This window comes from Paralichthys olivaceus, chromosome 10 (assembly GCF_024713975.1).
Source record: "Paralichthys olivaceus isolate ysfri-2021 chromosome 10, ASM2471397v2, whole genome shotgun sequence".
In the NCBI taxonomy this organism is placed as follows: domain Eukaryota; kingdom Metazoa; phylum Chordata; class Actinopteri; order Pleuronectiformes; family Paralichthyidae; genus Paralichthys; species Paralichthys olivaceus.
The window spans coordinates 23871262-24015440 of record NC_091102.1 but is presented as its reverse complement, the minus strand read 5'-3'; the positions used below and the strand labels follow the sequence as shown (position 1 = coordinate 24015440).

The 144179-nt window shown below is 42.0% G+C and overlaps 2 protein-coding genes across 26 annotated transcripts; one reads left to right on the top strand and one right to left on the bottom strand.

Annotated features, from left to right (window-relative positions):
- Positions 1–10940: 10940 nt before the first annotated feature.
- Positions 10941–44597, bottom strand: LOC109637389 (ribosomal RNA processing protein 1 homolog B-like). Of its 3 annotated transcripts, none has more exons than XM_069532320.1 (17): positions 42722–44597; positions 42363–42636; positions 41936–42018; positions 41186–41243; positions 40983–41068; positions 40384–40445; positions 40170–40299; positions 38882–38946; positions 32590–32795; positions 32309–32412; positions 31860–31957; positions 30972–30991; positions 27199–27336; positions 16954–18224; positions 16738–16875; positions 13120–13180; positions 10941–12148 (listed from the first exon to the last, which is right to left on the bottom strand). In XM_069532320.1, the coding sequence occupies exons 2-17, from the start codon at positions 42487–42489 to the stop codon at positions 11931–11933; spliced, it is 2865 nt and encodes a 954-aa protein (XP_069388421.1). In that variant the 5' UTR covers positions 42490–42636; positions 42722–44597; the 3' UTR covers positions 10941–11930. The 3 variants fall into 3 exon arrangements, with proteins under 3 accessions (XP_069388421.1, XP_069388422.1, XP_069388423.1); XM_069532321.1 differs by having other exon boundaries at positions 32605–32795; XM_069532322.1 differs by lacking the exon at positions 16738–16875.
- Positions 44598–71160: 26563 nt separating this feature from the next.
- Positions 71161–131585, top strand: slc37a1 (solute carrier family 37 member 1). Of its 23 annotated transcripts, none has more exons than XR_011244233.1 (21): positions 71161–71302; positions 72610–72779; positions 75969–76050; positions 86855–86981; positions 87323–87401; positions 89217–89352; positions 97215–97291; positions 102511–102677; positions 103024–103076; positions 103618–103674; positions 104354–104476; positions 113811–113901; positions 114343–114405; positions 114568–114653; positions 122174–122222; positions 123431–123504; positions 123610–123688; positions 124061–124118; positions 127228–127325; positions 128712–128776; positions 129025–131585. XR_011244233.1 is itself a non-coding variant. In XM_069532304.1 (20 exons), the coding sequence occupies exons 2-20, from the start codon at positions 72724–72726 to the stop codon at positions 129038–129040; spliced, it is 1578 nt and encodes a 525-aa protein (XP_069388405.1). In that variant the 5' UTR covers positions 71161–71302; positions 72610–72723; the 3' UTR covers positions 129041–131585. The 23 variants fall into 23 exon arrangements, 19 of the variants coding, with proteins under 19 accessions (XP_069388405.1, XP_069388401.1, XP_069388407.1 ...); XR_011244235.1 differs by having other exon boundaries at positions 71162–71302; positions 103615–103674; positions 113850–113901; XR_011244232.1 differs by having other exon boundaries at positions 71162–71302; positions 103615–103674.
- Positions 131586–144179: the final 12594 nt, after the last annotated feature.

Here is a 144179-nt window from a genome sequence, read left to right as displayed (position 1 = left end):
CCACAACCATCACTACTGTACCCTCTGTCAGATTACTCTTGTCTTTCACCCACTTCTGTCTGGCCTGAAGAGAGGGCAAGTAGTACAGAAGGAAGTGGGACCAGAATTGATCCGCCAGAACCTGGCTGTGTCTCCACATCCTTCTCCCTCTCATCTCATCTTGGTTGTACACGGCTTGGGGGAGGGCAGGGTCCAGCCGCCCCATGAGGAGATAGTTCGGAGTCACGGGGTCGACATCCGCAATGTCGGTGGACACGTATCCAAGCGGCTTAGAGTTCAGTACTCCCTCTATTTTTGTAAGCACAGTAGCCAGGACTTCATCACCGACGGTCTGGGCCCCCAGGACGGTGTACAGGGCTGTTTTGATGGACCTCACCTCCCTTTCCCAAGTCCCCCCGAAGTGAGGGGCATTCGGGGGATTGAACTGAAAGTGAACTTGAGCAGGAGCTAGGCAAGTCTTCACTTCCTCTGTCATTGCTTCAAAGCTCTGCCGCAGCTCGAACTCTCCTCCCTTGAAATTAGTCCCATGATCCGATAGTAGAGTTGCAGGTGTCCCTCTCCGGGCCTGGAACCTCCGGAAGGACATCAAGAAGGAGTCAGCACTCATAGATTGCAGCAGTTCAATATGTACCGCCCTAGTCGTCATACACTTGTAGACGATTCCCCACCGCTTCTCTGTCCCTCTTCCTCTCTTGACCAAGAACGGGCCGAAACAGTCCACTCCGGTGGCATGGAACGCCTTCTCTCCTATCTTCAGACGACAGGGTGGCAGGTCTGCCATCTTTGGTATGGCAGGCTGAGCTCTCCACCTCTGACAATCAGTGCAGGTTCGCTGAAACCTACGCACAGCTTCTCTTCCTTGGAGGATCCAGAACTGTCTGCGGATCTCCGCGAAGACCCTCTCTGCTCCTGCATGGCACCCTGATTGGTCGTACCGTTTGATGATCAACTCTGTGACTCTATGCTTGGTTCCTAGGACGATAGGGTGTTTCACATCTTCTGCTAAATTCAGGGCACGCCGCAGTCTGCCCCCAACTTGGATCAGGCCTTGAGCGTCAAGCTCTGGGGCCAGGGTCAGGAGTCTACTGTCAGATGGGACAGGCTTCCCCTCCTGTAAACACTCCAGATCCTCGAGAAAGGAGTCTCTCTGGCCCCTCTTCAGGACCAGCAACTCAGCTTCATCATAATCTGCCGCACTGAGGTCCGATGTGGCAGGAAGCTCTCGGTGATGCCAGAAGAACGTCTTTTTCTGTAGGTCCTTAAGTGTCAGACAGCCGTCCATCTCAGGACCTTCACTGGGTTTAACTTGATTCAGCCCACAAAAGAGCGATTTCTTCAGCTCTGAATCCTCTTGACTCTCAGTCATGGGTGGCTGCCTCGGCCACTCCTCCTCAGGCTGTCGAAGGAAGTCTGGCCCATGACTGTAGGGATTTGTTTGGGACAAGGTGGCGAGGGACTCCCCTCTTGTAACGATGTCCGCAGGGTTACGCCCGGTGTCGACGTACCTCCAGCTCTCTACTCCTACCAAGTCCTGAATCTCCGAGACCCTGATCCCAACGAAGACTTTATAACGGCAGGATTGGGACTGGAGCCAGGTGATCACAGTCATGGAGTCTGACCACAGGAACATCTCACTCAGCGGCAGGGTAAGTTCCTCCTTCACCATCCTAGCTAGTTGCGAACCGACAAGTGCCGCGCAGAGCTCCAGACGGGGGATCGATTGTTGCTTCCGAGGGGCTACTCTGGAACGTGCTAAGACGAAAGCCAAGTGGACATCGCCAGAGATGTCCGTTGTACGCAAGTAGACCACAGCTCCATAGGCAGTCTCGGAGGCATCACTGAAGACGTGCAAGTCTATCTTGCTGGTCTCCAAGGCAACAGATGGGGGGAAGTAACTCCGGGGGAGGGTGATCTCCCTCAGCAGGGGGAGCTCTTCTTCCCACTCTCTCCACCTCTTCGCAAGGTGATCAGGGAGGGGGTCATCCCAGCCCTATTCCTTAGCCCACAGCTCCCTCACCAACACCTTAGCTCTGGTGGTGTATGGGAGGATGTAACCCAGTGGGTCGTACTGACTGGCGAGGATGCTGTAGATGCTTCTTCGAGTGATCGGCTTCACTTCAGGCGGGGTATGTCGATAATGCAGAGTGTCTGTCTTAAAGCACCACACAAGACCAAGGGTCATTTCTTGAGCCTCTCCAAGGCTATGCGCCATCCAGGTCTCACTGCTCCTGGCTTTGGCTTCCGGGGGTAGCTGGCTAAGGACATTGGGGTTGCTGCTAGCCCACTGTCGAAGGTCGAATCCACCTCGTGCCAATAAGGTCCTCAGCTTGATGATGAGGGTCCTGGCCTCCTCCTCTGTGGCGACACTTTGTAGACAGTTATCCACATAGAAACATCGTTCTACGCTGTACCGGGCATCCTCATCCGCATCCGGGTCTTCGGAGACATGCTGCTGTAGGGCGAAGATTGCGCAGCATGGGCTGCATGTGGTCCCGAAAGGCAGTACTTGCCACTGGTAAATGGAGGGATGTTCGTCATTCGGGTTGTCTCTCCACAGGAACCTCAGCAGGGGCTTGTCCTCTTCCAGTAAGCGTACCTGGTGGAACATCCCCTTTATATCTCCACTGATGGCTACCTTGTCCTGACGAAAGCGCATCAGGACTCCTAGGAGAGATGGGCCGAGCGTAGGACCGGGGAGGAGGTACCTGTTCAGACACTGCCTTCCAACTTGAAAGCTGCAGTTAAACACAACTCTTTCCTTACCATTGTGACTGACCTTGTGGTGCGGCAGGTACCAGGATTCTTGTGACTGATCGGCCGTGAGGTTGTCTATTCTCTTGACATGACCGGCCACCACCAACTTATTTATCTCCTCCCTGTAGACTGCAGCCTGCTGCGGGTTCTTAGCCAGCCGCCTCTCTGTGTTCCTAAAGTAGTTACTCACAACTTCCTTCGGGACGTGCAGCTTCGGCATGTTCTCTCGTCTTAGGAGCGGAGTGGTGTATCTCTGTACTCCCTGGACCTCAACCCTGGTGGTTTCCTGTTCGAGTAGCATGACAGCATACTTGTCCTCCTTAGACCGGACCATCTGTTTCTCATTCTTGAAGGGGAGAGTATCTAGTTGCCATAATCGTTCGATGTGGTTCATGAGGGTGCCGTCAATGGAGATTGCCTTGCTGTATAGACAGCTGATCGAGGCTGGCCCACTGGTCGGGGACGGAATGGGACCTTGGAGGGTCCATCCCAATCGTGTCTTGATGGCGGCTGGACATCCCCTGGGCCCAAGATATACTGTGCTAACTGGGGTGATGAGGTCAGTGTGGTCGGAGCCAATTAGGAGGGTTGGGGTGGCTTCGCAGATCGGCGGTATTGGTAGATGTCGGAGGTGCTGGAACCTCTCCTGTAGCTGGTGGATGGGATAGTCATACTGAGACAGACCTATGTGTTTGCTGGTGAAGACGTCTCCCACTTGATACCGCCGGTGGGGTTGGTCAGCGGGCGATATGGCAAAGGCAACCCTCTCGCCCTCAATAGTCTTCAGATCTCTTCTGATAGTGCGGAGAGTCAGAGTGTTTGCGGCTGAGGCGAGGAGCAAGGTTCTCTCCGAACCATCGTCCAACACCGCGTAGGTATCCAAGACTCTGTCTCCGTGATGTAGATGGACCCTGACGATCTTTAGCATCACTTTAGCACTTCCACTTTTCGCCGGGTCTATGTAGTGGCAATCAACCGCTGACTGCGTGGGCTGGTCTTTGTCCCTGCGGTTAACGTCGTGCAGGATGTTCAGGTGAGTAGCTTGGCACTGGGTGCACCTCTTCTTCAGGTTACACTCAGATGCTTTGTGCTGGCGCGCACATCTCCAACACCGCCGGTTGGTCTTGATCCACTCTACTACCTCCTGTTGGTTCATTCTCTTGAAGTCTGCACAAGCGTGTAACCAGTGTTCTCCATCGCAGTAGGGGCAGTGAGGCTTTGCGTTGCTCTTGTTCGGTTTGTTGCTCACTCCACGCTGTTTGTCTTTGAGGTCTTCGTTTTGGATCATCACCGTCGTCTGCCTCCCTTGGCTCTTGGCCCTTTTTCCTCCATCTCGAGGATCCGAGCCGCCCCGTAAGGATGGGTCTATACCCAGATTCCGAACCTCCGTTCTAAGGAAGTTTGAAAGGTCAATCAGGGATAGATCGGGTTGAGACGCCGGGAGGTGATTTCGCTGCCGCCTGAACCTCTCCTGTCTGAACTTCGGGAGTTTGTTCAAGATTCGCTCCACATTGGAGCTGGCATAGAGCTCACAAAACCCTTTCTGCTGCTGAGACTGGAGCATCCCTACTAGGGACTGCACTCTGACGGACAGGTCGTCAAGGGCTCTGTCATCTTTGACTGGTGGGAGCTTTTCTATTTCTCTGAGTTCCTGAAGGACAAAGTCCCAAGGCCGCCCATAGCGGTCGTCGAGGGCAGCTAGTGCATCTGAGTAGGGCGTGGTAGAGTGAGCGTATGCTAAGGCTATGTTGTGAGCACGTGGGACCTTGACGTGCCTCAACAGGAGGGCATATTTGTACCTCTCATCCTGGGAGGCAGTAAGAAGAGTCTCCAGGCACATACGCAGTTCTGTGTACTGAGATCTATCCTCTTTAGTGAAGTTCGGAAAGGTGGTCTCCTCTACGTACGGGGCTACCGGCCAGGGCATGAGACTAGGACGAGGCTCTAGGAACTGACTGTCCGATGGGGGAGTAAACTGACCTGTGTCGGCGGGTGTGGGGCCAGCCTGATCGGGCCTGGGCAGTGCACAGGTTGCTAGAGGGGGTTGTGCCATGTTCCGACTACTCGGTTGTGGAGGTGCTTGGCTAGCATCAGGGGCTACGATACACTGGGGGGTTGGCCTGTCTTGCATTTCGTCCTCCAGTTTCTGCAGTCTGCTGGCCAGCTCAGCGGCTACCTCTCCGGTTTCCTCCTTGATGCCAAGTAATGGATCCTGTTCGTTGCGTCTCCCGGAGCCTCTTTGTTCTGGGGAATGTTGTCTTGACCCTCGGCGTGAGGTCCTCCTGGAGGATTGGGCGGAGGGCCTGGCGGACCGGTTCTGGAGGGCTTTGGTCAGTAGCTGGATAGACTGTAAAGAGGTCTCGGCCTGCATGCGCTCTCGCTCGGCTTGTTGTTTAGCTAGCTCTGCTATGGTCTGAGCTTGCATCTGCTCTCTCTGTAAATGCAGCTCAACTTGGAGCCGTTCTCGTTCGGCTTGTAGGCGCTCACGTTGGGCCTCTCTCTCAGACTGTTGCTGCTCCCTTTCTGACCATGCTGTTGCTTGGCGTTGTGCAGCCCTTTCCATAGCTACCATCTGCTGTTTAAGTAGCTCCAGTAGCTCGTTGTTGTCAAATCCCTCTTCACGGCGCCGACACTCCTTTTCCTCTCCGTGGCCCCGCTGTGTTCCGCTTTCCTCGCCTGGAGCACGGACTCACGGCAGATCTGAAGCCAGCTCTGTGCTCCTCGTCACGGTCATAAACTTTTTCACCGAGTCTCTGAAGTTATCGATTCTTCTTCTCTGGTTTCTCCACCCGTCTCCCGGTGGATCGCTCCGCCGGTCCCCTTCACAGCTCTAGTGCCGCGAGTCCATCCGCCACATCCGCTGTAAAGGCTCGTCCGCACAGCGAGCTCACACGCAGCAGCACCAACAGAATAACACACGTACAAAATGTCTTGCATGAACCAAACTATACAGAACATCATTAATAATGAATAGAAAATAATAAACTGAGGCAGGTTGAATAGGAAACTTAACTGGGCAGCGGGAAGGGGAAAGAATATTTTACTCAAACTGAGCCCAATAAACTAAATATATATATTCAACTCTGAGGCTTCAATACAACAAGAGTGAAAAAAAACGCTGTAGAGCGCATTTTCAATGATTACATACTCCGATTTGGATATCCATCCAAACTCCATCATGACCAGGGGTGTGAATTTGAGAACAAACTGTTTCAAACAATGCAACAACTGTGTGGAGTTGGTCACATTGAGAACATCGCCTTACCACCCCCAAGGCAACCCAGCTGAATGGTTGAACAGCACCATACTCCAGATGCTGAGAACATTGACAGAATGCGAGAAGCTGCGGTGGAAGGATTACCTCCCCATGTGATGCAAGCATATATATATATATATATATATATATATATATATATATATATATATACATAAAAATATACAATTGTACCGGACATGAATCTACTGGCTATTCACCTTTTTTTCTCCTCTGGGGAAAAGAGTGGTAGGGTTTAAAACATTGCATCTTTTTACAGTGATGTTAGGCATTTCTAAGAGTACAGTGTTGTATCTTAACCATCGTGCTGTGGAGAGATGAGAAGTTTTTTGTTCAAGTAAAATCATGGACACAGCATGTGGGACCAGGAGAGTTACATCAGAGTAGCCCACAATGTCTCTGGAGGCCATGATTGCCTTTTCAGCAGCGGCTACAGCCCTAAGACATCTTGGAAGGCCTGCAGCTACGGGATCGAGTTTTGAAGAAAAATAAGCTACAGGGCGTAGTGTATTACCATGATCCTGCAGCAACACAGAAACCATGTATCCATTTTTATCATCCACGGTTTGAGTGAAAGGTCTGATAGGGTCAGGTAGACCCACAGTTGGGGTGGTCTGTAAGGCAAGCTTTATGTTGGTGAAAGACTGTTCTGCTTCAAGAGTCCATGTGATCTTATCTTGTGCCTTTAGACCTTTTCCATGAATAAGGGAGGAGAGTGGATCTTCGAGAATGGCATAGTTAAAAATGAATTGTCTACAATAAGAGCACATGCCTAGAAATGACATCATCTGTTTTTTTGTAATGGGTTTTGGAAGATTCTGAATAGCATCTATTCTTTTTGGTGAAAGAGTCTTTCCTTCAGAAGTAATGACATGACCTAAGAAAACAACTTTTTCTTGGACAAATTTAAGTTTTGACAAGCTGACTTTGTGACCACCGTTAGCCAGATGTTTCAAGAGTTTTACTGTGTCGGCTTCACACTGCTCTCTGGTTGGACTGCAGATCATAAGGTCATCAACGTACTGTAACAAAGCAGAGCCAGGGGAGAGAACAAGGGGTTCAAGACTTTGTCTGAGAGCTTCATTGTAAATGGTGGGACTTTCACAGTAACCTTGGCATAGGCGACTGAAAGTGTAGCCTCGCTTATTGAAGTTGAAAGCAAACCAGAATTGGCTTTCTGGGTGAACTGGAACGCTAAGCATTAGAAAGATCCACCACTGAAAAGAATTTTGCATTAGGTGGAACTTGAGACAGGATAGTATAAGGATTTGGAGCATTTGGTGCTCTGGGCTGGACTGCTGCATTTACTGCTTGTAGATCCTGCACGAAACACCACTCTGTTGGCTGATCCTTATCTCTGATTTTCTTGACAGGGAACAAAGGTGTGCGCACTGGAGAGTTATCACATGGACAAATTACTCCTGCAGCTTTAAGAGACTCAAAGACCAGTGTTATGCCATTGATGGCTTCTTGTTTAAGCGGATATTGAGCCTTGCAAGGTCTAAAGTCTGATTTTGGAGTTCACAGTCTTTGATGAGGCCAAGGTCTTAGGGAGCACCTGTAGGACTGGAATAGCTCTGGATTGATTTTCGGACAAAAAAGAAAAAGATTTTGAAGTGCTTTTTAGGTACCAGCTGGATTGTTTTTTTAGTGTGCACAACAGATGAAAAACTCTTAGAATAACACTGCAGTGTTGGTGAGAAAAAATAGAACGATCCGATGTTACTATTTTTTTTTTTTTTCTTTTTTACAAAAGGGCCCAAATCTTCCCAATTATTTGATGTGTGTTTAGAAAGTGTGATGTGTGGGACCTAATGGTCTATGGTGTACACATCACATTAAGCTGGTGTGAGAGAGACTGATACAGCACATTTATCTGGTGTCCAATAAATGTGTGTCAGTGTGTGGTTATCGAATCTCTCTCTCAACCAACCTTCCTCATATGGCTCATCAGGTCCTGGTGACACGAGAGGTGCAATGCAGATCTTCTGGTGTCATGAAATCTATTGTAGCTGTTGAAACAGTTTTTCTAGCCAAAGTAACAAGCTCAGAGGAGGTTGATGGTTGTAATTTCCATTGATATGCATACTGTAGGTCTGAGGTGTGGTGAACAAGACAGTGTGAGAAATTGGCTCCAGATCGGAGAGTCTGTGAACTTTTACACCTTCTGGAGTTGAGATCAGACAAAGGCTTAATTTGCACATCAAGTCTCTGCCCATCAGATTAAAGGGACAGACTTGAGAGTGTGGTGGCAATTTCGGTGAAAGAAGCACAAAGTCAGACACTTCTTTCTGAAAGTTTAACTCAGCATCTGCAGATGGACTCATCAGTACACATCACCTGAATGACATGCACAAACGAGCAAAGAACATGGGAGAATCTGTGTTCTTATAACTCGCAGCCCTCTCCTACTAAGCATGCAAAGTTATTAATTACCCTCCTGTAGTTTCACTCAGTGGAGGAGACATCCTGTCCATTTGTTTACATGTTCTGTGGATGACCCCCCTGTGAGATCCCAGTTGTTTGATCCCAATCAGAGATACCAAGAGATACCATAAAGATGTGGTTTCTCGAGGCCATAAAACTCAAGTCTCTTAAGCCACCATCATAAACCTTAAGGTTACCCTTTTAGATTAACAAATTGGTCAACTCTTTGGTCAGTCATTCACATACACGTCTGCTCATGCAATTAAACATGCACAAATGTAAAAAATTCCATTACAAGAGCAAGAATGCATGCTTGAAGGTTACATTTGTCCCATCCTCACATTTGAGTGGGATGGTAATGTTTTCTCTAATTGTTTGACCTGATGAACCAATAAGAGATCGATGAAAGGCGAGACACCAACGAAAACCTACCTGCTGTCACCACACCTGAAGAGCATGCTCACTCAGAGGTGAGGTGATCTACAAGAGATAGAAGGCCACAAAACTTCCTCACATATGAGACCTTGGTTGAACCCTCAGTGCACTCACATGCCACGGTTAACTCAGTAGTGGGGGGCACAGCACCATACTCAACTGCAGCTCATCACACGTCACCTTCACACCAACTATTTCCATTCATTTCACCCTTTTACATGCCATATACATCCTCCGTATTTCCCACCCATAAACCATACATGTTATATACTTACCACACACTGACTACTTACATTCCATCCACATTGTCTGTCTGCTAAATAGAAATATAAGTAAGACAGGGAAGAAGAGTTGAAGCTATAAGTTTGAGACAAAGGTTTGAAGAAAATGCCAGAAGCCATTTTTATTTTGTCAGGGAGTGTGTAATGTACACTAAAAGTATTAGCACATTTGTTATATTTTGTCTAAGTTTACTGTTAATAATCGTTTTAAGTGTGTGTTGTCTTTCGCCCCTTTTGGAAACTATCCTCTTTTGTATTACTTTTTGAAAGCAAAAACTAAATTATGTGACCAATATGATTGAGCCAATGCGGAAGGGCCAAGGGACTCCTACTTTGAAGGACGAGCTCCACTGCTTCTCATAGCTGTGAGGAAGAGGCAAGCCACATCTCCATGTCTAACTCTTGTCTCCTGTATTTCAGACAATATATAAATACAGCCGTTTATGGGTGCTACAGTCCGGTACCTGTAACAAAAGCATAAAACATGCCATGTCTTGTCAACATGAGAGGGCGCTATGTTTATGACTGTATATACTGTATACTCATGTAGATGTGTTCAGAATTGGAAGCTTATCAAATCAATGAGAAGTCTTGTGCAGATTGGATAATGTACACTGAAGTTACAACTTCCTGTTTCACAGCAAAATATTAATATTCAATGCCACGCCACAGGGACAATTCTCTTAACAAAATCTTGTATAGAGCACAACTTTCATCAAGTTGTTTAGAATGCACTCACCTAGGATAAAAAATAGTAAATTCAATAGAGAGAATAAAGAATTTGGTAGATTATCAGGATATATTGACAATCAGTAGAGACAAATTTACCTGAGTGAGTTAAAATGACAATCATGCTTAGCATTCTATTTCAAACCATTCCAATATTTGTTGGCAAGTTGTTATTTAGAAAACCTGATAAAATTACCTCTTCGTCCAGTTGAGACAAGAACACGTTCTTGCATAGATAGAGGGAGAGTGGAGGGCTGACCATGTCAAATTAAATGCATTATTGACTGGTATACTCAACATACAGCTTGGAGAACCAGAGACGAGGAGAGTAGTGGCCAGGGACCACATGCTCAAATTCATCACAAATGCATTAAATATGTAAACGAACAAGCATGCAACTGTTCCACATTATCTGCTTAATGTGCATATTACTGAGATTCATTTAAACCAGACAACTCAGTCATAGTATGATGTAGAGGTTAATAATAGCTGACCATTCTGAAAGAACACACTGTGTGATTCCTGTAATCTCACTAAGGCGCAAACACTTTACTTGCTGAAATTGACACGATTGAGAACATCACTAATATCAGGTGTTGGAGAGTATACACACAAGAAGACCAGGTGTTGCTTGGAATAATCAATGAAACGCATTTAACATAACACCGTATTTTAAATATCCATAGTCAGAATCATTGTTTTATATAACCACTAAATGGCAGGATATATGTGATCTGCAGGTTTCAAAGGCAGGGTAAATTTAACCTCAATTAACAAGTCTTCACAATCCAATGGCATTACTTTTATTTTAGCTTGTTGAATTTGATAAATACTGGATACCCTGTGTACGTTCCTCATTTAAAATCCTCTGTGAGAGGGAGAGAGAGAATGAGCTGCCTCTACTGTATGAATATATCCATGTCAATCAGTCATAATGGTATCAGGCAAACCCTGTTTAACCAGCAGGGTTTTCTGGAGGCACCTGTAACGTTTTATAGTCAAGGGAACAAATCATGACAGATAACAAGTGAGTCTTCTGATAATCAGAAATGAGCCATAAGACAATGAGTCAAGATTTATGAGAGTCAGATGAAGATGGAAAATAGTGACAACAGAAAATTATTCAATGAATGGATGTGAGTAATCACCGAGTCAGCAGGTTAGTTCCACCGTACAGAATGTATTTAAATCGCCAAAAGCTGTTACATTGTCAATAATCTTTGGTAGATATGAGCTGCAATAATAACGTAATGGTTATGATCCACAATAATGCGACAATGCAGTTCCTAGTCATATCACGCCACAAGCCCTTGACCCTCACTGTAAGTGTATCATTAGCTGAGCCATCACAGAGTAACCAATACAGAGAAGTCCAGCGATGGAATGGATATTCTCCAAAACAAATGATGTCCATATTGTGCTTCAATTACAGTTACTGTAACATACTGTATTTGACTTCCCCAAAAAAGTTATAAAATCCATCAATTAAAAACTAAAAAAGAACAAAAAATAAGAATATAGTATTGATTTCTATCATTTGTTATAATGTGAAAATTAGTAGACAATATTCTAGCAGTTAAAAATTAACTTTAATCTTTTTTCATTTAACATAGAAACGTGTATTTCAGTCCCTGAATACTGTATACAGAATTTGGTGTTGATTAAAAGTCAGAATAAATAAAACCCTTCATTAACCTTTACACCAGCATAACATCAAACAGGGTAGTTTTAGCTGTGTGCACATAGTAGTACTCTCATTCACGGATTTTCTTCAGGTCAAACATTTTTGATGAACTACAACATTGTAAATTCAAAAGACTGAAATATTGTACTACCACCACACAAACTGAACATTTGATCAAATTGAGCTGGAAGCTGGAATGAGCAACTTTATTCAAACATTAGTCACCCAAAGCAGCAAAAAGAAACACTAAACAAAAAAAAACACATCTCTATTTTCAACATTGGTTGAGTCAGTCTAATGAGTAAGTCTAAAAAGTTGAGTATTACATCTTTATAGCGTGGCAGACTTAGAAGAAGTCTACCGCCGAAGGCCGTCGTTCAGGTGTGGTTTTTAGACTATTCAAACTTTTCTTCTTGTTGAACTTGGGGGTTGTCTTCAGGTTGGTTGAGCCTGGTGTTGGCGGAGACTTTAAGACCCCAGACTTGGGTTTTTGTTTTGGGTCAAAGGGCACTCGTGATGACCCGTCTGGACTCACCAGCAGGCTGCGATCTGTTTTCCTAAACTCTGCATTATGGACGGTAACAAGGAAAGGTGACAAGGTGTTACTCAATTTACCTAGAACATCTTTTACTCTCATTCCAAAGTTATTAATCTTAAAAGAATCACACACAGATTAAAAAACGAAGTCTTAACCTTGGAAACAACCAATGAGAATATTGACTCTGCACATTGTGTATTTAGTTACAAGCAAGCTTCAACATCCACAGGACAACCAGTCTACAGAGTCGTGTTCAACAAGTAGAAAAACAGATCTCACATATGGTAAGTTATAAATATTTTGTTATTTTTGCTTTTATGTTTTTTTTACCATTACTTTTAGTGTTTTTTTCCCCATTACATACATCATGAAAACAAATTCAAAAAATAATTTGTAAGACAAGGGTGAAAAAGTGCTGCCCATAAAGCACTGCATGAATGTGCATGTGGATGGGTGCATGGCAATAACGTGTACTGTATAGCGCTTTGATTGGTCATCAAGACTAGAAAAGTGCTATATAAATACAGACCATTTACCATTAGTAGGGGAATTGAGAAAAAAAAACCCATCTACCTGAGACACAGAGGAGCGCAATGGTAGTTCAAGACAAAACTCCTGTGACAGTAACCCAGAGCACAGACTATTTTCCACTACACTACCTCACTGTGCACAGGGACACTTCCACATCATTTCTGAACTGAAACCATCCGACAGCATCCGAGCTGGCAGCCAAACAGGCTGTGTCGTGGTTCAGAGTCTCAGGTTGAAAACATCGGGAAGTTTGGTTGAAAAGCCAAAGTGATCCATAACCTCCGTAGTCAGTTAGGGACAGTGAGACACATAATTCAAGTGAACTGCATATACTGAAGGGACTGAATGTTACCAGGTGAATGTGAAGGAGCTAACAATAAAAAATAGGTCTAGGATTTAATATTTTATGAGCCAGTTCATCTCGTCACACGATGTAAATTTCAAATATTTACTATAAATATCTTACCAGCCGTTTTATTATTCTTGAGACCAAACGTCACCTTCTTGAATTCAGGAGTTTGACTCTTCTGGGAAATAAAAACACAGGAAAAAAAAACAACATAAAAATCAAGCACAGTTGCATATTGTACAACATAATTCAAATAACATTACAATCAGAGAATGGCTGAGCTGATCAATGAAGTAGTTTCCATTTATCTAAGGAGATACCAAAATTAATTGAATCTGTTCAGTAGGTAAGCCAGTTTTTTTTCATTACACTCCCCAGAACCTATTTATTCAGATGACCCCCACACAATTAATTTTTGTTTTCCAGCTAATTGCAGAGAACATGAAGTCTCTCCTGTAGCGGGATAAACAATATTTATGCCACCTCGTGTCTTGATGGCCAATAAAATGTCTCATTTTAAAGATATACAGATTAATTGAGGAACATGAGACCACTTTATCTTATGTTACATGGAAAACATGTCATGTTATTTATTTTTATGTAACATTTTCAAACAAAACTCTAGAATTCATTCTACTTTAACAGACTACGATGTTTCAAAAACCAGGGCCTCTTTGACAAGTTGCTAATTAAAATCAGTAAACATAAACACTGTCCAAAGTCATCACGTTAAAGTCCATTGTACAACTGCACAGCAATTAAAGCCAACTGAAAGAACATCAATTGACAGTGTACTCTATTTCACACCATTGAATAAATTAGCAGGCTACATATGCTTTACAGACTGGCTTAAACTCAATAATATATTAACTGAATTAGTGCAAAAATAGGGGCTCATTATGAGGTTACACAACCTTAAACCTGTAAACTTCAAACAAGGCTCAATCTGTGCTGCACAAATAGCTACAACAAACTTTGTAACTGCCAGGTGAAATGCAAAAAAAACAATCAAAGTGCACACAATTTAAACATCTTCAGTCCTTAGTGAAGAGAAGACTGGACCTTTAATGTGTGTCTGTCCTGATCCTGAAGCAGCCGTAGTTTTAATTATTTAGCGATGGACAACCGCTAAAACAATGAACGTAGTGGAAAACATGAATCGATTATGTCACAGCATCGATGCAGTAGCCCAAACTTTAGCACATGTGCTGCTGCCGGCTACTGCTCCTATGCTCTGTGTCAACCTTACCCTCTGTTTCTGACACTTAAAAAAAAACTTCTACACTGCAATGTTTATCCCACAACGTGATGACGTAAGGTGACATGATGCCCCCATGTAAGGCATATAGCCTTAAAATTGACTCATCTTGTCTCATTCCAAGCGTCATCTTATCGGCCTGTTGTATCCACAGAAATGTTAATTTCGGGCCAATGCCGATACGTCATATTACAGCCTTTATCGGCCGATATGACAGTATGCAGATATCATTGTGCATCCTCAAATTTTATATTATTCATAGTAGTATTACATTAATATTAAAATGTATTTCCTACACATGTGTTAGGTGTAGCTGCCCTGCCGAGGGAGAAATATTACAGTTTCTATTTCGAGGTGAGAGAGGAGAACGAAACAGCGATGTGAGTCATGCCACAGACCAATATTGTTTTCTAATTGATTTGAGATCATTTGATAAAGTTCCTACAATGTTAGAAAAACCGAAGGAAAGCTAGATAGTTTGTTTACACTGTGGTGGAATTAACTAGTATATCATTCCATCAATGATTCCCTATATAACCTTCTGCCTATTTTTCCTTATTGTTTGATTTTCCATACAGCAAATGTTTATTGGATCATGGTGGAGTAACTTTCTTGATTGACTATATTTCCTTTAAGCCAAATCCACAGCCAGCTGATAAGAATATTTCATCAAATGCTTTTTTTGTTACTGTTTATAAATAACAAAATTGTGACTGTTTAAATATTTTTGGAGATTTCACATCATATGACAGGCAACAATTTTGACTCGAATGTTTTATAACAAAGTCAAGCAGACAACATAAATAATCAGCGCCGGTTCTAGTGGAGAAGTTCAACAGCCAAGCAGCACTCATTGAAGTAGACAAAGTCCAATCATTTTATTCTTCTTCTATTAATGACTAGCTTTATGTCGTAACCAGAATTACAATTTAAACCTACCTTCATAGATTAATTCACTGATAACATTAGTTGCAGTTAACATTATCCCACTTTAACATTGTTTTATACCATCACCCATATTATCACCTTTCAATTGCATAGCTATAAATCCATATGATTTAATATTGCATATTTCATGTCTTATCCTATAATTCCCTTCCTAGTACATATTAAAGAGTTGAGAACATGGAGAGAATAATTCACATCTATGTGAAAAAGTGGTTAGGAGTCTAAGCAACATTGGTCTGTATGGACATGGCATCCTCAAGCTGCATATCTCAAGTCTTGTAAAGGAGTTTGAATGCACCAAGACAATACCAGAGATGATCCTCTTAAAGTCCCAAGACACATCTATATTGACGGTTGGAGCCATCACTGACAACAGGATGGAAATGGACACCAAAAGAAGAAACCCAACAGACAAAAGCAGCACTCCAGCATGCTGACATTGTGGGCCACGTTCAACAGGACACTCTCAAAAAGTCTCTCCCAAGGTAGGTATAGGTGGTGATGCAACCAGGTACTCAAAATGCCTTTCAGCAACAACTGAAACAAAGAACTGCTATTAATGTCTTGCTATCCAAAACATAGAGCGCAGTTCAAAGGACAACATCTGTCTGCGAGGAGGAACAGGGACAGAGAGGGCCTCCTCCAGTGACCAGGCGTGGTCAGTTGGAGCAAGCTCGAGACCGGGAGATGTTGGTGGATGTGGGCCAGCAACTCACACTCCCATCCAATATTGTCACTACCACCCTGAGACATGACCTGATACTCTGGTGCAACAACCTGCTTCGTAGAATTGGCCCTGGGAGGATACTGTTGATGAAGCGAATGAGAGGAAAAAGCTGTGGTATGTAGACATGGCATTTAAGGCAGAGCAACATGGTTGGAAAGCAATAGTTTGCTCTATGGTGGTTGGCTGCAGTGGTTTCATTTCAACATCCACCATGAGGTAACTAAAATATCTGGGGATCAAGCACACCATAAAAGAAACATTGCACTGCAGAATGCTACAGGCAATGGCTCTGGATGAAGAGGAAAGATCCCAATACAGACCCAAGATGCTAGGGAAATTAAACTAGGTCTGATCAATATGTGATGGGCCTGCCTTAGAAGAGGGTGACGCTAAGGTAAACAACTGAAAACATGACCCTAACATCCGCTGTCAATAACATCTGATAACATCAACTGGTAATAGGCATTAATTATAATGGTAGAGCATACAAGGAATATTTAGTGTTAAGTTTAACTTATGATGCTAAGGCACACAACTGAGGTTTTGTCCCTAACATCTGCTGGCGGACGCCATCACCTGCTAACATCTATTGTTGGTTGGTAACTTAAATTGTGCAGAAGACCTTCAAAAGTACAAGGGATATTCACCATCTACTCCTATATTCTAAAATAGAGATCCATTCAATTGAGAATTCATGATTTAAGACTGATTATAAATGAAATTGTAGACATTTGTTCTGATAGGAGTGGGTGCCTTATTCATGCAAATTAATCTTAAAGCTGCAAATGGTGTTGGGACTTGCCCTTGACTTGCAGAAGAGTGGTGTAGGGGCTACAGTGTTGCTCTGAAAGGTAATGAAGTCAGACGCCAACCAAGAGGCAGTCATCAATTTCTTTTGTGAGGTTTTCACGCCCAGAGGTCTGGATAGCTCTTCAACATCCTAAGGAGGGAACCAATTATTTCAGGTACTTCAATCACTTCACCCCATCTGAACCATTTAACCTCATCACATACTCACATTTCCAGGTTTTGTCCACTTGGCACAAGTTTCCTCTTCTGCATTGATCATTGCATCCTCCTGTGCAGCAGGCATCAGCTGATTAACCTCAAACTCAAACACCACAGGGATCTTCCTCTTCTTATTTTTGGTCAGTTTCCTTTTGGAGAAAATTGCCTCGGTTTCAGCCAGGGGAAGCTCTAAATCTAGACTACCAACCATCTGCAGTCGGGTTTCATCTTTGAGCTGCCTTGTCTGAATTGGTGTCATTTTAGGAGTGTGTTTCTTCTTTGTTAATCTGGTGAGCAGTTTCTGTTCAATTTTCAGCTTGCCCTTTTTCTTCCTTTTAATTGGCACTGAAGTGGTATGTTGACTAGCTTCCGATGTGATCTCAGTATCTGAGTGTTTGTCCTCCACCTCAAACTGTGCATTCACCTTGAGACTCGTTATCTTACTCTTCCTCTTTCCATCACTTGGCTCTTTGAATTTGGTTTTGGCTTTGGAGCTCTCATTGTGAATCTGTGATTCACCCTCAGGTTTGCGCTCAGCCTTCATGCCCAACTTCCTCTTCTTGGCAGGGAATCTAGCATTAGTCTGCAGTGTTGTCACAGTTTCTTCTGCTGATGTCTTATAACCTACAGATGTGATCTCTGTCTCTGCACTAACCTGTAACAGAGTCTTCATCTCATTTGTTTGCTCCTCAGTTTTTAGGCTCTTCTTTTTATTCTTCTTTCCTGAGACTCGAGCAACTGTTTCAGGGGACATTTCTGGCTCTGTTGAAGTAAAGGTCTGTTGATCCTCGACTGCCACTATCTCAGGTTTGGACTCAGAAGTGTCCCCCTTTTTTTCCCTTGAAAGAGTTTCAGTTTGGTTCTTGTTGTCTTTAGTGCGGGACCTTGGTTGTGCAGCCTCTTCTGTAACTGAGGGCTGCTTCTTTACCTCAGAGAGGAGCAGAGTTTCTGATTGATCCTGTGCAGTAGTTGTGACTTTTTCAATCGAGATGTGGATTTTTACCTCTGCTTCCTTTTCTAAATCTTCTGCTTGTGCACACTGTGGAATACCTTCAGCTTCTTCAATCTCTTTAATTGGAGTTTGAGATTGAGCCATGGCCTGTACCTGTTTGGACCTCTCTGTATTTTCCTCACTTTGAACACTACCTCCCTGTTCCGCTTTCTTCTTCTTCCTTTTTGTCTTTTTCCCACCATCATTAGTGGTTTGGTCTACTCTTTCACTGTCATGTTTTTCCAAGTCCTTGTTTTGCTTGTCTAGTGTGGATGCCTGCTTTTTCTTCCCTGAAATTGAAAGAGATGGATCAGTTACTTTCCACACATCTGCATCTGTCATCCACAAAATATTTATTAAATGGAGAAACTTACACAGACAATATGTAGTTCAAAACGTAGCCTAGTGTTTCATTTCTGATAAGCAAACCCAAGACTCAGTCTGAGTGTAATTGTATTTTCCATTCATTATAATCTTAGTACATTGGTGTAATAAGTTAAATGAGCACTGTCTAAATGGTTTAACATTTTAAAAAAACAATCCAATACATTTTAGACATGTTAGATACTGTGTCTGTGGATGCTGCAAAGATATTTAAGCATGCTACAATCCTATCACCTTTGTCTTACCATATTACATGTATGGGACAGGCTGGTGAACAACCATAAGACCTCTGGAGTCTTAAAAACACTGCATTAAGCAAGAAAAAAGAATTACAATTTACTGAGCTTTGAGAGTTTCAAATTATTTGCCTGTTTGAATGGTTTGGCCCCTCCTTCATTAAACACAAGACAAATCAGTGGAACACCCTGCCTGCCAATTTGTGGAGATGTAACTCTATACTGTAGTTTGAAAATCAATAAGAGTCTGTTGAAAGTTATGTCCCCACTGACCCTGATCTCTGCTCTTTACAATTTTTATTCATTTAACAAGCATAATCTTGTGATGTGCTATTGTGTTTTTATTAAATTGTTTGTCATGTGTGATTGTTTGTGCATGTATGGTCTGCCTCTGTGTTTTAACTGAGACATGTATGAACACATGAATTTCCCCTTGTGGAATAATAAAGTTTACCTTGAACTTTGTATAGTCTTATTCTTACATGCCAAGGGACTGCAGATATAAACTAGTTTTAAGCTATCATCTGCTGCAGTGCATCAAATGGCAACGTTTGTTTTTAACTGTACATGGTTCTTTTCAAATAATAAATAAAGACAAGTTAATTTCAAATTATTATTGAGGAGAAAGAATGACATTCATATTAACATTTTATCACTGATACACTGCTAAGTATTTCTCACACTGCCATGGGTCTCATAGTGAAGACTCCTAAGAATAACCCTACAGAATGTGAAGTTGCCATATCTAAATAAAAAAGATCATTCCACAAACACTAATATAAAACCGGAATTACATGGACTGAGCTCAGTTTTACGCAAATGGATACTGGAATAGTAAAAAAATAGGCCCCAGTCTTAAAATCCCAAAAATTGATTTCAGCAGTAAATGGCAAAGCTTACTCTCCCTTTCCTACTGCTTCCATATGGAAACTGAAGCCCTCTTCTCCACAATCAGAGGTCATTTTTTTTGCCAACATTTACACAAGAAAAATATAACACTTTTGTTTTCACCCCAATTTTTCATGGATGGAAGTACACTATATTACCAAAAGTATTGGCTCACTTGCCTTGAGTAGCATATGAACTTAAGTGACATCCCATTCTTAATCCATAGGGTTTAATATGACATCAGTCCACGCTTTGCAGCTATAACAGCTTCAACTCTTCTGTGACAACTTTTCACAAGGTTTAGGAGCGTGTTTATGGGAATTTTTGACCATTCTTCCAGAAACACATTTGTGAGGTCACACACTGATGTTGGACGAGAAGGCCTGGCTCTCAGTCTCCGCTCTAATTCATCCCAAAGGTGTTCTATCGGGTTGAGGTCAGGACTCTGTGCAGGCCAGTCAAGTTCATCCACACAAACTCTCTCATCCATGTCTTTATGGACCTTGCTTTGTGCACTGGTGCACAGTCATGGTGGAACAGGAAGAGGCCATCCCCAAACTGTTCCTCTAAAGTTAGGTGCATGGAATTGTCCAAAATCTCTTGGTATGCTGAAGCATTCAGAGTTCCTTTCACTGGAACTAAGGGGCCACGCCCAGCTCCTGAAAAACAACCCCACACTAAAGCGACGTGCTTTACACCACTGCATCCGATGCTTTGCATTGCACTTGGTGATGTATGGCTTGGATACAGCTGCTCGGCCATGGAAACCCATTCCATGAAGCTCTTTACGCACTATTCTTAAACTAATCTGAACATGAAGTTTGGAGGTCTGTAGTGATTGACTCTGCAGAAAGTTGGCGACCTCTGCACACTTTCTGCCTCAGCATCCGCTGTCCTCGCTCCGTCATTTAAGGTGGCCTACCACTTCGTGGCTGAGTTGCTGTCGTTCCCAATCACCTCCACTTTGTTATAATACCACTGACAGTTGACTGTGGGATATTTAGGAGTGAGGAAATTTCACGACTGGACTTGTTGCACAGGTGGCATCCCATCACAGTACCACACTGTAATTCACAGAGCTCCTAAGAGCAGCCCATTCTTTCACAAATGTTTGTAGAAACAGTGTGCATGGCTTGGTGTTTGATTTTATACACCTGTGGCCATGGAAGTGTTTGGAACACCTGATTTCAATTATTTGGACAGGTGAGTGAATACTTCTGGCAATATAGTGTATGTTAGATTGACTATATGGTAGGCCTGGGCCGATAATCAATAAATTGCACGATAAATTAAAATGGACTCAATAATTTTGCCATCCTCGATATATTGCCGTTTGCATGCGCGTTTGTTTTCTCATCACTCGCCTCCAAGCAGGCTGGATGTTAAGAGGGTTCACTCTGTGCTCGGTCTCAGCACCTGGGGGCATTGGTTCCATAGCGGAATGAACGGAGTGAACCCTCTTGTCAGTCACCCAGTCTCTTCGTCTCTGTGGGGGGAGGCTGGGCCGCTAGCATTGGCTACACACACAGAGTGCAGCAAGTGAGTGTCATGCCAAATGCCACAGCCCCGGTGTGGGAATATTTCGGCTTCAAACCGAATGAGCAAGGTGAGCCCATCAACACGGACGAGCCACTTCAAAAGTGGTGGCAACGAAAAAAGGCAACACAACAAATTTGCATGCCCACCTAAAGCATAACCACCTGACCCAGTTTTCCCAGCTGAGGAAAAAAAAGTGCACCTCGAGATGCAGAGCCTTCGTCCCGACAGTCAACACTCACTGAGGCGTTTGGTCGACAAAGTAAATATAAACGGAACAGCGCAAAATGGTGTGCGCTCACAGAAAGTGTAGTTCGCTATATTGCAAAAGAAATGCTCCCCTTTAATACAGTTGAAAAGCCAGCATTGAAAGAAATGCTGCAAACGTTTGACAGACAGTACGAATTGCCTGCGAGAAAATACATGTCACAAACGGCCTAAATGTTCAATATTTATTGAAGAGCAGTTTTGTTTATCAAGACTTGATAAGCAATTTTATTTATTGTTTTGGTTGTGTGTGGTTTTATATTTGAGTGCTGTTTTTGCTAACAGAGACTGAGAGTCTCTTTGTTTGTTTTATTTATTTAGGATATTTAAACGTTCCTGAAATTACAATTACAATGGTAAAAAACACTGAGAAATAAAAGTTTATTGTATTTGAAAGGGTGTGCATTATTATGATATATTATCATGTTGACAATAATAAGTTTATCGGCAATAATTTGTTATCGTCCCAGGCCTACTCTATGGAAACAAAAGGCATATTACGCTCAAATGTGTTCAAATCTTTGTTAGTAAGGACATCAACTTTGTAAAGATACGCAGGGTTTTGGACCAGAGAATCAGGTCTGGTCTTAAGGTAGTGGTAATATGTGATGGGACTGTAAGCCACTGGCCCACGTCAACCAACATCTCTCTGTCTTCCTACGAGGTGTATTCACGGACCATCGGACGTGCTAACATCTGCTTGCTTAGCCACTTCCGGTGGACATTTGGGCTTAAAACACAGTGTAAATGACGTTGTTTCGAGTCGAATATGAATGTTGGGGTTTGCAGACACCTGGTTGATACCACAGGCGCAGTATGGGGGCATGTTATGTTTTTTTCTGAAACTTCAGAAGTGTTGTGGACTCAAACACTTCACCCACCCCGCCATTGGCATAGTGGTGAGTGGATAATGAGTAAAGTTTTATTTTTGAATGAACTATCCCTTTAAGTCACCTCTTCTCTTGTACAGTGTGTTCTATTTCCAGCTGCCTTCTGGACTTCGTTTCCACTGTTAGCTAGGCACTTTGTTGCTGAAGAAACAGGTGCTACACCAATTGATAGATATACCAGACTACAACGCTCAGCAGCTTCTGTCTGATCCCTGACAGCTTCTGACAAAACATGCAGAGAAAACATCATTCCAGAGCTGAGGATGCAACAGACTAAAGGCAACAGGGCTGTCACTTTGGATATGCGGACAGAAGATTTCCATTAATTTGTTATCTTTGTGTCACTCTGCATTACATTAACAAATGAAAACTGACTGAGCGAGTGCTTTGCACTTAAGAGTGGGACACTGCATTACGCAAAAAGGCAGATAACCTCAGAACAGCTATAATACAAGCAATGCATAAATACAATCCTTATGAGTTCCTATCCAAATTGGTCTATGTGACTGACACAGGTGCAAAAATAGTTAGAACCCTACGCACTGTTACTATGCTTAGTTGCGCCGCACACCTAGCTCGCAGAAGATGATGTCTTTGACTAACTTTAAGTAGACCAACTTACAGAATCGTCAAAAAATAAAAAATAAACAAACACTGAAAGCATCCATGGAGACACGCTGGAACTTGCTACATAAATTGCTTGACTTTTTCCAGCAGCCAGTGAGGACATCCGTATCGTCACCTGCAACCATCATCCACTGACAGCTTGACACCATCATTGCTGAAAGAAAAAAAAGCCTGAAAATTCTGACTGAAAAGTTTGAGCTGCATCTCCTTGAAAAGCCTCAAGGTGCTTCCAGACCAGGGTGAGGTGATGAGCAATTAGAAAATCCCCTAAACTGGTCAAACTATTAAGTTGTGCAATTTTTTTCCTGCAGTGTACAAACTTGCATCCTACATCAAATTCAAAACAAACCAAGTAGGGCTGGGCGATATCCCAATATTTTAATATATATCGATATATATTTCTAAACGAGATATAACACGGGACAATATCGCTTGTATCGATATAGTTCATTTTGAGTTAAAATGACAATACATGGGCTGCAAGTTCGCACCTATTTCTTCTCTCCCTGTGTCCCTACACACACACACAACCTTTCTGCTCCGCCTCCCTCACTCTTTGACCACAAGCCCTCCCCCTCCACTCTCCCCTAAATTCAGCAACAACGTGGGGACGGAGTCCGCTGCAGAAGAGGAGTTGGTCAGTAAGCGAAAGAACAATGGCTCGATAATTTGGAGATGGTTTGGTTTTAAAGTGGCAGACGACCAGCAGCAAAATGTTTTCTGTAAAGAATGTCGAAAACCTGTTGCAACTAAAGGCTTGAGCATGACAAATCTCTTCCACCACTTACAACAGCACCATAAAGTGCAGTATAAGGAGTGTGTCAAAATACGTGCTGCGACTCAGGCCAGAAAGCCTCCCCAGTGTTCTGCCCCGAAACAAACCCTGCTGCAAGTTTCATTGACCCATGCTGTACCTTACGAAGGAACAAGTGACAAGTGGCGTAATATAACCAAAGCCGTGGCTTTCCATATCGTTAAAGACATGGCCCCCATATCAACAGTGGAGCAAACCGGCTTTGTACAGCTGCTAAAAACACTGAATCCAAGATACCAATTGCCCAGTCGCAATTACTCCGCAAGAGAGGCACTACCCAAAATGTACACAGATGTTAGAGCCAGTCTTGCTGCCCGGCTTGCAAAAGTGTCTCACTACGCGCTGACCACCAACATGTGGTCCAGCAGGACCTGCGAACCTTACATGAGTGTGACGGTGCACTTCATGGAAGACTGGGAGATGAAGAGTGTCTGTCTTCAGACCAGCTACTTTCCACTAGATCATACAGGGGAGCATATTGCCGAAGCCCTGTCAGTGTTGTTGCTGTTACCTGGCAGTTCAATGATGATTCCGACCTTCGTGAAAGCTCGGACCACAGTTGAGACTGATACCTTAGCCCAGGCATCCACGATCCATTGGCAGATAGTGGCGTAAGTCGCCAGGCGCTGTCTCCCTGTTTTGGTGAATGTGTGTTCGCCTTCTGTCATCCACTGCTCCCACACAGCTAGCAGTTTAACTTTGAACGCCCCTGTTGACACCAATATCTAGCGGCTGGAGTTCTTTAGTTAATCCACCCGGAATGATGGCAAGCTCTGAATTAGTTTGCTTCGCTTGGTTTTTGAAAGCATCAGCGAGATGGGCGCGCACGGAGTCGCAGATCAATAGGGACAGAGATTTGTGGAAAAAGCCACCCGGTCTCTTGACGTAAATTTCTTTCAGCCACTCACTCATCTTTTCCTCGTCCATCCAGCCCTTTGGGTTAGCTTTGATGATGACACTGGCTGGAAACTTCTCTTTCGGCAAAGTCTTCCTCTTGAAAATGACCATGGGTGGAAGTTTCTGGCCATTAGCCTGGCAACCGAGAACTACAGTGAAGGATGACTTCACGTTCCCTGTGGTGCATATAGACACCGTTCTGATCCCTGTTTTCTTCACAGTGCGGTTCACAGGGATATCAAAGGTGAGGGGAACCTCATCCATGTTGGTGATGCGCTCTGGCCGGATCTTCTTTTCAGTGGTCTTGTTTTTGCAGTATGCGAGGAAAGTGGCCAGCTTTTCTTCGTAATCTTTTGGCAGTTGCTGCGAGACGGTAGTTTGTGTGCGGATGGAGAGATTACGTCTTTTCATAAAACGAAAGCACTAAGAAGGACCGCCTTGAAAGTAATTGATATTCATGTCTCGTGCTAAAGCTGTTGCCTTCATCCAAATATAGACTTCTTACCTGCTGCTCTCTGTTCAATAACCCACTGTTCAATTTTGTCCTCCAACTGTGGCCATCTCGTTGTTCCCTTGAAAACTCTGTGTGGTCTTCTTTACTTGGTGCAGGTCATCTTCTTGCTTCCTCCACTTCCATACCATTGATTCATTAATGTTGAATTCTCTCGCAGCTGCTCTATTCCCATGTTCTACTGCGTAACTGATAGCCTTGAGTTTGAAGTCTGCGTTGTAAGCGTGTCTCTTGACAGGTGCCATTTTGGGGTCCTGATACACACAAACTGTAATACTATGGTGAAACACAGTATGTTTTACTCCGCGACGCTCCTGACTACTCCTGACTGTCACACTAAAATATTTTGACAGAGCGCCGCGTGTGCCGTGTACCACAGAATCGCTTTGAGGTCAGTAAGCACAACCAGAATTAATCCATATATAAGGTGCTCCGGATTATAAGTCACGCTTTCGTTCTTTGAGAAAATTTAAGCTTTTTAAGTGCGCCCTATAGTCCGGAAAATACGGTAGTTGCTGTGACGACGCAAGTAATGTTGTCAAAGCGCTGCAACTAACAAGGTGGCCAAGGATGCAATGTCTTGGTCACAGACTTCATCTGGCCATTGGTGCAATATTGAATTATTTGATTAAAATCAGAAAATATATGACAGGCAAAATGCTCAGTAAAACACTGTGTGTGTGTGTGTGTGTCAGTTATAGTCCTGGTAACAGTGTTGTTTATGTATTCTGTTTAACACTTTGGATAATAGTATCTAATAAATTTAATTTTATTTAAATGTAATCATACACAAATAATTAATGATAATAATTAATAACTGTACAGCACTTGGGATGGTTTGATGCACTTAAGGTTCTGTTTACATTAATAAAGGTGCCTGTGTGACATTTGGGGTGGCTGTGGCTGAGGGGGTAGAGCGGTCATCCTCCAACCAGAAGGTCGGAAGTTTGATCCCCAGTCTTCCCATCTGCATGCCAAAGTGTCCTTGGGCAAGATACTGAACCCCAAAACTGCCCAATAGAACACCAAAAAGTGCTAGCTATAGAAGCACTGTATGAATGTGTGTGTGAATGGGTGAATGGAAAACTGTAGTGTAAAGCACTTTAAGTTGTCTTCAAGACTAGAAAAGCGCTATATAAATACAACCATTTACCATTTGGCACGTGGCTTAAAGTTATAACTGACTGTATGTTTTTTAAAGGGTTTGCCTCTGGAAAAAAATGAATCTTATATGCTATAATGCTTTGGGGGAAACCCCCATTACCGATATGTATCGAGTATCGCAATTCATCTCGAGATATGACTTTTAGTCCATATCGCCCAGCCCTACACCCAAGGAGGATCATTTCGATCTTTACTGTTGTGGAAGGAGCACTCTACAATGTTTCCTAACCTGGCAGGGATTGCATGGAATATGCTCGCCTCCCTGGCTTTGAGTGCAGCCAGCAAAAGAGAATTTTCCTCAGCTGAATTTGTGATTTAAGAACGCAGAACCCAGCTTAAACCAGGGACTGTTGAAAATATTCTGTTTTTGCACAGCAACATCAGGCTCAAGGATAATTAAATGTCAGCATGAGCAAAGTAAGTAACATAGCTGGTGTTTTATTCTGCCAAAGAGGAAATGTTCTAATGGCACAGATAGACATATAGGGACTATTGACGATATTGTATTTCTGCGCAGCAACCTCAGTCTCAAGAGCAATGACACGTCAGTATGAGAATAGTGAATGAAAACATAGTTGTTTACTGATTCTGCCACATTGGCTTCTGTTAATTATAATTAGAAATTCTTGTGTTTCTACATTTTTTTATCTCACAAGTAAAAATAAAGCGCTTTGAAGAGACTGTTTAGCCTATGTGTTTAATCACAGATGAGTCGCAGGGCTCATTAATGAGTCAGAGTGGAACCAAATTTGAGTTGGAGGTAACTGTGGGTTACAGGTTGGTTCTGGTACTGAACTTTGTGGATGCTGATGGGTGCAAAACTGGACCCATGCAGGACTCTGATATTGAGAATAAAAGCAAGTGGATGTAGTTCAGTTCATGGCTGCATCCATGATATATCATTCTCAAGACTATGATCAGATGCTAAATTCCATTGCTTATTTAATATTTTCTTGCTTAATGTCAATTAATGACAATACGGTATAGAGAACATATGGATTTTTACACTTTTGTAAATTGGACATATCTGCCAACCCAAGTTGCCTTTACTTTTCTTAGCTGCTGGGGTCCCCTTCTCATCTTCATCCATAGGACGACATTCTCTCTTCATCCTCCTCCTGCTGCCAAACATTTCATCATCCTCATCAGTAGAGACCTCTTCTGGATACACATCCTGAGGAAAAATGCCTGAGGAAAGATTCCAGAGTGAAACAAGTTAATTATTACATTTTCACATAAATTCTTAATAAATATTGCAAATACATACTCAACTTTTTGGTATTGGAATAATAAAATCTATTAAGTCCTCTAGATGGAGCTTACTGTCTGTTGAGGTCAGCACAACAAAGATCCATGACTCACATAAACATGGAGAAAGAATGCATCAACCAAATTTAGGGATCTTTCAGTCAGACAAATATAACCTAAGACAGTCTATAATACTTTACAATGTACTATAGACTGTTACTGTCATAACAATTGTGCTATAATTTTTCAAAATCAGACAACAGTAAGACATTGACAGCGGTGAGTGCCCTCCACACTCCCGATTTGACATTCAAATATCACAAAATTCTACACACTGTACCTTTAAAAGGACAAACTCTGATTATAGCCTAACAAAGTAAACATCAAGTACTGTACATGTCCTAATAATGTCTAATAAGTGTGTGTGGGTGTTCACTGTGAACGCAGAGGGGGTAGACTCTGATACAGTACAAGATGAAGGGACCTTTAATGTGCTGATCCTGAAGCAGCGCTGGCTATAATTATTAAAGGTTCAGTGTTTATATTTAGGTGAAAAGGAAATATTGGCAGATATCTTATGTAGAATAATCCTCATGACGTTTTCACTAGTTCGTTTCATCTAAATTGTATGAATTGTAGTTTACTTTACCCCAGAAAAGGCCCTTTATATTCAAATAGTTTTATATTTACATCGAGGGGACCCTCTCTACGGAGGACGCAATGTTTTTTACTATAGTCCAGACTGGATAAACTAAACACCTTTCAAGTTTTAATGACACTAGATATCACAAAATTCTACACACTGTACCTTTAAGTGGTAGAACCCTGCTAAAACATTAAATGTAGTGGAAAATGTGAAACGATTATGTTCTGTCATTGCATCAATGCAAGTTGTCCATTATCACATCCAGAAATTTCAACACCTCTAATGTGCAAGGATGGTTTTTGACATTGAGCTCTGGCATATGCCGTGGTCAAAGTTCAACATAGTTGGCATGTCAGGTGTGTTTAAAAAGTCAAGTAGCTTGACAAAGCTTAAGTGTGTCTACAACATCTATATGTTATGGAAATGACAGTATACAGTCCCCTCCAAAAGTATTGGAATGGTAAGGAAAATTCCTTTATTTTTGTTGTTCACTGAAGACATTTGGGTTTAAGATCAAAAGATATGTATGAGACAAGAGTTCAGAATATCAGCTTTTATTTCCTGGTATTCACATCTAGATGTGTTAAACAACTCACGACATACCACTCTTTGTTTGAACCCACCCATTTTTCAAGTGAGCAAAAGTATTGGAACAAATAATCTTAAATTATATAACATTTAATATTTGGTGGCATAACCCTTGCTTGCAATAACTGCCCCAAGCCTGCGACCCATCGACATCACCAAACTGTTGCATTCTTCATTTGTGACGCTATTCCAGGCTTTTACCGCAGCTTCTTTTAGTTCTTGTTTGTTTCGGGGTGTTTCTCCCTTCAGTCTCCTCCTAAGGAGGTGAAATGCATGCTCTATTGGGTTAAGGTCAGGTGATTGACTTGGCCAGTCTAAAACCGTCCACATTTTCTCCCTGATGAAGTCCTTTGTTTTGTTGGCAGTGTGCTTTGGGTCATTGTCCTGCTGCATGATAAACTTCCTCCCGATTAGTTTCAATGCATTTCCCCGTAAATTGGCAGACAAAATGTTTCTGTACACTTCTGAATTTATTCTGCTGCTACCATCATCAGTTACATCATCAATAAATATCAATGAGCCTGTTCCAGAAACAGCCATGCACGCCCAAGCCATGACATTACCTCCACCATGCTTCACAGATGAGCTTGTATGCTTCGGATCATAAGCAGTTCCTTTCTTTCTCCACACTTTGGCCTTTCCATCACTTTGGTAGAGATTAATCTTGGTCTCACCAGTCCATAAGATGGTGTTCCAGAACTTTTGCGGCTCATCTCTGCACTTACTGATGTTTTGGGGTTTTTCTTCACAGCTCTCACGATACTTCTGTCATCAACTACTGTTGTTTTCCTTGGCCGACCTGTTCGACATCTGTTACTCAGTACACCAGTAATTACTTTCTTTTTCAGGACATTCCAAATAGTTGTGCTTGCTATGCCCAATGTTTGTCCAATGACTCGTATTGACTTTCCTTCTTTTCTCAGCTCGACAATGGCTGGCTTTTCTCCCATAGAAAGCGCTCTGGTCTTCATGTTGGTTTATCCTCTTTAACAGGAAATGCAGTCTTGATAGGTTTGAACCAAGGGTGAAAACTTAGACTAGTCATGCAGAGCTATTTAATGTTTGGACAATCAACCTAAAAGGCAACACCTGGGCAACAAGAAACACCTGTCAGTCACATGTTCCAATACTTTTGCTCACTTGAAAAATGGGTGGGTTCAAACAAAGGGTGGTATGTCGTGAGTTGTTTAACACATCTAGATCTGAATACCAGGAAATAAAAGCTGAAATTCTGAACTCTTGTCTCATACTCATCTTTTGATCTTAAACCCAAATGTCTTCAGTGAACAACAAAATAAAGGAATTTGCCTTACCGTTCCAATACTTTTGGAGGGGACTGTATCTTACAAATGCAGTGTCGTGTTCAACAGAATTCACTCCTCTACTCACCACTATGCCAATGGAGGGGTGGGTGAAGTGTTTGAGTCCACAAAACACTTAAGAAGTCTCAGGGGTATACAGTGTTAGAGCACAATCCAATACAACTTAAGTAACTATCGACCAAAGCTTCCGATGTAATAAAACTGAATAAACATAACATGCCTCCATGCTGCTCATGTGGTGTCATCCAAGTGTCTGCAAGCCCCGAAATTCATATTGGACTTGAAACAAGGTCATTTACACTGTGTTTTAAGCCTACATGTCCGCTGATATCTTCCGACGAGGTGCGTTCAGGGATCGTCGGACATGCAAACGTCCACGAGCTTAGCCACTTTTAGGCTTAAAACTCAGTGTAAATGACCTAGTTTCTAGCCAAATTTGAATGTCAGGGCTTGCGGACACTTGGATGACACCACACAAGCAGTATGGAGGCATGTTATGCTTTTTCTGTTGTTTTATTACATCTAAAGATGGACTCACCATTGCCTTCAATTGTATTGGATTCTGCTCTTACACTGTTTACCCGAGACTCCTTTTGTGGACTCAAACTTTCCAATGCTAAATTGTAATAACACAATACATATTGGATCGCCACCAAAGTATCCCAATAGTATTGAATAGAATTGGGAAATGTATCGTCCCAGCCTTTATTTTACAATCCGTTTCTTTACCAACAGGATTAACTTTTCTATCAAAACTCTTTGTCTCACAACAAGAAAACCTGTCACTCAGAATCACAGTGGACCTGAAGAAACACCAGCAGCAGGAAGCATTACAAAATCATCACAATCACCAATTATTTAGCAGAAAACAATATTCAATTCAATTATTACCAAGTTATTAGGGGTTAGTTATTTATATGACTGTTTGAAGAGTATCTAAAAATTGTGTTAATTGTATTGAAAACTGCATGTCACCACTTGTAAAAAGCTAAACCAAGAATTAGGGTGTGAGCTCCTACCTTTACCGAGGTCCTGCAGTCTGAGATGAATACATGGTGAGAGAGAAACAAAATGCATTTATTGAAATTGAGGTCATTCAGTCATAAAATCAGTAAACGATTTAACCCATGTAGAAAAAAAAAATCTATAACTTTCTTAGCCTGCATTAGTTGGAGCAAAGGTTCATCAATGGAGGGGAGAAGTAGCACTTGCAAACGCTTCATTCTGGTGATGTGATAATTCACCTTTGATAACTCAAGACTTCCTTCAAGCTCCACTTTGATCTATAAATACTATTCTTCATATAAGAAACTCATGACAGAAAGAACTGCTGCTACATCGGGCTCTGCGATATTTATTGTCTACAATAATATCTTAATTGTTGATTTAAAGATGTGCAAGCTCACATTATTGAGTATTGAGTAGAGCTACATGGATTGCTTCCCCCCTCCACCAGCCCAATAAATAATTTTTTCAGCGTTCTAGAGATCACAGAGCCTGCCTTCTTATTCACAGTTTGTATGTGTGGGTCTCTCAGCCTTATCCCTCTCTCTTTTTCCACAAATAGATCAGGGTCAAACATATATTAAAAAATAAAATCTTTGCATTCATGTCACAGACAAACTGTATCCAGTAATAGCTGAAGGTGTGAATTTCTGAATTCAAAGAACATGTGCATATATGCTAGATCAGTATTCACACTAATAAACCAAAACCCATATATATAAATATAAATCTATAAATATAAATCCCAGGAGAAATTTGGTTGTTTAAGTTCCTGAAAAAATTTACAGTAGAAAAAACATCAGTAGTGTTGTTTTAATAGCTTTACAGCGTTCATGATACGCCCTCATTATAGCAGTCGAACACATACAATCACACTGTGTAATGTAAGGGGCTCTACTTACACTTTTATTATTTTGTAGAGTCTCTGTCTGTTCTGGCTCAGTGTGCTGTTCCGGCTGGCTAACTCGAACAGCTTGTCTGCCAGTGCTGTATAGTCAAACTACATAACACAGTTAATCAACATCCCATCACATATATACACCATCTAAGTCAAAAAAACTGATGAATAAAAATGTAATATTTATTATACAATAGAAAGAAACCATTCTGATCAAAAAGACAGAAAATCGAAGCCGGGGAATAAACAAAATGCTCATCAACTCTCATTCAGTTGAAAGGCTTTAAAGGTATTTAGTGTGTTCAAGGACAAAATGATACCTCAGAGTTTCCCAAAAGAAGTCTTACAATGCTCCAAAAAACTTAACTCACATTAGCTTTTAACACCATTTGATTTTATAATAGAAAAAAAGAAAGAAGAAAGCTTAATCGTGAAAAGAGGAGGAAGCTTCACCTGTAGGACTGGTCCGATGTCACCATCACAAGGCAGCTCTGTGTCTGAGTCCTCTGAGTAAAGAAGCTCATCATCAACATCCTCCTCTGGATATGATTTACTACCTGTGGAAAACGATACAAGATTTCAGATAAGAATTATCCATTTGTTTATATATTATTCATTTCTGCACACAATTTAGTTTTTCCGTGACAGCTGTCAACCTTAAGTTTTCCATATATTATGTACTATACCTATATTAACAGAAGTGCTACAATTTTGTAAACATTTTTTATGTGTACCGTTGATCTTCTTACTCTTCCATTTCTTGCAGAGTGGTTTGCTCATTTTCTCTTTTATTTGCTCTTTGTTATCCCCTTCAGAAGCCGGTCCCGATTCACAATCCTCAGCTGCTTTCACCTCCTGCATCAATTCTTCAATGGCGAAGGGAGCCTGGTCAATAATAGAGCTGAAGATGCTATTGCAGATTGCTCTGAACAGAGTCCGACTGGTGAGAAAGCGATCAAAAGAAGAAAAGATGACAGACTGAGTGGATGAGGTATTCAGGCAAGCTGTAGTGTCAGCAGCATCAAAACCAGAGTCTCCACCACATGCATATTGCAGTGGTAGCATCATTACCACCACTGCTTCAGGATTTGGGCATAAGCACATTCGGCCCAGTGGCCTTGTACCTTGCCGAAGTATCCTGCCAGAGAGTCCTTCCTCTCCAAGCCCCAACTGGCCTGTTTTGACATTGCACTTTAACAATACGACCAACACAAACCACACGTTTTAGGAACCGTCCAGTAGTGAAGGAATTACTTTGTGTTTGTTTCGTGCTAGAATTTATGAAGCATTTTTACATTAAAGGATCAGTGTATAAGATTTAGGTGAAAGTGATCTATTGGCAGAAGATGAATATAAAATAATCCTAGTGATGTTCTCACTAGTTCTTTATATTTACATGTATGGAGCATATTTTTTCCAGTAGCCCAGATTGGACAAACTAAACATCTTAGTTTGTCCAGCTGGACATCCGTGAGTATGCTTTATTTGCTGTGGGTTTCTTAGGCTTAAGCAGCAAGCCAACTGGCAGATGCAGAGCGGAGTGGACGGGCTGGGGTGATTCGTTCACAGCACAGTACGCAAATACTAGTGTTTTGGAACGGATGCAGGCAGCCACTGGTAACCAGTGAAGGGAGCAGAGTATTGTGAGTGAATTTTGGTAAGTTAAAGACCAGTCAAGCTGCTGCATTCTGGATGAGCTGTAGCGGTCGGATAGCACTAGCCGGTATACCAGCCAGGAGGAGTTGCAGTAGTCTAGGCATGAGATGACCAGAGCCTGGACCATAACCTGTGCCACCTTCTGAGTGAGAAGGGGATGTATTCTCCTGATGTTGTGCAGCATGTATCTACACGGGCAACTTGTTGCAGTAATGGTGCCAGTAAGGGAGTGTGCCAGACAGGCAGAGATTTGTGCTGCTACCTGTGTTTCAGACTGAGGAAAAGAGAGGATTAGATGGGTATCATCTGCGTAGCTGTGGTAAGAAAAGCCATGTGAGTGAATGACAGAGCCGAGTTGGTGTACAGAGAGGAGTGGACCCAGGACAGAACCTCCTCTCCAAATTATTACCATAATACAATGAAGCACTAGTAAATACCACAATAAATCAGCTACAGATTATTCAGAACTCTGCAGCACAAGTGATGACAAGGACCAAAAGGAGAGCACATATTATGCCTAATGGTCTAATAGCCTAATGGTTGCCTGTTCATTTTTGTATTCATTTTAAAATCCTTGAATAAGTTCATAAAACACTACATGGCCTTGCATCAGACCAACTGTCAGAGACGCTTTTGGATTATGAACTAGAGAGGCCCCTCAGATCCTCTGGTTCTTCTCCTTTAGTAGTTCTCCAAATCAGAAAAAAAACATTTGGTGATGCTGACTTCAGTCATTACCCTTCCAAGATGATGGTAAAGCCTTCAAGAGGAGCTGAAAATGTAGATGTTTTTAAGCAAAGATTTAAAACCCATCTTCAACCTGGAGATGTAGTGTTTAATAATTTCTAGTAGTGTTTAATAATTTCTATAATGTTTGAGAATTTACACTATTATTTATTATAATATATTTCTTCTTAATACTTTCTTTCTTGTTTTATTAACATGTTATTATTCTATTATTTACGCTGTAATCTTTCACAATGTATGAGTGCATTGTTTCTGAACTTATGAATCCTTTTTTAAACATTTTGTCAGCTTCTTGTAAAGCACTTTGAAGTGCAATTGATTCTTTTGAAAGGTTCTATAAAAACATTGTTTTGATTGATTTGTTCTAATGGAATCCTTTATAATCGTATTCCTAGGTTTAGAGGCAATTTGCAGAGTGGAGAACACCCTGATAGTTAAGAGTCCTAAATGGTGTAGAGAAGCTGAGCCATCATCAACAATCATCGCTGGAGGGGTTCCGCAGCCCGATTCTATGCTTCACACCAAAGAATGTTATCCAGTGTGTCTTGTGTGTTTCCCTATTCCATTATACGTTGCGGACATGCATTACAATGAAAATGCAGACCGCAAGCAAGCTATAACACCAACAGGACAACCAGTTTACAGAGTTGTGTTCCACAAGAAGACAGACTCTGCAGACAAGAAGTTGTACACGCGTTTTCTTGCTGCTTAAATGTTATAAACTGTTACATACAACATGAAAACTAATTCAAATTTTGGACCTTAGTTCAAGTAAAAAGTAAACAATGGATTCAAAAAAACACATGATATTTTTGAATGAAAAATTTTACAGATTAAGTTAATTGATGAGGCTGGAATTTGACACGGTGTTTGTTCCCATCCCCATTAATCAGGTATCCCAATGTGAAAGACCGTCAAAAGGGGTTGCTTGCCACAAATCATACTTCAGTCAAGAGGCAGTTGGAAGCTACCATACTGATTATTTGAGTTGCAAAAAACTTGCCTTCTATTGTTTTTGTATGTTCCTACATTTGCAAAAATATATAAAATATTTTGAGGATAAGTATTATTTCTCATTTCTTAATTTGCTCTTCTTATCCGCTGTTGAAATTATATCATAGCTGTTTTTATTTTATGTAGATTTGTATCTCAATACGTGTGTAAATATTCAGGACCTAGGTAAAGATAGGAGCTGGTGATCTCACCCTAATTCTTGGTTTAGCTTTTTACAAGTGGTGACAAGATTTTCTTGATGGCAGGTTGGGGAAAATCACTTGTTACAGCAGCAGATAGTTAGACCGAGGTAAACAAGAGGAAAAAAAAAATACTGAGAATATGTACACGGCTCAAAGAAAATTAGGGAACACTTAAAGACTTGTAGTTATACTGTGATTATTAACTTTCAGGGATATCAATCTGTCAATTTAGGAAGAACAAGTGAGAATGAATCAGTTTTACCTGCTTTGGTGCCAATAAAAGTGAAACTGGTGCAATGGAGAAGTAAAATCAAGACAAACACCAAAAAGGGAATGGTTTTGCATGTGCTGGCCACAGAAAGTTGCTCTCTTTATTCTTCCTAACTAATACTTCTTTAGTTCTGTGTTCTGCTAGTATCCTCGTCACAAATGCTTGCATGAGGCAGTATTCGAAGCCCGATCAGGTTGCACAGGTAGTCCAACTCCTTCAGGAAGGCACATCCATGCGTGCTGTCGCAAGAAGGTTTGCTGTGTCTCCAAGACGCTTTTCGACACTGTAGTGGCCTCCGCAGTGTTCTATGCGGTGCTGCGGGAGCAGCTGCACTGAGAGGGACAGAAAAAGACTCAACAAGCTGGTAAAAAGAGCCAGCTCTGTCCTGCAGTGCCCCCTGGACCTGAATGAGGAGGTGGGGGGGAGGAGGGTGTTAGCAATGCTGACATCCATCATGGACAACATCACCCACCCCCTCCACAGCACTGTCAAAGCTCTGAGCAGTTCTTTCAGCGGCAGGCTGCGGCATCCTCAGTGCAAGTCAGAGAGGTTCCGAAGGTCTTTCATCCCAACAGCCATAAGACTTTGTACCTCCTACACACACATATATATATATATATATATATATATATACATACACACACACTCTCATGTGCAATGATCCACAATTTCCCCAGTTTGGGATGAATAAAGTCTATCTAATCTTAAATACAAAAAGCATGGAAGAGATATCAGAAGACCAGCAGTTACACAAGGAGAGCTGGACAAGGCCGTAGAAGGGCATCAACCCAGTAGCAGGACCAGTATCTGCTGCTTAGTGCGAGGAGGAACAGCAGGAGCACTGCCAGAGCTCTCCAAATTGACCTCCAGCAGGCTACAGGTGTGCATGTTTCTGACCAAACTGTCAGAAATAGACTCCATGAGGGTTGCATGAGGGCCTGACGACCTCTAGTGGGAACTGTGTACATAGCCCAGCACCATGCAGCACGATTAGCATTTGCCAGAGAACACCAGTATTGGCAGGCCTGCCGCTGGCACCCCTTTATCTTCACAGATGAGAGCCACTTCACATTGAGCACATGTGATACCATTACCAATATACTGTGCACACTGTATATTTATATTTATTATTTCATCCATGCACTATGCACCATTGCACCAAAACAGAAACACTTCCTTGTCTATACACCAGATATTTATGTATATATATTTTGTACTTATTTTTACCTATTTAGCTTTTTTACATGTACATAGCTTTTGTTTTTGTTCTTGTTTATGTCTGTTTGTTTTTTTAACTTTCTGTACTACGAGAGCTAAGAAAAACAGGAGTCAAATTCCTTGTGTGTGTTCACATACCTGGGAATAAAAGTGATTATGATTCTGATGTGATGTTAACCAGTAACATCATCCAGCATGACCAGTTTGCTGGAGGGTCAGTGACAGTCTGGGGAGGCAGATCCTTGGAGTGCTGCACAAACCATCACTGACCTTTTGCCTCTCCATTGCACCTGTTGGCACCACATCAGGTGAAATTGATTCACAAACACTCTTGACAGATTGATATCCCTGAGGTTTAACTGACTAGGTGTTTAACTGTGACCCTACTATGAGTGTCAACTATTTTTTTGAGCTGTGTATTTAATAGCACATAGCCTTTTATATTCACTTTGTTTATTGTACCTGACTATATACTTAACAGTCTTATATGCATGTATGATGTGTAAGTTTATTTAAATTTTTCTCTTGATACTGATGCACAAATATGGTATACATTCTTGTAGTAGTTGGTTACCTACCACTCAGAAACATCCTGCTCCAGTCTTGGCTGTATGTCAAGACTACTGGCTTCTCTTGTCGCTGTCGGACACAGTGTTAAACTGGATGATTTGAAATTCGCTCAACAGCTCAGCTGGCACCAACCGGTAACCAACCTCCACTTATGCTTAATGGGAACATTAAGCATAATAAACACTTCCGAAATGCACAGTTGAACAATCAAGAGAGACTGGATATGTTGGCCAATCAGGGCAGGCTCGGCAGGAGCTGAAGCTGGCATTTGGGAGTTTGGTGTAGCAGTAATATGTCTCCTTTAAAATGATCTGATGGCGATTTAACCACAGCCACAATAGTTTGTCCGAGGATGTAGAAGAGAGCTTCAACTTGGTCCACAAAGTGACCATTAAGGCATGCCCCCCACCTCCACACGCACAGACTCCAACAGAGCACTGGTTGTCTGTTTATTCACATTTTTGTTAATATTGAACACATCTCATGTCCAAATTGCACCAAACAAGGCACTGCAAGATAATGGGTTTGCAAGACATGCTTTCTACATACAAACAAAAAGACATACGTGGAATTACTAGGTAGACACAGAAACCTCAGACCTTTAGGTCCTGCTATCAAGATCTGTGTTGAGATCAAATCGGTTAAGTACTGACACACAGAATCACACATTGATTTGTTTGAAATGACCACCACAATATCAACACTGTTTTCCTCATAATGATTGATACTGTTCATAAAAGGAATAAAAGCTTTCTTCATAGCTGAGCGCATTCATTAATCTGGCTCAGATCAACTTCTTCCTCTTTTGCACTGACACAAACACCGACCCATGCACTCACAAACTCAGACTGGGTAAAAACTACCTTTTTGTTTGGCTCGATTCGGTTGGCAGTGCACAGCGTGAATGATAGGCCCAGAGAGGAGCAGTGAATTACTGACAGAGCCAGTAGAAAAAAAAAAAAGAAATAATTTAAACATCATTTGTATGGGAAATATTCTTTACCAAGCTTTTTGATCCATATAACCTGTTCTACATGAAAGTCACCATTTTATTCTTGTTAATGGGCAGCTTTGGCTGAAGGGTAGAGTGGTCGTCGTCCAACCAGAGGGACGGCAGTTCGATCCCAATCTGCTTGCCAAAGTCCTTGGGCAAGATGCTGAACCGCAAACTGACCCTCTTAGAAAAAAGTGCTGCTAATAGATGCACTGTATGAATGCGTGTGTGAATGGGTGAAGGGCAAACTATAATGTAAAGCGCTTTGAGTGCTCATCAAGACTAGAAAAGCTCTATATAAATACAAACCATTTGCTATGTCATTACTTGTGTGTGTAAGTGACTGCATACAACAAAAAGGGATGTGGACTTACTCTTTGGTTTTGGCAGCTGTTTTGCAGAATGGCTCAATGAACATCAAGTTCTGATTAGCAGTGAGCTGTAAAAAAAAAAAAAGATCACATTAGGATAATTGAAGCATTAATGCGTTTCTTCACGATGGCACGTTGGAACAACTTGATATTAATTGATTGTTTAGTGATAGAATATAACAACACTTTTGAAAGTTATAAGTTGTATGTTATTGTATTCAGTAAGTAGGTACTAAATTAAGTACTACTTTCCCACTTCAGATGCAGCTAAAAACAAACAACAACAATTTCCAAAAACAGGATTTAAAGCTCTGGACTTAACATTTGTCCAAGGGGGAACAGGGAAAGAGAGAGCCTCCTCTACTAACAGGAGTGGTTACTTGGAGCAAGCACCATACTGGGAAATGTTGATGGAACGTGGACCAGCGGCTTACAGTCCTATCACATATTATCACTACCACCACCCTAAGACCAGACCTGATACTCTGGTCAAACACCCTGCATGTTGTCTACTTCTTAGAATTTACAGTACCCTGGGAGGATGCTGGTGATTAAGCTAATGAGAGGAAAAGGCTGCAGTATGCAGATACAGCAGTTGAGGCAGAGCAACGTGGCTGGAAAGCAATAGTTTTCCCTGTGGAGGTTGGCTGCAGGGGTTTCCTTGTTACCTCCTCCATCAGGTTGTTCAAAGATCTGGGGATCCACAGAGAAGCCCTGCACCAGACCATGAAAGCACTTAAGGTGCACTCCTGAAGTTATGTTCCTAAAATCAGTTGGTTGACATTAACACCTGCTTAAATCTACTGGTAGTTGGTAAGTTAAATTCTGAAGACCTTCAAAGATACAAAGGATATTCACAATATTGTCCTATATTGTAAAATGATACTGTTTATGTTGTTCAGGTGTGTGGCTTATATCCAAATTTGAAAATATATATAACTCTTTTTTTTTTTTTTTTTTACATTGCATGTCAGCCATTTCCTGCAGGCTGTTAACTGTCAGCCACTGGTGTATATTATCTGAGGAAGATGATGTTGTACGTATTGCATGTTCAAAACGCACTTAAATTAATCAACACTTCCTTGGGTCATTTAAAATTGATAAGCCAAGTGTGAAACCAATGGGACGAATCATTTGTGAGATGCGTTTCACATACAGACTTAGAAGAGCTTGTTGAATCTGATGTGGCATGTTGTATGATCTCACTGTTCATACTAAGGCAAGAAACACTAAAGAACAAGAATACAAAAATGTTTTTATACAAGGACCAATGCCAGTAGTGGTGCTGTACCTCTGATGAACCCACAGCTGCCAGTTCAGTCATGTACAAATCCAGGATGTGGAACTGCAGGCCGCTTGGCGCTGCACTGCCACCCTGAAGGAGCTGTGCTGTCAGCAACTCCAGAAACCTGCCTACCACACTGAGAAGACAGTCACTGGTTATTTACCTCAACATGATATGACATGATCACATAGACCTTCAAGAAGAAATATGTTAGCATTACCTGCTCTCCCAGTTTTTCCTCTTCAGCATCTCAAAGGTTTGTTTGAACATGAAGCGAACCAGCTGTCAAAAAGAAAAAAAATAAGCATTTTTTATTCTTTGAACAACCTGAAATTAACAACCACATGCATCTATGAAAAAGTTTTGCTTGAAGTATCTGTGTGCAACCAGTTGTATCTGTGTGACATTCCAGTTGGAGTACATGATTAACAGTTTAATTTTGACAGATCATCTCTGATTGGGCATTTTCTGTCACTGCTCACACAGTGTAAACAATTCTTAAAGGGATTGTTCACTGAAAAATTAATATTCAGTCATTATCTACTCAGCCCTATGACAAAGGAGGGGTGGGTGAAGTGTTTGAGTACACAAAACACTTCTGGTCGCCTTAGCTGAAACACCGTTTACCCATGAAACTCCTAGTGTTTTGTGGACTAAACACCCCTCAATCGGCATAGTGGTGAGTAGATGAGGGAATTTTCATTTTTCAGTGAACTATCCCATTCCCATAAAGTCAAATTCTGAAAGATCAAGCAGCAGACCGTCTGGTTGTCATACAGAAAAATGTGCTTATTATGGCAGTGTTCGGTTACCACTAACCTGGAAGAACTTGTCCATCCGCAACCTATCAATGCCAGTCCACTCTCTTTTGAAGGTCTGCAGGAAGCTCTCAAGGTATAAAAACTCTGCAGGAAACAGCACATTGTCATAAAATGTACAGATTACATGTTATGTGCAATGACTAGATTTTACTGCCTGAAATGAAATCACATAACATTATTTAATTATATGTAGGAACTTACGGCCATCTATATGATGGAAACTGTGGATCAGGGTGGAGATCTGGTTTGATAGGTCCTCCTATAAGGATAAAAGTGAAGAGTGTAACCCAATATTAAGAGTAAATATTAAACCAAGAGGGAAAATAGTTTACTCAACACACGAATAATCAAAATGTATGACAGGTACAGATTAAAATGTGTCTCATATGGGCTTTGAGCAGGTTTTCATTACCCTTTAAGATGTCAAGGGCACACATCAAAAGAGGCAAATGGCAGATCTGCAATCTTTTAGAATATATTTGTTCTTATAAAAACACTAAGCACCATCATGTTCACTCACAGTTGGTCCCGGAAAAAAAACAACTACGCTCTCGTTCAAATTCCTCATATATGAACCTCGTCCTCCAACCAGAAGGCCTGAATGGCCCCTCATAGGTGTTGAATGCACTAATTTGGAAGTCGCTTTGTATAAAAGCGTGTGAATGTAATGTAATTAAATACTCTTATTAACACTTTATATTAAAGAATTATGAAAGTCATAGGTTCTTACCTTATCTTACACTCAGTTAGAAACCTCATTTATTAAAGATGAGAAGTTGATATAGACTTTGCTATGTTTAATATGAACTAAAGAAGCCTCTTGGATTTGAGGTGAAACGTCTTGTAAAAACAAGCAAGTCCAGTTACATTTGTACAACTTCCGAAGATACTATGACCTTGATGACTAAGAATATTTAGAAAACCCCCAAAAAGAAAACAGGTAGCACGAACCTGGAGCAGAGGTTTGTCCTGCATCCACAGGCAGTAGAAAAGACCCTTCCATAGCTTGAGCAGTTCATCATCAGTGAATCCATCTGTACAACGGAAGTAAGGTTTAACTGTAACATGCTTCTTGAGTTTAGGAGATACGATCCTCTGTCACTTTATGTTAAAACAAGTGGTTAACGATCCAGCTATTTTTGCAACATTACTGCCAGTCTTGAATCTAAATCTTATTTACCACGACACGTGTACACTAACGAGCTTCCATATTTGTATTTTAAAACAGAATGAGCACATGACGTCAAACGGTCAGTTAAAACATGCATATCATCTCCATATCCATTTTAATCGGGGGTAATGTTAGTTTAGGGTTTACTCTGTATTTGAGCTGTTGTTACTAAGTCAGAGCTGGACACATACACACATATCGGCTTACCTGTCGCTTTCTGTGACCTAACATTTATGTATTTCCTCAGTTTCTTTATAGCCTTGGTCCGGACCGGCTTCTCGTTGGAGGCTAGTTTCTGTGCGAACTGGACTTCTGGGTCCTGAACCGACGCCATGTTCACACAGCTTCACGTGGTGAAGTCGTCTCTTAAACACTGTTCCCACGTTTCTCCACGCGGCACGGAATGATGACGTCTTCTTCTTCTTCTTCTTCTTGTTTAACGGCGGTTGGCATCCAGCTATAGCCGCATTACCGCCACCTTCTGCTCCGGAGTGTGGATCAGAAAATAGACAATCTAAATCCCCTAAAACCCCTGTATCTCTTAAAAATGCTTATCGTACCCTCACCTCTTCTCTGTCGGCCATACTCAGTATTCCATTTTCCAGCACTCCTGCATCACTCTTTTTGCGAGAATTATTGTGCCCCTGCACATTTCAGAATCAGAAGTGGTAAGCCATCAGTTGCCTCCTTCTAAACTCCAGTGGCATTTTTCCCAATTCAACCTGTAGAGCAGATACTGGCGAAGATTTAAATGCCCCACTACAGACTCTTAATGCCTGGGCCTGAATAATATCAAATTTCCCCATGAGAGACTTGGCTGCTATATGCTATCCAACCATAATCTAACACAGATCAAATCAAGGCCACTAACAATCACTTCAGCGATGAGCAACTTGCTACACATTCCTTACCAGTCAAACATCCAATTACATTTAAAAAATGTTGACTCTTTACTTCTATCATCCTAATATGATCTGCCCATGTCAATCGTAAATCAAAAAGAACTTAAAGGTTTCGACCATTTCTCTTTCCCATAGATCCTTAACTTCAATCCTTCCTCAATTCTTTTTGTTGAGTAAACAGGTCACCTGATATGTGAGAGCTGCCAGCAAAAGCTCAACATACTCATCAATGAACATCTGGATCTGCCTGATGCTGATCCCCATATCAGACTCATTAAACTCGTGAGAAGAGAGAATAGAGAAAATAGTGTTCGTGTTAATTTTACCCTTATACTAACATAACATAATACTTAATTTTCTCCTTCATACTATAACCAATTTTGGGGATTTTCTTTTCTTTTAGTTTTGTATTATATTTTTTCTTATATTTGGGTGAGGTTTTCATATAAGCCATCACTGGTTTCTACCACTTCCCACAAAGTTTTTAATTTTCTCTTATTTATGTATTCATTTACAAACTAAAATAAAAAACAGGGAATTTAGAAAAATATGGATTAAAGCCATATGTTATAAGCAGACTCCAGAATTACAAAAAAATGCTTCAAAATAAAATGTGTAAAGCCTTTAATAGCAGATAAATGTATTATATGTCTTATCCAGAAGTCCAAAAGTCCTCCTTTCCTGTACCAGTGCATGGAAGAAAGTTCAGTTCAATTAAATTGTATTTGTATAGTGCCAAGTCATAATATACATAAAAAGGAGAGAAGGCTGGTTTAGAATGGCAAGGTATAGTGCTGGTGTTCCCATTAAAGAACACGGATACAGATGTCCTTTTTCAGGTTCATTTACTTGACTGTGGTCTGCAATAGCAATACAAAGTATCCATCAGTTATAACAACACCATACTTTATACACAAAACATGAATGAAATAACTACATTTACAAATTACTGTATTAAGTAATCAAATATATCATATAATCAAAACATAAACAAATCACTTCACAGGAGGCACATAGACAGCACTATTTATTAGCTTTAGCCTATTAGCTTTAACCAGCCACTAGGGATACACTTTTGGGTAGGTCTAGTGCCTGTCCCAAGCCCGGATAAATGGTGAGGGTTGCATCAGGAAGGGCATCCGGCGTAAAACTTGTGCCAAAACAAACATGCAGATCACAAATAGGATTGTCATACCAAATCGGTTGAGGTTAACAACGACCGCCTCCGGTGCTGTTGACCAGCAGGGTGCCAGTGGAAATTGGGTTACTGTTGGTGGAAGACTATTGAAGAGGAGAGGAGGAAGGCGGGTTAGAAGGCAGAGAGAGAGAAGGAACGGCAGGAGTGTTGAGGTTAGAGTAGGGACTCTGGCAGACATGATGGAGAGAAGGAAGGTAGATATTTTGTGTGTTCAGGAGACCAGATGGTTAGGAAGCAAGGCCAGGAACATTGGAGGTGGATGCAAACTGTTCTACCATGGTGTAGATAAGAAGAGAAATGGAGTAGGGGTAATTTTAAAGGAACAGTTTGTGAAAAGTGTTAAATGTAAAGAGAGTGTCAGACAGGATCATGAGCTTGAAGTTACAAGTTGATGGTGTCATTTTAAATGTTGTCAGTGCATATGCACCACAGGTTGGTTGTCAGTTAGAGGGGAAAGAGGAATTTTGGAGTACGCTGGATGAAGTGGTATAAGGTGTCCCCAGAGAGGAGAGATTAGTGATTGGAGTAGACTTCAATGGTCATGTTGGTGAAGGGAACAGAGGAGATGAAGAGGTGCTGGGTAGGTATGGTGTCAAAGACAGGAATGCAGAAGAACAGATGGTTGTAGATTTTACAAAGAGAATGGAAATGACCAGGGCCGCTGACAGGTTTGGCTGGGCCTGGGACAAAATTCTCTCAATGGGCTCCCCCCCCAAAAACCCCCCCCACACACACACCTCTACTTTCTCAGTCCCTAGCCTACCTAGCCTGTTCTTCCTCTCTCTCATCCTCTTTGGTAGCCTGTTCTTCCTCTCTCTCATCCTCTTTGGTAGCCTGTTCTTCCTCTCTCTCATACTGTTTGGTAGCCTGTTCTTCTTCTCTCTCATCCTCTCTAGCCTCTCCTATAAAGGTGAAAATATTTCGATAAAAAGGGCTATATCTAAATTAACAGGGGTCAAAATGAACCATTTAAAAAATAACAAATTGAAAACCCCTTAATTTGACGATTTAACACAGAAAAGAATAGACTGATCAACTTGGCTAACTCTATCCCAAAGACTACAAAAGTTTAAAAATCTAAGGTTTTTTTTTTTGTTCCCAAAATTGTCAAACGCCGAAACACAACCACAGAATTCGCTTGTGCAGCTCCCAAACACATGACGTCGGGATGACAAGCCCATTTATTACGGATAAACCAAAAGGATTATTTACAACTTTAATTGGATAGGCTATGGATATGGACTGAATGAAGTTATGGCTTTCAGAATCATACCACAATAAAACTCACGCTATTGTATTCACTTAGAGCTCATTAACTGCACATTTCATCGACCATTTTTCACTTAACCAAGGGGAATCATGTCAAGGGTACTTTAATTTATCACCAGACCCGCGTGTATGTCCGCTGAACTTCCAGAGAATGTTTGGGGAACAAGGCGGAGCCCATTCATCTGGCGAGTTTCAAGTTAACGGCAATCAGAAACTAAGTTACAGGCTACCCCAAAACGTCACGTTTATAACCCATTCGTTACATCCAACTCTATCTAAATGGCAATTCCACATGTTGCCATGCCACTGGCTTATTTTAAACCATGAGCCGCGTTACACTGGCTGTAATTCAGCTGACTGGGAATTATTCTCAAATCAATTCAGCCTGATTGGAGTGCGCAGAGCGTGCCTGCCTGAAACATTTGATTTGGACATGGGCCTATTTGCGGGGTAATGTGCATATTCTAAGATTCAATTATATATAGGCGTATGAAACACAGTGTAATAAAGCCGTTGTGGTTATCAAATTATTCAATACCCCCTGTCTGTCTGATATTGATCTCCGTGTGACTTTCTCATGTGGTGCTGCGCTAATATGTTTGACACGCCGACTGTGCCTGTGTTACTTGACGACGGGGCTGGAAAAAGTTGGCCGTGTCTTACCTGGCTGTGCTGCACAGCTGCCTTTACTGGTACCTGCAGCATCACCTGAGTCTTTTCTGAAATATTTATACAGAGATCCCCTCAGGCTTTCGGCTTCTTCCTCTCTTTTTCGCCTTTCTTTTTTTTTTGGGCTCCTGACTTGTGCATGTTGAATCGACTTGCGCAGCGCGCACTGACCACTAATGGAATGATGTCGTCTTTTTTCTTCTCCAAAGACCAAACCATTTTGGCATAGGGGTGATAGGGGGTTATTGGCCGTTTTTTCAAGGGCAATGAAGGCAAACAATCTAGGAGTCATTAATTGAATGCAAATAAAGCACTTTTCTTCTCTAAATCAACACATTTTGAAGTATACATACAATAATTAATCCCAACTTCATGGGGGTCCAGTTATGGGCCCCCCCCATTCCAGGGCCAGTCCAGGGCCCGGGACAACGTACCTGTTTGTCCACCCCTGTCGGCGGGCCTGGAAATGACTGTGGTGAATACATATTTTCAGAAGAGGGAGGAGCTTAGAGTGACATATAAGAGTGGAGGAACGTGCACACAGGTGGATTATATCCTTAGCAGGAGACGCCACCTGAAAGAGATTGGAGATTGTAAAGTGGTGCCTTGGGAAAGTGTAGCAAGGCAGCATATGATGGTAGTCTGTTAAATGAGATTAGAAATAAGGATGAGGAAAAGAGTGAAGACAGAGCCAAGGATTAAATGGTGGAAGCTGAAGAAGGAGGATTGTTGCAGGCAGTTCAGGGAAGAATTGCAACAGGCCCTTGGGGGCAGTAAGGAGCTACCCGAGGACTGGGAAATTACAGCTAAGGTAGTGAGAGAAACTGGCAAGAAGGTGTTTGGTGTTTCTTCCGGTCAGAGGAAAGAAGACAAGGAAAGTTGGTGGTGGAATGAGGAAGTTCAGGAGACCATCCAGAAGAAGAAGGCAGCAAAGAAAAAGTGGGATAACCAGAGAGATAAGGGAAGTAGGCAGGAGTACTGTGAGGCTAGTCGCACAGCGAAGAGAGCAGTAGCAAAGGCAAAGGCTCAAGCCTATGATGAGTTGTATGAGAGGCTAGACAGTAAAGAAGGAGAAAAGGACTTGTAGCGTTTGGCTAAACAGAGAGACAGAGCTGGAAAGGATGTACAGCATCTCCTCCATGCTCCGATGGACTGTGAGGTATATATGGAACAACCGGAAGGTTTTGAGATCAACTCAAAAACAGGTGAACACTTAGTGTGTAGACTCAAAAAGTCATTGTATGGTTTAAAACAGTCTCGGCGTAACTGGAACATGTTACTGCATGATCACCTTACAGACAGTGTTGGGCAGTAGCGTCGCTACAAGTAGCGGCGTTACTAGTTTAACTACATTTCTCAGTAGCGTGGTGGTAGCGTCGCTGTTTTCTGAATCAAATAGCTTTTCACTAGCTTAGCTCTTTTATTAACCAAGTAGTGCGGTAGCGTCCACACAAGCTACATTTTTACAAACATCTCTGAAGCTCAGCGTAGCGGAGCTTTCTGCTGCGGTCTGAAATAAAAGGATCCATCAGTGACGCCACCGCCATACATGGCCGTGTATGTGGAGCCGACAGAAGCACTTCCGGATGACGGTGACATCACGGACCAATCCTTGGGCTGGCTACAACGTCTCTGCTGCAGGGGAATACAGACAAGTTAGCTTGCTTGAGTGAGTTACGTTACTTGATGGAAAGATGGCAGAGGGTGAGGAGGACTGAGACGAATTGATCCCGAGGGAGTCGCCGTGGCTGTACCTCGAGAAATACATGAGTTTGAATGAAACAACAGAGAAAAATTATGTGTTCAGGTGCTTGCTGTGCAACCCCAAGAAGAAGCTGCTCTCAACGTCCAAGACTTCGAACACAAATTTAAGAACACACATTCAGGTGATTCCAGAATAAGCTAACACAACCATCGCCAACCAAGCTAATTATCACAAGTCAGTGCAGTCTGCAAACACCAGCTAACAACTTGCAAAAGACAAACATAAATAATAAACAAATACAGTAACGTTACATATAGGAGGTAAGAGGTGGGGAAATGAGGGAACAGAGAAACACAAAATCAAAGTATGGTGGTTAGTCAAAATTATCAGCTTAAAATGTATGTAGATATAGCTACTAGTGAGTGGGCCTAAAAATACCACTTTTGAAACTGCCAGTTATATGGGATACTGGTAGATGGATAGAGTACTTTATTAATCCCAAAGGGAATTTAAAGTGTTACAGCCACTTGACATGATTCAAAATACAAAAACAATGAGGTAGGTAAAAGAAACAAATACAATTAAAAGGCTGAATTATATAAATAACTAAATAGACTAACTCAAATATAAAATATAAATATAAAAGCTGAAACTAGAATATAGCCTAGAGAACCCTAACGAAAACTATAACTATAATATACTATTTGCTGAGTATACACTGTTTAATTATGTTAATGTGCTACAGTGTAGGACACTGTACATTAGTGCAAGTCAGGTGGATATTGCTATGGTAGTAAGGTGCATGATTGTCCATGGATGTTAGAATTAAGTGTGCATTGATAGTTGAATAATACAATATACAAAATTGTAGAATTTTATTTCTTTTGTAGAGGGTCCACCCAACTAACATGGCCTCCATGGAAATGGAACGTGAGCACGCCAGGAAAAGGAGCGCGACCCAGAGTGAGGAGGAACACCCTGTTCCCCTCATACAAGGCAGTGTAGCACAGTATTTCAGGGGTAGTACCCCCACCATAACCCAAGAGCGATTTGACAAGTTGATCCTTAACTTCATCATTCAAGGACTGCATCCACTTCACACTGTGGAGATACCAGAGTACAGGGATTTATTCAGAGAGATTTTACCCTCCAGGCATTTGATTTCAAGGAGAACATTGGGAAGAATGCTTGAGGATGAGCATTTATCAATGAAAAGCAAACTGACTGAGACTTTGTCCAAACAGAACCATGTATGTACCACAACAGATGCATGGTCATCAAACAACAAAAGCTTCCTTGGGGTGACTATCCACTGGATAAACCAAGAAACCTTAAGCATCTGCTCTGGGGCATTAGCCTGTCGCAGGATCATAGGGCGCCACACATATGATGTTTTGGCTGAGATGTTGGAAGACGTGCACAGAGATTTCAACATAAAAGACAAGGTGACCGTTACAACCACAGATAATGGTTCAAATTTTGTGAAGGCTTTCAGTGTCTTTGCAGAAGTTCAAAGAACCATTCAAGACAGACAAGAAGAGTATGAGGAAGAAGAGGAGGGACACCCTGTCTTCATAAATGTCACAGATATCTTACATGAAGAAGAAGAAGACTACAGTCTCCCACCTCATCAGCGATGTGCCTGCCACACCCTCAACTTGGTTGCCACAAGAGACATTGAGGATGCTTTGACCCAGTCAGAGCCCTTTAAAAAAATATCAAGATCAACAATGGGCAAATGCCAGGCACTATGGAACAAGCAACACAGGAGCACACAAGCTTCAGATATCATCAAAGACAAGTTAGGGTGCCAGCTGACAGTTCCCAGTCCAACAAGGTGGAACTCCACTTACCACGCCATGGAGCGCTTGAGTATCTGTATCCTGACAAAAGAACAAGACCTCCAGGAAACCTGTGAGAAGCTTCAGGTGACTCGCTTCAAAGCGGCAGAACTCACCTTCATACGGGAGTATGTTCAGGTAAATATTACCTTTATTTTTATGTTTTTAAGTTAATTAGGTGTTCAGGTGCTGTAATCCATGTATCTGTCTGAACATAAAGAACATAAACTACACACCTCCCAGTGAGCTTACTAGTGTAATGAATTTTTCTCCCAGGTTGTTAACTGAATGTTAAACTACTACTACTATTAGGATGATGATTATGAATAACAATAATAATTATAATTATACTTTTATTGATTATATTATTATTACTATTACGTTTGAGTAATTGTCATTTTTTTCCTTGTCTTTTTTCTGTGAATCTTTTAGGTTATGGCACCCCTGGCCAAGGCCCTTGACGTACTACAGTCCGACAGAATGGCTTACACAGGAGTGTTGGTGCCAACAATCTCGATTCTTGTCGAGAAGATGGAGCGGATGAAGCATGAGACCAACCTACATCACTGTTACCCACTGGTAGATGCCATCATCAATGGGGTGAAGCAGAGGTTTGGATACATTTTTCAAGATGCAAGGTTGCTCATAGCCTCTGCAGTTCATCCTATGTTCAGATTGGCCTACATCCCCAGTGGAAAGAAGGCTGATGTTGTGTCAAACCTGAAAGCAGAAGTAAACCAGCTTCAAACGCAATCTCCAGATGATCACATGCAGACAGATGGCGAGGACCCAACTGTTGACAGTGATGAAGTAACTGGATACTTCCCATCACTGAAAACAACAGTTCTGAATGAAGTGGACAGCTACTTGCAGTCAACTGAAACCAAACTTGTCAATGCATTCCAAAACCTGCCGATGATGAAGATGATCTTCCTGAAGTACAACACAGGAGTCCCTGCTAGTGCAGCTTGTGAACGACTCTTTAGTGTAGGAAAAGACATTTTCCGACCAAAGAGAAACCGTCTTTCCGATGCAAATTTTGAAAAGCTTTTTTGTGTCGTGTGAACAAACACCTCTTGTGAGAAAGATCAGCCTGGCCACCTCATCCTCTAGTGAGGAGGAAACTTTGATATGCAGTGGCAGAAACTTGTTTACATTGAGAGATAGATCTCTTCCACACTCACACACACACAAACACACACACACACACACACATACACACACACACACACACACACACACACACACACACACACACACACACACACACACACACACACACACACACACTGCTGTGGCTTTTGACTGAGAATGAACACACAAACAAAATGTTTCTCATGCTGCAGGATTTTCAGGAAGTGAATTTGAACCCTTTACTTCAGCAGCAGCTTTTACGTGACATCAGTGAGCATTGATGCATTTGTTATCATTCTTACTGTATACTGATGACAGATCCAACACACAACTCTTCCTGATATTTCACTACAACAGTGGACATGGGAACATTACTTTTTGAATCAGCTTCATGGTAATTGCCTATGAAAGCACAAAGTTAAATGACATGAGAAAGGCTAATAGCCAGATATAAACTTTGAACTTGATTCCCAAAAGCCTTACATAAACTGTAAGTGTATAAATATGTCATGTGTTTAATTAAGTTGATAAGAGTTGACCCAGTGTCCTGGACAGAGTTAGTTGCACATTATCTTTAATGGCATAGTTCAAAATAAACATAATAGAGCAGTTTGGAGCAGGTCTTTATTCTTTTACTACTGTGGTTTGAGTTAAGTTATTGAGTTTAGAGTTAACTTGCAGTTCGTCCTGCAAATGTGCCCAAGTTATTGAGCATACCCATGCAAACTCAGGTATGTGCGCACACACACACACACACACACACAAACAAACAAACAAACAAACATAGATTAACATACACACACTCTCAACACCTGCTTTTTGTTACTATGTGGAGCACATGTTTTTTTTTTTTGGTTTTTGTTGCCAAATTTTTGTGTTCTGGTTTTGGAGCAGTGAGAGCACAGCGTATTGTTTAATAAACAATTGAATGTAACATTTTTGCCTGCTTATTTGTCTGATTGACAGTTTTATTGATCACTGAGATAGCTTTGCCTTGGAATGAAGTTGTTCCAATATTTAAAAAAAATAGCTTCGATGTAGTTAAACTACTTTTGCCATGTTGCTGTAGCTTAGCTTGCTACATTTCTCTGGGGGGTAGCTTCGGTGTAGTGAAGCTTAATTTAATGTAGAGTAACTGGTAGCTTAGCTCACTACACTTTCCAAGTAGCTTGCCCAACACTGCTTACAGAGAATGGTTTTGTACAAAATAATGCTGATCATTGTGTCTACAGCAGAGAATCTGAGAACGAGAAAGTGATTCTGTTATTATGGGTAGATGGCTTAATCATAGCGGTGACACCTTATCGACTTTAGGGAGAGTGAGGGAGAGCTCAAAATGACTCAAAAGAGACACATGGAGAAGATGTTAGCAAAATTTGGAATGTCCGAAAGCAAACCAAGATCCACCCCATGTGAGCAAAACTTTGACAGTGAGGGTAAAGTTATTGACTCAACAGGATATAGAGAGATAGTAGGTAGCTTGATAGACATTATGACATGTACCAGACCTGACCTGAGCTGGGTTGTTAGTAAACTATCACAACACCTAGCAGAACCAAAGCAACAGCATTGGGCTTCAGCAAAACACCTACTGAGGTACTTAAAGGGTACTGTAGATCAAGAACTACACTTCCAGAAATGTGAGGAAAGCCTCCAGCTTGAGAGATATAGTGATGCTGATTGGGCAGCCGATGAAAATGACAGGAGGAGCACAACTGGATACTGTTTCAGCTTTACTGAGAATGAAAGTGAAAAGTTAACGCAAAGTTAAGTGCGTAATAAACACAATATAAAAACAACACTTACTTTGTGCATCCACACAACACTTGGAGTAAAACAATAAAAACACAGTCCAAACAGAAAACAACCTGAATTACAGGCGAAGGTCCCCACAGGTGTGTTAAGGTATAAAAGAGGGAGAAAAGGAGAAAAAAGTCTGTCAGCCCGACTGTTGGCTGTGCCGCTCATTGCTCCATCGGGGGTGATCGAGTCACTTCCCTAAAACGCACCTTCAAAATAAAAGCCTTTAATACAGCCAGTATGCCAAATGTTTTATTTTGGATGTATTTTTGGTTTTTGTTCACTAATATAGAGAGCTATAAACATGTCTTTGAGTGGGAGTGTTAAGCATATTTGATAATATGAGTAGCAAAGCCATGTTGAAGGGCTTGCGCAGTGACATCATGTCCGAATGTGAGTACCTGCGTGCATCTGGATGCTGTTGTGAGCATGCGCAGAATAAATGGTGAGTGAGTTCCCAGACCAAAGATACGATGAGTGTCTGTCCTTTTTACCCCGTGAAAATTAGCCACTACCAGGTGCTAGCTAACCACTTTGGTGACTGTGATAACGAAGACTGCTGCAGAAATGTCTAGCGCTACAGTTTCCTTGAAACATGTGGGGACTACAGACTGGATCAATGACCGGTTAAAGATGTCTGTGAACACATATGCCAGCTGATCTGAACAAACCTTGAGAGCTTGGCCAGGGATACCATCAGGTCCAGGTGCCTTGCGTGTGTTGATCCACATAAGTGATTTCCACACGTCTGCCCTGGATATTACAGGTGGGCAGCGGTCCTCCTGGGCCTCTTGTACCTCCACAGCCGGGGAGTTGCTCTCAAAGTGAGCGTAAAAGTCATTCAGTACACCTGGGAGAGATGCAGACATACCCTCATCACTGCTGGTCTTTCTTTTGTAGTCAGTGATGGTTTTTAGTCCCGCCCACATGTTCCTCGTGTTGGAGCCCTAGAAGTGGGACTCCACTTTGTCCCTGTACCATCTCTTGGCACTGCTCAAGCACTCCAGGTACTGGTACATAGGCTCGATGTTGGCCAGTTCTGAGATGCATAAAAACAGGATGGATGACTGCTCAGCTACGGGATGGTAAGCCCATGCAAATGTCATCAATCTCTTCTCAGAGATCTCCTCTGAAAGAATCTTGGGAGAAGACAGGATCTTAATTGTTGTTTTGTCCTCCAGAATGTTCTCTTCAGAGGAAGAGCTGTCTTCTTCTCTTCCAGTTCAGCTTTCTCTTTGGCCACTACAAGCCTTAAAAGCTGGTCCTGTAACCCCCTGGGGAGTGATCATAAAGTTCAGACAGACTTTGACTTTGAGGGTTCCGCAGTCCAGTGGTCATGGAGAACATATGGTCTTTAGAATTTTCCACAATATTCTCTCCTATTTTCATGTCCTCCACACCCTGCTGTTTGAAGGTTTACTTCAGCAGCAAAGGCTCAAGTACATTCTCCAGAAGAACTGTAGTACCAGTTTTTAAGTTCACTTGATCCAATATTTGCATGTTTTAAACTATTTTTCTGTTTGGAGTATTGTTATATATATGTTTTGCAGTTGATTTTATTGCTTGGTGTGTTGCATGGTTTTAGTTTCATACAATGCATGTTTATACGGAGGATCAACGTGATTACTAACAGCTGTGATAAACTGGACCACACCTCTTACGCCCAGGATTGGCAGACGCGGCAGGGGGTGCTTCTTTTAAAGGACTGGATTGGGACAGTTAGGGAGGAGAGGAAAAGGCAGACAGAGGACATGAGTGCGACACCACGACCGGAGAGTTTGACACACCGCAAGGTTGACTGTGATACCGAAGTCGTTTCCATGATAAACGGGAAGGTGAAGAAATTGAGGTACCGGACAAGGATCAGTGAGTGAGACGAGACACGAGGCTGGAAAGACTGAGCCTGATAAAAGCTAAGTGAAGGAAAGTTAAACAAGGAACCGTGATGTGTGTGCATGTGTATGTGAGGTGGTTGTGTGTGCCGTTGACTCAGGGTGCTTCCTTCTCCTCCCAAGTTGCAAGGACGAGACACGACAGATCCGGGAAACAGGACATAAGTAGAACACTTGCAGAACTATTTTACTACCCCACAGAGACATTGAATAATAATAAGTTGCGTGTAGATAAAGTTGAAACTGGTTGATTTCTACTGGGGTAGATTTTATTGATTTAAGCCACTTTCATATCCATTTTTACCTATTTACTGTCTATTGAGTTTTTATCATTTTTAAGTGACTGCCTTTTATTTATTGTAACTGAACGCCTTTTATTTTTATTCTGGATATTTTAATGACCTTAAATAAATAGTTTTAAAGGACCTCCTGTGTTGCTCCATTTCTCAAATAGTGGAATTCACTTTGTGTTGCTGGTACGAGATAAAAGAGAACCTCACACACTTGTGTGACAATACCATTATCTGTCTAGAAGGAGTTGACCGGTAGCCCAGCAATCTGCAGCACTTGGTTACCCAAGTCAGGTGCTACTGACGGTGAAGATTTTCTTCTCTTGGCAAAAGATGTGCCACTGTTCCTGAAACTTTATGTAGTAATCTACTGTAAAATCCCCAGGGTAAGGGGACACTATATGCAGTAATCTACTGTAAAAGACCCAGGGTAAGACACAGTTCCTGTAGAAAGGAGTGTGTCACCTGTCAGGCAGAGATGTTCACAAGTCTTTTTTTGCAAGTCCAAGTCAAGTCTCAAGTCTTTGTGGGGTGAGACTGAAGTGTCAAGTCTCTAAAAAATAAAAGTCTCATGTCTCTTCTGGTTGTAATGAGCCTTCTATCATCTGCTGCTATCCAGTCTGTTAAGAATACTGCACAGCTATATATATATATGATTATATATATCATATATATATATAATATACCGTAAATTACCAAATAATAGCCGGGTTTCAATTAACCGCAGGGTCCCCTTTAAATGCTGGCTGCAGGTGCATATTTTGATAAATAACTGCTGGTTCCAAATAAATGCCGGATCTACTTTATTTAAAAAAAAGTCAAACAAGATGTGACCACTGACACCGCACATTTTTCTTCGCCTTTTTCATGTATTGTGCTTGCTTTCTGATAATCGCCATGGCTCCGTTGCAGCAAAAAAACAAAAAATACGACTTGGAATTCAAACTTTCTGTCGTAAAATATGCAGAGGAAAACTTGGGAGATGCAGCCGCTACACGTTTCTCTGTCAACCCCAAGACAGTGAGAGATTGGTGAAAAAAAAAACTGAGCTTCAGTGTCTGTCCATGGAGGATAGCAAAAGAGCCAGGCTGCCTGGTGGAGGTAGGAAGAAGGCTAGCTAGGAGCTTGAAATAAACATGCGGGAATGGGTTATCAGCAAACGGGCAAGCCACGAGAGTGTCCCGCAAAATGATCAGGGCGATGGCAAAACAAATGTGCGCCACCGTGAGCGACAGCAGAGATGAGGGGTTTGCTGCGAGTGCTGGTTGACTAAATCTTTGCTCCTGAAATACTTTAATGGCTTGTGCTGCTGGTGCTTTATTAACCACTTTTCCATTTGCAGACACTACTTATTTCTAAATGTATAAATAAATGTCTTACTCATTTATTTATTTCCACATCTATCTATTTCCACATTTGTTTAGTTCTGTATTTCTGTGTACGTATGCTAATGAGAGGGTGATGATCCAATTCTATTACTTGTGCAGTAGCGTTGCTGTTTGCAGTTCACACTTAGAAAGAACTAAATGCGGAAATTAATTTAAGACATTTATTTATTTCCTCTTTTATTTATTTATATATTTATACTTAAGTGATTTTTCTCCTCCTTTGCATCCACCTTCACTGTTTCTGCCTTGGTCTTAACCATCATCTTATCTGTCTCTGCTGAGGGCTGGATGAGCTGTGGCTGCAAAGCTGCTGCTGCATCACTGATACTTGTAAACATTATGAAGTTATCTTAGGATGAATTGATACAATTCATTTAATTGGACAAACAAGTTAACATACATGGTGAAATTATTTCAATTTGTGGGGAAACTGCACAGTGTCAAGCAGCTGGAAGTACTACTTACTTATTTATGTACTTACTCTAGTTTGATTTCACTCTCCATTTCCACATCTTCGAGGAATTTGTGGAACACCATCTCCAGAGCATCATTTGGCTACACGCAGCTGACTTACTTAAACGTTTATTACATGTAGTTGTCAGGGGCAATGTGCAAAAATGAACCACATACAATGAGAAAAATATTTATTTGACCAGATTTAGCAATAGTTCTAGTAAATTTCCATCTTGACATCTCTTTCACTTAGAAGACCTTAGGTTTTAACTTCCAAACTTGGTGAAATTGAAGGATTGAATTAATTTAAAAGCAGAAACTGTGGAAACTGATCATTTTGCATATTCATAATTGTGAGATAATATACGAAATGACAGAGTTTACTTTCAACTCAGTTAAAACTGTTGGCCCCTATTGCTCTGTGTGTGTATCTCGTTGCCATGGAAACTCACTCAGGGTAGACACTTGGATGAAGGCAGTTAGAAACTAGTGTCTCCTTGCCACCAACTTTAACGTTTTCGTGAATCTCCTTTTGATTAAATCTCTTCAGAGCCTGAGACTATGACCCTTTAAACGGAGGGCTGGTCAGGAACTTCTGTACAGGGGTATACTAGGATCAAACACTTGTCACCCAACACGGGGCACGAAGATAAGGACTTATATCACATTAAGGATTATCGTCTTGCTAAACAGAACCCTAGCAGATTGCCAGCCACTGATTTGTGTGTTGATGACGCAGATGCAATGGGGAGGTGGCCGCTGAGAAAACAGAGATCTACAGCGACAGATGACCTCGTCCCAGACACAGAAAAGTCAAGCAGCGTTGGAATACAGTGATTGCCAACCCGCAGAGGAGCAATCCTGGAGGGACAAAAAGATGTAAAAAACACAAAAAGATGTCAAATTGTGGGTGGAATGGTGGGTTGTGATACTGGAATGGTTCCTCCGGAAAGATTTGACCACACTGTCAAGAGTAGGAAGATCAGCCAAGCGCCAAGAATGAGGGGAGATCCTAACAAGGCAGTCATGCAGGACTGGATGCAGGATGCAGACCCGCCAAGCTCAAGCAAGAAAAGAACTCCCTCAGTTTAGAACTTGAGGACCATAGAAAAATTATGCTGGAAAAATTGGAGAAAGCTATTGATATGGAAAATAGTCAGGAGTGTAGAAGAGTGAGCATCAGCGTAGATGGACTAAGGTCTAACAAACTGCCTTGGGAAGAAGTTGAGAGAACAGCAACTGCAGCCATTTGTTTGTAATCATGACACCGCCTGAGTTGGACTCTGATCCTAAAAGAAGAGTTCTGGGGCCAGTGAATGACCACAACAAACTAAAGAACAAAGACAACAAAGCAGATGGAGGGAGGAAGGCAAGAAGCAGATGACCGCAACCAATAGAGGAACAGATACTGATCCCTCTAGGTCAGCCCCAGTCTCTCAACCATCATCCAACCAACCAAGGGACAAACACCGGCCAGGTTTCTCCTATTTGTCGCAGCTTGAGAAGCTACAATAGTTCTTGAGTCAGCGCGGTCCATAAACGACGAAGGCAATGCATGAAACTATGTTTTTTTATATTTGGAATTGTGTTTTAAGTTTTGCTCCCTGTGTCCCTCTGCTGTGTCCCACTCTGTTCCATTCTGTGTCACTCTCTGTGTCCCTCTCCTGTGTTCCCCCTACTACCTTATTTTGTAGTCTCTGCTCCTTGTGTTTTCCCCCTGGACTTCTTGCCCTCGTCAGGTTCACCTGTTTGTCCTGTGCCACCTGTCTCTAGTTTGTCAGTTCAGTGCGTATTTAAGTCTTTGTGCTTCCCTTGGTCTTTGTCAGTTCCAGGTATCAACAGATTTGGGACTCTCAAAAGGATACCGGGAGAAATTGGAATAGTTAACTGCACCTGTATCTGAGAATGACCTATAAAAGATTTTGGGGCTCTGTAACTATGTCAGGGATCAAATTCCTCATTATCAGAAGTACTCCAAAGCAATGTATGCTTGTCTGGGAAGACATCCTACTAGACCCTGACCTCGAAATCGGCCTGTTGCAGTCTCCCAACAAGAAACCGCAGAAGCCAGACAATACAAAACCAAGTCCATATGAATGGACCCTCTACATTGACGGATCAAAAAGGGCAAAGCATTAGGCAGCACTCAAGCTGGGGAAATAAGCGCTGTTCTGGAAGGATTGCTTGAGCTGGAAAAGTGGAAGAGCTAGAAGAGCGAGCCAGGATTATAAGAGAAGTGGGACATGACACCCAAAGGAAGGGTAGACCCAAAAGAATCTGTGGAGGAAGTGGTGCAGGCTGTACATGGAGCGCTAGGCTATGCTGGCACCCTTGCCACCCAGAAGGAATTAGAAAAGCAGCAACTTTGGATTCCAGAGAGCCAGATTCGCCATGTCCTCAAGGACTGTGAGGTATGTGATCAATACAACACAGGAAGATGAGGGTGGCTGGACTCACCATAAAAAGCACCGTGCCCTTGGGATCAGTATGGATAGATGTAGCTGGTCCTCTAGGAGTGGGAAAGAAAGGAGAAAAATACCTGTTTGTGCTGGTGGATCCTATGCCAGGTTATGTGATGGTGAAACCAGTAAGAAAAGCTAATGGCAACACTGTTGTTTGCATGCTTGACCAAGTCTGCAGTATTCAGGAATACCCAAGGAACTAGACACAACAGTTTTCACTTTCGCAATTCACAAGTGGATCAATGGTGTCAACAGAATGGAGTAATGAGGATTCACACGCAACCGTACACACCCCAAGCTGGAATGGTGGAAAGGATCGACTTGGTGAAGGGTTGGATTGGTAAAAATGCTAACACCAAAGAGTGGAGTACAAAGGCCCTGGACATAGGGAAGGCCTTGAATGACCAACACCAGACTGATAGGCCCTCCCCCTCAGAAGAGCTGAATCATCACCCATTTAGTCACAAGAATTGGGGCGGGGCAAAGAGGAGAAGAAGGAGGTCTCAAACCAGAAGGTGTCATTCCACATTGACGAGTTTGGGTAAAAGCTTGTGATCATCCAACCAACAAGGCAGTTATAGTGAAGTATGAAGAAGGTGACATAGCAGAACAGGTCTTAGATAGCGACATAGTGCTATTAAATAAAAGAGGAATCCAAGCTTAAGCCTATTCCTAGCTAGATCAAACCAGAGAATCAAGATGGCCAACAACACACCAAGCCTACCACCCTACGTCAGATTGGCCACTATACCATCAAATGTGTCGGCCAATGGAATGGAAAGATCTCACATCACTGCCACCACTGCAGGGTGCTGCTAAGATGTGGTAAGCTGATTTATGTAAGCTGAGCTCTAGGATGGCAAGTGAGGAGATTCTTAACTGATGAGCGTGAAAGACAACAAGGCTCAAGGGGAGTTGGATTCGCCACTGCAGCAGCAGGTGGGAAGAATGAGACTCCCAATGAAATTGTAGGAACTGCAGTTCCCAGAGGTCTTTGCAGCATGATGTCGATTAGCAGCATGCTATCAGCCATGCTCATGGCGAAAACAGCAGATAGCCCTGGATGCGGTGTTGAAGTTTATGGAGAGTTGTCTCAGTTCCCCCGGACATGGAGGTGGGCATCCGTCTCACTGAGGGAGGACTGGTTGTTGATAGGTTCGCAAGGACTGGGTCTTCAGGCTGACGTTGGAGTCGCTTGCTAAGCGCGATGCTAGCCTGAGCGGCTAGTGCTAGCCTGAGCAGCCGATGCAGCACTGGGCCTTTGCCAAGACTGCGGTGATGTGCTTCATTTACGCTGTAGCTTTGTTAGGAGCGGAGGAAGGAGTGGCTGGGGAAAAGTAGCCCAATCCTCTTCACAATATAGCAAGTTGCCCGCAGCAGGCGTGGGTGGCAGTGTAGCTGAGCAGGGATCAATGAGGATGAGGTCGTATTTAAAGGGATCGCTTAGGTGAGAGAATTGTCTGTGTTTAACAATAAGAAATGACAAGCCAAGCAACGCTCTTAGCGATCGGAATTGTGCTTCACAAGTTAGCAAGTTGCCGGCAGCAGGCGTGGGTGGCAGTGTAGCTGAGCAGGCATCAGTGAGGATGAGGTAGTATTTAAAGTGATCGCTTTGGTGAGAGAATGGGCTGTGATTGGTGGGTGACTGACGAGCACCCATAAACCTATTGGTAGCAGACAGCTGAGCACATGACTCTGTGTCCTGCATGAAATAATGCAATTACTTAATTTATTGCAAGACTAGAAGATGCATGGCTTCATACTGCAGAGTCCCTACCAAGCTGCATATATAGGCACCTCGCATTGCAGCTTCATCATAGTCCCAAATTGTGACATGCAGCAGATCTGTGGCACAGCCGTCACATGCCCCTTATGTAGGCAGTCTGCAGTGTGGACGCCAGGCTTAAACATAACAACAGTGATGTAATGATTTTAAAACTAAGAGATAAAGTGTGGATGTAGCCTTTGACTTTTACAGCAGAACAGAGCTTATGGAGCCTGCCATTCAGTTGGTTGCAGTCTGCAACCTCACCTCTAGATGCCAATAGTTCATACACACTGGACCGTAACTCTTACTCTCACCAACTTCAACTCGTTTGCATATTTCACCAGTGACTAGACAAAAGGACACAATGTGAATCAGGAATGCATATTTAGGCTTAACTACCCAATAGAATGCAAACATAGAGAGGGACAGCAATTCTAGCCATTCATGGGTGTGCTGTTAGAATGGGTGATGCAAGTAGAGGAAGATATATGGGGGGCCTGTGGGAGACATCTTCAGACTTGGGGGTGACAATTGCTCATGTTACTCTGTGAACGTTTGTATATTGTTCCACCTTCTGGTCTCCTTGATGCATCAAGTCTACATTAAAATCTTCTGCATATGACATCAGCTGCTGCCTTAGTTCTCCTTTCACCAGCTTCCAGAAAACGTATATAGCAAATTTGCATCACAAACCGGATCTCAACACAGCAAAAATGCTCATTTAAAGTTATTGTTTGATTTTGCCAGTGGTTACACTGTGAACTGAGTTTTTCATTTGAAAAACCTTTAAGTTTGCCACCACTGATGTAGTAAAGCAATATGTAACTGTGGAAGCTCTGATGCTGCAGCAGGGTTTAATGAATGTATAAGTGAATGTTTTTCATTTTTGAAAAATTAAAACTAAACTGTTTACAAATACAAAAAAAATAAGGCAAATCGGAAAGCAAAGCAAAAGTGTCAAGTAAATAAAGTCAGTCCACCGGTGATAAACAGGCAAAACAAGGTGCCTGGTCCGAAGCAATGTTTTGCTCCAGAATGTTGGAGTCAATCAATAAATCAATCAAATTTATTTATATAGCATGGTATCACAACAAGCAGTTGTCTCAGGGTGCTGTACAAAAGTCCAAGATCTTAAGAAACACAAAATCCAACTTGTTCCACACCGAGCAAGCATGAGCAACAGCAGGGAGGAAAAACTCCCCGCTGGTGGAAGAAACCTCCGGCAGAACTGGGCTTGGTGTGGACGGCCTCTGCCAGGACTGGTTGGGGTGATGGAGAAAGAACAAATTATATAGGGGAACAGAAGGAAATAAAGGGCGGGGGGGGTTGAGTCACAGTCTCAGGTCATGGGCTTGAATCCAGCCTGGGTATCTCAACGTGGACGTTCGCATGGTCTTCCAAGGGTGCGTTGGTCCCACCGGTCACTCCTGCCTCCCTCATGGTCCAACATGCACAGTAGTAGGACCCATGGCTCCAAAGGTGAGCGGTCCTCAGGTGAGAGTGCTGGTGGTTGCGTGACCCTCCATGTCAGCCCTGTGATAGACCGGCAACCTCCACTAGGTCCATCCCTCATCAGGACCCGAGCCAGGACGGGCTCCGGAGAGACAGTATGGACCAAGGAGGGGAGGAGAAGACCCAAGGAATTAGAGATATATAATAAGATATAACAAAATATACCAGGCAGAGAGTGAAGAAGAGAGCAGGTGCTGGTTTGTGGTGCCTGATGGGTGATCCCCCAGCAGTGTAGGCCTATAGCAGCATAACTAGGGATGACTATGGTTCAGGGTTGAGCTAAAAGCTTTATCAAAAAGGAAGCCTTAAATGTAGAGACCGTGTCTGCCTCCCTCACTGAGAGTGGGAGCTGGTTCCAAAGGAGAGGAGCTTGGTAACTAAAGGTTCTACCACCCGTTCTACTCTTAGTAACTCGAGGCACTAAAAGGAGTCAAGAGTTTAGGGAGCGAAGTGGTCTGTGAGGGCAGTACGGGGTTATGAGCTCTTTAATGCAGGATGGGGCCTGATTGTTGAGGGCCTTATAAGTCAGTAGGAGGATTTTGAAATCTATCCTCTGTTGAACAGGGAGCCAGTGAAGTGAAGCTAAGACAGGAGTAATGTGACCCCGTTTTCTGGTTCATGTCAGTACTCGTGCAGCAGCATTCTGCACTAGCTAAAGGGTTCTTAAGGATCTGCTGGGACATCCTGATAATAGGGAGTTGCACTAGTCTAGCCTAGATTCTCTTTATATTACGCAGATGAAAGAAAGCTATTCTGGAGGTTTGACTAATTTGTTGATTAAATGACAGATCTTCATCAATGATAACTCCTAGGTTCTTCACAGTGGAGTTCGGAACCAGGCGGATGTCATCTAGGTTAACCGACTGGTTAGACAGAGTTTCTCTGAGATGCCTAGGACCCAGGATTATGACCTCAGTTTTGTCTGTGTTTAACAATAAGAAATTCTGGGTCCTCCAGGCCTTGATGTCTCTAAGACAGTTTTAAAATCGAATTAAATAGTTCAGTTCATCTGGCTTCACAGATACATATAATTGGGTGTCATCTGCATAGCAGTGAAAAAGAATGTTATGTTTTTTAATAATATTGCCAAATGGTAACATCTGGTAAATCTTAAAAAAAAACTCTTTAAAGAGCTGAGTAGGGATGGGGTCCAGCAAGCAGGTTGAAGTTTTAGATGATGAGACTATTGAAGATAACTGTGAAAGGGTTATTTGGGAGAACTGATCTAACCTTGAGTCTAGGTCTACACTTTTTACTTAGGTGACAGTTTTTGACTGAGTGTTTGGGGAGTAAAGGAGAATTTTTTCTCTGATAGTTTCAATTTTATCAGTGAAGAAGTGAATAAAATCATTGCTGCTCAATGACAATGGCATTTTTGGTTCAATAGAGCTGTGGCTCTTGGTCATCCTGGCTACAGTGCTGAAGAGAAACCTGGGGTTGTTCTTATTGTCCTTATTAGTCTAGAGTAATATGAGGTTCTGGCACGTTGGAGAGCTTTTTTATACACTTCAAGGCAACTCCTCCAGGAAGTAAAATTAACTTCAGAACGAGCGCCACTTCCTCTCTAACCTCCGTGTTGCTTGTTTTAGGGTCCGAGTTTCATAAGTAAACCACCTCAGAGGAGCAATACTATCAAGGACAGTTTGAAGTGATGAGGTTGTATTATCGAGTTATCGAGTTCTGCAGGAGTGAGGTTGAAAAGATTATCACGTGTTTCATTTATGCATGGCTGCAGAATTGAGTGAATTATCTCCTTGAATTAATCAATTTTGTTATCAGTTGCTAGTTATAAATTCAAATTAAGATTAGTTTTTATTGTCATGTTGCATGCACAGTAAGTTACACACAGTTGAAATTTACCTTGCTCTCCCTCAGATCACACACACACACACAAACACATGCATTACAGAGGGAGAGCAGGGCTGCCATTATACGGAGCCCATAGAGCAGTTGGGGGTTCGGTGCCTTGCTCAGGTGCACCTCGGCAGCTCTGGAAGCAAGCTGGCCGCTCATCAGCTACCACGGACCTGAACCGGCGAACTCTGGTTCCCAGGACGGCTTTCCCTGGACTGCGCCACCGCCCCACAAATGAGAGAAGATAATAAAGAGTTGGAATCACACACTACTAGATTCTCATCATCAATGCCATGTGTCAGTATAAGGTCTAAGGTGTGGTTTAAGTTATGAGTTTATATACGTGCTGACTGAAACCAAATGAATCTATGAAAGAGTTAAACGCACCTCTAAGGCTATCATTGGTTTCATCAACAATGTTAAAGTCACCCATGATGATGATTTTATCTGCACTAAGGACTAATTCTGACAGAAATTCTGACAATTCATTTAGAAACTCTGTATAAGCAGCAGGTGGTTATATATATATTATATATATATAGATATAGGATGGTTAAATAAACAGGTTTATTTAAGGGGTTGGGTGGGAAAGACAAAGGGTGAGGCTTTCAAACTATGTAAAATGTTCTTTAACTAGAGGGGTGATTGTAAGGTAAGAGTTATATATTGCTGCTACCCCTCCACCTCTACCTGCACTTTGGGGGATATGTGTATTACTGTGGGTTGGAGGTGTAGCTTCATTTAGGATCACAATTTCGTCCTGTTGGAGTCAGGATTCTGTTATACAGAATAAATTTGTGATCACTAATCAGGTCATTGATCAGTAGAGATTTGGACCTGAGTGATCTGATGTTTAGTAAGCCATATTTAATTTTACTATGTTAAGATTCTGTGGCATGGGTTGTCTTGATTTTTACTAGGTTACTGTGGACTGCTCCTCTCCTTCCTATCTGTCTGATGGGGACATTATGAGTTTTGGGGTCAGACACAGTCTTTATCATAGATGTAGGTGACTGATCCAGAAGTGCAGAGAAGTAGGACTGCTACTGTGCTGCCTGGTCTCGACTCTGAATTGTCAAGTTAAATAACTTACAATATTTCTAGTCATAAGAGAGGCTTCATCCAAAGTGTGGTGGACCCCATCTCTCCTCATAAGACCAGGCTTTCCCCAGAATTTTGGCCAATTTTCTATATAGCCCACATTATTGTCCGGGCACCACTTCGTCAACCAGCTGATAATATTGATGAGTGCGACTAAACATGTCATCACTACTGGCAGGGGGCCAGAGAAGATTACGGTGTCTGACATAGTTTTGGTGTACTATGTACACACCAATTTAACATTAATTTTAGTTACCTCTGACTGACGGGCGGGTGTCTTTACTGCCGACTGTTGCGTTTAGCCAGCAGTTTACGAACGTAAACTTCACAAATGTCGTACTACGGAGTCTCCAATGACCAGAGTCGTGTCCTCAGCCATTGGGTTGCTGAGAGGGGAAATTTATTGGAAACATGAATGTGATGGTGGTATGCCGGGGGCTTTGATTTAGCGCTATGCTTCTTTCCTTGGACAGTCACCCAATCACCCTGACTTCCCGGCTGCTCGGGAACCGCTGGGCGGGCTGAGAAAGCTAACGCCACTGGGCTCGCACCATCTACTGAGGTCAAGCTAATGCTAGCCGCTAAAGGTTGTGTCTCAGTGGTGCGGAGCCGTGCCTCTAGCTGACTAAGCCTCGCCTCCAACTTATTGAATAAACTACATTTAATACACATATCTTTACCACTAAAAGAAGCAGAGGAGTGGCTAATCATCAGACACACAAGTATGCTAACCTGCAAATAAATTACGCTTCACCGATGTTTAGTGTAAGAGTGGTAGGCACGGAGCAGAAGATTAAGGTTGTGATTGTGGATAAATAGAGAGTCGATACGGAAACGTTTTCAGAATAAAATTAATATAATAGGGAAGAGAGTAGTATTCAGAACAGCGACAGACACAACAGCAATAACAACAACCGGAAATGACTCACCGTAGTACGCTCACCGTAGTACGTCAGCACATTGTCTGAGTTGCCACATCCAAATCACAGAGTCATATAGGTCATATAGGTGGCCACATCAGCAACTGCCCACCAACAAATAATGACAAAAACATCCAGAACCTTTCAGTGCAACTTGCCAATTCAACAGTCAAAGTAATTTGTACAGATTACATCGACATGTTGCTGTGGTTGTGACATGACACATTGAAGAGATGGTGGCTACATGCCAGCCAAAGAGAGAAGTTGTATTCAGCTTCAGCATCCACACCCAACCAATAAGAATATTTTAGCCTACATCTCTACATAGTGCATCTTAATGTTGAATTTTCTTGCTTCACAGATTTTTATGCTACAACAGCCACCCCATCTAGTTAAATATGGACCACCCTCAGATGTTTCTGAAGTTCCTATCATCTTAAACATAGAGCAAAAAGGACTTGTGAAGTCCGTGCCACCTCACAAAGTGAAAGTAAATGGTAGTGTCCCTGTCAGAGGACACTTGTCATTCTTACTCTATTTTACTGTTGCAGAATTGTCCTGAATGTGGTCACAGAGCAGCCCTGGCTAATCTGATCTGCTCGCCAGAGGTTACATGTTTGGGAAACGTGCTGACAGATAAGAATAATAATAACAATGCCTTTATTGTCATTGAACAGGGTGTACAATGAAATTATATGATGGACAGAGCTTTTGTTGCCTGAGACAGTATAAGTCTTGAACAATGTGCCTCCACCTAAGACTAAAAAAGAAATGCTCTCTTTCTCTGGAATGGTGAACTATTCTAGACACTGAATCTACGAGTAAGCTGTCATGGACTCCGTCATGTGCACTGCCACACCTCAGGCAGTGCCGACCACAGCACAACAGACAGAGGAGATGGACAAGGTTCTTAATGACCTCAAAAGGACTCTATCCAGTGGCCCCTTCCTTGGATTTCCTGATATGCCACAGAAACATCCTGGTCAAGTCTCATTATTGTCCTGTTGCATTGCACTACTTTTCATGCTTGTCACCTGTTGTTCTTAGCACGACCAATTGCCTCAGGGCTGTAGCTGCTGTTGCTTTTAAGATTGAAAAAAATACAAATAAACAAATTTCACCCATTGTTTTTGATCATGATTATTTGGTTCATGTTTCCCATTAAATCTTGAACATTTGTGCTACTCACATGACAGAATCTTGTTGCTCTGGCTATTAGGTGATCATTCTCAAGCCCCCACCTAAAGTTAAAGTGCTCACCACTTCTAAATCCTGACACTCTTCTTCCTATGATGAATGAAGATTGTTGTGGAAAATCTGCTGATCAATGGTCAACTCATCAGTGAAGAAAGCGTTCAGGAGCCCTTTGACGTATGCTGAAATATTTATTGAAGCTTGGCCAAGGAGAAAATCAGAATTCATCCACACAACATCTGTGCATGATGCTCTCTCATATTCTGAAGTCTGCTTTCCTGCAGTCACACTTCAAACCCCAACAGATCATTTAATCTGTGTGTCTGCTAGTTTCTAAACAATCAAATGTATTTTCTAGTCATGGATACAGTATTGCCTGCTTACGCAGTCTCATATCTGTGATGTCTAGTGTTACTGGCTGGCTCAAGGCCGGCAACAAAAAGGCCACACACAGATATAACAGGCAAAAATTAGTTTATTTAACTTAAAAAAGCAATCAACGTAATTAATGGATGGGGTGTGTAAGTAGGAAGGTCATCAGTCATATTAGGATTGTGTGGATGGGTGATAACATGGTGTAGTGTGTGTTGAAAGGTGCAACAAACCAAACAAAGGACATGTGGCTTCTGCAGGCCCTGCCCAAAAGGGCAGGCACCTGCAGGCACTATCCCCCCGGCTCCGCCTACCAGCCAACTCCCAGTAACTGCAAGAGAGCTGAATGAGACAGGCAGGCATACTGGAAAGTGTCGTCACACTAGGTAGTGAAGCCCCTGATCTTTGCCAAGCTCTTGCACTTCCCAAACACAAGAGCCTGTTTCACTATGCCCCAGAGAGGACAAGAGACATTGTCTATGAAAAACAAAGATGATGAACATGACTCTGTTGTGGTTATTGAAAACCAGAGGCCAAACCTGTTGCAGATATCAATACCAAATTCTGATTTGATTCTGTACATGGACAGGTCAGGGAACAGACCGTCTGACACAAAATATTTGGCTGGCTATGCTGTAATAACTGATTAGGAAGTGTTTGTTCCTCTTCACAGATGGTAAAAGGGGGGATCAATGAGATAATATGATCACAAAGGTTTGCACCAGGCATCACACATGTTTTGCTTACTTTCATGGAAAGATGCATTATTTTAATGGAAAGATGCTTTATTTTCAGGAAACTAAGAGAAAGTACAACACAGTAAAACACAATCATTTGTTACCATCATCGCATCCCTTTATGGATATGGAAATAGATTTTGTGCATACGCAAAGTTGCAAAGAGGTACAAAACCTTGCCAGTGATTGTAAACTAGTTTTTTAGGAAGGTTGAAGCTTTCCCAACTCGGAGACAGGATGAAAAGAAATTGTCGTTTAGTGCCCTCAATTGGATGCCTTTAGCTATAAATAGCTCAGATGAGGGTAAGAGAATTATATCCACAATAAAAGAATGACTGACCAAAACGATGATGACCACTTGCCTATTGTGCTTATTCCTTTCAAAGCACACCAAGTGCAAACCCACCTTTGAAACCCCGTAAAAAAGTCTGCTTTGGAATGATGAGTATATGTCAGAGTATGTTAATAAAACTAACTAACTAACTATCTAACTAACAAACTAAACTAAACCAGACCTTGTTTCATTTACAGGTATCAAACAGACTGCAAAAAAACTTCAAATGAACTTATTCATGCCTTTCATGTAAGAGATTATGTACTAATGAAATCAAGTGCCTCTATCTCATATAGGTGGAAAGGCCCGTTCCAGGTGCTGTTAATAACCAGAACAGCCCATAGGGTCTAAGGTAAAGCAGAATGGATCCACGCAAGCCCTTCCCCCAGACACATAGGGTCGATGAATAGAACACAGACTGTATATAAAGCGGTATAGAGGGGAAAAAAAGCTTAATGAACTGCTGAGCAGAATAACTGATGACAATCACACTGACATGGTCGAGAGGGGATGAGATAAACAAAGCTGACTAAAACCATGAACCTCAAAATTCCTGATCAGCAAAGAGAAACACGCAGATTGCAGACCTTAAATATGCTGAGTTTGAAGCATACTCCAATGTTTAATCCCATTTCTTTATAAGGCTGATTATAGACCTCCAATGAGGTACCTGACTCAAATCCTGACACTGATGGGACATTTCATTAGTAAACGTAAAGGTAAATTAAAGGTCCAGTGTGTAAGATTTAGGTGAAAGGGATCTATTGGCAAAAATATAATGCAGAATAATCCTCATGATGTTTTCACTATGTTTAATCTAAATTGTATGAATTGTAGTTCTTTTTACCCAAGGAAAGGCCCTTTATATTTAAATACTTACCTACCTATATATCTATATCGGGGGGGGGTCCTCTCTACGGAGGCCACCATGTTTTTTACAGTAGTCCAGACTGGACAAGCTAAACACCTGTTGAGTTTTTATGACAACTTAAAGCTACCACAGGTTCTTTTTCATGTTTGGAAGGAGAGGGTGAGGTGAGGAGTGTTCAGCTGCAACATGCAATTTCAGCACTCGATATCACTAAATTCTACACACTGTACCTTTAAATTAATTAATTTCTGAGAAGACGATGGAGAAATTCCTGCATGACTTCACCCCTGTGGGCTGGGCCAGCCTTGTTTGTTTCTACCTGTAGACAAATCCCTAATGCTTTCCATGAGTTCTGTTACAAGCGTGACTTAGTAATCAGGCAGTATGTCCTTAGATAATTAAGACATTCTAAATGATTTACAGGACTGTAGTAATTTTTTTGTAATTATTAAAGTGCTCTTATCCCAAAGGTGTGACAGTCTAAAGCTCCAGGTCAATTGGTAATTTACCTATACAATATGAGTGTTTGGATTTTAAAGAAAAATTTGAGCAGTGGTGGGGAACATCTGGCAAGACTGTTTGATCCGGCCCGCCAGGCAATTCACAAATACAAAAAAAACACATACATAGTGTAATGGAAAATGTACATATGACCTCTTTCCTATGTCTGATCAATGTTCGTGTGCTGTGTTCAAAAATAACTCCTCATATAGAAACAGTTGTGCTAGCATAAGAAACTAGACAGATACTTTTTTTTCATGTAAATTCCTGATCAGAATGTAACGAGAAAAACTGTGTCATGATTTGTCTTAAAAAAACATATTGAACTGAACCAAAGATCAAGTTAGAAAGAAATTACTAAGATACACTGATGAGGGGGTGTTATGGAGCATTTATTATTTTTTCTCTTTAACTTATATGACTCTCTGAATAATTGCTGCTGCCTGAGTGAAAATATCTCAATACCTAAAAATGTTACTGGAGACTTTACAGGGATGTCCTAAAATACTCTAGTATCATTACTCACTTGACTCTATAATGGGTCTACCAACAAGGTAAATTCCTTGAACATTCTGCCACTTTCATCAATTAATGTGAAGAGGAGTCCTACAATTAAAAACAAACTTTTAGAAACCAGACAGCTTTGATGAACATGGGGTGAGGTGCAATGCTTGAGTATATATGTCTTAAGAATTTCTAACTGAGCAAGTGTTTAGAATTAATTCATGTTTCATGAATTAATTCAAAATAATAAAATAAACCACAAACAATCTGATGTTATTTGCAGAATATTTGACATAAGGCACATTCCGCCTGAAGCTTGTAAACTGATTACGTCAGAGAAACGCAGAGGAGCGGCACAGCTGTGTGAATGTGTGTGGCTTTGTGGTGACGGTCGCATGTTTTCACACAAGGAAGTGGAGGACTTGTCGCGCTACTGAGAGCAGGAACTAACACAAACTGTCGAGTTTTCGTTCGAGGTAAGCCCCCAGGACGACACGTTTGTTTGTGCTGAGTTGTGTACGATATGAGACCGACGACCGTCGACAACAGGTAGACAGAGCTGAGAGGTCTCTCAGCTCTGCCTACCTGTCATTACATTTGAAAGGTAGAGATTGTCTGTAACCTGCTATTTAACAACCGTATTGTTTCTACCATCAGGAGAAATGCGAATTATTAAATCGTTCACGGAAAAGGAAGTCATAAAGGTTATGGACCTTCTTTGTCGGTACACTGCTGATATTTGGAGGTCCTCTTAAGTTACTATTCGACATGCGATACACAAAAGGAAAACACTGTTGCATAAAGGGCGAACAGTCCACGCTGTGAGCCCGGACACGTCCACGTCTGTAGTTTGAGATGCTCTGCTCACCCTCAGTAAACATCAGAGATCTGAGTCATTGTGTCTGATTGGGTTGTATGAGATTTGGCTGGAGACTGGAAGCTTTGACCACGGTCTGGTGATATTATAACCATAGAGCTGTGGTATTAGCCTCCATAAGATTATTTTTTATGAAGCCATTATGTCACATGGGGTACACAGCTGGTATTGTAGCTGCATGTACACATTTCAATAACGTGGCCGCCCTTCCCAGTGTCGAATGGACTAGACGTATTCATCCATGCTTTTTATATACAGCATATGACAGCGTGTGATTTTCCGGTCTGCGGTAAAGTAGCCCTCACGTTGTTCTGCGTTTACTCTGCATTACGTGAGAACGAGTAAAGGATTTCAAAGTAAAAGCCTTTTCATTCAGCCAGCCTATCAATGGATGAATGGACTTATAAACAAACAAATGAATACAAATACACAAATAGGTAAAAATATTAAAAACAATATTACAGAGGAAAACAAGGCTTTATCATTTGTCTTGTGGGTATTTATTGAAACATAATGCTAATTAATGACCAGGCTAATTTTAGATATCTAAAAGGACAGGCTGTTTGCACAGAACCAATTTAACTGAAATGTTGTACTGTCATTCTACATAGTATTAGGACAATCAAATGAGCTGTTTGTTAGAATGAAAAAAACTAAACAAAAAATTATACACATTATTTACCTAATTTCTGTGTGTTTGTTTTTTGTCAAGCTCATAGTGAGAGTGTCTTCTGTGTTTTGCTGTGATTTATGCTGGCGTTTCCTCTCTGAACTTGTTTTCACCTTTGTGAAATCATTCACACCTTTTGTCCACTTGTGATCAGATCACTCACGATGGATGTTACTACAAGGCCAGAACAGTACCTTTGTCTTTTCTGCTAAACCCTTTCTTCTCTCATTTCCAAGCAACTTCTTCTGGAATGGAGATTAGCTGATGCATCAACACCATGTCAGCATATACCACCTCAATCTCTTCAGCCTGAGCTCACATCAGCAGATTGTCAAAACTTCAGTGCAAATATGGCCCCTGTTCCTCCTGGGATCCGCCTGTTGGTTTCCTTCGATAGAAACCAGTGGTAAGTGTGTGTGCTTTTGGATATTTAGTATGATTTTTCATCATTGACTGCCGAATAGCCACTGATGTGACAATAATGTGAAAAAGTAAGTTGTTTGCCAACTCAACTTATTTGTTGAATATTTCCCCATCAAGAAGTTGTCATAGCTTGTTAATAATCTTTATTTATATATATTTGTGCAATAAGACTGTTATGGTGTAACACATACAGACTTTTTGTCCATGTAGGTTGAACACCATGGTCATGCAAAGCATACAATTATTTTTACAAATGTGTATGGTGAAAAATGGTTGAGTGAGGACTTGTTCACAAGAGTGGTTAGTACTTGCTAAAGATTTTGGGTGTCAAAATACACCCTCTTTATTGAAGGTACTCAAATTTGTTCTTCAATATGTGGTTTGAAGTACCACACATAATATGCACTCAGGAGCCTGTAGAGGCTATGGAAGTTGGACCTGCATGCTAACAGGCTTGATGCTCAGGTTGAGAGCAACACGAATATTTAGAAAACATTCCACCAAGGTTGGAATGTTTCTGAGGTGCATTCCAGAATATGTGGTTAACATAACCTAGATTTGGACTGTTGCAATTTACCTCAAGATTTGCGGTCAGTGATCTGAGATGGTTCAATCAGTTGTTTAGTATTTTCTCTCGTGAGTTAAGCTCATATCTGGTCAGTGAAACAGACACCATCATTGGAGCTTTGATCTATGATTAATTATGGCCACATATAAAAAAGAGTCGGTCTATGCCAAAGATGTTAAAGCAGTGTTGTTGTTGACTTCAACCAGAGGTGAGTTAGAAAAAATAAAGCATATTCTTTAACTCTTTGTAAAATTGCCCACTAATGGCTGCCTTAAAGGTACAGTGTGTAGAATTTAGTGATATCTAGTGAAATTGTGTGTTACAGCAATTTTAACTTAAACTGCTCAAGCAGTTGTTTGTTTGAGTCAGTGGAAAACATTGACATTTATATTAAAAGCTATTGCCAAAGAGTCTTTGCAGTGATTAGTTGATAACGCTAACTTTAAGATTTTGGTGCATTGCTACTTGGAGAGATATTAAGAATATCTAAAATGTTATTACACAGAAAAGTGTGGTGTGATTACATGTTAAAACATCTTGCCATAACTGCCATTTCCTGGACTGGCCAGACTGGAATGTTGCAAAAGAGATTATGCGTGACAGTGTTCAAAGTGACCAATCGAAGCAGCAGGGATATCATGTATTGTCGCCACCTCCAAAGTCATGTGGCATATGGCTAATGAACTAAAATATGTATAATTATCATCAACAATATCCAGTTGGTTTTTAAAGTGTAACTTTTGGCTATTTAAAAGTACAGTGTGTAGAATTTTGTGATTTCTAGTGTTGAAATTGCATGTTGCAGCTGAATACCCCTCACCTCACCCTCTCCTCCCAAACATGAAAAATAACCTTTGGTAAATTTCAGTTGTCTTAAAAACTCAAAAGTTGTTTAGTTTGTCAAGTCTGGACTAATGTGAAAAACATGGCAGCCTCTGTAGAGAGGGTCCCCTTGATGTAAATATAAAGTATTTAAATATAAAGGACCTTTTCTGGGGTAAAGAAAACTACAATTCATACAATTTAGATGAAACAAACTAGTGAAAACATAACAAGAATTATTCTACATAAAATTTTTGCCAATAGTTCCCTTTCACCTAAATCTTACACACTGGACCTTTAAAAGTAATGTATGTAAGCTGTTTTATTTATTTCCCTTATTGTGGAAGGTTGGTCAGTGAATTTGTGTTTCCTGTCATCATAAGCACTGCATCTGTAAGGGAATTTTATTGTGAAGGGTCACCGACGGAAGTTCTTCCTTTTTGGGAGCGAAGTGACTAACTGTGAAAAAGTAAACAGGTAAACTGTCCTTGTTCAGGTCACATTCTTTATGTCCTTCTTGAGCTATTACCTCTCAGTATAGGTGAATTAAACTCTTGGCTACATTTAAAATGGTTAATATGAAGAGAAAGAGAGAGAGTGACAGAGAGAAGTGTGTGTGTGTGTTAGCCGCACACTGGTCAGAAACCGAAAGTAAACTAGGATTTCTCTTCTCGCAGTGAACAATTCCGATGGAGTTCTTTGTCCAGCGTCGGTGGAAATAACGCACAGAAATTACGTTGACACGCGATAGATTTCACCGCGCTGCGCACACACAAATTACGTCACTCGCGAGAGGCAGGACACCATAGTTCAATATCGTAGTTTTTACGATTCTTACGGTTATGAAATCGTGACGTTATGAAACTGCGGATATCGTAAAATCGACATCCCTGCAACAGACATATTCACTTGGAATCAAAACATCTAAGTTACTAGGTTTTTGTGGTCAAAGTTCAAGAACACTGACTGTTGAAGTCACATTTGTAGCCATGATTCAAGAATTGTAACACCAATTGAGACAAAGCTCAATGTTCAACTTCACGACGGGACAGGGGAGATTGTAACTGCATTTCACATTTGGTCAGATATTGAATTTGCTATACAAATGTTGAGTTAACACCTTCAAACTATGGTGGTTGTATATATCTTCTGTGCTGCTGTTGTATGTGAGCTTGTTTGCAGCAATATGAACTTCAGGTGATTATCACTGTACCATGTGACTAACTCAGTGTCAATACTCTGTACTCCTGTAATAATAGTCTCTAAAGTACTTATTTATCACTAAAAAGTATTCACTGGAATCATACATGCTAAAAGTGACACTGAATAACATATATTAAATTAATTTAAAATCTACGATACACATGTTGTGTGTAATATTAGGAAAGATAAAATCTGAATATTCTCCCTACATCTGAAAAAACACAACATAAAGATCAGTGCATATTAAGCGTTTGTAGAGATGTACTTACCAAGCAAAAGTCTGGCTTTACCAGAAATTTTTTGTCTGTTAATGTTACTCCAATATGTCCAATTACCATCTTCTTTATTTGACTGCAAATATTTTTGTATCAGTTGCTGCTTTTGAGATGGGGAGCAATCTGTGTGCAGTATTCTTGGAAATGTTTGCCGTGGTTTCAGCATGTCCTGTTGACAATGACGAGAATAATCAAGCTTGTAAAAAATTGTAAGGCTGGTTTAATTTAGATCAGTGGTGTTGTTTGAATGTGTTCTGTGGTCCCTCAATTCTCTTCCCTTCCCTCTTGTGCTTCCTGTCTGAAGGTACAGAGCTCTCACCTTTATCCTCACCTTCCTGCTCTATACCAGCTTCCACCTCTCCAGGAAACCCATTAGCATCGTCAAGGTAACATAAACTGGTTGTTGTAGTATATCCTGTCGATCGCATTCCTCTACAGATACACTGAGTTTCCCAGACAGTGATAGACCCAAGTCTAACACTGACAACAAAACTAAATTGAATTTAAATGAATTGAACTGCATTAATCAGTTTTCATTTGATGAATCTGAATGTGAGTAACATTCACATCACTCACGTTCACATCCATTTTTTAAATCATCATCGCATCAGGCCATCATGTGAAATACCAGAAGCAAAAGAAAATATGTGTGAGTGCTTCCAGACACCTCACACACACACACACACTCACACACTCACTCACACACACACACACACACACACACACACACACACACACTCATGCCCGTGGGCTCCGCCCCCAATGAATCGCTCAGAGAAACACACACAGTGAGATTAGAGCTCGTTCACGTGAAGCAGCCGGTAAGTGACTTTGTTAAAGAACAGTGGAAACAGTTTCTCTGGTCGCAGCTGCTCAATGATCAGCTGCTTCATGATCAGAGCAGAAGCTGCAGTTCAATCCATCAATCAAATTTATTTATAAAGCACGGTATCACAAAAAACAGTTGTCTCACGATGCTGCACAAAAGTCCAAGATCTTAAGAAACACAAAATCCAACTTGTTCCACACCGAGCAAGCATGAGCAACAGCGGGGAAGAAACCTCCGGCAGAACTGGGATCGGTGTGGACGGCCTCTGCCAGGACCGGTTGGGGTGATGGAGAAAGAACAAGTAATATAGGGGAACAAAAGGAAATGAAGGGGGGGGGGGGGGGCTTGAATCCAGCCAGAATTTCCACATGGATGTTTGCATGGTCTTCCAAGGGCACATTGGTCCCCCCGGGCACTCCTGCCTCCCTCATGGTTCACATGCGCAGTAATAGGTCCTGAGGTGAGAGTGCTGGTGGTTGCGTGACCCTCCATGTCAGCCCTGCGAAAGACCAGCAACCTCATTGGGTCCATCCCTCATCAGGACCCGAGCCAGGATGGGCTCCGGAGAGCCGCACAGTAAGGACCAAGGAGGGGAGGAGAAGACCCAAGGAGTTAGAGATGTGTAATAAGATATAACAAAATAAACCAGGCAGAGAGTGAAGAAGAGTGAGGAAGATAGAAGGTGCTGGTGCTTGATGGGTGATCCCTCAGCAGTGTAGGTGTAGGCCTATAGCAGCATAGCTATGGATGACTATGGTTCAGGGTTGAGCTAAAAGCTTTATCAAAAAGGAAGGTTTTAAGTCTAGCTTTAAATGTAGAGACTGTGTCTGCAGTCCTCACTGAGAGTGGGAGCTGATTCCAAAGGAGATAAAGAGCGACTATCAAATTCGCTACAGTATAGTCGCCAAGAGGCTAAGCAGGGCAAAACTTTACCTGCCGGACGCGCTTGCTGTTCAATAAGACTTCAATCCAAAAGACTTCTGGTTTGTGTACATTTATTTAGGGCTAGAAACAAGCAGTGAAATGTTCCCATTCTCCAATAAATATCAAGTCAGTGCATTTGGTTGATATTATGCGGTCAGCAAAGTAGGACTTCCCCCCTCACCCTCTCGTTCCTTCATTCACCCGGTGAGGAACAGCTGATTTTACTACTACCTGCTGACGTACGACCACCACGTGACTCAGATCCCCGTATGTGACCATAGCAACAAACTTAACATTACAAACAATACTAGCTGTCTCCTACAGGAGAGGAGCTTGGTAACTAATAGTTCTACCACCCATTCTACTCTTAGTGACTCTAGGCACTACAAGGAGTCCAGAGTTTAGGGAGCAAAGTGGTCTGTGGGGGCAGTAAGGGGTTAAGAGCTCTTTAATATATGATGGGGCCTGATTGTTGAGGGCCTTATAAGTTAGTAGGAGGATTTTGAACTCTATCCTCTGTTTAACAGGGAGCCAGTGAAGTGAAGCTAAGATAGGAGTAATGTGATCCCGTCTTCTGTTTCCTGTCAGTACTCGTGCAGCAGCATTCTGCACTAGCTGAAGGGTTTTTAAGGATCTGCTGGGACACCCTGATAATAGGGAGTTGCAGTAGTCTAGCTTAGACGTAATAAAGGCATGAATCAGTTTTTCAGAATCCTGTTTTGACAGGATGTGTCTGATTCTCTTTATATTACGCAGATGAAAGAAAGCTATTCTGGAGGTTTGACTAATGTGTTGGGTAAGTGACAGATCTCCATCAATGATAACTCCTAGGTTCTTCACAGTGGAGTTCGGAACCAGGCGGATATCATCTAGGTTAACCAACTGGTTAGACAGAGTTTCGTCAGTGTTTAACAATAAGAAATTCTGGGTCCTCCAGGCCTTGATGTCTTTAAGACAGTTTTGAAGTCGAATTAAATGGTTCAGTTCGTCTGGCTTCATAGATAAATATAACTGGGTGTCATCTGCATAGCAGTGAAAAAGAATGTTATGTTTTCTAATAATATTGCCTAATGGTAGCATGTATAAATTAAAGAGTATTGGGCCAAGAACCAAACCTTGTGGGACTCCATGATTAACTTTAGTGTATGATGAGTATTCATCATTAACACTAACAAAGTGGAATCTATTTGATAAAAAAGACCTAAACCAGCTTAATTCTGTCCCTCCAATTCCAACCTCTTGCTCTAATCTTTGAAGGAGAATGTTATGGTCAATGGTGTCGAATGCAGCACTGAGATCTAACATGACCAGCATGGAGACAAGACCCTGGTCAGAGGCTAGGAGAATATCATTTGAAACTTTTAAAAGTGCTGACTCTGTACTATGGTGCATTCTAAATCTAGACTTATAGGCCTCCTGCAGGTCATTTCTCTGGAGGTGATCGAGCAGCTGATTTACAATGGCTCTTTCTAAAAGTTTAGAAGTAAATGGGAGGTTTGATATAGGTCTGTAATTTGCTAAGATACCTGCATCTAAGCTAAGCTTCTTTAGCATTTTTTTCGTCTTTTTTTGCATCCCTAGGTATGTGTTCATAATACAGTAGTATGGCCCTCGGACTTTATAAAAATTTAAATGGCCCTTGATATGAAAAAGGTTCCCCACCCCTGTGAGTTAATTGATAGGCTATTTATTTACAAATGTAGCCACAGATGAAGACAAAATCAATCTTGTATGGAAAAAGCATTGAAAATCGCAATAATCGAAGAATCGTGGCACCAATAATCGAATCGTATCGACAATCATTATAATCGAAGAATCGATGCTCCCATAATCGAAATCGAATTGTGAGGTACCCTTGTTGGAACACCCCTACTGCAGACTTCTAAGAAAGCCTCTTTAAAGAGCTGAATAGGGATAGGGTCCAGCAAGCAGGTTGAAGTTTTAGAGGATGAGGCTAAAGAAGATAGGGTGATCTGGGAGAACTGATCTAACTCTATTTTTCATAGGTGACAGTTTGTGACTGAGTTTTTGGGGAGTAAAGGTGAATTTTCTCTCTGATAGTTTCAATTTTATCAGTGAACAAGTGAATGAAATCATTGCTGCTCAATGACAATGGGATTTTTGGTTCAATAGAGCTGGGGCTCTTGGTCAGCCTGGCTACAGAGCTGAAGAGAAACCTGGGGTTGTTCTTATTGTCCTTATTAGTCTAGACTAATATGAGGTTCTGGCACGTTGAAGAGCTTTTTCATACACTTCACGGCAACTCCTCCAGGAAGTAAAATTAACTTCAGAACGGGCGGAGTGCCACTTCCTCTCTAACCTCCGTGTTGCCTGTTTTAGGGTCCGAGTTTCAGAAGTAAATCACGGAGTGAACCTCCTCTGTTGAATTAACTTCTTTTTCAGAGGAGCAATACTATTAAGGACAGTTTGAAGTGATGAGGTTGTATTATCCACTAAGTTATTGAGTTCTGCAGGAGCGAGGTTGAAAAGATTATCACACGTTTCATTTATGCATGGCTGCAGAATTGAGGGAATCATCTCCTTGAATTAATCAATTTTGTTATCGGACATGAACTGAGTAACTGACTATGGGACTCGCCTGAGTACAGTTGCTAGTCATGAATTCAAATTAGTTTTTTTATTGTCATGTTGCATGCACAGTAAGTTACACACAGTTGAAATTTACCTTGCTTTCCCTCAGATCACACACACACACGCATTACAGAGGGAGAGCAGGGCTGCCATTATACGGAGCCCATAGAGCAGTTGGGGGTTCGGTGCCTTGCTCAGGTGCACCTCGGCAGCTCTGGAGCCGAGCTGGCCGCTCATCAGCTAATGGAAGGAAATTATCCGATAATAATGAATATCGAAATGATCCGATAATAAAGGGTTGGAATCACACACTACTAGATTCTCAACATCAATGCCATGTGTCAGTATAAGGTCTAAGGTGTGGTTTAAGTTATGAGTTTATATACGTGCTGACTGAAACCAAATGAATCTATAAAAGAGTTAAACGCACCTCTAAGGCCATCATTTGTTTCATCAACATGAATGTTGAAGTCACCCATGATGATGATTTTATTAAACTAAGGACTAATTCTGACAGAAATTCTGCAAATTCATTTAGAAACTCTGTATAAGCAGCGGGTGGGCGATATAGGATGGTTAAATAAACAGGTTTATTCAAGGGGTTGGGTGGGAAAGACAAAGGGTGAGGCTTTCAAACTATGTAAAATGTTCTTTAACTAGAGGGGTGATTGTAAGGTAAGAGTTATATATTGCTGCTACCCCTCCACCTGCACTTCGGGGGATATGTGTATTACTGTGGGTTGGAGGTGTAGCTTCATTTAGGATCACAAATTTGTCCTGTTGGAGTCAGGATTCTGTTATACAGAATAAATCAAATTTGTGATCACTAATCAGGTCATTGATCAGTAGAGATTTGGACCTGAGTGATCTGATGTTTAGTAAGCCACATTTAATTTTACTATGTTTAGATTCTGTGGCATGGGTTGTCTTGATTTTTACTAGGTTACTGTGGACTGCTCCTCTCCTTCCTATCTGTCTGATGGGGACATTATGAGTTTTGGGGGCAGACACAGTCTTTATCATAGATGTAGGTGACTGATCCAGAAGCGCAGAGAAGTAGGACTGCAACTGTGCTGCCTGGTCTCGACTCTGAATTGTCAAGTTAAATAACTAACTAAATAAATAATAAGGCTCCATCCAAAGTGTGGTGGACCCCATCTCTCCAAATAAGACCAGGCTTTCCCCAGAATTTTGGCCAATTTTCTATATAGCCCACATTATTGTCCGGGCACCACTTCGTCAACCAGCTGATAATATTGATGAGTGCGACTAAACATGTCATCACTACTGGCAGGGGGCCAGAGAAGATTACGGTGTCTGACATAGTTTTGGTGTATGTACACACCAATTTAACATTAATTTTAGTGACCTCTGACTGACGGGCGGGTGTCGTTACTGCCGACTGTTGCGTTTAGCCAGCAGTTTAAGATTTGACTCTATGTCGTTAGGTCTGGCCCCAGGGATGCACTTAACTATGGTCGCTGGTGACGTAAACCTTACATGTCGTACTACAGAGTCTGCAATGACCAGAGTCGTGTCCTCAGCCGGTGCGTTGCTGAGAGGGAAACATTTATTGGAAACAAGAATGTGATGGTGGTGAGCCGGGGGCTTTGATTTAGCACTATGCTTCTTTCCTCAGACAGTCACCCAATCACCCTGACTTCCCGGCTGCTCGGGAACCGCTGGGCGGGCTGAGAAAGCTAACGATATTGCTACTGGGCTCGCACCATCTACTGAGGACAAGCGTATGCTAGCCACTAAAGGTTGTGCCTCAATGGTGCGGAGCCGTGCCTCTAGCTGACTAAGCCTCGCCTCCAACTTACTGAATAAACTACATTTAATACACATATCTTTACCACTAAAGGAGCAGAGGAGTGGCTAATCATCAGACACACCGAGCAAGAGAGGGGGAGGAAGAGGGGGAAGCCATGGCTGCCGCTAAAGCTAGGAGCTAAGTTTGCTAACCGGCAAAGAAATTACGCTTCACCGATGTTTAGCGTGAGAGTGGCAGGCACGGAGCAGGAGATAAAGGTCGTGATTGTGTATAGATAGAGAGTCGATACGGAAACGTTTTCAGAATAATAGAAATATAATAGGGAAAAGAGCAGTGTTCAGAACAGCGACAGACACAACAGCGATAACAACAACCGGAAATGACTCAATACGCTCACCATAGTACGTCAGCACGTCGATTCGTGATCCAGTCCACTCTCAACAGTTGGTTTGTACCAAGCTGGATTATCTGTTTCGTGCTCCTCTCTGACCTGCTCTCACTTTAACTAATACACACTCATTGCTTGTTATCAGGACCTGATCAGTACACGAAGTAACTCAGTGTTTGTTTGATTCCAGAAATTATGAGACTGCATTTAAACATCATGAAAAATTACTCAGTACAACACGAGACGTGAAGCTCACATTCAGGAGCAATTGTCAGAACTTACACTTGTGCACTTCTGAGTTCAGGATAATGCCCGGCCTCATGTGGCCATTGATGCCATTGACTGGATCTCATGTGAGGTCTTTTGGGGTCTTACTGTTGCTCTCCCTGTCTTAGGCCTTTCAGTGTGCACATGTGGGGATGCAGGAAGGGTCCCAGAACAGAGCCATATAATCAAATGTAAATTATGCAGTGGGAAATAGTTTTCTAAAGTGGTCGAAACTGAAATTTAGTTATTGCAACAAAAAGTGCAATCAAAACTTTGAAGGTTTACTTTGAAATAGGATGTTGTCATTTGAGTGTACATGCTTAAATCAAAGGTTGTATGTAGTTGCTAAAATTTACATCATAACTATATTGCTTCATTAGTAAAAGTAATTCTAGTTTTTTTCAACAGAATGCCTGTGGCCATATTGGCTTGAAACGGGAAGTTCCACTAATTATACTTTACATTGTAGTGTGGCTGGCACCACGTTCGATGCATAAAATGACTATATCACGACCATCGAGTATAAATTGTCACGTGAATGTTTTAAGCAGCATGAAATTCTCTTTGAGTTTTGCTTCTCTCATCTCTGCCCCTCTCACAGCGGACTGCTCACTCCCCCACCCATCCAGAAAACTCTCCTGCACACACATGTATTTTTGTATCAGGAGAGGAGGGAAGAGACTCAGAGAGCATGGAGCAAGAGAAAGCAAGTGAAGAGCCCCAGCGAGTTGACAAGAGTTCAGATAGTGTTGATCATATTTTTGGCGAATGCTGAAACAAATCAGTTTACAAATTATGAAAGTGAACGAGAGCGGCGTTCACTCCAGTGAAGGTGGACACTTGTGTGTGTGTGTGTATTGTGAGATGTGAGGCACATTTACGTGAAGCAGACAGTCTGTGACTTTGTTGAAGAACAGTGGAAACAAACAGTGAAATGACATAGTTTCCTCTATGTTCCACAGCTGCTCAATGATCAGAAGGCATGCCCCAACATTTATATTCAGGCCATATCGCTCAGCCCTACATTGTCCATGTGCAAGACATGTCTGATGACCTGGCGTGACAATATTTATATGCCAAAATTAAACACATTCATAGCACCAGCTACTAGCAACAGTCAGCACGCCTCGATACGTGACATTTAACTTCTTCATTAACAGTGCAAATAATGCAATACCAACATCAACAAACAAAGTAACTACACGTCAAATGCAGAACATGGACTGTGAGAGACCGGCCATCACTGCTTGCAGCTTTGATTACAGGATTGATTTAAAAAAGATTTTAATTACTTTTAAAGTCAGGGCTGGCCCCTGCCTATATTTTTTTCTCCCTACAGCCAGAACACATTGCTTCCAGAAGCTGAAAACCAAAGGAGATAGAGCCTTTGCCGTGAGGGCCCTGACACTTGAGAACAATCTGCGAGAAGAGTCTAGCAGAATCGGCTACCTGGTTTATCTCCCTTCTGAAGACACATCTTTATAAATATGCTGTTGGGCTTTTATTGTCTGTATCTATATTTACAATTATTTCTTATTTTTTGTTGTAAAGCACGTTGTCTTCTTCTTTTTGAAGACTTTGGGTAGCAAGCAACATCAAGGTGCATTTCCACTATCTACTGTATATTACTACTTCTTCTTTGTTCATTTTATTGACCAGTGGCAATCAACATCAAGGTGCATTAGCGGCATCTACTCTGTCTTCTTCTTCTTTGCTAAGCCCACCAGCGGCTGGCAACCAGCGCCAAGGCGCATCACTGCCACCAATAATCATTACTTGCCCTTTTCTTCTTCTTTTTCTTCTATGTTTGGTTTATTTGCTGGTGGCAACCAACGTCAAAGTGAATTACCACCATCTACTGTGTTGGTGTACTGTTCCACTCCATGTACTTCTTCTTTTTCTTCTATGTTTGGTTTATTATCAATCAATCAATCAAATTTTATTTGTATAACCCATATTCACAAATCACAATTTGCCTCAAGGAGCTTTATCAAGATGTGACATCCTTATCCCCAAAAAAGAGTAAGGAAAAACTACAGGACGGACAGTAGTTCAATAGATGCCATGTGCAATGCAGAGCATCAGAAAAATGAGAGTATTTACAGCACTGATTAGAATAAACCTTTTGAAGAATAATGGAAGGTAAATTAATTATTATTGTCAATAATGGTAGAGGGTCTGAGTATACATATTGTATATCAAGCAGTCTTGTTGTAATCATAGTCCACGATCAGCAGCCACCGCGATTAGGATCCCCTATTACAATCCATCGTCATGATCTGCTGCTGCAATCAGGATCCACCATCAGCTGCCAACACGATCATGGTCCACCACCACTATCCACGATCAGATGCCTGGTGCTTGTCAGGACATGTGCTGCATCATTTTGGACAAGCTGCAGAGTCTTTAACGTGTTACAGCTGGAGCTTGATAATAAGAAATTACTACGGCAGGTTCTTTTTCATGTTTGGAAGGAAAGGGTGAGATGAGGGGTTTTCAGCTGCAAAATTCAATTTCAACACTCGATATCACTAAATTCTACACACTGTACCTTCAAGTGAAACCTCAGATGTGAGATCCTAACCAGAGAAATCAAGAGATGCCATAAAGTTGTGGTTTCTCGAGGCCATATATTAAAGTCTCTTAAGCCACCATGTAAACCCTAAAGTGGCCCTGTTAGATAAACAATTAGGTCAGTACTCCACGTACAAGTTGGCTCATGCAATTATAAATACACAAAAGACAAATTTCCAATACAGTGTTTCCTGATAATTTTTCCAAGTGGAAGCATATATAATGAGAATAAAATGAAGGAACACCGTGGTTAACTTTGGTGTGCACAGATGACTCATCATTTATTTGCACAAAGTTGGAATCGATCTGAAAAGTATGAGTCAAACCTGTTTAGGGTGGTTCCTTTAATGCCAACTAACTGTTCTAGTCTCTGTAATAAACATATGATGATCATGGGTGTCGAATGCTGCACTAAGATGTAACAGAACGAGGACAGACACAAACCCTTGATCTGAAGCTATTAGAAGCTCTATAGTGACTTTTGCCAAGGCTGTCTCTGTGTTATGATGAGCTCTAAACCCAGACTGAAAGTCTTTATATACATAACTGTCTTGGAGAATCTCACACAGCTAATTGGCTACAGCCTTCTCAAGGATTTTAGACAGGAAGGGGAGGTTGGATATTGGTCTGTTGTCTGCTAAAACCTTTCGGGTCCAAAAAGTTGGAGGTTGGAGGGTGTGCAAACGTTGAGCTGTGGTGTGGTGTTTTCAAATCAACTCCTGTGTCTGCTCTTCAAGTTGAAATGCCTTTGCGTTTAAGGTGAAGACAGTTGATAATTAATTACTGGGCAAATCTTCAGAGGCATTCTGAACGATCCAAAAACAAAGGTACTTCTCCCATTTTGGGAGAGTGAAGGGGCAGAGAGGGAGTGTTTTGCATGGAGCAGTTTAAAAGTAGCCAGAGACATGTTATTAAGTCAGAAAAGTTATATCCCTACTGTCCCATTGTGAGTAACACACCCCTGGCTGTTCGCCTCAGTGTTTACTGATGTCTACTTTCTGGAAAAGTTCAAAAGTAAAGATTGTGACAATATAGTTTTTGTGGAAGATGGATTGCATATATTATAACAAAACATTAATTCCAGTATATACAGATGGACCCAAAGATCCACACACAGGAATAACAGATTTTGGTTTCATTATACCAGACATAAAAGTTTCAGTGAACAGGAGAACCTTGGATCATTTGGCAGTTTACACAATGGAGATGGTAGCAATTGTGGTAGCATTACGGTCGGTAGAAGGAAGAAGGAAGGTCGATTTCTGTACAGATTTGTGCTTAGCATTAATGTTGTTAGTCATTTTCATCTAACAGTAGGCAAGATTTAGTTATTAAGATATTTGTGACTGTCTGGATTTCAAAATATGAATAATGTGGATACTGGCAAACAGAGGAGTAATGGGCAATGGAGTGGATTTATTGGCTAAGCAAGCACTAAATCATGAAGAAATCATGGACATTTCACTTAGTAAATCGGAAGCAAAAACAATAATCAAAAAAAACATTAGGATGTAGCTCACACAGGGAGACACCTTTATTCAATATAGTAGGAAGTGAGCACAGTGAGGGAAGTAAAAAAGGAGCTCCAGAGGAGAACATCTTGACTAGTCTGAGGATAGGACATACTAGACCCAACAATATACCTCACTTAATAAACAGACATCCAACAGGATTATGTGATTGCTGTCAAATAGAGGAGTGATGACTCTTCTAACGCTTGAAAGATGCAAAAATGTTTTGTTTTTTTTACATCCCACTGATATATTTTTTTCCTCACAGTCTGTGTCTGTTACACTTGTGTTTTCTGGTTAACTGATTAGTGAACATGTTTTGTATTTACAGAGTGAACTCCATAAGAACTGCTCATCTGTCAGTGAGCTGTCCACAGCTGCCTCCAGCAGCAGCAACAGCCAGCAGGCCTCTCTGCCATCTCTCCACAATGACATGGACTGTAGCTGGAAGCCTTTTGGTATGTATCTTGACATTTCAGGCATTTTGGTGGACTTTATAAAGTTTGACTTAGAAGTTTGGGTACACTAGATGTACTGAAATCATCTTAGTACTGTTGAAGTAAATTATACTTTTGATCAGCTACTGGAATACTGTCATTTTTGCATGTACAAGTCTGATAAGAAATTTAACTATTTGACATTGAGATATTGGCACTGATAGGAATTTCTTAATAAATACTATACAAATCTGTGTAGCACACTGCAGCTTTTACAGTTTTTTTTTTCATGGAAGACCCTGGCAGCATAAACAGCTGTGGATAAAGTATCCTGAATATACAGTTTTACTTGATATTCTCAGATAAAAGCAACTACAAACAGCTGCTGGGAGCCATGGACTACTCCTTCCTCTGTGCCTATGCTGTTGGAATGTACCTCAGGTAAGATGAAGTGGACAGTTTTATTTATAGCAGAGTGAATTGAGTCAGTCTGAGTAAAAGAGTAAAAACTGTTAACAGAGAAACATTCAACCATTTCACATTCAACCCTAATATTATTATTTTTCCCCCAAGCTGAAAATAGTCTGCAGTCAGGTAATATATTGAATAAAAATAAGGCAAACAGAAATAATACACAACACATGCAAAAAACAAAAAATATATAGGAGATCTATACACACATCAATAGACAATATAAAACCTAGCCTAATTTATCCTTCGCAATTAGAGCCAACTATCGGATGGTTAAACAACAGCCACTGCTCAGATTGAAAGGAGAGGTGAGGGAGGATTTATGCCTGGGCCACATAGGCTGCTCCTCAAGAGATTCAAGGTTATCTATAGACAATGAGAATAATCTTTCACCACAGTTTTAATGTTTAACTGTCTAAAATATCACAAACATAAATGTTTTTTGCAATTTTGCAGTGGATTACTGTGGATAATTTATAATAATGGACTACCAAGTATCAAATAGAACATTATATGCATATAAAATTACTATTATTGGTATTATTATAAATATTATTAATGTAATGTTATATTAATCTCATTTGTCCTGTATATTAAGAGGGTGTGAGGATGACTATTATGACCATCCATTACTATTAGTAGAACTTGATGGTTAAATGGTCTGGTAAAGGTATTTACATACCACCCATTCTAATCTTGATTGTTGTGGAAAATCTGCTGATCAATGGTCACCTCATCAATGAAGAAAGCGTTCAGGAGCCCTTTGATGTCTTATGCTGAAATATTTATTGACGCTTGGCCAAGGAGAAAATCAGAATTCATCCATACAACATCTGTGCATGATGCTCTCTCATATTCTGAAGTCTGCTTTCCTGCAGTCACACTTTAAATCCCAACAGATCATTTAATATATGGGTGTGCTTGTTCCTAAACAATCAAATGTATTTACTAGTTATGGAGACAGTATTGCCTGCTTACGCAGTCTCATATCTGTGATTTCTAGGGAGTGAAGGCTTTGACCTTCGCCAAGCTCTCGCACTTCCCAAACACAACAGCCTGTTGCACACTGCCCCAGAGAGGACAAAAGACAGTGTCTATGAAAATTCCATAACATTGATGACCACTCAAATCCCTTTATAGATGCCCCAATAGCCAGTTGCCATTAGTATTATTATTGGAGATATTAGAATTTATTATTCATCTCACTTCCTGATAACCTGTCATCATCTTCATACACATCAATCTTTGTCTATTTACATATCTAATAATTGAATGTAAATATCATCTACATTCTGGTTAATTTAATTGTTATAATACTGAAACATTTTTTAAATCGTATTTATTTATTTAGTTTCTTTCTCTGTCTTTGCCTCTCTATGCATTTTTTTGCATACTTATGGTAATACACACACACACGCAGGCATGCACACAATCCATTCCACCTGATCCCACAACTCTGAACCCCTGTCCCCAAGAGTGGTGGCGGTTAGTGGTGCAGGCCCTGGGCATGGCCAGGCAGAGTCTCTCCGGGGCATGACTGATGCTGCATGACAGGTGGATGCAGGTGTTCTCCAGATCCATAACCCACAGTAAGCATTAATAGGGGACTGGGGTTCTGCCGACCAACACTACACCCCAAAATATATAAATAAATGAAAATATTGGTAAGGGTACAAATCCCCTCCTTAGGGTCTGGGGGTTGCTCTTCGGGGGACTTGGTTGATAATGAAAAGTAAATAACTTAGAGTAAGCTGTTGTTAATATAACCACTGTGTGCCCATGCAGTGGCATCATTGGGGAGCGTTTGCCCATTCGACTTTACCTGACTGTGGGCATGCTGACCAGTGGCCTGTTCACCTGCCTCTTTGGACTGGGTTATGTATACAACATCCACAGCCTGGGCTTCTATGTTTCTATCCAGGTAAGATTAGTAATTCATGAGTTGATCAGGAAACACCTGTTTTACTAATAAAAAGTTGAAGCAGAGACCATAAGCCAACTTGAACTGCACTTATAGCACTACTCGTGTGTGTGTTCTCTTGTACAGCTATCTTTGTGAGGGCCAGTTTTAGCTTTTAATCTACGTTGTGAGGACATATTTGGTAAAGTGAGGGCTGTCTGCCGGTCCTGCGCACAATGTTGCATTGTGTGAAAGAGAGCTGCCCCCACACATATAGTTATTTTTAAATGAACAAAACTCAGTCATCTTTAAGTGGACCAACATAAAAGGGACTCTGTTCTTTTTGAATTCACATTGATAGTTAATTTGAAGGAGGATTTGGTTCTCTCTCTTGTCCACCTGAGCTCTGAAAGGGCCTAAGTCCTCTTTGAAGAAGAAGAGATACTTTATTGATCCCCCAAGGGGGAAATTCTTTTTACACTAATTTCCTTGTACATGCGGTTTTTATCCCACACACACACAAAGGGCTCATAGACATGCAATATATGGAGAGAGATGGTAAAGTGATGTGTTTACACAATACCTAGTTCACAGTTACACAGATCTTCACTGCTTTGGATTATAGGTAGTTTTTACTTAGTGTCCATCATGGAAGACGTGTTTGCTTGCTCTGCTGCTGAACGCCATGTCTTTTTTGTAATATCTGTGTAACTCACCTTTTTTATAGTACACCAACGTACTATATGTACTATGTACAGACAAAGACTCAAACGAACAAACCCAGTGATTAACCAAGTTAAACTCTTCAGAAACTGAGACCATCATGCAGGAGTGTTCCTCACAGACAGACTGGGATGTGTTTAAAGCTGAAGCCACACTGGAGGATTCTTCTTCAACATACTGCTCCATACATACATACATACATACAGTTGCAATCAGAAATATTCAACCCCCTCACCTCAAAAGCCATTATAGTGATGTTGATGAAAGATAATGAAGTAAATGACAAAAAAACCTCAAACAACAAAAAATATTTATTGATACATATTTGAGTTATTTTGACAACAGAAGTGGACTTAACTTCCAAGTTCAAATGAAAGATGTAACTCTTAACACATGTGCAGGTGCAATATTATTCAACCCCCAGCTTCAGTACTTTGTGGCGCATCCTTTAGCTTTTATAACTTCTTACAAACGTTTTCGGTAAGTGCTGACAAGTTTCTTACACCTCTCGATCGGAATCTTTGCCCATTCTTCACGTGCAAAAGCCTCTAGCTCAGTGATGTTTGATGGCTTCAGTGCTGCAAATGCCTTCTTTAAATTGGATTTAAATCTGGTGACTGAGAAGGTCACTCCAGGACGTTCCAGGATCTTTTTATCAACCAAGCTTTGGTTGACTTGGAGGTGTGCTTGAGATCATTGTCTTGCTGGAAAGTCCAATTATCACCAAGGTTTAATTTGTCAACAGAAAGCCTTACGTTCCTCTTTAAAATGGCCTGGAATTCCTTCAATAAACAGATTTTGATTAAAATGGCCTGGTATTCCTGGGAATCCATGATGCCATGTACACGATCAAGATTGCCAGTTCCTGCCGCACAAAAACAGCCCAGATCATCAATGACCCACCCCCATGCTTGACTGTGGGGATGGTATTCTTCTGGTCATAAGCCTGGCCGCACGCCAGACATACCGCTGGTCCACTTTGGTTCCATCAGTCCATAGAACTGTCTCCCAAAACCCTGTAGTCTTATCCAAATTCCTCCTGGCATATTCCAGTCGACTTTTGATGTTCCTTGTGGTCAAGAGCTGAGTGCGTCTTGGAGTCATGGCCATGAAGTCCTTGTTTATTCAGTGCACGTCTTGTAGTTGCCACTGAAGCATTTGAACCAGCCTTCATCAGGTCATCTGTAGGTGTCTTGTAGTCACACAGGGGTTTCTCTTGGTTGTTCTGACTAAGTTGCTAAGGGCCCTTGGTGAAATGATGGACTTTCTTTCACGGCCAAGCAGGATTACAGCTGTTCCATAAGTTTTAAACTTCCTTATAATGCTCCCAATGTTGTCTCTTGTAATATTTCATTTTTTGGAAATCTTATACCCAAGCCATTTCAGGTGTGATGAAAAAATCTCCTCTCTCAGCTTTTGTGGAAGCTCCTTTGTCTTTCCCATGATTGCAACTCACCTTGAATACCTTCATGGGTGGGATTTATATATGCATTATAGCTGATTGCAACTGTACATGCTGAATATGTGATTGGGTACATTAGCACCTGTCTGGTGCTTCACATCCTACGTGCTCCATCTCTTGCATTTGATCTGGGAACAAGATAGAGTACAAAACAGCAAAGTACAAACTGAGGAAAACCATCAAGAGGCTAAAAAGGAGTACAGAAGGAAACTGGACTGTCTCTACTCTACTGTGGCTGGGCCTGCAACACATCACAGATTATAAGGGCACCACCACAGAGATCTCAAACTCTATCATTACCCTGCCTGAACAACTCAACCAATTATATGCCCGACTGTCTCACCAGCTGATGTACACAAAGCCCTGAGAATTAACCTCCACAAGGCAGTAGGCCCAGATAACACCCCTGGGCAGGCCCTCAAGGCATGTGCTACAGAGCTTGCTGATGTTCTCACCTTCATCTTCAACCTGTCCCTCTCACAGACCACTGTTCCAACCTGTTTCATAACCACCACTGTCATCCCAGTTTCTAAAAGGAGCCCAGTGACTTGTCTGAATGACTACAGGTCAGTTGCACCCACTCCAATCATCAAAGTGTTTTGGGGTTTTAAGTGGTTCTGGCCCACATTCAGAGCAGCATACCTGAGACGCTGGACCCCTTGCAGTACGCTTACCACCCTAATAGAAGTACCTCGGACATCATCTCTGCAGGCCTTCCTATAGCCATCTCCCACCTGGAAAACAAAGACGCCTATATCAGGATGCTCTTCATAGACTACAGCTCTGCTTTTAATACAGTCATCCCCTACAAACTCACTAACAAACTGCTAAACCTCAGACTCAACTCCATACTCTGTGACTGGCTGTCAGATTTCCTCACTGGCAGACCGCAGTCTGTCAGAATTGAAATATATCATCAAACAGCCTTGTGATAAACACTGGTACCCCACAAGGATGTGTTCTCAGCCCCATGCTCTACACACTGTTTGCATAAGACTGCATCGCCCCTCACAAGGACATTACCATCCTGAAATTTGCTGACGCCACCACAGTCATGGGACTTATTACTGGCGGTGTCGAAACAGCACATAGATCTGAGGTGGCAAGTCTGGTGACATAGTGGGAGGAGAACAATCTCACGCTCAACACAAACAAGATCATGGAAATGTTTGTGGACATGAGAAAGGAGAGGAGAACTCCCCGGCCGCTGTTCATCCGTGGGCTTGAGGTGGAGAGGGTGAGCAGCTTCAAATTCCTGGGCACTAAACACCACCCAGCAGGTCAAGAAAGCACAACAGCGGCAGTACTTCCTGAGGCAGCTGAGGAAATTTGGCACCACTGCAATGGACAGCAGCAGCCTGCAGAGAGTGGTAAAGACTACTGAGAAAATTGTCACTACCCTCTCTGCAGGACATCTATCACTTCAAAAGAAAGGGCGTGCTTCATTGTTAAGGACTCCACCCACCCCCAACATGACTGTTCACACCTCTGCCCTCTGGCAGATGGTACAGAAATGTGAAATGCAGGATGTCAGGGAAAAAATTTGAGTTTTTAACTATTCTAAATATCTGTGATTTTGTTGGATTAAACACAAAGTGAGATGCACCGATTTACAGCAGTTAGATCGGAAAAGCCTATGTTTACATTTCCACTGAAATGGGGTTCTGTTTCAACACCCCCCCTCGAGATGTTACGCACCACAGAGACCACCGGAATTGCAATCCACTTGAGAAACGATGCAAGCGGTGGAGGGAGAGGTAACGGAAGGGGATGAAGCAGTGTGGGCTACTCAAAGCTAATCTGCCAGACCAGCGATCCCAAGTCTGTTCCTCGCCAATTCCAGGGGTCTCACGGGAAAGTGGCAATGCAGATGTGAGGTGGTGAACTGAAGCAGATGATTGATCCACTTTTTTATCATTTACATTAAAACCAACACCTTTAGTTGTGCTTGTTCGACATTAGTGTTCCATTATACCTTCAATTGCAAAATATATAAAATTTACAGCAGATTATGTTCAGATATCATTAAACAGCGTTGCAGAGCTGAGTCATTAATAGTTTTAATAATATCTTAAAACTCTGTGCATGTATCTTCATGGACGAGTGTGTGTAAAATTGCTGCAGTGAACTTGACTCTGCAATGAGCTGCACAGAGCGCACTGGAGATAGATAAATAGATTATTTTATTGATCCCGAAGGAAATTCAAGCATCCAGTGGCAGTAACATACATTGAACATACATTAGAATTGACTTATACATTAGAGTTAACTTTTAACACAGTAACCATATGTTGAAATTGGCCTGAGATTAATGTAAATTTAAATGTGTACAGAGCAATTAAGGAAATTTAATTAAATTAAACAATTAAAGCAAAATTAAACTTTTACAGAGAAATAAAACATTTGCATAGGATTTAAATATATACAGAGGAATTAAAAATGTGCAGGAATTGTCCAGGGTCCTTCTCTCTGCCACTGTCACCAGAGAGTCCACCACTGAGCCAGCTCTCCTCACCAGTCTGTCCAGTCGGGCAGAGTTCCTCTTCTTGCTGCTTCCTCCCCAGCAAACCACAGCGTAGAAGAGGACGCAGGCCACCACAGACTGGTAAAACATCTGCAGCAGTTTTTTGCAGATGTTGAAGGACCCCAGCCTTCTCAGGAAGTACAGACGGGTCCGTTCTTTCCTGTGGAGAGTGTCCATGTTTGCTGTCCAGTCCAACCTGTCATCCAGCTGCAGCCCCAGATATTTGTAAGTCCTGACCACCTCCAAATCGACCCCCTCGATGGTTTCTTCCTTCTGAAGTCCACCACCATCTCCTTGGTTTTGGAGGTGTTCAGCTGCAGGTGGTTGGACTTGCACCACCCCACAAAGTCCTCAACCATGCTCCTGTACTCCCCCTCCTGTCCGTCCTTGGAGGTGATGATGGACGTGATGGGGGTGTGAAGTGTGTGAAGTGGGCAGTCACTGGCTGTGGGAGCTGGGGTATCAAACCTGTTAAAAAACAGCATCCCCCTCTTCTGTGCTGCTGCCCTTCTTCTTGTAGCCTGTGATGGTTTTCATGCCATCCCAGACCTCCCTCATGTTGTTCCGCTGCAGCTTCTGTTCCACCTTCCTTCTGTACTCCACCTTTGCCTGTCTCAGCTGGACCTTGAGGTCCCCCTGAACGCGCTTCAGCTCGTCTCTGTCACCGTCCTTAAATGCCCTCTTCTTCCTGTTAAGGATGTGCTTGACATCACTGGTGATCCAGGGCTTGTTGTTAGGGATGCAGGGTACAGTTTTAATGGGGGCGTTCCATTCAGTAGATTCAAAGCAGTCCCTCAGAGCCTCCACTGCCTCAGGAGACCATTTCCTGAAGGAGCATGTGGTTGTGGACTGTCTATGGATCTTTGCCTTGTAGTGTGGTGTGAGCAGGACCAGGTTATGGTCAGACTTTCCCAGTGGGGGCAGAGGAGTGGCAGTGTAAGCTTCCTTCACGTTGGTGTACAGGAGGTCTAAAGTCCTGTTCTTCCTGGTGGGGCAGCTTACAAACTGGTGAAAGATCACTCACAAAAATAGAGAAATACTATTTACTTTCAAACTTCTATTTTCAAATAATATCCCAGAGTGGAGGTTAGGATTTACTGATGTGTGAAGTAATTGGTCTAAATATATAAATACTGCGGTAACACTCGTGCGTAATGTTGTGTGATGGACGCACAGGAATGAAAGGATGAGGAGGAAACAGGTTCAGCAATGACTAATCAGCTGATATAAATTCTATGGATCTGGAATCTTGGATCTTTGTGCTGAGTTCAGTATTAGATCGACCAAAGGAACCGAACCATCCCAGTAAACACAGTTATATAATAATAATTCTATATATTGGGGATATCACAGACATCTCTGACTTAGTAATGATTAAAATATGAGCAGGCGATATAACAAGTTTCTTCATAGTCTTAGTGTGAAGCGATTATTTTTTTACCTCCACCTTTGAATTGGATCTTTTTTTAATGTCAGGCTCTGCTCTCTCTATCCTCCTCTCTCTACCTCACTGTATTATCAGCAGCAGTGTATCAGTGTATTTTCTTTATTAGGGACATCACTGCTCTCCCATTAAATCACTCTTCACCTCCACCTCACTAACAAACCACTATATCAGTGTCAGGAAGTTTTGCTTCGTCTTCTCATCGCTTGATGCCATGGCTCTGTCATGACTCACCTTGGAGACCCATTGGTCAGCAGGATAATTTAATATTCATGAGGTGCTTTGCATTGACCATTTATAGTTGAATCTGTAGAGGGCGGGATATGAGGCAGCTCCAAGTACAAAGGTTTCCAGGTGCACTGTGATTCATAAAGTGAACCTTGCGTTCAGGTGTGTGTGCACATGGTTTTATTAATCGGAATTTTCTTTTGCTTACGCCATTTCTGGCTTTTGTGCGCACATACACTTTTAGTATGAATCCCATGCACTGTTTTATAAATGAGACCCCAGGTCTCTTACAAACAAAATGTATGATATCAGAATGAGAATCATGCATCATTATGTGATTATCATCACAGAGACCTGGCTTTACAACAACACCCTGGACGTGGTGATCGAAGTAGCTGGCTGCTCTGTTTACAGAACGGACCGAACGAGGAACTGTGGAAGAGCAGAGGATGAGGTGTGTGTCGTTACGTAAACAACAGCTGGTGCACAGCCAGAGACATTTTTAACAAACACTGCTGTACAGATGTAGAGCTCCTAACAGTAAGGTGCAGACCGTTCTTTTTAATGGTACTGCGATCTGGAGTTGTTGAGCAAAGAGAAACTTTAATAACTAGCTGTCTATCTAGTCAAATCTTAATTATTTGAGCTGTCTGCGGTCAGTCAAAACATAATGCATCATCTCAAACTGGTCAGACGCAAATTTTGTAAAAATGTAGGTTTTCCAACCAGAGAAAATAACAATAACCGTCACGCAGTGACAAAAAGATACAATACCTCATCGCTATGCATCCTGCAATCAGCTGTCTTTTTTTCACTCCTTCTAAAACAAATGCACATGCTGGCTAGACTAGATTTTTAAATTTTTCAAACAGAAGTAGTAATGGAAACACTACTGCTTATGTCCACAGAGGCGGACAATCAACAAAATTGAAAAGGTCCTTGTAGGCGCTTTAATGCATCTTGGTATTCAAACCTTTACCTAGAGCTCGTCACTTGTGATCAGATCACCCCGGACTGATGTTACTACCAGGTCTGCCCAGGTTCTTTAAAACACTGAAGTGTCTAATTAGCACTTTCAGTGTAATTCGCTACACAATCTCCTACATTTTCTCTTATTGAACAGATTGAACAGATGTCCTGTCTGTGTGTTGTCAAGAAAATCACGTGATCTCTGCAGCAGAATTAGTATGTTACTTCCTCCATGTGCTTGCTATACCCGGCTGCAACTCTTGCCTGAATAATTCGGAGGACTTGTTGCTGTTGTGAACGTGTCTGTGCAGAGAACCTCCAGCTTCATTGTGCATGTGTGAAAGGCAAACTACAGTAAAGTCTGTACCCAATTCTCCGGACTTAACCTGCATGTCATGTCTGAAAATGGTTTTACTGTACTTTGGCTTCAGTGTTATCTCTACCTTGAATAAAGTCCATGAAAAAAACATTTGCCAAATGAGTAAATGTAATGTAAAATTAATGTTGTCTTCATTGTCCTTTTGTGATTTAAGGTGGCCAACGGATTGGTCCAAACCACTGGCTGGCCTAGTGTGGTGACCTGCATTGGCAACTGGTTTGGAAAGGGAAGGTAGGATCTAACTATGATGGAAGTTTCTGGAAGCTGCTGAAAGGAGAACTCAGGCAGCAGCTGATGTCTTAAGCAAAAGATTTTAATGTAGACTTGATGCGTCAAGGAGACCAGAAGGTGGAACAATATACAAACGCTAAAAGATTAACCTGAGCAAATGTCCCCTCCAAGTCTGAAGATGTCTCCTACAGCATCCCCATATATCTTCATCTACTTGCGTCACCCATTGTAACAGCACATCCGTGAATGGCCAGAATTGCTTTAACTCTCTATGTTACATGTAGGTGTTTGCATCCCATTGGATAGTTAAGTCTAAATATGCATTCCTAAACCACATTGTGTCCTCACATCTTTCCACTGGTGAAATACGCAAAAGAGTTGAAGTTGGTGCCTCACTGTCTGGAGAATCTGAGTTAGATATGAAAGTCCCTAAGTGTAGACACTACAATGTACTGTTTGTTTGGCCATTTATCTATAACCTGGCCTTGGATACTGCTTAGAGAGAGAAGGGAGTATCTGTGGAATTATCCAGGCACCATTCTCCTGTACAGATATAATCTAATATACATTATATACATAATATATAGTGGCATATACAGTAATGTGTGAGGATGGTCAAAAGTTCCTCAACACTACCTATTCTTATTATTATTGTTAGTGATACTACAACCCCACCACAACTTTAGGTCTCATTAATTTTTCAATGTAACAAATCTTTTTTTTTTTCCTACTATTACCAAAAAACCACATCTTTCAAGAGATTATTCTATTCAAAGTAAGGGTAAGCTGTACGTTTTGTAAATATTACACATTACACTCAATTCCATTTTCTTCCAATTGGATGTTTTACTTGGCTTCTTTGGTCCAATAACAACTGAGCTAACACATACATGGTTAAAGTTAGTGTTTGTTTAACTAGCTCAATATAGATTATAACCCTGAGATAGCAGATTCCCAATTGTATGTTTACGTCAGCAGTGTGGAGACATTTTGGTTAACAGGGTAATTACTTCTCAGAGTAGAGACACAGTAGTTTAATGCAGTGACATTGTAAGATTATCATTAACTAAATATTTGTGTGATGTGAACCATTTGATCTTAACTTCAAACATTTGAGCCTATAGGTCTATTTTTCAGTGGTTGCAATCAGGGGGATTTCATTGGGGGGGCAGTAACAGATAGTTGTCCCCCTCAATATCATTGCAAATATAGCTATAGAAGTTAAAGTTTGCCTAGTATAATACTATTAATTGCAAGTATTTGTGGTAATTATAGATACAATTTAATTTTTAAGTTTTCAAAGACTGAACCTCCCTTTCATTTGCCTCACCGTGGTTTGAGTCCAGTGACTGTCACTCACAAACTCACACTCTCTCTCTCCGACATTTGTTATTAACATGTAGATTTTGTGATTTTGTGAACAAGTGGACAGCTCTAAGTACAGGTGTGAGCGCACTCAGATTAGATAGCAATCCGATCACAAGATGTGGATACATGTGGCCCAGACCACCCTGGAATGTGGTCTGGGCCACATGTAACCACATCTTTTTCAGTGTGAACACCATTGTGGTCCTGACCACATTGAAGGACTGCCTACTCATCTGACATGCTCTGTATAAGCGGAAATGTGTACACATAAAAAAACATCAGACCAGGTGTATTGGACCAGGCATTCCTACAAAACCAACGGATCCCCTCATCTTGGGCAATCGGACCATCTGTCCATCTGTCTCCAGTCTACAAACCCCAACCAGAAACTCTGGTTTAACAACAGTGTGTGAGTACTGCTCAAAGCCCAGGATGCAGCACCTAGATCAGGAAACAGGGAGGTCAGTACAAACAGCAGAGGGGATCAGTTTAATGACAACAACATGCGGCAAGGGATTTGAAAAAGTGGGTGGGAAGCTTTAAATACCTGTAGGGAGTAGGGATGTCAGGATATGAAATTTTGGTGCCACAATTATTGTCAGAGGAAATATCACGGTTTCACGATTTTCAAGATTATTCATACTATAGAAGGAAAAAGACACACAACAAACAATATATAGCTAATAATTTAGCTAATGGACTAGAATATTTATTATTATCATCAACAATATCCAGTCAGTTTTTAAAGTGTAACGTTTGGCTATTTAAAAGTAATTTATGTAAGCTATTTTATTTAGTTGCCTTAATGTGGAAGGTTGGTCAGCGAGTTTGTGTTTCCTGTCATCATAAGCAGTGTATCTGTATGGGACTTTTATTGTGAATGGTCACTGATGGAAGTAAAAAAGTAAACGGGTAAACTGTCCTTGTTCAAGACACATTCTTCATGAACTTTTTAAGCTATTACCTCTCAGTTCCACAGTTGGTGGAAATAAGGCTATCAATTCAGTTCCCTCTTCTCAACTTATGTTTCAGACACAAACAAGCACACCACGCACACAAATTACGTGACTCTTAAGAGGCAGGACACCATAGTTAGATATCATAGTTTTACAATTCTTACAGTTATGAAACTGTGACGTTATGAAACCACAGTTATCATAAGATTGGTTTATCCCGACATCTAAATAAACTTTTGCAACAGGCAAACAGAGGTTGATAACCTCCGCCTTCAACGTGTCATCTGTGTTATTAGGACCCAAGCACTGACAGTGCGAAGGCCATATTGAAATTGTAATGTTTATTATTAGGGCCCGAGCACTAACAATGCGTAGTCCCTATTGAAATTGTAATGTTTATTTTAATTTTTCAGGCGAGTGATTTGCCTTTTTGAGGGCTTAAACATATTCAAAATCTCATGAAATTTTGCAGGGTATTCAAAAGTGGTGATGATTTACGTATTCTGGAATAATTTGAAATGGTCGTGGCAAAAAGAGCGAATAGCGCCACCTAGAACGCACTAGAACGCAGCCCCTGAGTTGGCTTTCACCGATCTACATGAAAATCGGTACAGCCGTGTATTATGACCAGATGAACAAAATTCATTCACACAATCACAGTCCTGGCCTGAACAGATCCATGTGTCACTATTGACTCATCGTCACAGCGCCACCTGCTTGCGACATTAAGTGTCATGTATTATTCTTTGATGCACTGCTGCTTTCTGCTGTACAATATACAGGTCAGATGAGCTCAGACACGCCATAAGAACATAGTCAGAATTGTGACAGTTCCTCAAATCGTGTAAACATTGAGGTGCGGCGAAGGTTGATCCTTTGCCAAAGGACACAAAGTTGTCATAACTCCACTGTGCATTGTCCAATCAGCACCAGAGTTTAAAACAATGATCACAGTCCCGGCCTGAACACATCCATGTGTCAATATTGACTCAGCGCCACCTGCTAGCGACATAAAGTGACATATTTTATTATTTGACTCCACTGTGCATTGTCCAATTGGCACCAAAATTAAAACCTATGATTAGAGATGCAGCCTGAACAGCTCCTTGTGTCAAAATTAAGTCAGGATCATAGCTCCACTTACTGATTCGACATAAAACAGGAAGTTGTATTTAACTCCACAGTACATTGTCCAATTGGCCTCAAATTGGTCACGCATCATCAGAGTTCTGACCTGAACAGATCTATTAGTCTGTATGTAGTGATAGCCCCACCTACTGGCAACAGGAAGTAACCCTTGTTTTACAACTTTAGTTTGATTTATATAAAATATTCACCTTGTGGTCTGCACATGATGGCGTGGACAATGATGCGTGATTGGTGGGCTTGGTTTGGCATTGCGTGACAGACAATGGAAGTGAACCATTTATCCTTCCTACTGTGCACAAAATGCACGCAACACACTGCCATTTCCCCTGGTCCCCGACCACCATCCCCAGCGACTGCATTAGGTCCTGAGTTTGCAAGTACTCGGGCCCGCTCAGTGCTGCTTCGCAGTCCTAGTTATGATTTATTTTTCTACTCCTTGCTGCTTCCTGCTATGCTTTGCCTCTTTGCGAGTAGAAGTGGCTCTCAAAGCCATGACAAAATGGCAGACACACCACTGTTGAACGTCAACAAAAGTATATTTATTAAGCCACTGAGGATAGGTAAAGACATCATAAAAGTGTGTGTGAGTGAACGTGATGTATGAGTGTTGCAAGGTGCATGTAGACCAAAAGGTTATTGTGGCGGTGGGGTATGGTTAGGGCGCCAACTGCTGGACAACAGGGAGGAGTGGCTCAGCCGGTGATCCGACAGCTGTGCAGAATCAGGTGAGGGCAATCAATAAAAGCATGCTCGTAACCTGGTTCTGTCTCTGGTAGGAGGCTGGCGTTGTGTGTTGTGTTGTTGTTGCCAAAGGAAGGCAACAGAAATAAAAGACTGAACAAACGCCATTCTCTCCTCCCGTCCTTCCCTGGAGTGGGCCGAGTATCCCACAAGTGGCGCCCGAACAGGGACTCTGAGAGAGGAGAATGGCGTTTGTTCAGTCTTTTATTTCCGTTGCCTTCCTTCGGCAACAACACACACACACACATATATATACACAAGTCTCTATCGTAGCGGGGTCTTTCAATCCACGCATACGTCCCCGCGTCTGCCGCTCCTCTCTCAGTTCTCAGGACGCCAGCCTACTACCAGAGACAGAACCAGGTTACAAGCATGCTTTTATTGATTGCCCTGATCACCTGATTCTGCACAGCTGTCGGATCACCGGCTGAGCCACTCCTCCCTGTTGTCCAGCAGTTGGCACCCTAACCATACCCCACTGCCACAGTTATAATGCAACTGTAGACAACTAAGGCTGCAACATAATCAACTGTATGCCTGCATAGAAGGAGAGTGATAAAGAAATATTTTTGCATAGTTATCTGGTGATTTTGATGATGGCTGAATAAAGGAAATACAACTCCTAAAGATCCTTATGATGTATGCATCACCTGATGGTTTTAAATCCTCTAACAGAGAGAGAGAGACTGTTAGTGAAGGATACAATTAAATCTAATGGTGAAATGGCAAAACTGTACTGTAAAGCGCTTTGAGTGGTCATCATGACTAGAAAAGCGCAATATAAATACAGACCATTTACCATATATAGGCTACTGGACATATAAAGAACATTGATATAACTATAAAAGTTGTTATTTCTCTAATAATATAATATACACGACAAATTTCTCTCTTTATTGTCCCTCCCAACAATGAGATGAACTATCCACCCCTTGTTGCAGTGGTTGGCAGTATTCCCTCCTGCACCCACTGTAAGAGTTAATGTGTGTCCTGTCTTCCTGTCAGGCGTGGACTCATCATGGGCTTGTGGAACTCCCACACATCAGTGGGCAACATCCTGGGCTCTCTGATTGCTGGCTATTGGGTCTCCTCCAACTGGGGCCTGTCATTCATCGTACCAGGGATAATCATTGCAACCATGGGTGTTGTCTGCTTCCTCTTTCTCATTGAGCGTGAGTGCTGCCTCCTCATTGTCAAATGAGCTAAAATCATATTTTGCTAGATTTAGTTAAATTGTATATTGGCAATTTAATGTGTTAATTTCAAAGTGCAAGGTAAATCTCTGTAAAATGAGACTTGCTGAAGTAGGCTGACATAATGTACTTTGGTGTGAGGAGTCAGCTGAGGCTGCCTCCCCACTAATATATTTTCATTTCAGTGTGTTTTCATTTTAAAACACACTTTAAAATTAAAATGCATGAGTGTGTATGTAGCCTGAACTGTCTGCCACTCACTGACAAAATAAAATAGTATAGAAATGGTATATATTAACCTCAAGGCATCTTTTCCCATCTTCAGACCCAAATGACCTAAAAAGCGTGCATTCTCAAAATTCTCCCCCTGGCAAGAGTGTGAGTACAGAGAGATTTTTGTTTGTCATTTTTGTATCTATAGAAACACATTCTTATTTTCTCTGTCTAGATCTAATCATTTTCGCATATGCTTGTATTGTATGTATTCTTAATTGGTGTTCATTAAAGGGATGTTCACCCAAAAATCAAAATTCACTCATTATATAACGGCAGCTTTTGAGGCTAAAAACATTGTGTAAATGATGCAGTTTTGAATTGATATGAATGTCGGGGCTTATGGCACCACAGGTTCAGTATGGAGGTATTTTTTAAATTTTTTTATTGATTGAAGAAGTTGTCCCCCACTTACTTGGATTTGGCTGCAACTCTGTTAAAAACCAAAACGTGTTTCATGGACTCAAATGCTTCACCATAGTGGTGAGTAGACAATGAGTGAGTTTTCATTTTCAGCTATCCCTTTAGTGCCCTAGTGTGTATTTCAGCTCATGTTGTTACTTGTATTAAGAGCTACATTTAATTAAACAGACAATACAGTGAAAGACATGTGAATATTAATGTGATTTATTGTCCTTTCAAGCAGCTTGGAGTAAATGGTGACAGTGAGATGTATCTGCAATACAAGGACAACAATTCCCAGGTGTGTGTCACTGAGTAGCCTATATATAGCCGTTTTCAGACATGATCACTTGAGGATATCCATAGAATTGGTCTCGGACTTTCTTTGGAGGTTGCCTTTTACACATGAACAACACAGCTAGAGATTCTTTGCCCCGACAAGTTCACAACAACACAGCCAATGTGGAATGTTCAGGTGAGGGGTGGTGCAGCAGGCAGGAAGTGGCATGTAACCTGATCAAGATCACAATGTTGCTAAAACTGAATAGTGCATGCGAGTATGTATCACCATCCTAATTGCCTAAAGGAGTATTGCCCCACAGATACCTTAGGTGAGGCAGGTCGGTGTTTCTCTGGTTAAAACTGACACAAAGTAATTAAAATAAAGAAGTGGGGTTATGTGGTCACACAAGATAACAAAATAATTAATTCGCTTTGGACAAAAGAGTCAGCTAAATGACAGTGGAGAGGATGCAGATTGCATTTGACGCAGTACCACTCCCCCTACCATGAACTGAACTGATCAAAACAACTGAAACATAAAAGTGTATGTATCTAAGTAATACTGTAAATTATTGGCTCTTGCCTTCCATTCAGTGTTGGTTTATTAGGTGGAGTAGATGGACTTGGCTGAAATCTAGTTACTCCTGCAGCCCCTGGTTATTGCAATTTTTTCCTCTCTTCTCCTCCCTCTCTTTTAGAGTTACGACACAGAGCTGCTGCTGCCCAGGGACAGAGTGTGTGTCCCAGTGCAACCAGTCGTAGTGGTAAAGAGCCAATCAGAACCATCAGCCATCAGCTTCACGGGAGCCCTACAAATACCGGTCAGTTACACACAGACACACACTATGGCATCATCTAAACCACTTGCCTTTTATTTAAAGCATTGGAGCATTACAGGCATGGATGATGATGCCAAATGATCACAGTCAAATCAATAAATGAAATTTAATCTGTCACATGACATTTAAGACGGCTCCAATGAGTTGTTCCACATAAGTTGTTCCACATAAGACCTATTCAGACCTAGAATAGAACATCCATCCTAAGAGATCCAATCACAAGTGGACTGAGTTATGTTTATCTGTTCACACCTGGCATTAAAATGGCTCCTGAATATACAGTATCTCCTATGACCACTTGTGGTTGGATTTCAGTTCCTCTCTTCCTCTCTTGGCTCAATTATCACATACATAATTTCTGCTTGCAATGCCCAAATTATGTTTGTACCTGTCAGAGTATTAGGGTGTTTACAGTACTCTACTTTACGACTGTCATAATGTATGCGGTTGACATGAACCGGAGAGCTCCGGTATAAAGTTAAAGTCAACTTACCCTGTGTCTGGACATTCCGTGTTTTATTACATGGTGTCAGAAGTTGGTCCGTGTTTTCAAAGTTCAACCCACCGGAGAGTTTCAGCTTTGATAAACCTACAGAGTGGACGGACTGGAAAAGTCGGTTTGAGAGATTTCGAAAGGCTACAGAGCTAAACAAGAAGTCGGGTGAAGTACAGGTGTATTCCCCGGTGTATGCAATGGGAAGTGAAGCGGAAAATGTTTTAAAGTCGTTCACTTTTACTGACCCAGGACACCAGAATAATTACAAAATAGTGATGGAGAAGTTCGACGAGTATTTTTTCCCACAGCGGAACGTAATCCTTGAGCGTGCTGTTTTCCACCAGCGCGTGCAGCGGCATGGCGAGCAGGCAGAGACTTTTATCAGATCTCTTTATGATTTATCAGAACACTGTGAGTTCGGGATGAGTAGAGATGAAAATATTCGGGACCGAATGGTTGTGGGTTTCGAGATGAAGAGCAGTCTCATAAGTTGCAGCTCATGTCAAATCTTATGTTGGCACAGACCATACAGTCCGTTCGCCAGTCAGAGAAAGTGAACATGCAAATCAGTGCGCAGCCACAGCATCTGTACAAGAGGTGCGCGCAAAAGAAGAATATAAAATGGCAGCGCAACGCAAAGAGAGGGGGAAAGACGGAGCATGGGAGGAAGTGCGGCCGGTGTGGGAAAACGGAGCACAAGGATCCAGAGAGATGTCCCGCTCGCATTTCAGCTTGCAACAAATGCGGCAGGAATGGACATTGGCAGAGTCAGTGCAAAACCAAAGCGGTGTGTGAACAGAGGCAGATGAACAGAGTGAATACTTTCTGGGATCATTGAATGCAAACATGAGTGATGAGTTGACAGTGCAACTTCTCCTGGGTGCAACTTCTGTGAAGTTTAAGATCGATACTGGGGCTGATGCTAGTGTAATGTGTGAAGAGACTTTCAATATGCTCATCCCAGAGAGAGAACTGAAGCAGACTAATGTATCTTTGACCAGCCCAGGGGGTCAATTAGACTGTCGAGGACAATTTCAAGCTAACACCACATACAAGAACAATTCATACTCATTCCCAGTGTATTTTATTAGAGGAAAGTCTGTCAACAACTTACTCAGTAGATCCACTGCAGCTGAGATGGGCCTCGTGAAACGGATCGAGGAGGTCCATGGTGCCTTTGGAGAGCATGGCACGCTTAAGACGGAGCCTGTGAGGATACAGCTCAAGGACAACGCCAACCCGCACGCGGTGCAGACCGTGCGCAGGGTCCCAATACCGCTGATGTCCAAGGTCAGAGAGGAGCTGTGCCGCATGGAGGAGAACGGCATCATAGAGGAGATAACCCAGCCAACCAATTGGTGTGCCCCCATGGTGCCCGTGCTCAAAAAGAACGAAAAGGTCCGTATATGTGTGGATCTTAAGAAACTAAATGAACAGGTAAATAGAGAGAGATTCATCTTACCCACACCAGAAGAGATTACAGCGGAGCTGTGCAGAGCGACGGTGTTCTCCAGCCTGGATGCAGCCTCGGGGTTCTTCCAGATCGCTCTGCACAGTGAGAGCAGCCAACTCACCACATTCATCACGCCATTTGGCAGGTTCTGTTTCCGGTGCTTACCGTTCGGGATAACGAGCGCTCCGGAAATTTTCCAAAGGAAAATGTCAGAGACACTTCAAGGCCTACGGGGCGTCTCAGTTTATATGGATGATATTGTTGTGTACGGAAAGGATATGGAAGAACATGACCTCCATCTCCAGAAGGTCCTGGAGAGAGTCGAGTCTGCTGAGCTCAAGCTCAATAAGGAAAAGTATAAGCTCAGAAAGGAGCAACACAACTTCCTGAGCCAGGTGGTCAATGCCACAGGCGTGCGGCCGGATACGCGCAGATTGAGAAGGAGTGCCTGGCGAGTGTCTGGGCCTGTGAGCGGTTTGAAAAATTCCTCTATGGCCTTGAGAGTTTCATACTCGTGACAAACCACAAGCCCCTGGTCCCACTAATGAACAGTAAGGACTTAGACAACGTCCCATTAAGGTGCCAGAGACTTCTCATGCGGCTCATGCGCTTTAAGCCAGTAGCTGCGTATGCGCCGGGGAAGACCCTTGTTGTGGCAGACACACTGTCACAGAGTCACGCAGAGGACGGGAGAGACACACACTCTGAAGTCGAGTGCTACATTGCAGCAGTCATGGACAGTGTGCCAGCTACTCCGCAAAAGATGAATAACATCCGAGCAGCTACTGCAGCTGATGAGAAACTGCAGACAGTCATCAGGTATCAGGTCAGGTTGGCCAGACCATGCATGCCAAGTATCAAGTAACATACGTGAGTACTTCTCTTTGAGGGACGGACTTTCAGAGTATAATGGAATGGTCATCAGAGGAAGCCGCATCGTGATACCAGGGACGCTGAGGGCAGACATCCTTAGATAGAATCCACGACGGACATCAAGGGCTCTCGAAGTGTCGGGACAGGGCAAACGCTGCTGTCTGGTGGCCCGATATTTCCTCACAGCTGAAAAACAAGATCTGGTAGTGTCAGTCCTGCTGCGAGTTGAGAGCAGAGCAGATATCTCTACCCCGTTCCCCGACAGACCAAGGCAGCGCATAGCTCTGGACCTATGTGAGCAGAACAAACAGAACTACTTAATCATCTCAGATTACTACTCGAGATACATCGAGATACTGCACATGAAAACAACAACAATTGCTCATGTCACTCTGAAACTGAAAGCTATATGCGCCCGTTACGGCACTCCAGAAGTGATCGTCAACGACAACGGGCTGCAGTTCACAAGCACCAAGTTTCAAGACCTCGCCTGCGAGCTTGACTTCGAACACGTGAACTCGAGCCCACACAATGCACAAGGCAATGGTCATGTGGAGAGGGCTGTGCAGACCGCAAAGCGAATATTGAAACAGAAGGACCTTCTCATCACACTAATGTGCTACAGGTCAACTCCATGCAGCACAACAGGAGCCAACCCAGCTGAACTACTAATGGGCCGGAAGATTCGAACGACTCTGCCTACCCTGGAGAGAAACCTGCAGCCCTCATGGCCTGACAAGCAATGCATCAGGCAGAAGGATGAGGCCGAGAAGAAGAAGCAAGCCTTCTACTACAACCGACGCCATGGGGCTAGACCCCTAACCCCACTTCAGCCTGGTGGTAACATCCTCACCAAGCTGGACCACCAGAAATCCTGGACAGCTCCTGCAGTAGTGTCCAATGAGAGTGTCACGCCACGCTCTTACATAATCGAGACGCAGAAGGGGGTAACACTCAGGCGCAACCAGCGCCACCTCCAGGAGATGCCTGCTTCACAGCCACCTGCAGGCAAAGCACCTGTCTTACCTGTTCGCACAGACATCGATCAAGAGCAGGGGGACTCCACTGTCAGCACGCATGCTGGTGCTGAAAATCTGTCACAGACCAGGTCTGGACGGATCTCTCAGCCAGTTATCAGACTGGACTTGTGAGTTAACATGACCTCACACTCATGGCCTTTGGGTGGGAAAAGAGTTCCAGTTGGTAAAGCCACATAAAAAAAAAGAGTTCCATATGTTGTAAACTGATGTGTTTTAATATTAAAAGTGTTCAGGAATGCAAAGTGATCTTATAGTGAAAAGTAATTTGATAATCATTTGATAATCTAAACGTTTATTGAATATAAGTACTACAGAAGATAGACCAAGGTTGAATGTTGTTTATTGACACTTAATGAAGAATGACACTGTTTACATTTCATCAGGATGTTTAATGTGTTCCTGCTGATTGCTATAGAATAGCACTGTTCTTTACAGAATGTTTATCTGTTTACTTTATTGAAAAAAGTAAAACTAACACTCTTGGCGCCTGTCGTAGCAGCATCTTCGTACTGCACAATGACGAGATGCTTTTGCAACTGATTGGACACTTTTGATTACTTTTAACCACACTTCGGTCTCTTCGGATCACTGGAAGCATGCCTGCAACACACGCAGGCATTGTTTACACCCGCGACCAGCTGATGGTCCTGAGGCACACCACCCTCTTGGCCGGAGAGAGACCCACCATCCCGGAGGAGCTAAAGAGGAGACGGCGGGGCTGCAGAGCGGGGCTTAAACGGAGGATGGTGAAGAGGAAGTTTAAGCCCTTCATCCCTGCAGTCATCACTGGAAACATGAGGTCGCTGGCAAATAAAGTGGACGAACTGGAAGCGCTCATCAGAACACAGAGGGAGTACAGGGAGTCCAGTATTGTGTGTTTCACGGAAATGTGGCTGCACAAGCAGATACCGGACTCCAGCGTCACCATTCCAGGCTTCCAGACGGTTCGAGCCGACAGAGACACCACCACGACCGGCAAGAAGAAAGGAGGGGGTCTCGCCATGCTCATGAACAACAGGTGGTGTCACCCCGGGTACGTCACCGTTAAACAGCGTGTATGCAACCCGGACATCGAGCTCGTCGCAGTCGGACTTCATCCATATTATTTGCCGAGGGAGTTTACCAGTGTGTGGCGGTGGGGTATGGTTAGGGCGCCAACTGCTGGACAACAGGGAGGAGTGGCTCAGCCGGTGATCCGACAGCTGGGCAGAATCAGGTGATCAGGGCAATCAATAAAAGCATGCTTGTAACCTGGTTCTGTCTCTTGTAGTAGGCTGGCGTCCTGAGACCTAGAGAGCAGCAGACGCGTGGACGTGTGCGTGCGTTTGTGTGGGTTTAAAGACCCCACCAAGAGACTTGGATATATAGATATATATGTGTGTGTGTGTGTTGTTGCCGAAGTAAGGCAACAGAAATAAAAGACTTTACAAACGCCATTCTCTCCTCCCGTCCTTCCCCCGGAGTGGACCGAGTATCCCACACTGGCACCTGAACAGGGACCTCACACAGCCAGAGACATGGACTGGGTAAAATCGTTGGGGAAGGGGACGGAGGAGAGCCTGAAGCAGACGGAGGAGATCCTGAAGCAGACGGAGGAGATCCTGAGGCAGACGGAGAGGATGAGGCTTGGGCTCACCTGTGGCACCGAACTGGAGAGGGCGGGGAGCGCTGGTCCCCGATCGGCGGTGAAGCCGATGGGTCCGGCTCCAGGGTCAGCGGGGAAGCTGACGCCTTCAGTTCCAGGGCCGAGGTCGGCGGGGAAGCCGACACCTCCGGGCCCTGCTCCTCTACCTGAGACCCGGTCAGCGGAGAAGCTGACACCTCTGGTCCCGGTGCCGAGGTCGGCGGGGAAGCCGACACCTCCGGGTCCTGCTCCTCTTCCTGCTCCCGGGTCAGCGGAAAAGCTGACGCCGCCGGTCCCGGGGCCGAGGTCGGTGGGGAAGCCGACACCTCCGGGTCCTGCTCCTCTTCCTGCGCCCCGGTCAGCGGAGAAGCTGACGCCTCCGGTCCCGGTGCCGAGGTCGGCGGGGAAGCCGACACCTGCCGACCCGGCTTCGAGGGGTGGGTCTCCCGGACGGCGGCGCACTCCTGTTCCGGGGTCCAAGGGGCCCGTGCGGCGGCGCCCACCTTCCAGGCCGCCAGAGAGACGCCGCGTCCCGCGACGCCCACCTGCTCCACCCCCGGAGCGCCTCAGTCGGTGGGCTGGGTTCCTCCCCTGGCCGGATGGAAGGGGGGGAGTAGTTCAGGCCGGACAGCTCCCAGAAAGTGCTGGACCATTTAAGTTCCATGTTTTGTATGTTCTGTTGGCCTGCAATAAAGAGATGTTGCTGAGCACTGAATGGGTGAACTGGTTTGTCTCTGGCTGTCGTGGTGGGAACCCCGTGGCATGGCCTACTGCCACACAGTGTTTTCGCCATCACTGTTTATGTTCCTCCATCTGGGAACGCAGAAGCAGCGTGTGACGTCATCCACACTGTGACTGCAGGATTACAGACACAATGCCCCGGGGCCTTCATCGTCATCACAGGTGACTTTAACCATGCTTCCCTCTCATCCACACTCCCAACATTCTTCCAGTTTGTAAAATGTGCCACCCGTGAAAATAAGACTTTGGACCTGCTGTATGCAAATGTTAAGGATGCATACAGCTCCACTGCCCTGCCACCACTGGGCAGGTCAGACCACAACCTAGTCCTGCTCTCACCATCATACAAGCCTGTGGTTCAGCAGCACCCAGTCAAAGTGAGGAAAGTGAGGAAATGGACTCCTGAGGCCATGGAAACACTGCGTGGAGCGCTGGAGGCCACAGACTGGGATGCTCTGTATGAGCCACATGGTGAGGACATTGATGGCATGACTGACTGTGTCTCTGAGTACATTGGGTTCTGCATAGACAACACCATCCCCACTAAAGAGGTCCGCTGTTACCCAAATAACAAACCGTGGGTAACAAGCGACCTGAAGGCCCTTCTCAACGAGAAGAAGAGGGCCTTTAGATCACGGGACAGAGCAGAATTCAAACGGATACAAAGGGAGCTAAAGCGCAGCATCAGGGAGAGCAAGGACAACTTCAGAAGAAAACTGGAGCACAAACTGGAGGACAACAATAGCAGAGACGCCTGGAGTGGGATGAAGGAGATCACCGGTTTCCAGAGGAGAGGTGGGGGAGCAGCTGGGAATGAACGACGTGCGAACGAGCTGAACACGTTCTTCAATAGGTTCAACTCCAACCCCCCCACCCCCAGCGGACCCTCCACTGCCTCTACGACTGCGTCTACTGCTTCTCCGAGCTGAAGGCCAAACTGGAGGGTACGCAGGTGAGTGGTCCCCTCATCACTTGGGTCGATGACTATCTGACGGGAAGACCTCAGTTTGTGAGATTACAGAACTGTGTGTCTGATCATCTGATCAGTAACATCGGGGCCCCCCAGGGAACTGTACTGTCCCCCTTCGTCTTCACCACATACACTGCTGACTTTAAGCACTGCACTGAGTCGTGTCATCTGCAGAAGTTCTCTGATGACACGGCCATTGTGGGGTGTGTTGAGGGCGGGAGGGAGGCTGAGTACAGAGACCTGGTCGACTGCTTTGTGAAGCGGTGTGGGGAGAACCGCCTGCAGCTCAACGTGGCGAAGACGAAGGAGATGGTGGTGGATTTCAGGAGGAACAAGCCCCTGCCCTCTCCTGTCTGCATCGGTGGGACGGATGTGGAGGTGGTACCTGCATACAAGTACCTGGGTATTACACTGGACAATAAACTGGACTGGTCCACCAACACAGAGGCCGTCTATAAGAAGGGCCTGAGCCGGCTTTACTTCCTGAGGAGGCTTGGGTCCTTCAGTGTCTGCAACAAGATGCTGCAGATGTTCTATCAGTTTGTTGTGGCGAGCACCATCTTCTTTGCTGTGGTGTCCTGGGGTGCGGGCATCAAGACAAAGGACGCCAACAGACTGAACAAAATCATCAGGAATGCCGAGTCTGTGGTTGGCTCTAAGCTTGTCACCCTGGAGGAGGTGGTGGAGAACAGGATGCTGGCCAAACTGCTGGCAATCATGGACAATCCCTCTCACCCCCTCCACAAAACACTGGACAAACTAAAGAGCAGCTTCAGCCGAAGGCTCATTCAACCCCGCTGCTCCAAGGAACGATACAGGAAATCGTTCCTCCCAACCACAATAAGACTCTATAACTCATCTACCTCTGTCAGAGCCACCATCACAGAACTGCACTAAATATACCTGTCACCTTTGCACCATGTACCCTGTACTACACTACGCCCCATATACTGGAACATTTACTTCTGTGATATGTGTTAATTTAAACCATTTTGATATTACAGATAATTTTATACAATAATATTGTCTTTTTGCACACTCTGTCTACATATTCTTACACTCATAGTATATTATATTATCTATTGTATAGTCAAGTACTTATATTTATACCCTACTATATACTATATATCATATCATATTATATCATACTCTGTATATTCTCTGTATATTCTTCGTATATATAAGTCTATATACACATATTTATACATGTTATTATTATTATATTATTACTACTACTATTACTATTATTATTATTATATATACTGTTGCTGCCATTATTACTATATACTGCTATTATATTGGTATAATTACTATCTATATAAATATATATTATGTTATATTATATACTATATATATATATATATATATATATATACTGTACTACTATTTTTATATACTGTCTAACAATAGCATTACCATCATATCATCAGTACTATTACAATCATATTGCCACTACACGTTATCTTATCTACCTATTCATCTTGTGTTTCTGTTTTTATTCTTTCTACCTCAATATTTAATTTTATTCTATTGTATTGTATTTTATTGTATTCAAATATACAAGCTGTTATGACGACTTAATTTCCCTCCGGGGATGAATAAAGTAATCTATCTATCTATCTATCTATCTAAAAAGTGGAGATGTCAGAGTATTAGGGTGTTTACGGTACTGTGCTTTACGACTGTCGTAATGTATGCGGTTGACATGAACCTCAGAGCTCCGGGATAAAGTTAAAGTCAACTTACCCTGTGTCTGGACATTCCGTGTTTTATTACAGTACCCAGTACAGTACACTCTGACTTGTGTCTGTTTTCAATGGGTTTGTGAGTGTGTCAGCGCAAGAGAGAGAGAAAGAAATTAATTGATTAATCAATGAGCTGAAAATCTACTATGAAGAAAGATTTGGCCCTTTGGATAATGTGTTGACAGTGTTGATATTGTGGTGGTGGCCTCAAACATGTCAGTGTATTGACACTGAAAAACATAAAAATACATTTACTTCATTGTGAAACTGTAGTGGCTCAGAGAACATCAGCAGTGACTACCTCTGAATGTTGTCAGTCACAGAAAAGCTATTATACTAATACATTTGTATTATGTGCATGTCTGTCTTGCTAGGGGGTGATTGAGTTTTCTCTGTGTCTGCTTTTTGCCAAGCTGGTCAGTTACACCTTCCTCTTCTGGCTGCCTCTGTACATCACGAAAGCAGGTGAGAACGAACTTAATACTACCATATGCGCACATTCAGGCTCACTGCGCATTGGACATTTAACTTTGTACGGTTTGCTGTGGCGCAGAAGGAAAGGCTGCAATGTTTTTACAGTGTGTCCTTAATCAGAGTCAGTGCCTACAGTGTGTGCCAGTTTACGGCACAGTTCTTTGCTTATATGCCATTTAATTGGTTGACATGTGAAAATATACATATATCTATATATATGTATATATATAGATATATAGTTAGATAGATAGCGATCAGTGATCCCAGCTTCCATCTATGGGGCTGTGGTAGACAGGCCTGTTCAGTTTGATCATCACTACTTGAGTCAGACACAAGACTTTGCCACAAAAGGAACTGAATTAGAGCAATATACTATTTATAAAAATATATATTATTAAAATTCCTCTAAGCTTGTGTCTGCTTTTGTTTCAGCTCACCTGGATGCTAAGGAGGCTGGAGACCTCTCAACCTTGTTTGATGTGGGAGGAATTGTGGGTTGGTGCTTCTGTTCAAATTTTCTTCTCATTTTGCTCTTATCTTGAGAGTGTGTGTGGGTGTCTATTGGTGTTTGTGGGTGTCTTATGTAACTATTTACTCACCACTGATATCATGATATCTCGTGTGTGTGTGCCTGCGACCGTGTGTATGTTTGCTCAGGGGGAATCTTGGCGGGAGTCGTCTCTGATAAACTGGGGAAGAGAGCCACCACCTGTGCAGTAATGTTGTTGCTGGCAGCTCCCACTGTAAGTTTCTATTGCACTGTTTTACTCATCCACAATATTTAGTGAGGTCCAAAAGTTGGTATCTGACATTTTATTTTGGAATTACCCTGGATATTTCATAAAGTCAGAGTCATAACATCAAATAATGTTTGATTTATATGTTTGAATCTACTCTGTGTCTTTAGGACTGTCAAAAAAAAGGTAGGCACTGAAATTAAAGTGACATTTCTTTCAAAACTAACACCATGAATAGCTTTTATAAGTTAACTTCATACAAAGTGCAGTAAACAGAAAAAGCCTTGACCAAATCAGTATTTAGTTTGGCAATCCTTTGCTAGATCTCCTACTAATCCTCTTTGGACAGTTTTACATTGGGTCCAGATAGGTTGTTAAGAGCATAGACAAGATGCTACTGGTCTGTGGATTTAGTCTTTTTCAGTGTTTTCTGTGAACCCAGACTGACTCCAGACTGATTACCAAGTAAAAACAAGCCCCACATTCCCTGCCCCTGGGAAGTGCATTGGGGGTCCCTAGTGGGGGCGGTTTGGAGCAAGGCCTGGCGGGTCCTACCTCCCTCCACCTAAAGGGCAAAAAGAAAAGGGATGAAATGTGAGTTCCTCCACTGTGGACAGACTCCCACAACACCACAATACGTTGAAGCCCAAAATAAACACCACCCATAAAGTAAACTGAAAAGAAGTAGAGAATCATTAAATACAAATAATTCAAAAGGAGAAAGAGGTAGATTTGACCCTTTGATCTAACACCCTAATATCTTTCCAAAAACCCACTTAGGGGAGGTCTTTTTTTTTTCAATTTCTGTTAAAGTCTCAATGTACCAGCATAAATATACACAAAGAAAGGTAGCTATGCAACTTTATATATTCAATACACAATATTCACATTGATATAAATTCATATTTACAACTTTTGTGCAATGCAAAATATATACATAATATATACAACATATGAGTAGGCGCCGTGCTAGGTGGCAGCCTGTTACAGCAGCTCCAGTTGTTTTTTTCTTGACTTGCGTCTTTTTGTTACTTTGTTCTTTTAATTTATCTCAGTAATATTCCTGGAGACTACGTGTTTTAAAACTTTTTCCTCGCTCTTCTGCTATTTTCCACAATCTTTGTTTTGACGAGCCATGTAGAGAGGAGTGAGAGCTTTGTTTACTCACGTGACCAGCTGATTGCGCTGAGTAAGCATGTGGTGCTGCCTGGCTAGAAACCTGAAATTCTGAAGGAGCTACAGAGGAGACGTCGGGGATGCAGAGCTGGAAATGAGTGCAGATTGAAGAGGAGGAAACATAAACCTTCAGTTCCAGCGGTCATCATGAGAAATGTGAGATCCTTGGGGAATAAGATGGATGAGCTCAGCGCGCTGGTTAAGACCCAATGGGAATACCGTGAGTGCAGCTTGTTGTGTTTCACCAAGACATGGCTGCACTTGATTTCCCGGACTACAGTATGGAGTTACTGGACTTCACTACTATTTGGGGCGGACAGGGACGTTATACAGAGCGGTAAGAAGGGAGGAGGGATTGCACTATATGTGAGTGAAAGATGGTGTAATCCTGGATATATTAATCAGAAGGAGTGTCTCTGTAGCCCAGACATTGAACTGCTAGCAGTGGGAATGCGCCCATATTATTTGCCTAGGGAGTTTATGTCCGCCATCACTGTCGCTGTTTACATTCCTCCATCAGCTGATGCAACTGTAGCTAGCAACACCATTCACTCCACTGTTGCAAGGTTTTAAACTCCCAATGCTTTTATAGCCATCACTGGTGACTTCAATCATGTCATACTGGACAAAACTTAATTCCGCCTTTATTCCACTGGTATGTTAACTTCGTGGGGAAGAGACAGTAAAACACTGAACCTTCTGTATGCTAATGCTCTGGATGCGTACAGTGCCACTGCCCTCCCCCCACTCGCCAGATCAGACCACAACCTGCATTGCTGACGCCGAAGTATGACCCTCTCGTCCAGCGGCAGCCTGCATCCACAAGGACTGTGAGCAGGTGGACTCAGGAGGCCACTGAGGCACTGCAGGACTGCTTCAAGCCCTAGATCACCACTGAGCTGAAAGATCTTCTCAACAAGAAGAAGAAAGCCTTCAGGTCTTGGGACAGACAAGAACAGAAGGTCAAACAACACGATCTGAGGGGAAAGCTGAGGGAGTGTAAAGACTCCTACAGAAGGAAGCTAGAGGCCAAACTCCAGCAGAACAATGTGAGGGATGTGTGGACTGGAATGAGGGAAATAACTGGGTTCAAGGCGAGGAGCAGACAGCCAGGAGGCAGCCCCGAGAGGGCACATGAGCTAAATTTGTTCTTCAACAGGTTCAGTGCACAGCCCTCATCTGTCCTCCATACCACACTCCCAGACTTACAGACGCTCTCAGTGCTTCCAAAGCTTCTGCCCTCCCCCACTCTAGCCACCCAGTGTGCTCATTGGACATAACCCCCCCACCTTCAAAGTGCTGCTCCTCCAATGAAGGGATTAACACCTTCCACCTCCCCCACCTGTCTGTGACAACTGGCCAGGTGAGGAGACAGCTGGAGAGGCTTCATCAAAGCAAGGCCCCGTGACCAGACGGTATCAGCTCAAGGGTTCTGAGGTCCTGTGCCAACCGGCTAGCTGCTATTCTCCAGCATCTCTTCAATCTGAGCTTTAATCAGGAGAAGATACCAGTGCTGTGGAAAACGTCTTGCGTGGTTCCTGTTCCCAAGAAGACAACCCCATCTGGCCTCAATGACAACCGACAGGTTGCCCCCACATGTCATGTGATGAAAGTTCTGGAGAGGTCTCGCTGGACCCTCTACAGTTCACCTACCAGCCTCATCTGGGAGTGGATGATGCAATTATCTACCTGCTGCAGCGAGCCCACTCACATCTGGATCAAGCTGGTTCCACAGTGAGAGTCACTTTCTTTGATTTTTCCAGTGCATTTAACACCACCAAAGACAAAATCCAACTTGTTTCACATTGAGCAAGCATGAGCAACAGCGGGAGGAAAAACTCCTAGGTGGAATAAATCTCCAGCAGAACCGGGCTCGTTGTGGACCGGTTGGGGTGAGTGGAGAAAGAAAATAGGGGAAAAGGAAAGAAAGGGGGGGGGGGGGGGGGGGGTCACAGTCTCAGGTCATGGGCTTGAATCCAGCCTGGGAATCTCCACATGGACGTTGGCATGGTCTTCCAAGGGCATGTTGTTCCCCCCGGGAACTCCTGCCTCCCTCATGGTCCAACATGCGCAGCAGGTGGACCCATGGCTCCATAGGTGAGAGGTCCTCAGATGAGAGTGCTGGTGGTTGCCTGATCCTCCATGGCAGCCCTGCAACAGACCAGCAACCTCCATTTGGTCCATCCCTCATCAGGACCTTGGAGAGCCACACAGCATGGACCAAGGAGGGGAGGAGAAGACCCAAGGAATTAGAGACATGTAATAATATACAATAAAATAAACAAGGCAGAGAGAGAGAACAAGAAGGTGCTGGTTTGTGGTGCCTGATGGGTGATCCCCCAGCAGTCTAGGCCTATAGCAGCATAACTATGGATGACTATGGCTCAGCGTTGAGCTAAAAGCTTTATCAAATAAGAAGGTCTTAAGTCTAGCCATAAATGTAGAGACTGTGTCTGCCTCCCTCACTGAGAGTGGGAGCTGGTTCCAAAGGAGAGGAGCTTGGTGATTAAAAGTTCTATCACCCATTCTACTCTTAATAACTCTAGGCACTACAAGGAGACCAGAGTTTAGGGAGTGAAGTGGTCTGTGGGGGCAGTAAGGGGTTATGAGTTCTTTAATATAGGATGGGACCTGATTGTTGAGGGCCTTGTAGGTCAGCAGGAAGATTTTGGTTCGTGTCAGTACTCGTGCAGCAGGGTTCTGCACTAGCTGAAGGGTTCTTAAGGATCTGCTGGGACATCCTAATAATAGGGAGTTGCAGTAGTCTAGCCTAGACGTAATAAAGGCATGAATCAATTTTTCAGAATCCTGTTTCGACAAGATGTGTCTGATTCTCTATATTATGCAGATGAAATAAAGCTATTCTGGAAGTTTGACTACTCTGTTGGTTAAATGACAGATCTGACAGGCAGACCTCAGTTTGTCTGGCCGGGCAGTGTTCTTTCTGATATGGGGGTGAGAACTACAGGAGCTCTGCAGGGGACTGTACTGTCGCCCTTCCTCTTCACACTGTACATCTCTGACCTTCAGAACAACTCCGAGTCATGCCACATATATAAGTGGTGGGAGGGAGGGTGAGTACAAAGTGTTGGTGGATGGTTTTGTAGAGTGGGTCTGTAAAAATCATCTGCTTCTGAATCAGAATCAGAAATACTTAATTGATACCAGGGGGACATTGTGTTTGTTACAATTGCTCCAAGTAAAAGTTAGCATATAAGATTAAAAATAAAAATAAAATATAAAATAAAAATATAAAAATACAAAGTAAAATATGAAATATATACAATATTGTGCGTACTGTACATTTGATATTTAGTGCCAATGGATATGCTTGTAATGACTCAAGTCTGTTCACTCAGAGTTTTCCAGAGGGAGGGGTTGTATAGTTGGATGACCACAGGCAGGAATGACTTCCTGTGGCTTGCACTTGCACCGAACATGCTGTTTGACCAGCACATCATGGAGAGGGTGGGAGAAATTGTCCAGGATGGTGTGCATCTTATGCAGCATCCCCCTGTCTGACACCACTGTCAGAGAGTCCAGCTGAACCCCTACAATGTCACTGGCTTTGCAGATCAGTTTGTTGAGTCTGTTGGTGTCCGCAACCCTCAGTCTGCTGTCCCAGCATGCAACAGCAAACAGAAGAGCACTGGCCACCACAGTCTCACAAAACATCGTCAGCATAGTATAGCAGATGTTGAAGGACCTCAGTCTCCTCAGGAAATAGAGGTGACTCTGGCCCTTCTTGTAAATTGCATCAGTGTTCAGTCCATTCCAGCTTATGGTCGATGTACACTCCCAGATATTTGTAATCCTCCACAATGTCCACGCTGCCCTGGATGAAAACAGGGGTCATTGGTGTCCTGACCCTTCTCAGATCCACAACCAGCTCCTTTGTCTTTGCTCACACCATGTGACAAAGTTACTCACCACAGCCCTGTATTCAGCATCCTTACCCTTGCTGATACATCCAACTATTGCAGAGTCATCAGAAAACTTCTGGAGATGGCAGGACTCTGTCTGGTAGCTGAAGTCTGTGGTGTAGATGTTGAAAAGGAAGGGAGAGAGGACCTTCCCCTGTGGGGCCTTGGTGTTACTGACCACTCTGTCAGACACATAGTGCTGCAAGCGCACATACTGTGGTCTGCCAGTCAGGTAGTTCACAATCCAGGCCACGACAGGGGCATCCACCGGCATCGCTAAGAATTTCTTGTACAGTAAAGCTGGCCTGATGGTGTTGACAGCACTGGAGAAGTCAAAAAAACATGACCCTCACAGTGTCCAGCTTGTCCAGGTGAGTGTAGACTCAATTCAGTAGGTAGATGATGGTGTCTTCAACTCCTAGCTGGTGCTGGTAAGCGAACTGGAGGGGATCTAAGTTTGTCCTGACCAAGATGATTTACACTACAGTTTTCCATTCACCCATTCACACACACATTCATACATAGAGTGCTTCTATAGCTAGCACTTTTTGTTGTTCTATTGGGCCACTGGGATGCAGAGTCTTTGGCACAGGAATGCGGAAGGATGTCTTCCACAGCACAGGGACTCTCTTAAGACTCAGGCTCATTTTGAAGACATGGTGAAGCACTCCATAGAGCTGGGGGGCACAGGCTTTGAGCACCTTGGGGCTGACAGCATCGGGGTGTTGTCCGAGGGGAGTTTCCTCAGCTGTCTTCTAACATGGTGAGGTGTGAAGGACACTGTAGAGGATGCAGGCTAGGGAGGAGGAGGGTTGGACTCATCAGGAAGAAGACAGTCAGCTTGTGAGCCAGAAGAGGTGTAAGGAAGAGGGGGAGGGGGGCACCCTCACAAAAATATGAGGGACAGTTAGGGGGATGAAGAAGTGGTGTTTGGAGACAGACTGCAGAAGAGTTAGGGGGGCAGGGGCTGCTGAATCGAATCTGTTAAAACATAGATTAAATTAAAGTTCAAGCTGCCCTCAGCTCCTCTGACGCTAGCTGGTCTGAAGCCGGCGATGGTTTTCATTCTGCACCAGACCTCCCTCATGTTGTTCCGCTTGAGTCTCCCCTCTAGCTTCCTCCTTTAGCTTTTGTCTGCCTCCTTGTTCTTGTTTTTCTGGTCCCTCAGGGGAGGAGTCCCAACAGGGAGGAGCTGATGAATAATCATCAGCTCCTCCCTGTTGCCACCTCGAATGTGGCCAAGACAAGGGAGATGGTAGCCGACTTCAGGAGGAAGAGGACGGTTTCACAGCCACTGCGTATTCTGGGATAGATGTTGTGACAGTTGAGGATTAGTAGTACAGTAGTAGTAGAAGTACTTTTTCCTCTTTCCTGAGGAAGATTAGATCTTTCAACATGTGCAGCAAGATGTTAGAAATCTTCTATCAGTCTGTTGTAGCCAATGTACTGTACTTTGCTTTGGTCGGCTGGGGGAGCAGCATTGGAGCCGGTGACACCAACAGACTTAACAAGTTGATTAAGGAGGCTGGCTCTGTCATTGGCGTGGTGTTGGAGAGGAGGGCGCTGAATAAACGATTATCCTTCTGGACAATCAAGAGTTCCCTCTTCAGGACCTGGTGGTCAGACAGCGGAGCACTTTCTCCAACAGACTAGTTAATCTCCACTGCCGCAAGGACAGATACAGGAAATATTTCCTGCCCACAGCAATGATACTGTACAATTCCCACCTCTGATAGTACTTACTGCATATAGTCATATTTATTATTTTAGTCATGTCCAAACAAATACTGCAATTTTGCACCTTGTCTCTTTGTAGTCTCTTGTATTAAGCTTTGTGTTCTTTACTCTTTGTGAATGTCCTTGACCTGCTGCTGTGACACAACAATTTCCCATTTGGGATCAATAAAGTTCATCGATCTATCTTACTAATATTTAGCTTCTCAGTTCAACCATGTGTTCTGCAGAGTACTGCTACTACAGCACAATGTTTTTACACAGGCTTTGCCTTGAATATGGCCATAAATATGACTATTTCCTTGTATAAAAGTAGTTCTGTCTACTTAATAATAAATACCAGTACTAGTACGTATGAGGCCATGCATATTCCACTCCACATGCAAATATTTCACAATAAAACAATTTTTTTTTCTAATATCAAGACTGGAAGATGCTGGTCTTCATACTGTAGTGTCCTGACATTTAGTTTAGTATATACAGCACACCGACTTGATCAATGGAAATACAGTATATGTACTTAGCGCTCTGCCACCAGTAGCGGACACGCTGCCGGTGTAAACAACAGACAACCCAACACACAGCTGATCTGCTCCTCAGTGCCTACATTTTTTTCAGTCCTATAGACATAGTAGTGAGTAGTGAATGAAAATGTGAGTGCTTTCATTGTTTTGGTTTGTCTTTGTTTTGCAGCTGTATGGCTTCTCCATGATAAGTGAATTTGGTCTGGGGCCAACCATCGGTAAGAGCCAGATCTCACCTTTTAACTTAGTCAGAGTTGGTGCCACATGGTTAGCTGCTTAAAAAGCACTTTACAGAATTATGAATCATTCAATTTCTCCATCATTGCGTTTACCCGCTTCAGGTCAAATAGGTAGCCATCTGAGTGCTCTCCTTTCCATGGATGAGCTTTGAAATCATATCCATGAAAATCACAAACTAAATCTGAGACAAAAGGGCAACCCCCTGAGTCCAACAGCCAATGGGAACATGTTCAACTTTGTGCTGAAGGATGCAGCTCTCACTTTGCTTTGCTTCTTACCTACCATAGCAACCTCTGCAAGGGACATAGACAAGGCTTCCCCCAAGTCTTCAGACTCTGCCTTATCAAAAAATATATGGGGCAGTTTCAGGAGCCTCTCAAATTCCTCTTTCCACCACCCAACAATTTGTCCCTCTTTGGAAACAGAGACTCTCCTTCAGCCTGACGACCCATCAGCGGGTCAAATAATTTATGATCTACATAAGGTTAATTGTCTGTATTTATGTTGCACCTTTCTAGTCTTGATGACCACTCAAAGCTCTTAACATTATAGATTTCCATTCACATACACCTTCACAAAACCTTTCTCAAATATGTGTGCAAATGCCTTTGTTAGGGTAATCTGAAGTGTATTGATTGACTTATTAAAAATGCCCCAGAACACTGTTTTGCAAGCATATTGCATAAATGATGATATAAATACCGACACCATTGAAACTATTGGCTTGTCATGTATGAGGTTCAGATTAATGAGGTCACATGACTTGGCTAAATTTATCAGCACAGAGTAGCTCATCAGTACTTACTGGCTCATCATTTGAGACATTGTGGCTGGAATGATGACTCATGTCATGATGGTCACAGGTACTGAACATTATCCTCACAATATGCTTAAGGAACATTTTAAGTGTCAATATATGATAGAATTTAATACTGCAGAAGATGATGTGCAACTGCAGAGCTGCAACAGCAGCCCCTATGTAATAATTTCCAACACAAATGTCATCAAAAGAAGTGTGCCTGCTAGATATTACATTATCGACAGTTTATTTCTCCTCACTAAATTTGTCTTAACTTTATCCAAGTATCATAGAAGTATGCATAGATTTTCAGAGAAAAGTGGACTTGTGTGCTCACAGACATAAATACTGAAAACATGAAAAGAACATACTCTGTGTATTTCCTAGGCATGCTGCTAGTGTGTGGAGGTCTAGTCAATGGACCATACGCCCTCATCACAACTGCAGTATCTGCTGATTTGGTAAGCGTGTTCCGTAGTCACATTCCATTTTAACTATGAAACTAAGGAACAGGTCCACTCTCTTATCTTTCTTTCTCTCCCTCTCTGTTTTACTCTTCATCCTAGGGGACCCATAAGAGCCTGAAAGGCAATGCCAGAGCACTGTCGACTGTCACTGCCATTATTGATGGCACAGGATCTGTAGGTCAGTGCCACTTATAATCAGACACTGTGTTCATACGTATATATATATATATATATATATACTGCAGCTATTGGTCCTGCTGCTGGGTTGCCCTTCTGCGGCCCTGACCAGCTCTTCTTGTGTACGGCCGGTCTTTAGGTATCTCCTCCATGCTCTAGAGCAGGGGTTGTCAAAGTGTGCCCCCCCTTGGAGAGCAAATAAGTAACTGCCTCTCACATTCAAACATCTGTACTTTTAGAACATAAACAACAAAACTTCACATCACATTTTCTTTTTTAACACCTCACTTCACCACAATCGCGCCCCACCCCTGAAAAACCCTGCTCTAAGAGACTGTACTAAGAGACACAGCAAACCTTCTTGTGACCGTAGGTATGGATGTGCCATCCTGGAGGAGCTGGACTACCTGTGCAACCTCATTGGGCTGCAGGTACCGCCTCATGCTACCAGTAGTCGCAAGGACAATAGCAGAACACAAAACTAGAGAAGAATCAGCCAGGAAGGATAAGGAGAGAGCAACTATCTGTAGCCACCACATGCAAAAAAAGTCTTTCCTTGCTTTTGCTTCTCCATTGCACCCATTGTCTCTTTCATTTACACCAGAGCAGGTGAAATTGAGCTTCCTAAATGAACAGATTAATATCCTTGAAGTTTAACTGCTTTGGTGTAATACTGTGACGATGGATTGATATGATTTTTCACGAGTCCTAATTAGTTAATAGGTTACTTTGGTTGTTGGTACTTTTCCCATTCATAAATGTGTGCATATTATACTGTGTATATACAGTATATATATCTATATACACACACATATGACCAACAAAATGGGCACTGTCTTGTCATGGCCATATTTTTTCTGTATACAGAATTACTTGCAGGTATTTACTGAAGTAATTACTCAAAATAATTTGTAAAATTATATTTGTAGCAAGTTTTCAGGGTTTTTTTCTGCTTCATTGTTTGCCATAATGCGAAAATGGCATAGAAGACCAGACAGAGGAAGCTTGGACAACTCAGTTTCTTTTTTCTTTCTCAATGTCTTCAGCTATTTATTTTAGAGAAGGAATAATTTCAGGAAAGACAGGTTACACATAGTAGGGGCATTAGATTGATAACCTTAAAATAAAGATAAAGATTATAAAGAAACCAAGAAAAATAGATAATATATAAACTAATAATTATTTATCACATTTAAATAAATAAATCAGATAATTAATTAATAATAAGAAATTCATATATAAGTCTTAAATGCATGAAATGAACATTATGAACATATTCTATTCCATTATCTACCAACTTTATTAAATCATATGCAAATATTAATCATTAAACCTATAATAATGCAAATGAAACACAATACCTTAATTAATGCATCTCAACCACCACATTGTCACTCAATGCTGAATAATATTTTTAAAATTCCTCCCGACAAATTTGGAATGTGTGCCTAGTGCTTGCTGCTGGCTCGAGAGAGAGACATTTATAAAAGCTGCATGATTATAGCATGATCCAGGTTGGTGAGAGACAAAGAGAGACTGTTTCCGTTTGAGACAGAGAGAAAATGTGCCAGCCTCCTTTCAGATTTCCTGGTAACATCCTGTAACTATATATTTTTTGGAAAATCCAGCCTCATTCAGTCTTCCTGATAAGGTCTTATCACCATCCAGGGGATTTTATTTTGAAAAAACAGCCTCCCTCAGGCTTTCTGGTAAAGTCGTATCACCACCCAGGACTATCTAAGGGGTTTATTTTGAAAATCCAGCCTCCTCTCGGGTTTCCCGGTAACATCTTATAACTATCTGGGGTTATTTTATTTTGAAAATCCAGCCTCCTTTTGGGATTCCTGGCAACATCTTGTTACTATGGGAAGGGGGTTATTCTGAAAATCCAGGCTCCTTTCGGGTTTCCTGGTAACATCTTGTTACTATCGGGGGGTTTTATTTTGAAAATCCAGCCTCTATTAGAGAGAGAGTACACTGTATATTTCTATGTAGCAGTAAAAAGCAAAATAAAAATGTTGCCCTCACTTGGTCTTGACCTTTGAGTCACCGTTGAGCATTGCAATGATCAGTGGTGCACCACTAGGGGGCACACTTAATAATTGTATTAAGTGTACAGAATAGTAATATGTGTGCAATGCACTGCATAATACATAATAAACTTGCAGAATAATATGTATGCAATGCGTTACCTAGTGGTGCTTGCACACATGATATAAGAAACATGACACAAATGATGTGGAAACTAAGCACCGTTTTAAAGTGAAAATATTTCCAAATTAAATAATGCGGGTCGTCTACTCATGATTTCTCTGAGGTCCTTCTCAGGACATTGAAGCTCTCCCTGTTGTTGTCTTATTTCGTTTATTTCTCTCTGTCCTACAAATTATCCAAATTTGTTGCCCTAAATCAGTTCACACAGACTCTTCCCAGGAGGCACGACATTAACACTTCAACTCAGTATCCTCTTATGCGACACTTAATTAATTACGCCATTGATAAGTTAAAATATATATATAAATTATATATATTTGACTTAACAGTAATACACCCATGATAATATAACTAATGATAATATTGGCCTTCAATTCAATTAAAAACTTATACTGACTTGTTCCTATGTTTTCTCTATTTGAGGGTTTATGAATGGAAAAAGTACCAACAACAAAAGTAACCTATTAACAAATTAGGGCAGTAGAAGACAAAAGTAACTTTCTGAGCTATTACATTTTGAAAAAAACACAGCTGGTGAGGTTGGACATTGATGCAAATGTACAGTCTGTTACTGATAAAGCTAAGGAATTCCTTAAAGAGGTAAATAGAGGGGTGGGTGAAGTGTCTGAGCCTACAAAACACTTTTGGACTTTCAGGGGTAAACAGCGTTGCTTTTAAATGGTGATACCTTCTTCAAATGTTGAAAAACAACAGAAAATGCCTCCACACTGCTCCTGTGGTGTCTAAAGGTAGGCTAAAAACATTGTGTAAATGACGCCGTTTCGAGTCAAATTTGAATGTAGGGGGTTACGGACACTTTGGTGACTGTGCTACCTGGTTAGATGGAAAACCAACAATTAGTGGGCAATAAATAGTAGTACATAAATGTAATTCCATGCCATGAAACAAAACACTGGTCACTAACCTGGTTAAACAGTAACTGCCCAGGAGAGGGATGTTGAAAGAAATAATGTGACCTCATTCCTGGAATTCTGTTGGTTAAAGATTTTAATAGGGTCTTTTCTAAAATATCTAAGAATGAAATTACATGATTTTCAGCACACAGAAGCTTGTTTCTATCACACCAAATGAACAAATCAGGCTCCACAAACAATACTTGTTACATTTATTGTTAGTTTTCAAGACATTTGTTTTATAGTATAGTTTTTATAGTACGGAAAATCACAAAACTAATACTAAATAGCATTTTTTCAAACCAGTCTTATGTTTTTCATGAAATGTAAGGTTCAGTTATGTTTCAACCTTTCCCTTAGGTTCTTCAGTAAACTGTAACGATGATGACCCTGCTCATGTTTATGTAATAAGGTGCAGCACTGGGCCCCCTGCTGGCTGGCCTGCTGTCTTCAGGGGGATGGGATCAGGTCTTCTACATGCTGATGGCAGCTGACTTCCTTGCTCTGTTGGTGAGTGCTTTGAAAACCAGCAACAGATGTGCCAATATCAATAACTGATTCGTCCCTAAAGCTAAATGAATCATTACTTTTATTTTGTTATATTTTTTACTGTTGCCTTTGTATGGTATTCTTATTGACAATCCCACTGCAAATTGGCAAAGCTTTTAAGCGTCTTGATTGTACAGCTTGTGGCTTAATTGTTTGTCATACTTAGCAAGTCCCTACAACAGAGTTACATCTATTGATTCCAAAGAGACCATAAGATCTGTTCCTTAACCAGCTTCCTAGCACATTATACTGTATATGCACACACACACACACACACACACACACACACACACGAGTTTTCCCTTGTGTTGGCTAGTTATACAGTAGGCCTCTGACACTTATGTGAACCTTTCCAGTGTTTAGTGTGTATATGGAGAATATGTACCTGTTGCTTCTCTGTGAATTCAATGAGGAAAACAATTTTTGATTGATTCTTAATCTATTTATATTTGTGCAGAATGTCTGTTCATAACAGTGAACATTGAGTAGAGCTTTAGAGAGAAGTTTGCAGACCAAGGTGTAAGAACTGAGGACATGGATTATAGTAACATGATATAAAACATGCAATGCAGGACATTGTGACCATACAGCGGTTTTACAACATCTCTGGCTGTGTGTACCACAGAAGAGGGCTGACTGACCACTTAAACACCCACCCTCATCCCCAGAAAAAAAACCCACCGTGTAACAGTGTAATTGCTTTTCTAACTTTACTTCCTTACGTTTAGAATGGCTGGCTACTGATGTTCTGACTCATATGACATAGCTTACATATGGTGAATATGGAACCTTAAAGGTACAGTGTGTACAATTTTGTGATATCGAGTGTTGAAATTGCATGTTGCAGCTGAACACCTCTCACCTCACCCTCTCTTTCCAAACATGAAAAAGAACCTGTGGTAGCCTTTAATTGTCATAAAACATTGTGACCAAAACTCAAAAGGTGTTTAGTTTGTCCAGTCTGGACTAATGTAAAAAACATGGCGGCCTCCGTAGAGAGGGTCGCCTCGATGTAAATATAAAGTATTTGAATATAAAGGTCCTTTACTGGGGTAAAGAAAACTACATTCGATTATTCTACATTAAATTTCTGCCAATAGATCCCTTTCACCTAAATCTTACACACTGGACCTTTAATGCATATGGCTGACAAAAACAATTTTAAATAAATGTTATGTCACCATAATAACTTGAGTTTATAACATATTGGATGTGTTTTCTGTCTGCTTCCCCCCGGGATGTTGAAAAACAAATAGATAAAGCTATGAATGCATGTTTATAATATAATATGTATTTATATGAATATATGAAATGCTGTAATAATTGACTTTGTGAATGTATGTATAGTTTTTACTACGGCTTGTGACAAAGGAGCTTGACTCAACTAAACCCCGTCCCATTTCCATTGTACAGTAAGTCCTGTTTTTCTCCTATTAATGATTTTACTCAAGGTCCTGTTTCCATTGGTTCTTGCATCTTGATGATGCTTCTATCACACAACATACTTAAAAATGAAAATAATAAAAAGTTAAACAAATATCTCCAGATGACAAAGCAGTGTCACACACGTAGAAGACACAAATGTAGATGGCAAGAGAGAAGTGGTCTTAAGGTTAATTTAGGTTATTTTCAAAACGGTTTTGGTGTTTGTCTTTCACAGGTCGAAGGAACATTGAGCAACCATCTTTGCCTGAGGAACCAGACAGAACAGATTTTGGTCTGGAGGATTTATCTGCACATACTACACACACAGAAATGCACACTAAACTTCCTTGTCTGTTTTTCTGTTCCTATGTTAGCCAATTTGATCTTGAGCACACTACCTGCACAAAACAAATGATTGGCAGAATCTGGACATAAAAGTAGCCTTAATTACCAGTGTCTATTAGAACTTTAGAGAAACTTAAAGGGATGTTTATTTTGGTAGCAGCCATTTATAGAGCAATTTCCATTACTTTGAATCCTACTATAGTTATTGACAGACGCTTCCTAGCCTTGTACTTATGAACTCCACAAGCCCTGACCTAATTATGACATCTGTAACTGACCAGTCTAATTTATATCAAAGTTATTATTTCCAAGGAACCATTTTTCACCTAAACACAGCCTCACAGGGGCATCTACCACAGGGTCAGATCAGCCACATATCTGATTTTTAAACAACTCAAGCAGGTCTGGTGTTGTGGTAACTGACACCTTAAAATATAAGGTAAGCAAATCAGAACTGTCAAGGGGGTTTCGAGTATAGTTGAGAATCAGTTTCCATCCTTTTAACTGCTATAGCCTTTTCCATGCTGCTAAAATTGTGTTGGACAGATACACTCTCACTAGTGATTGATTGGATAATTAAGACAAACTAAAATGCCATGTTGTGATACACCTGCTTGGATTTTGGGGGAAACCATGCAGTTTAACTCCTGTAATTACCTGCTTAAGACCAAGAGCCATCTACAAAGATAGTTTTTGTTAGATCAGTGAGGTTAGGCAGTTACACCAAATGAAACAGTGACTAATTGTAACGGTAAAATGTTATCCACCTTACCTCTAGGCTAACTCAGTAATACATCTTGTGTTTCCAGGGCAACCGTTAGTGACACCTGTTAACTAGTGGTGCCAGTAAATGACAACAATGCTCATAATCAGAGGTTTGTTTACAGTGTTTTGGAGCAACTGGTGAGATTGGAAGTGCAGTAACATGTTGGAAATATACAACAGTAAAGTAAACTGTCCTGACCCTGTATGGTGGGTCCTGCCACAGCAAGTCTGAACAGCACTGAGATTTGATGCTACTTGAAGTTTTTTTGTACTTGTAACTGTTGTATTCTTCCTGAAGGTAAATGTTTTTCTGCTGGAGTGAACTTTGAAAAAAGGTTGGTGTGTTGGTCATTCGTGTTTTCTTATGAATTTAGAAAAATATCTGAAGTCTGTTTATTTGATCTTATTTTAAGTATCTTTTTTATATCTGTCACAATGTGACCCTGAACCCCTGTGGACTTATCCTGATATTATTTGTTAAAGTTGTCAGATATGGTCTGTCAGAATCATGCACACTTTTGCTCAGAACAAGAGTGAGAAAGTACAAGTCCAGCCCCAGTGAAAATTCAAATTTTTTTTCAGTCCCTTTCACAAAAGAAATAGATTTGCCCTTAAAGCGTTAGTCCAGCCAAGTTGTGAAAATTATCATTTATATATAGTTTATATATCCATTCAGATAGTTTCAGTTTTATTTGTCCAGGTTTTGAGATCTATCTGAGATCTCTGCCTCTCTGCTACTACAGTGGAGGTGAATGGAAATAATTTTCCATTGCACAAAAATGACAAATAACCAACAAGACCGTTAAAAAGAAAAAGTGTAAGTTCCCCACTGCTCTCTGTAGACAAATATGGTTGTCAGGGTGGAATACCTGTCTGATGCTCTGTGAAGGCACATAGTCTTGCTGAAGTCACCTTTCCTTACTTAACCAAAGATTTTATGGGATCAAGTTGTAATTTTTTACTGTAAACTACTTTATACTGTCATTTCAACTTATTTCTCTCATTTTGGGGATTGTTTTTTTTTTTTTTTTTCATTATTTTTACTGAACTACGTTGTGCTGGTGGGAGGATCTGAAATACTATGAATGTAACTTATCAAATCTTGTGGGTATATTTTGCAGTGCAATGTAGATAAGTTTAGTTTAATTATTAGTTATTAGTAGTTATTAGTATTTGAAATAGTTCCTCATAGTTGCTGAATTTAATCTCAGACTATGAAATAGGACTATTAGCGCCTCTTGTTAAAACCTTCTCATTCAAAGTGTTAGCACTGTGGAAGAAAGAAAACATTTTGAAAATAGTTTTTTAGTCTCTTAGTTTTACCATTTGTTAATAAAACTATATTCTGGCAATTGATTGGTTGTTTATTGTATTATAATAAAATCCACAAAATATAAATGTGTTAATGTTGTATACATTTATATCTTAAACTCTTGGATCATTTTGTTTTGTGGTAGTAGTACTGCGATTATTATGCCTTCCTGAAAACAAGACCACACGCATTTATTATGTCTGTGGCCAAGGACTTATGAAATGTGTGCCTTGTCTTTTGTCCTTGTCTATCTTTTTTGCTAGACAGTTGATTTTGTAAACAAAATGTTTTCATCACTCATCATGATCTTGGTTTGGGGTGGGTTGACTTCCAAAGCATTCTGGGAAAATAAATAAAGCATTTTTTTCATTTAACTTTGGAGGTGATGTTTTTGATGGCTCTACAGGCTGTCTTAATCTGTGTAATTCATGGCATGGAGTGGCCTTAAATCTCAGCTGGAGTTGGCGGTGTCATCTGAAATGGTAACCTCCTGACAGACTGAAACCCACTCACTGACACAGGCAGAAATTAGAAACACACACACACACAGAGTTTACAGGTATTTTAAGCCACTAAAGGCTAAAGCACTTTTGAATACTGTTTTGCCATTAACTTACATTCACACAGTGCATCTATATGCATCACTTTCTCTATCACACAGGACTCGCACACCGATAGCTGCAATTTTGGGTGCAGTGTCTTTCCAAGGATACTAATACACATACAATAAAGGATCCAGGGATTGAACCACCTACTTTCTGGGCCACAGACAGCCACAATTGGGTAACAGTTTGTGGAATACATCAATTCCTTTCTGTGCAGAGTATTGTATGATAAAACATGCAATCAAGTTTAGCCAAAGCTATTATGAGGCTCCTCTGATTCAGCCACATCAAGTTGTCTTTTTAGTGCCTTTTTAGTTTTACCGTAATAGTATTTCTTTGCTTATCTAGGAAAATTTTGTACTATAGCAAATTTGGAAAATTTCGATTCGTCTAATTCGAATCAATACACCCTGGAATTCATTTTAGATGATCCTCGGATGGTAGAGGATTGTATACTTTTCCATAATGGTCACACTATGGAGGGATCATATCACCACCTCCAGTCTGAACGCAGATGTGTCCTTGGGCAAAATTGAACCCTAAATTGTCGCAATCACTGTGGAGCGCATTTTACCGTGATACAAAATGCGCTCCATATAGAAGTGCTCTGAGTGTGACCTGTACTGTAAATTACTTTCATATTAAAATATATATATATATATATATATATATATACTTTTATAAATTTAAAGTAAATGTAAAGTTTGAACAACGTTGCACTGGGGCATAATTTGTTCAGTGATTTTGCAATTTAGCCTGCCTGTGGCCAATATCAGATCTGGCTGTATGAATTGGACCCCTTTTGGAAGAAATAGGTAAAGTTGACATCTGATGACGATCTGGATCAGATGGTGGGTGAGACCCAAACACTGTGTATAGAGAACACACTAGTGGACACCAGGAGTTAGGAAAGCGATCAGTCTAAAGACAGCGGCCGTTTGGCTTGGTTGCAGGAGTTATCAAAAGGCCAGAAGGGCTGCAGCTTTGGCAACCAGAAAAGAAAAAACTTGGTTGTCTGGTGAGGCTTAGGACATCCTCTTTTCAAGGAAGTTCTGGCAAACCAATCAATGAGTCCAGAAAGGAAAGCATGGCTTGTGTCTGGTCTATAAACAAAACCTTTGCAGAGTTTCAGAGTTTGAAGACCTGAGGAAAACCATATCCATATCCCTTGTCAAGGTTGCTGAGGCAGTGTTGGGAAACAATAATAATAATAGTAAATTTTATCTAATTGCACTTTCACTCAAGGTCACTAAACACCAGAAAACATCATACAATCATAAAACATACAGTAAACAGCTAAAGTAATAAAACATAATTACCATTAACAGTGCCAAAGAGCAGAACTTAAAATAAATTAAAATCAATATTTGTAGCAAATTCATGTAGATAAGGTCCATTGAAAGGAACTACAGTGAGTATGTAAGTTTAAACAGACAAGTTTTAAGAGCAGTTTAAAATTTTGTTATGGAGTCCAGTGCGCTGATGTGGTGGGGAAGGGAGTTTAGCATGAAAGAAGGCACCCATTGTGCTGAGGTTAATGGTTAGCACCATCTGATGAAGACTGTAGGGGGTGAGAGGGACTGTAAGGCCCAATCCCATTTCACCCCTTGGCCCTACCCCTTAGCTCTTCCCCTTCGTTTTGCGCATTCACTTGTAGGGGTAGGTTGTCCCAATACCTTTTGGGACGGAGGGATAGGTCTTTATAGCCCTCAAAAAGTCGCGAGTGCGCTAGCGTTAGCATGCTAGCGATCTTTTTTTTGCATGAAAGTCCCATATTTTCCCATCATTTCATATTGCACCCCCCTCTTTGAAGACACACGATGCACTTGACTGAACAAGAGTATAGAAGCGATGTTACTGAACTTAACTTGGGCAGCAGTAACTCAGTCCATAGAGACTTGGCTTGGTAACCGGAGGGTGGCTGGTTCAAGTCCAGCATGGACCAAAAAAAAGCATGGAAGGTGGACTGGTAGCTGGAGAGGTGCCAGTTCACCTCCTGGGCACTGCTGGGGTGCCCTTGAGCAAGGCACCGAACCCCCCAATTGCTCACAGGGCGTTTCTCCGGGGCTGCCCATCTCTCTCCACATTTGCATGTCTTTGAGCCCTTTGTGTGTGTGGGATTGTGTTTCAGGGTTAAAAACTGCATGTATAAAAATGAGTGTAAAAAGAATCTCCCCTTGAGGGATCAATGAAGTATCTCTTCTTAACTTCTCCGCTAATAACAAAGCATCCTGGCAGGGTTTTATACAGACCACTGCTAGCAAACTTTTGATTCATAGCATTAAATCTTTTCAATTTCAAATGTCATTGATTCACCTGCATTAGCACAGATGTTAATTGGTATTATAAACGAGTCACTTTATTTACTGCAAACAACAGTGCTGGTTTATTTAAGATCTCAACAATGTTATTACAATGACATCCCAGGTAAAACTTTTTTTGGTGATTTTGAAGTTGATGGGTTGTGATACAGGGAGCCAGTGTAATTCGATGAGCAGAAGATTGACATGTTCAGGAGATTTTTTTACATGTAATGATCCGTGCTGCAAAGTTTTGGAAGAATTGGAGTTGGTGAATAATTTTGTTGGGATCAGTGAGAATTGCGTTAGGTATATAGATGCTGAAGGCTGAAGACATTAAAGAGCTTTGTTCCCAAAGCTGTAAACCTATGTATCAATAGAACACTCCCTAACCCAAACCACACAATCACACTACAACAAACACCTCCTCCTGACTGAACTTTCCATCATACAACTATGCAATCATGTAGAGCTAGTTTTCATATGTTTCTGATAGTTTATTAATTACTGTCAACTGAGTTGACTGTGTATATCATTCCTTTTGAACGTTTTACATTTCTATACATTTCTATTTTACATTTGTATATTTGTACAGTATTCTGCTTTAGTGTCCTTGGGCAACATACTGAACCCAAATTACTCCTGATGGCTGTACCGACAGTATGTAAGTATTGTATGAAGAGATAGTGTTGCACACAGATGCACTATATGAATGTGAGTATGAATAAGTGAATGGCAAAACTGGACTGTAAAGCACTTTGAGTTGTCATCAAAACTACAAAAGCTCTATATAAATACAGGCCCTGAACCATTTCTGTCTGATTTATTTATTTTTTTAAACTTTTTATTTACTTTTCAGTTGCAGTTACACTGAGTAATGTCACAATAATACAACAATAACCTAACAACTATAGAGAGAACATGTTACATTCTTCCGTTTGTATGCAGTCCAATTATCTGAGTTTTGTTTGTCTGTCAATCCCAGGTACACAATTTTTATACATGACCAGAAAATATGTGACTGAGTGGCATTCACCTGTACACACTGTCTCCAGCATGTCTGTTGTTTTCCCAATTGTTTAGTTTTTAAGTGGGGTGTAGTAAAGAATCATATCAGATCCTTCCATCCAAATTCCCTCCACCTTTGGCAGCTGGTGGATGTTTGCTGTTTTCTACACATGGAATGCCACTCACTCTCTGACAGTTTAATGTTAATTTCTAGTTCCCAATTTCGTTTTACATACAGATAAATTCTTCCAATTTGTTTTTGCAAACCACTACTACACTACTACAATTTAGACACAATCTGTGATGGGGTTTGTTTGTATGCACCTGTCAACACCTCAATTACTTCATTTCTTTTCTAATTTCTGTATTGTAGAAATGTCTTTACTGTAAATATCTGAACAGGTCCCCATTTTCTTTTGAACAAGGTTTTTTATTGATTTTTCACATAAACATACAACATAAAACATACAAAGCATATCGACACATACCACACTAGTTGCACAATGAAATGCAGGCAGACCTTGCTGCATACACACACATACAAAAAAATCAATAAAAATAAAATAAAAGTAAATAAAATTGTCACACTCAATAGCCTTACAGATAAATACAATCTATTGTTGCTTGAGAAAGTCCATTAATGGCATCCACACCTCTATAAATCCTTGCACTTTACCCCTAACTACATAGTGTAACACACATTTCTAATCCTAATCCTAGATTGTGTAGAGGATACTTCAGTCTCTCTCCAAGATAAAGCAACCATCTTCCTGGCCTGCAGGAGGCCAAAGTTGATCAGAGTCTTACACTTAGAGTTAACAGAAATGCAATCTGGGTATATTCCTAAAATACAAAGTTTTGCAACACAGGGTACCTGAATGCCTGTGATTATACTTAAAGTGCGGACCCCCTTTGCAAAAAGCTACCAGCTTAGGGCATCCCCATACACAATGAATTTAAGTACCTTTCTCATTCAAACATTTCACACATGTATCTGGAATGTCACGGGACCATTTATTGAGTTTCTCAGGGGTTATGTATGTCCTCATTAACCACTTTTGTTGCAGCAATTTCCTTTGAGTATTAATGGTTTGTAAATGAGCTTCCAAACAAGCTGTCGGCCACTCAGCCTCCTAAATATCCAAACTCCATGCCCCATTCTATCATGACTAGATTCCTCATTATGCGAGACAAGTGCTGTATATAGTGTAGAAATTTGCCGTTTCCCATTCATGTGTTTTAACATAATGCCCTCAAAGCAGGACAGCGGCAGCTCACGTGTAGCCTGGTGACACTTTGATGAGATGAAGTGCTTCAATTGTAAGTATTTAAAGTGTTATCTCGGAATTGAATATTTCAAACAAAGGTCATTAAATGTTAGCAAAGTGCCCTGAACATATAACTCTCCAATTTTTTGCACCCCCCTGTTGGCCCACACCTGAAAACCACCATCTGCCCTGCCAGGAGTGAACTGTGCATTATCCCAAATAGGTGAAAATAGGGAGATGGGGGGTGTAACACTAATATATCTGTGAGCATTAAACCATATATCAATATAGTTTTTAAGGATGTTGTTGTAGGGAAGGGGGAGGGATTTGTTTTTTTTTCTTTAAAGTTTTAGAATCCGCTGAATATAAATATAGGCTTAATGGCAGCTTAGATACAGATGTTTGTTCAATATAAACCCATGCTAGAGGAAAGTGTGCGACAAAATAAAACATAGCACTGCAGAGTTGAGCGACCCAGTAATACCACTGTAAACTGGGCATCTGTAATCCACCCCTATCATATGGCAAAAACAATAATCTGAGTCTTAGTCTAGGTTTTCTGTTGTTCCAGGCAAACCTACAAAATGCACTATTAATTTCTCTAAAAAAGGATTTTGGCTGTGGCATTGGGAGCAATTGAAACAGATATAAGAATTTCGGTAAGATAATCATCTTAATTATGTTGATCCGGCCAATCATTGATATTGGCATTGTTGTCCATTTCTCAAGTAAGTGTTGTACCTCTCTCATCAACGGGTCATAGTTTGCTTTAACAACTTTATTAATTTGGGGGGTAATCTTAATTCCAAGATAGGTAAAGCCTTCCCTCGCTTTAAAAAAGGTTGTACTTATAACTGGATTCATTCTTTTGTCTTTGTTCAAGAACAGTATAGAAGATTTTGCATTATTAATACTGTATCCAGAAAACTGACAAATGTATCAATTAAATGTCATAATGTCTCCGACCAATGGACCGGATCTGGGGCGCCTTTTCGGGTCAGGTTGGTCAGCGGACTGGTCAGGTCCGCAAACGCAGGGATAAACCGCCTGTAGTAACCCGCCAGCCCCACAAACTGCCTCACCTCCTTTTTGGACTTGGGCCGCGGACAGGCTGCGCTAGCAGCAGTTTTGTCCACCTGAGGGCGCACCTGTCCGCTACCCAAGTGGTACCCCAGATACCGTACCTCCCTCCGTCCAACTGCTCACTTCTCCGGGTTGGCCGTGGGGACATAACAGACAAATTGGCTTCAGCTCTAATGGACATGGCTAAAGGCTCAATGGCCAGAGTGAACAATAGCGGGGAGAGGGGACAGCCTTGACGGGTTGACCTCTCTAACGTTAACGGGCTTGATAAATTGTTATTTGTCATTAAACGTGCTTTAGGGATGGTGTACAATAATTCTATCCATTTCAGAAATTTACCCCCAAGTCCATATCTTGGTAACAAATTGAACAGATAAGGCCACTCGATTCTATCAAAAGCTTGTCTAGCATCTAGAGACAACAGCGCTGTATCCCTGGTATTGTTTTTAGAGTGGATTATGTTGAGGACCCTTCTGATGTTATGAAATCCCTGACGATTCTGTACAAACCCATTCTGATCGCTATGTAACAAAGAAGAAATAAATATATGGATCTAGTCTTTTAACTTTACACAATATTTTTGTGTCTACTCCCATAAGACTAATAGGCCTATGTAAGTATGAGGAGCAGTTAGTTGGTATTTTCCCAGGTTTCAAAATAAGGATAATTGTAGTGAGTCATAAAGTTGGTGGTAATATACCATCATTAAATGACTCATTAAAACATATTCAAAAGTGGGGTCAACAACTGCTTCTGGAAGGTTTTATAAAACTCTATTGTCAGCCATCAGGCCCTGGAGCTTTGCCTGAGTTGATACTTTTAATGGCCTGCAATAGCTCTTCCGTCGTTATGTCCTTATCCAGGTCCTCTTTAACCTCCTCTGTGAGCGTTTCAAACTGGTGCTGATGAAGAAAGGTATCTCTATAAGCGGATGTGGGGGAGCATTCTGACCTGTACAATGATTTATAAAATTCCTTAAATTTATTATTAATATCTTGAGGATCGTTTGATATCTCCCCTGATTGAGTAGTTATGCTATTAATGGCTCTTTCAGATTGTATATTTTTAATTCTCCAAGCTAACAATTTGCCAGCCTTTTCTCCCTGGTCATAAAAGGCCTCGTTCAACCGCAGTAAACCTTTTGCTGCTTTATCAGATGTTAATTTATTGCATTTCGTTCTTAAAATTAGTAACCTTTTTTGTTTTTTAGGGTCATCTTTATTATTTATATCTATTTCCAAAGATTTTATTTGCTTCTCTAATTTGTTAACTTCTGCTTTTTGTTTCTTGTTTTTAGTGCTTGTGAAACTAATAATTTGCCCTCTAATATATACGCCTTGAAGGCTTCCCATCTAATGCATGCGTTAGTTTGGTTAGTGTTGATCTGAAAGTAGACGTCAATCTTTTCTTCTACATATTTAACAAATTCCAGGTTTCTAACCCAACTTACTTGCAGTCACCAAGTAGGGTGAGACTGTTGAAGCTTCTCCATTTGTACAGACATAGAAATTGGGGAGTGATCACTAATGACTATTCAGTCATACCAACAATTCTTAATTTTGGATACCAGTTCTTGTGATACCAAAAAATAATCAATGCGAGACCTGGACTTATGCATTCCTGAGTAACATGAGTATTCCAATTTATCTGGGTTAAGTTTTCTCCAGATTTCAGATTTAAAGGTTTAAATCTGTGATATATTGTAAAATTATTTTTCTAGATTGTTTTTTATGGGGATCACATTTTGAAGAGCGGTCTACTAATTCGTTCAAAGTACAATTGAAATCTCCAGCAATAATATTTAGGCCATACAATGAAGACAAGGTTAAGAAGAAATCAATGCGAGAGACAGGATCCTGCCCTAAGAGGTTACAAACCTTCCTTCAAACCTGTTTCATTTTAGATAGCTTATTGAGTCCCCTGACATTCCAGCTTGTAAATCCTAGATCAGACAGTTTTGGACTTTTCATGTTTTGGACTTTCCATGTTGCTTCAGTAAAAACTGAACCAGACTGTGATAGTAGGGGGCGGTTAGTGTCGATGGCAGGTGGCTCAGGGATTAGCGCCAGGGAGAGAGTCTAATGGTGTACAGGTGTATTGCATTTACTAATTACTCTCTCCCCCCTTTATCAGCAGTAGCATGCTGGGACACAACAGTCATGAGGAGTAGCTAGAGGCCAACTGAAAGAACCCAGTGGACAATTGTGTATATATGTGTGTGTGTGCGAAAGTAATAAAAGAATTAACAGAGCACCGCGGTGGCACGAGCCTGCCACACTGGGTTCCTCGACACAGATGAGCCCGGTCGGTGCTCAGTTAATTCTTTTATTACTTGCCGTGCCTACCCGATCCAGGGGCTCGTCGACCCGGGGCATTGGGTACGCATCAAAACGTGAAACATCATTCATCTTGCGATAGTCCACGCAGAACCATATAGACTCATCCTTCTTCGTCACCAGAGCGATGGGGCTACACCATGCGCTGTTGGACTCTTCTATCACCATAGCTGCCAATTCTTTCTGAACCACTTTTCTTTTATGTTCAGGAAGCCGATAGGGCCGTAACCGTACAGACACTCCGGGGGAAGTCTGGGCCTGAAGCAAATTTTCACGTGATAACTGCCCCAGTGTGTGGAGTTTTGCTTGCATGTCCAGGACGTATTGGATCTCATTCTTACTGGGGCTCGGACTTTCCTCGCAGTTTTCTCTAAGTAGGTCCAGTATACCCCGTGGTTTTCTACCAAATAATAGTTCAAAATGAGAAAATCCCGTGGAGGCCTGGGGTACCTCCTTCACTGCAAACAATAGGGTGTCTAGCCATTTATCCCAATTACTATCATCTTTGTGAATGAACTTACGGATCATGGATTTTAACATCTTGTTCAGCCTCTTGACCAGCCCATCAGTCTGTGGGTGGTAGACACTGGTCCAAATAGACTTAATGCCCAGTAATCCGTATAGTTCCCATAGTGTTCGTGACATGAACGAGGTGCCTTGGTCAGTTAGGATCTCTTTCGGGATCCCAACTCGGGAGATGACCTGAAACAGTGCCTGTGCCATGCTTTTTGCTGAGATAGTGTGCAGCGGCACTGCTTCGGGATATCGCGTTGCATAGTCCACCAGGACTAGCACAAAGCGATATCCTCATGCGCTCCGGTGAAATGGCCTGATGAGGATCATACCGATGCGTTCAAATGGAACTTCCATCAATGGTAGCGGGTGCAGAGGTGCTCTGGGAATCGCTGGATGAATTACCAGTTGACATTCGCGACAGGATGCACACCAGCGGCACACGTCCCCGTGAATGCCAGGCCAATAAAATCGGGTCATTATCTGGTTTTGTGTCTTATCTAACCCCATGTGACCAGCCATTGGGCTACAATGAGCCGCCTGGAATACCATTTCCTGACGGCTTTTAGGCACCAGCAACTGGGTGATTTCTTCTCCAGTCTGAGCGTCACGACTCACCCTGTACAGCCTGTCCCCAAACAGTGAAAAATAAGAGAACGTCTGTTCGGTTTCAGGGCGCACCTTGTGGCCATCAATCGTTATCACATGGCCAAAGACAAAGTGTAGAGTGTCATCCCAAAACTGCTCGATAGGAAAATCTTCCATGGACTGTAGTTTGGGTACCAGAGGAGGCGCCTCGAGTTCCCCCTCCCCGTCCGCTGTGTCGGACAACTTCGCATCACGTTTTATGCTTTTTCCCCTGATGTCTAATTTCGACTGTCACCAACGGGTATTTGTGAATATCCCCATTCACACACTTAATATTCACCCAGCATGCCTCCACCAAAGCCCCAGGTAGAACTAGGTTCTGGTGAATCATTGAATGCATGCAGCCAGAATCCACCATAGCCTGATGTACACCCCCCTGAATCCCTCCCGGACGCGGTATGTCGCTCCTGAATCGAGGGAGGGTGTTGCCACTACCCCCCACTACCACACAGACATAAAAAACACTTAACCTTTGAAATCCTGCAACCCCTTCCCTTACTTAAACTAAACAATTTAGAGGCAAATACCAATCCACACTAATGAGTGGTTTAACTGTAGGCACTTCTCTCAGACCGCCCATGTGGTCCCCCCCAGCCCTGCATCCCAACCTGAACATTCAAACACTTATTGTCCTAGAATGATAGATATGAAGCATAGTATTATTAAATCTTCTTGATTTAACTGCCTCAGTAGCCTGTGTTAAATAAACAAGTGCATTGGCCTGAAGTAGGTGCATAAAATAAAGTGTCCACCAAATATGGTAGTAGCAGTTCTGCATAATTAAAATAAATTAGAAAGTACAGAGTGTACATAAATCTAACTTAACAGAACCTATGTTAAACTCCAGTGCACCTATATTGTCCATATCAGTCTTTCTATAGTTACCTGTACTCCTCGGCATTTAGAAGTTAAGAGTTTGGGAGGAAGTTCTCAGCTTATTCTGGTGTGGAGAAAAGAACTATCTTCCCGTTGTGCAGAGGCCTCATTTTGCAAGGGCGTAGGGTGAATCCTCAAAAAGTTCAAGCTTCAATGAACCTTTTCCTCACTGCTTTGAATGGGCTCCGTGCCTTCATGGTATCCACTGATACATCTTGAGCAAAGAAGATTTTGTGACCATCGTGAGTAAGCGAGCGTTGTTTGGATGTATTGAAGACAAATTCGCACTCTTGAAATCACAGGAAACTAATGATTACAGCTCTGCTCTGGTCAGGTCTTGGTCTTTCCAGAGTGCGGTGAGCGATATGGCGGCGACGAGCCCCAGCCAGACCGGCAGCATACGCTGGATGTAATCAGTCATGGGCTGGGTCTTTTCAGTGTTTTCGGGGAGCCCTACCAGTCTTAAGTTCTTTCTCCAAGCATGATTTTCCAGGTCTTCTGTCTTAGACTTGTAATGGAAATTTTACATTTGTGTATGTTTAATTGCATGAGCAGACATGTATGTGGATGACTGACCAAATTGTTAATCTAAAAAGGGTAATCTTAAGGTTTACAATGGTGGCTTAAGAGACTTGAGTTTTATGGCCTCGAGAAACCACAATTTTATGGTATCTCTTGGTATCTCTGATTGGGATCTAACACCTGGGGTCTCACAGGGGGGTCATCCACAGAACATGTAAACAAATGGACAGGATGTCTCCTCCTCTGAGTGAAACTACAAGAGGGTAATAAAAACCTTTGCATGCTTAGTGGGAGGGGGCTGCGAGTTATAAGAACACAGATTCTCCTATGTTCTTTGCTCATTTGTGCATGTCATTCAGGTGATGTGTACTTATGAGTCCATCTGCAGATGCTGAATTAAAGTGTTGTGTGTTTGACTTTGTGCTTGTTTCACAGAAATTGCTTCCACAGACTCCAAATAAGCAACGCGTTTAGTGGCGTCAGTCAGCTCTGTTTTCACACTTTGCAGGCTATCTTCGGTGTCTCCTATGCGCCCTTCAGCCTCTGTGAGCCGCTTAGCATTAGCAATAATATCTTGTTGGAGGTCCGCAAAACTCTTTTGTACAGCATCGACAGAGCCATTCATCTCCGCTATGCGTCTCTCCATGTTGTCGTGTTTTGCCCAAAAGCCATCAAGAGTACTTATCTTGGTGTCAATGGCGGTGATAGTCGTATTGAGTGACTGCAGCTCATTTAGCACCGCAGCTAAGTCACTCTGTGGGCTGGCCACATCGTTAGCATCGTTGGTTACCGCAGTAGCTGTAGTTTTGGGTCTCTGAGAACCACAGGATCTGGAGCTGCTTTCACAGTCTTTAAGCATCGTTTGTTTAGACATCTTTTAGAACTAATTAGAAGCTTTAATGACAAGGTTTGCGATGAGCACTCACTCTAAGCTGACATCTTGGTCCGCGGCTCCACAGTGCCCCCAGGTCCCCATTTTCTAAGTTTAATTTACTTTTGATTGTTTCAAATGTTTTAAAGGATTTTCCCTCTATGAGTGTACACATAGGTGTTATATCTTTTTCTCTCCATCTTTCAAATGTATTATGTATCTCTCCAGGTCTTAAGTTAGGGGACTGATAGTTTGTATTTTTTGAGACTCAGCCTAGACTTTGGGTTTTTCTTCTAGAATCTAGAAGACTTTTCTCCCATTCCTTTCCACCTAGCCTGGCATTAGGTAGATTTTTTCCCAATTTTCTATCTAGCCTTATACTCAGTGGAGCTGCAGTCTACAGCTAGCCTATTTTAGCAGCTGAGGCTAGTGGTACTTGGCTGCCTTATTTTTTGTCGGAAATCACGTTATACACATAAAACATGCAACGAAAAATGAGGGATAAACTTATCAGAAATGTATAGGGCGCATGTGCACTTTTCTCACCTGAAAATAAAGAAGACAGTCTTGGATGAGTATAGGCTCTCTGTGATGCTAACTCGACTGTCCTACGCTTTACAACAAGTTTACTTCCTTGTTGGCCAGGATTACAGCCAACAAGGTGCCTATTTTGCCACCTACTGGCGAAAACGGGTATCGCCCTACAGTTACTTAAGGTGAAGCAGGTGAATTTCCCCTGCTTATAAAAGTGACACAAGGCAATTTAAATTATATTAATAAGAAAATTAATGGTGGGGGGGACCAAGTTAATTACAAGGACTAATAAATTAATAGTTCTAGACATAATCTGAATGAATAAAATGTCAGTAGCCTAGTGTAATAAGCCCAGTTGTGTTACCAGTTCATTAAAAATGGGAAAGGGTCCTTTTTTATGTGCT

Excerpts from the sequence above, each read along its gene's own strand:
- LOC109637389 (XM_069532320.1), bottom strand. The coding sequence starts at position 42,489 with ATGGCGTCGGTTCAGGACCCAGAAGTCCAGTTCGCACAGAAACTAGCC. Across the intron at positions 41,244-41,935 it reads AGGACAAACCTCTGCTCCAG|GAGGACCTATCAAACCAGAT; the intron begins GTTCGTGCTACC and ends TTATCCTTATAG. Across the intron at positions 40,446-40,982 it reads GGATGGACAAGTTCTTCCAG|CTGGTTCGCTTCATGTTCAA; the intron begins GTTAGTGGTAAC and ends TCTTTTTGACAG.
- slc37a1 (XM_069532298.1), top strand. The coding sequence starts at position 72,724 with ATGGCCCCTGTTCCTCCTGGGATCCGCCTGTTGGTTTCCTTCGATAGA. Across the intron at positions 89,353-97,214 it reads GCTTCTATGTTTCTATCCAG|GTGGCCAACGGATTGGTCCA; the intron begins GTAAGATTAGTA and ends TTGTGATTTAAG. Across the intron at positions 102,678-103,023 it reads CTTCCTCTTTCTCATTGAGC|ACCCAAATGACCTAAAAAGC; the intron begins GTGAGTGCTGCC and ends TCCCATCTTCAG.